Source organism: Ciconia boyciana, chromosome 3 (assembly GCF_034638445.1).
Source record: "Ciconia boyciana chromosome 3, ASM3463844v1, whole genome shotgun sequence".
NCBI lineage: Eukaryota > Metazoa > Chordata > Aves > Ciconiiformes > Ciconiidae > Ciconia > Ciconia boyciana.
This window is the reverse complement of record NC_132936.1, coordinates 1,457,017-1,592,692: the sequence shown is the minus strand read 5'-3', so window position 1 is coordinate 1,592,692 and position 135,676 is coordinate 1,457,017. Positions and strand designations below refer to the sequence as shown.

Sequence of the window (135,676 nt, the reverse complement as noted above, 5' to 3'; positions counted from 1 at the left end):
ACAGCCCAAGGCCCGTTGAGCTCTCCTGCACGGCAGCGGGCTGCACGCCAGGATCTCCCCTCGAGTAGGGATGCCTCTCAAGGCTACTCCTCGAGGCTGAGAGATTCCTTATCGCATCAGATACTCGGTACGTGAATTGGGAATAAGCACGCTGAAACTTGTAATCTTAGCTAAGTGATAGAAAGGATTGATTGCACATATATAATCCTTTAGACATAAACCGTTGACAAAGCCTGGACGCAGCCGCACCTAGACTCCTCTCTGAGAAGGAGTTTAGAAGGCAAGGGGGTCCTCTCTGAACCTCATGACTCAACGGGAGGGTCTCCCTGACAGTTTTGTCTGACCCTGTCCTCTATGCAGTAAATAATTACGTATACCTTGCCATCAAATCTTGCTAAACCGCTGTCACACTGAACTTTGTTAACTCCCTGTTTTATATCAATAAAATATATTGTTGCTTCTCTCTAGCGAGTGAACTGCATCACTCTTTCCGCAACAAATTGGCATAGCTGGCAGGATGGCAAGTAGTATCACCAATTATTTATGGAGGCATGGAGCGAATCCAAGTTCCAACTTCTCAGAATAATGGGCTCATGACAGTTGGCATAATTCAGAAGCCGTCGAAGAGCACCTAAAGGTATGGAGGAATGCGTTAGCCCTAGGCATTCCCAGAGCCGTGATTCATGGTCAGCCTACTGGCATTATCTTGAGTCTGATTGAAGCATTCCAGAAATGAGATAACGGTGAAAGGAAGGAGCATATTTCAACTCCTCCGCGCCAGTTCCCAGAAAGGGAGACAACCCCTTCCTCCCCCTTAGGGAGGAATTGCAGGGCATGAAGCCAAAAAACGAGTTATGCCCGGAAGGCAATTGGGCCTGCCCGTCTGGAAAGTGGAAGCTTATCAGTGGACAAGTGATGATGGCCCATACATTTTAATTCCCGTTGGTCCTCAAGGACAATTGGTGAAGTTTTTAATGATACGGGAGCACAAATTTCAATACTAACTCAACTAGATGCTGAGAAGCTGGGTGTGCGATCCGGATGGCAAAGAGTTAAGATTACCGGTGTGAAGGGAGCGAGTGTTGTGTGCCAAACTGCCAAGGTCAATTTATGGCTCCCGGGCAAGAAGTGCATGGTGACTACTCTCTTTGCTATTAAAGATCATCATGAAAATATTTTAGGTTTGGGTGTTTTAAACGGACGAACCTGGCGCCGGCCGAACGGCAGTGTGTGGTCCTTCGGCTCAAACGCCCATCCCAACCCTGGTAGAAATCGGGAAGCTCCAGTGTGGGCTCTTCACACAGCCCCTGCCCTCCCCGAGTCAAAAATCACTAACGTACCGCAATATCCCATTTCCGCTGCGACACCAAATGGAATTTCTGAAGTCATCGCTGATTTGGAGAAACGACCACTCCCCATATAACTCACCTGTCTGGCCGGGTCGGAAACCAGATGGGAGGTGTGTTTAACAATTGATTATCGGTGCCTGAATGCCAATACAGCCCCACTCACATACCAAACATTGCAAACTTCACAGCGACTTTGCAAGCAGCTGCACGCCCATGCATGGCAGCGCTAGATGTAAAAGATATAGAATCATAGAATCGTTTAGGTTGGAAAAGACCTTTAAGATCATCGAGTCCAACCGTAAACCCAACACTGCCAAGCCCACCACTGCACCATGGCCCTAAGCATCTCATCTACACAGTTTTTAAATACCCCCAGGGATGGCGACTCCACCACGTCCCTGGGCAGCCTGTTCCAGTGCTGGACAACCCTTCAGTGAAGAAATTATGTTCTTTATGGTTCCCTTGAAGGAGGAGGATAAAGAGAAGTTTGTTTTCGCTTGGGAGGGAATACAATATCCCTTTAACAGACTCCCACAGGGGTATAAACATTCACCCACGATTGCTCATGCTGCACTTGCTGAAGTTTACAGACGGTCTCACTCCCCCAGGAACTGAAACTGTACCAATATATCAATGATATTCTGATCGGAGATACTTCCCCCGAGAAGGTGGGGGAAGCGGCAGCGGCAGTGTGGCAAGCACTAAATAAAGCAGAAATTGAGATTCCACCTGGAAAATGTTGGGGACCAAGTAAAGAAGTAAACTTTTTAGGTACTTGGTGGATAGCAGGCAGTGCAGTGATTCCTCTAGATACCTTAAGAAAAATCAAAGAGCTGCAAATGTCCTAATCAAGGAAAGAGTTATAACAATTAACGGGAACTTTTGGATATTGGAGGAAGCATGTACCTGGATTTTCTATCATTTCCCATCCATTATACTCACTCTTACAGAAAGGCAAACCCTGGGAGTGGAAATTAGAACGTAAAGAAGTGGTCAAAACTCTAAGTGAAGAATTAAAAACGTGTCACTGGGACCAGTACATCCCCGCAACCCTGTTATAGCTGAATGGGGCTTCACCGAACACGCTACTTACTGTAACCTGTTCCAAACTGGCCCTGATGGGCCAAAAAGTCCTTTATTGTTTAGGTCAACCGCATTTAAAGAAACAGAACAACGATACTCTGGATGGGAAAAGGGACTTTTCTCTTTAGTCCGAGCAGTTAAACAAGTTGAGAAAATACATCAGGGACAAGCCGTGCAAGCTAGAGGACCATTTAATTTACTAGAAGCAATCCTAAAGGGGACTGCTCCCCCAGAAGGAGTTGCACAAAAACCCACTGTCCAAAAACGGTATGCCTACCTAACCGGAGTTGCAGAAAATATGCAATTAACTGAAGGACGCACTAAGGTTTCCAACTTGCAGACGCCCATAAACACAGACCCTGTAGCGTTACAACAACCTTCTAAACCTTCACCCATTCCGGATGCACCGCCCCTCACCCAGGGTACACCAACAGAAAACATCTGGTTTACGGATGCTTCAGCAAAAAGACTAAACAGTCAATGGCAATATAAGGCTGTTGCATTAGATATTACCACTGGCAAACAAGTAATAGAAGAAGGTGAAGGCAGTGCACACGTAGGAGAAATAAAAGCAGTTGTTTTGGCAGCACAGAATGGAGCAAAAATCATATATGTAGACTCTTACGTTGTGTGAGGCCGGTGCTCTGTCAATGGGAAACCTTGAACTGGGAAGTAAATAGATCCCCAGGTTGGAGAAACAAAGATTGGCCATTATTACTAGATAGAGCCAGGAAAACACCTTTCAAGATGGGATGGGTAAAAGCTCATGCTAAGGATAATCAACCAGCCACAAAATGGAATCAAAAGGTAGATGAGCTAACTAAAATTAGGAAAATCACCTTAAATCCTGAGTGGTATCGACTGGGAGAATGGTTACATCAAAAGCTAGGCCACGCAGGTAAAGAAGCACTTTACTTTGCTGCACAGAGTAAAGGCTGGCCTATAAACAGAAAAACTTGTGAAACTATTCTTACAGAATGTCCCCAGCGTAGACTGAAATTACAAGCAGATCATCCTGCTAAAGCACCACCGCTACATATCAATGAAGGGAAAACTTTGTGGTCTACATGGCAAATTGATTATATCGGACCATTCAAATCCTCTGCGGGAGATCGATACATCCTCACAGGAGTGGAACTAGTCTCTGGCTTGCTTACGGCGACTAAGTGTTGGAAAGCCGATGGGCGAAATACAGTGCGAGGGCTATCAGTTTGGTTCTCAAATCTACCTACTCCTGATGTTATCCAAAGTGATAATGGCTCACACTTTCCGTGTAAGGAAGTGCAAGATTGGGCAAAACAAGAGGGAATTAAATGGGTATTCCACACCCCATACTACCCTGAATCAAACGGGATGGTAGAAAGAGCTAGTGGTTTATTGAAAAGGAATCTCAAACCACACGAGGCTCCAGGGGATGCGCGACTTCCCAAAGTACTCCATCAATTAAATAATCAATATGGGCCTGTTGGAAGCCCTGTAAGCTGAGCATTCTTTGTAAAAACTGAGCTTAGCGCTCCACCTACCAGGAAAAGAGAATATCTGATGACATTACAGCCAGGACAGCCTGTGATGGTCAATCTACCATCCATCGGTACTGTGCCCATGACTTTAATTAAATCTCGTGGCCTGCTTGCCTGGGAAGCAACTGATAGCAGTGGTGCAAAACAGAATTGGTGCACGATGGACTTCTCCTTCTTTTTAACAGGGTAACCTGTTCAAACTCTCCCTGCCGAAACAAGTCTCTATTTTCTCTTACAGCACCCCGCAGGATAGCAAATGGAAATCCTGCGTTCATGTTACTATTCCAAACCCTGACAATGCTGCTTCTCCTAACTTGTGGTCAAAGAACCCTAGAGTGGCCATGGTCTCAAGCTCACGTTAAGTACACCGGGAGTATGGGAATACACTCTAGTAAGGGAGATTTAAATCTTTCCACTGTTGGTCATGCACAGAACTGAAATATACTTAGAAAACAAATGGAGCTGGGATAAAGATGAGCTGATGATAAAGTTCCCTGACTTCGGGGAACAGCAGGGAAAGAAATTAAAATAGGATGCTGGATGATCAATGGGTCTACCCATGAGAAGGCATCTCAGATTTCTGTGTACAACATTACATCAAACCCAATCGCAAAAGACAGGAAACTTTGCGCCTCTGAAAGATGGGACTGTTGGTACAATTCCTTAATACAACCTGTTTTTGTCATCTGCCTCTGGGCTCGCCATAGTGTGGGACTAGCATTTAAATTTAAAAGAGACATTCCTGAGCCTAGTACAGCAACATCTGCCCCGACTGGAAAGGATAAGAAAACTCTATCCCCACAAATTTCTGCTCTATCCCACAAATTTCTGCTCTATCCCCACAAATTTCTGAAATTGGACCACATGTGATCAAAAATAGAGGCCAACAAAGAGTGTTATTTCATCCATCATGGTCTCTTAAAAGAGTAGAACTACTGATGCAAATTAATATCTCTGCAATCAAACCGACCTGTTCACCATTCCTAGGATGGTTAGTGTGGTTACATGGGCGAACCCTCACCTCTCCCGGATGAACAAGGAGAGATGTGACCGGTATCACAGGGACAGGATTGGGAGTCTTAAATAGTATAGATGCCAAAGTACTCCTAAATAACCTGAGGAAAACAAGAAGTGATTTAAATGAATTAGAACACCCATTGCAGTCTTCTCTATTAGCATAGGGAACTAACCGATGGCTCTTATCTGATATGTTGCCTCAGTGGGAAAGAATTAGTGAAAGGGACCACCAACTGATTGTGGACGCACCTAGTGCAGCCCAAAATAATGTTTCTCTAGCTCTTAGTTGTATCCAAGCTCAGCTGTGGATGCAATCTATGGTAGCAGCAATTATAAGAGAAGGTGAAGAGGGCACCTTACGCATTGAAATTCGAAAGGTAATTTGGGATAAGGCAACTAGATTTGAAAAAGAATTCCAACCCTGGTGGTATTTAGTCAATTTTACTTATGACCCCATCAACAATAAGGCCACAGGTTTTGTCTTAACCATATGCAGTGCTTCGGTATATACCACATACCCAACCATTGCGTTAGGATTAAATCACAACGGAACTATACTCTATCCATTAGAACACAGAGCGTGGGCCCAACGAAACAGAAAGAAACGGCAAACTGTTGATGTTAACGCATGCATTGTACGGGATATTTATGAGAGTAACACCATCAAAGCCCTAGACATTTGTCTCGACACTGAACAAAACGTTTGTCATTTTGAAATACATCCCGATGAAACCCCTGAAACTGTACTTATATATATTGGAAAAGGACGTGTTTGTATGAGAACCCTTTGTGATTTTATATTCATAGATAACATTACTGGAGATACAAGCAATCGCTCAAATATTTGTGTTTGTATCTTTACTAAAATGATGGGATGAGACCTTAATTATTCAGCTCCTGTTATGTCTTATCAGTTACTACAGACTAATTATACATTGAGTCAAGATTTATTGCCTACCCCCATCGGAATGAAACTTACATTGATGAAGAAACTACTACAACATGACGAGCTGTGTCAAGTGCTAGAACGTGTCCAAAACAATGGACACAAAACTCTAATCACTGTTCATCATGATACAGAAGAGATACACCATGTCTTGGAAAGAGTGAAGAAGGCTGGAGAACACCATTGGTGGGAAACTCTTCTTGGATGGCCACCAACAGCAATGGGAGTTTTTAATTTCATGCTTCACCCAGTTGTCATTTTACCAGTTCTAACTTTAATATGTCTATTGCTTATAATTATATTGTACACAAAGGTTTGGTACATGATAAAACAAATAACCCAACTTCAACCACCCAAAACATACAAATTAACACGTAACAAATAGCAGTGCTGCACTGTCTACTTCCCGTGGGTCTGTAAGCGCACAAAATATCAATATACTTTTTACGGCACAGAGGCAAGAGGTGACCGTACCACCACTCTGTCAGGGTAAGATGAATTGACTATAGTCACGGGGTGGAGGCTGGCGGTGTGCTTCCCACCACCGCATAGCAATAACCATCAGTGGGGGTCCTGGCGGCTGCAGCCGGCTTAAGGTGGACTTTGGGGATGGATGGCAACTCGGTAGCCAAGGGCTGTCTGGAGCAGGGACCCAGACGTCCTGCTGGTGTGCAAATATGACTAGAAGTCAATCATCTTACTCCATAAAGAGCGGACAGCCCAAGGCCCGTTGAGCTCTCCTGCACGGCAGCGGGCTGCACGCCAGGATCTCCCCTCGAGTAGGGATGCCTCTCAAGGCTACTCCTCGAGGCTGAGAGATTCCTTATCGCATCAGATACTCGGTACGTGAATTGGGAATAAGCACGCTGAAACTTGTAATCTTAGCTAAGTGATAGAAAGGATTGATTGCACATATATAATCCTTTAGACATAAACCGTTGACGAAGCCTGGGACTAAGTCTGGACGCAGCCGCACCTAGACTCCTCTCTGAGAAGGAGTTTAGAAGGCAAGGGGGTCCTCTCTGAACCTCATGACTCAACGGGAGGGTCTCCCTGACGGTTTTGTCTGACCCTGTCCTCTATGCAGTAAATGATCAAGTGCACCTTGCCATCAAATCTTGTTAAACCACTGTTGCATTTACCATTGAACTTTGTTAACTCCCTGTTTTATATCAATAAAAAATATTGCTTCTCTCTAGCGAGTGAAGTGCATCACTCTTTCCGCGACACCTGGTTGTCTCAGCGTTTGCCTACAGTGTAAATATCCACGTAGCCTTCCCATCGCCAAACAAACAAAAAGGCAAATAGGTCCCTAGAGCAAAGCCAATGGCAGAGGGCACAAAGGATGAGAACTGGAAACGTGAAGGAGGTTTGAAGCAGAGCAAGTCCATGGTGAAGCCCAGCAAGGTCCCTGGGAGCAGCAGGGTGGGCTGGAGGTGCACAGCCCATAGCATCAACGTCCTCCGCTACCCGAGCTGCCGTGGTGACGTGCAGTGGCACCAGCATCCTTGCACTGCTTTAGGGACTGCTCCGTAAGTATTGCACGTTCATGTGCTTTGGAAGAGACTGCCCAGCAGCTCGGAGGTGCTGCAGAACTCAGACCTGGTTTTCACCGTCAGTGCCCAAGAGTAGTGGGACTCTGAGGTCCTCATGGAAGAGGAGACAGGTACCATGGTGGCTACACGTGCCCCGCACCTCAGCTTCCCTGCTGCTGCTGCTCGCCATGCCCTGTCTACTGTGGGCTTGTCTTCGCTTTCCATTAACAGCGGGACAGTAATAAAAGTGCAGGAATTTGTTCCAAATCAGTGTGCTTGTTAAGAGGATGACTTGCCTGCTTGCCCGCCTGCCAGGATATTTCTTATTACTCAGATCCCTGCTAGATCGGGAGGTGTTAGCTGGATTCAGGGCTCTGGTGCAGTGCATGAGCCTCATCCCCGAAGGTTTGGGGGTATGAATCAGTGTTTCTTAAATTCCTCAAGATCGTGACCCCTGTGCGATTCATTTGTTCCTGTTCCCTGTCTCCTTCTCACCTACTTGCATGCAGCTGCCTGCCCCTTGCAGCGTGCAGCGCAGTCTGGAGGTGGGCGCGTGGTGGGACACAACGGGACCCCCCATTTCCTACCAGTGACCCTCAGCAGCTCCCCTGGGGGTGCGTGAGCTCTTTGTTCCTTGCTCAAGAGCTGTTGATCTCCCCCGGGGCTGCCCCAGGGACTGAGGTGTCTGGCTGAGATCCTGCAGTTTGCCCTAACCCTGTGATCCCTCCACCCCTCCAAAAAGTGGATTTTCCCCACCAGCAACAAGAGAAATGTTTTATCATCTCATGAATGTGTTGCTTGGCTCTCCTTCAAATTAACAAAAGAGGCATTAATTGTGTGCATGACCTGGCTTACCGCCCTTTCCCAGCCAGCCAGGAGTTACTCCAGGTCACTTTTCCAGCATTGTTTTCCATTGTTTTTCTCCATTTCTGTTCATTTTGGGTGTGTGCAGGTCTGGGAGGGTTGTCCATGGCCTCATCCATCCCCCTGCCCGAAGGCAGGACCAGCTCTCATCCCCAAGAGTCCTCTTCCCGAAAGCTTGCGGTGGGGATGACTCAGCCTCTCCCACTCCCATAGCCTGGTTGCTCTTTGGCTGCGTTTTCAAGCGATGCTTTACTAGCAGTGCAGCCTCTTTTTTCCTAAAGAAATCTGGGATCTTGATATGGACAAAAAACCTGGAAGCTTTGCATCACAAGTAGGACCAATGTCCTCTCCTGTGCTCACCTACGGGGATGGAAAATCCTCCTCCCCAGTATTTGAAATGTTGCCTTTTTATTCTGTTTCAGAAATCTCCGGGCTGGGAGACCACGTCAGGAAGCTCTACCTGAACATGAAGAGAAACCTGACACAAGATTATATGAAAGAAATTCTTGTTGTTTTCTCTTTGGTGGATGTTTACACCTGCATCCAGCATGACATGGTACGGGCGGCTGTAGTCTCCAGCAGAGCAGTGCTCGTCCTGGCAATTGCCTCTGCACGCTGCTGCCTTCTCAATCCTCCTCTGATCATTGAGCTAGGTAGCCAACACCCTCATCCTTCTCAGGAAACAAATGCAAAGCCTTTCGCTGTACACTGGATTGAGCTAAATAGGGATTTATTGCATGAATAAGGATAATTCTACTGCTTTCCCCTCAGCGGTCCTGGTTTGACTTTGAGTTTCTGGGGAGAAAAATGCTGGAGAGAGTTTGACTTTCTGGGGAGAAAAGTGCATGCTGACATTGCACCAGGCAGCTGTGACAAGGGTTGTGTCATCCCGCTCCTGCAGGCTCAGCCCCTCCAGCAGGACGGGCCGGATGAGTACGTGAAAGTCAAGATCCATGAGCTGAAGAAGTCAGGTCTTTGCCCAGATGGAAGTCCCGCTTTCTAAGGGGGTGAAGTCTGCAAGAGGTGCATCCAAGAGAAACCTGGTCTTCCTGGGGAGCAGCACAAGCCTGATGCTTTCTCTGAGGCTGGATAAGTTGATTTCATTTTCTGTCCTGCAATTGCCTTCACCATCAGCTTGGTTTCTATCACTCATAGGCATCATTGACAAATTCTTTCAGGTCTATGAGTAAGAGACGGTATATTCTTGCTGCCTATTCAGTGTTACGTTAGCTGAGCAATATGATTTTGATGTCCTGTAAAGCCCAGGGATGTTAAAGAGATGCCATGCCTAAAGCAGGTGGTCAGAGACCTGCCCAGGTTGCTCCACAGTTACACGCCGGCAGGATTAACCAGGTCTTGGGAAGTCTTTAGGTAGTCCTGCGAGGGGCAGGGAGCTGGACCTTATGGGTCCCTTCCAACCTGAGATATTCTAAGTGCACCGGACAGGGATGGTGGTGAACAAGGTCGTGCCACGGGCCGTAGCCTGATTTCCTCCCACACAGTAGCAAGTTATTCCAGGACTTGTTCTTCAGCAGGGCTCCTGGGAAGAGAGCAAGAGTATTGCAATCCCGGGACGAGGTCGGAGAGGGTCATCGCAAGCCCCTACAGCCGTATGCTCCTCTTCAAGGAGATGGTGCTCACCTGGGGACAAGTATGAAAGCGAAGGCACCCCTTCCATTTTCCTCTGCGAGCTCCGCTGTGCCTGGGTTTTGTCTGGGATGGATGCTTGGCTTTCTTGCTGAGGCACTGGCTGGGGGCATGGGGCAAGGCGTGGGAGACCCATCATCTGAGCTGGGCTGGTGGTTTGGGTGTCGCCTACAGCCGGTGAAGGGAGAGGCTCTACAGGAGGTAGTCTTAGCCCTACCTGTTTTAGGACAGGATGCGTTATCCTGCAGAGATCTTTATTTTATGCTCAGACGGGCTGCTAGTGGCCGAAGGAGGCTGCGGGGAGGACGAAGCAGAGGCAGAGGGTTTCTAGCTGTCCTTTCCATACGTTGAGACAAGCAGGAGTGACCTGGGAATCCAGGAACAAAAAGATCACAATGGGATGTATAAAAAAGCAGAAGAAGATGGCATTTTTTTGTTTTGTTTTTCTGGGAAGTTACATAAAAATTGCCCCCAGGAATTTTGAGATTTTTTTAAGCCATCACGCATTTTTTAGTAGAAGCAAAGCAAAAAATGAGCTAATTTTCTTACTAAAGCCAAATAAACACAGAGAAGCAAAATCTCATAAGCCATGCTTTTGGCTTGGCAGGACAAGATGACCCAGCTCTCATACTTGATAAAACAACTCTAAAGAACTTTTTGTATCTCAGTACATCTTGTCTTCATTCCCTCAGCGATACATACGTCTGGTGAAATGTTGTTTATGGTCATCTAACCTTGCCTGGTGTCTTCTCAAATACACTCACAAAACTAATCTTGGAAAAACTCATGCACAGGCAACCTCGTCCGGGAAGCACTCAGGTCTTTCTTCCTCCCCAAGGAACTTAAGATGGCATGACTTTGTCCAGTCACCGATCAAATTAAAAATATCTCGCCATTATTCACTTAGGCAAAGCTTCTAATTGACTTAGGGGTCTCAGCAACTTGCTCATCTCTCCCCCACAACTGCTTCTAATCTTCCCACAGCCAACAGCCCCCAGCCTTTCTTTACCTGGAAAACCAGGACTGATGTACTGCATCAGCAGTGCCGTATATAAATCGCAGCGGTGTTTGCAACCCCATCCTTTTCTGTTCTGTGTTTTACATGGGTTCAGACAGAATGAGAAAGAAAATGACTGTTTTTCTATCCCCTGTTCCCCGAAGAAAAGAAGAAAGTTAATTCATCTTGTGTCTTCTGATAAAAGAAACTTGCCTTGATTTGCAGAGAATAGAGCACAAGTCCTATGAGGAGCGGCTGAGGGAACTGGGGAAAAGGAGGCTGAGGGGAGACCTCATCGCTCCCTACAACTGCCTGAGAGGAGGGTGTAGAGAGGTGGGGTCGGTCTCTTCTCCCAGGTAACAAGTGATAGGACGAGAGGAGATGGCCTCAAGTTGCGCCAGGGGAGGTTTAGAAGGGATATTGGGAAAAATGTCTTCATGGAAAGGGTTGTCCAGCACTGGAACAGGCTGCCCAGGGCAGTGGTGGAGTCGCCATCCCTGGGGGTATTTAAAAGACGTGTGGATGAGGTGCTCAGGGACATGGTGTAGTGGTGGGCTTGGCAGTGTTGGGTTTACGGTTGGACTCGATGATCTTAAAGGTCTTTTCCAACCTATACGATTCTGTGATTCTGTGAATAAAACAGCAGTGATGCCTGGGCTGGCCTGGGGATAGGATCCTAACATTGACCTGAGGCAACGTCAGCAGCATCCCGCTACTGCGTTGCCTCCTTGCATTGGACCTCCCCTACCCTTGCTGTCCCCTCAACCCTCTTGTGCCTGGGAAAGCAGTGACCCCAGGAGAGGTGGCAAGCAGGGGGAAGTCCATCGTCGATCTAACGGTCATTTAGGAGGGACCTCTAATAACCAGTAGTTATTATTCAACATTGGGTGTAGCAGAACTGTGTTTAATGCTAAGCCACAGTCAGCTCCTGCTTCATCCTTGGGGCAACACTAGATGGTTTGTGAGATGCCCTGCTAGAAGGTAATGGAAAGTAAATGGGAACCCCAGGTGACCAGAGCATGATGGATTTGGTCCTAAGCTTGAGAGCTAATAATAATATCCTGCACAGCAGGGAGCTCCTGGCAGCGTGGCTGGGTACGTCCAGCCCAGGATACAAACTCAGTCTTAAAAGTCTGTGCAATGCATGCCTTTGAGGCCATGCTATTAAAAGACCAGTCAAGTCAGCTTGAAGACAGGTTTGTTGTTGTTACGGGCACTTGGAACTGGAAAAAATCACACATGTGCACACAAATTTCTGCCCGCTGGCCATGGGGACACCACCAGCATGCCTCGGCGGGGTGGGGTGGGAGCATCACCGAGCTGTCGCAGCCTGAATCCCCGTGCACCGTTTGGCCTGTTAGCCAGAAACCACTGCTCTAGTGAATGTCTTTAGCGGTGTGGATGCAGCCCAATATCCCTCAATTTTACCAGCTCAGTTCTGCGTAACCACCTGGTGTGCTCCGCCTGCTCCTGGGCTTGGGAGTGTTTGTTTGGATTCTGCTGGCCAACAAGGCTTTGGAGAGATGCTGGTAAACACTTGACATCAATTCAAGGTTCAATCTTAAAGGTCTTTTCCAACCTATACGATTCTGTGATTCCGTGATTCTGTGATTCTGTAATTCCTGCAGACAAACATCATCCTGAAAGCCCTTGAAAGAGAAATTCTTTTGAAAAAGAAGAATATCCGAGTCCCTTGTGTGGTCCATCCAAAGCACCTTATGGCTGTGTTACGAAGGTAGGACTGGTTCTCCGTCTGCGTCTGCCACTGTCTGGCCCTGGGACATGTTTTCCCAGCTCTTGCGTGGAGTCTAGGTACAGAAGCCTTTAGTTTCACTGGCTGAAGGAGGATGTATACATTTGTGCCTTTGGGTGATGTGTTCAGTGGGTCACAATCTTATTTCCAGATGAAATGTTTGAGTTACAAAACCTACTGCATAAATCCCTTGTCTTGATACTGTTGTCCCATCCCCTGATCGTCAAACCACATAAACCCATCACGCTTCTCTTGTGGGTCAACTGGAGGATCTTCATCCCCAGGATGGAGAGAGCAGCACGTGGGGTTGGGGAGCAGAGACCTTGTCAAAGGCTACTGGGGAAAGCTGGAGGGGAACTGGAAGGAGGTAACTTGAAGGTTTTGCTGTTGAATAAAGGAATTTTTTAGGTTGGCAAAAGTAGCTTGGGAAGAGGGGGATTGGGAGGTGGAAATCTGCCATGGGTTCCTGGGCAGCGTGGCTTTAGCATCAACAACAGCACATCAATGTTTCCCATCGTTGCAAGAGGGGCTGCTCAGATAAGCAGGAAGAAGACATGCGAGCAGATAAAAAGCCATCCGGAACATGACATTGAGGTGGAGGGAGGGAGGGAGATGTTTGAAAAAGCAAAGGAGAAGATGAAGAGCCAGTTCCAGGACCTGACGGTGAGTGACGCTTCAAAACCTGCTGTTGTCAACCCAGAAAGTGTGATAAGACAAATTAATGGCTGGACTGGTGGTCACTGCAGAGCGCTTTTAATGCTCGGTGAAATTTTACGGACCGCATGGGAAATAGGTACTAAGATGACAGAGCGATTATGCGAGATGCAGGTTGTTCTGCAATGTTATAAACGTGACGGTCTTTGGGCATTTCAATGAGAAAATGAGCTCTTGATCAGCTTCAGATGATTTTTGTTTGAATTCAATTCCTTGGTTGTCCCCAAAACCAGCTTTGCCATCTTCCAACTTAACAAGCAAAGTATTCTAGGTAGTAATTTCCTAGCTTGGCCCCTTCCTTTCCTGATTTCTGACCTCATATGAGCTCTTCTACCTCATCTCTGGCCATTCAGAACATTCTTGTGTGTTGAGACCTGATGGATTCAGGCTGTGATCACAGGCGCCAAGACTCATCACAGTTATTTGAGTGAAGTTCCTTTACGCTGGTCAAAGATCTGGCATGCCGGCTTGACCGGAGATGATGGACACCTAGGTGGGATGCAGACTCACCTAACAAACTCCTCATCTGCTTTGGATATGGAAGATCAGTTTTGACGCTTCCCCAGCAGGTTTTTTGGGTATGCCCAGGTCAAAGCTGCCACCACTAGCGTTACAACCTTGGCGGTCCCAGCAGATAATAGTGCAAACTGGGAGTTCCTGGAGCTTAATGGTTCTGTCATCTGACGTCTGACGCTGTCGTCCTCTGCGATTGCAGGAGCGGATCACCAAGATGCTGGAGAAGGACTTTTCCAACATGCTCAGCCTCACCTTTCATCTGTGGGACCAGACAAAGGGTGCTGCCAGGTATGCTCCAACTTCTCTCTGGGACGAATGTGGTGGGTGGGAGAGGGCTTGGGGACAGACTTGGGGTGCTGTGTGTCTTTTTCCACCATATATTCCTAAATAAACAGCTGGCGTCCATGACTGCTGAGCATATTTGCATGTTCCCACTCATTTCTACTGAATGCATTATCATTTTCTTCCCCTTCTACAAAAAAAAAGAGGCCAACAACTAAATCTGTTTCATTCTGCTCTTCTCCTTGCAGTTTTCCAGAAGGAATGCCAAGAAATCCAGGCTTTGCCAAAATCAGTGACAGCCAGACTGACCAAAAAGACTGCAAGAAGAGTCTTTCTTTGCTTTTTTTTCATAAATTTTTTTTTTTTCGGCTTTCATCCTTAATTGCTTTTCACCGATCAGTTCATTGCTCCTTCTGTGTTGACCATCACGCGGGTGGGAATTTTAGAGACATTATGGGTTAGATTCAGTAGCTTAAACGCAGGCTCATAAGGACCCGGGAGGGTGTGGATCTCTTGTAGGTCCCATATCACATCTGCCAGCCCCTCGTGAAGGGGCTTTTCCCCATGCTGGCCTTCTTTGGTGAGCATTGGAGGTGCCTCAGCTGCTTTGTTGAACATCTTTGAGGAAATAGGACGATAGACGACATGTATGAGTTTAATTGCATTTATACTAAAAGTTAGTCATAGTTTGTGCATAGTTTTTATACTCTTTTTATAAAGGTAAATCCCTTTTTTCCCTCACACGTGTCAGTTGTCCAGTAGAAGCCAGCAGTGAGACTCACCTGCACCTGAATCAAACCCAGAACCGTCCAATGGCAAATTTATTGCGTGGCGTATAAACAGAGAAGGCTGTAAAGATGCAAAAGCGTGACTCTGCTGGAAATTACCTGAAATGTAATAAAATATTAACCTTTTTGGATGGCATGTGACTGGTTTGGTTTTGTTTTTTTTTTTTAAAGTCAAAAGAAGTAACCGCACTGCTGGTGTTTTGTATTAAGATGACACCTTGGGAATACTCTACAATAATTGCCTTTATTTGCTGCAGCTTCGGTTTCATTGGGGCAACGTTCGCAGATGTTTGGCCAGGTCTGAATGGAGCACGCTTGGATGATGCTTTTGCCCTTTCTGAGAGGAAAGGCAGCTCGGCGGTCAGAGCCCTATCCCAAGCTGTTCAGACCTGGAGTGCGTCCTCTTTTCTTGTCCCAGACCTTCGGGGTGTCCTTGGTAGGTGTCCCAAGGAGAAGCCTTGCTCAGGGGTGGCTGTGAGAAGCAGCCGCCATGGAGTCACATTGCACCGTGGTGGGAGAAGACCTGCGGCCGTGTGGTTGCACCCCTGGGAGCTTTCCTCCCGATGGAAGAAGCGATGTGTGTCCTCGGGATGGCACCATGGCTGGAGATGCCCCTGGGCGAGGAGAGCTTGCCCTTCTTCCCCCGGGTCTTGCCATCCTTTTTCCAGCTCTAGGTCTTGGTCCCAGTACGTTTATGGCTTCCAACAAGGTGTGTTGCCATGGCCTGTCTGATGGCATCTGGGGGACGGAGTGGCTCACTGCATGACGCAGCGTGCCCAGCTCTCCAGGCACACCATCCCTACGGGTGGTGAACCAGACACGAGCCAGCCCTGACCCCACCATCCCAGTCTGCCCAGTGCTCGCTCCGGCAGCATTCCCAGAAAGGGAGCGGTACACCCACGCACGCCCACCCCAAGGGGACAGCAGTCACCCTCCTGGTCGTGCCATGGGGCCAAGCCAGTTCCCCCCCACCCTGTAGAGATGTTGGAGGGTGCTTTGCTCTGCTCAGGACCAGGATGGGGTAGGGACACGGGGTGCTGGGGACCGGGCTACGAGCCCGAGCGCCCTGGGCTCGCTGCAGTGGGGAGCGGGCAGCACCCCACAGGCAGCGAGGGACTTGCGGCAGCACCTTAAAGCTTCCTCCCCACCTTGCCCCCTCCCAGGGGTTGACCCTAGTGGGTGCACATCTCGCACCGCTTTGCAGGGCCCACGCCAAGGCCAAGAGCAGCGGTGGGGTGGCTTGGGGTCAGCTCAGCTCCCTCTGGTCCTCCGTGCCTCAGTTTCCCCGTGGGCACAGAGGGGAAACTGCGGTTGCTCCTGCCCCCATCGTGGGCTGAGCTGGGCGGGAATTGGGCAGGGAAGGGAGAGCGAAAGGTGCCGAGACCCACCGGGGCTGGGACACGGACCGCCCCACGCACCCACCTCCTGCCCCAGGGGCGGGACTCTAGGGCTGTCCAGCCCACGCTGCGTCCCCCCGTCTCCCGGGGGAGCTCCCCCCCACCCCAAGCCGAGCGCACCCGGGGGTGCTCCTGCCCCGGCCCCCCCATCCCCGGCTCCCCGCGGCCGGGGCGGCCCGAGGCCGGCGAATGGGCGGCGTGGGCGGCCCCGGGAGGTGTTGGGGGGGGCTGGGAAAGGGGGGGTGGGGGGGGCGTGGGGAGCCCGGCCCCCCTCCCCTTCCCCGCCTACAAAACCCTCCCGGCCGAGCGGTCCTTGCTCACAGCCTCCCGGCTCCGCAGCCGCCCCGCCGGCTCCGCGCATCACCCACCCGCGGGGGCCCCCACCCACCCATGGGAGGCGGCCGGGGAGCGGCGGCCCCTCCGCGCCCGTGGAGAGCTGGCGGTGAGGTCGGGGGTTCCCCTTGCTGTCCTCGCCCCCCTGTCCCGGCCACCATGGCTCAGCCCGGGGACTGAGCCGGACGACGGGGGAAGGACCCACGGGAAACTCGCTCCCGCGTGGGGCCGCCCAGCAGGTGAGCGGCGTGGCGGCGGGGAGGGCGCAGGACACTTTCCGTGGGGAAAAGGGACACGCAGCTCCGGGAGAGGGGAGCGGGGTGGGGTGCGTGGGTGGACACCCCCCCCCCAGACACACGTGGGGTGGGCGCGGAGGGGGTCGGTGTGTCCCCGAGCATCCCTGCGTGGGGAGCCGCCACCCCCGGGCCCTGCCGCTGCACCCCCAGCCCTGACCTCCCCAGTGCGGCAAGACGCCCCGGTTACACGGGTGATGTCCCCCCCCGTGGGAGTGGGACCAGGGGCTGGGGATGCTGCTCCCGGCCAGGGAGGTCCCTGCCCAGTCTGCTCCCAGTGGGGCTGGTTTTGGCTGGGGTGGGGTGGGGGGGTGGCAGAAGCTGGGGGTCCCCACGGAGCACAGCACCCATGCGCTGACAGCGAGGGGCGGCTGGAGCTGGGGGAGTCGCAGGGGTGCAGGGGATGAGTTTGGGAGTGCTCAGCAGATCCCACTTAGCGGGTGATTTTAACTCCTTCCACACCAGAGCCCTGCTGGGGGCTGGGGGCTGACTCCCCCCCGGCCGGGTGCTGTGATAAAAACCTTGGTGGCAGAGGAGGCACAACCTCCCCAGGGCTGAAAATATTCACTGCGGGCATGGCCCTGTCCCTGGGACCAGCCTTCCTCCAGCCTCCTGACCAGAGAGGCAGTGACAGCAGGATCAGGCCCGTGGGGACAGCAGGCTTGGCTCACGCTCGGGGTGCTGGGGTATCTAGAAGTGGTGTAGGTGCAGGGGTACCCCAAGCCTTAGGGGTGAAACAGGTCCCGGGGGGCTCGCGTGCGTACGCTGAGCCCCCATCTCCCCAGCCCTGGGGAAGGACAGACGTCCAGGGCATGCCCGGAGCGGACACCAAGCAGGCTGGACATCTGCGGGCATGTGGCCGAGCGCGGGTGGGTGGTAGGAGCCCCTCCTTGGCCAACGAGCAAGGGGGCTTCTGTGTCGGGGGTGAGCATTTCGCCAAGCTGCAAGCATGCAGGCAGGGCTAGCGGGTGGTGGACCCATGGTGGACCCATGGTGGACCCTGGCCCTCGTTTGGGGCACTGCCAAGCCCAGCCTGGGCCACGGGCAAGTTAAGAAACCCCATGCTGAGATGTGGTGGTCAACTTTGCCAAGCGAAGAGCAGAGAGGTCCCTTGGCAGCAGGTCCATGTGCCCTGCGCCAGCCCACACCATGTTGCACTGGACCATGGTGCCAGAGCCATGCAGGGTAGGGGATTAGCCAGGATCGGGCCCCTGCCGTGTCGGGATGTACCGTAGCCACCAAGTACCACCTCACGTGCCTGTTCTGCTCCACCAGCAGCAGGAGGATGGAAAACAAAGCCATGTACCTTCACACCTTCAACGAGAGGGAGAACGGCTCCATCTTCGAGGAGCCCTTCGAGGGAAGGAACCTTTCCAAACTGAACCTCTGCGAGGACGGTGAGTCCCAGCTCCACGTACAGCTCGGTCTGGGGGGCTTTGAACCTGGTGGCAGAAACCTGGAGAGCTTCTGGGGGTACATGGGGACTTGGATTGCTCAGGGAGCAGCTCAGCAATTTGGCCCCCACGCAGGCAAAGGTGTCCGGCCTGAGTTTGGTGCTCAGCTCCAGCTGTGGGTCCCAGGGAACCAGAGCAGAGGAGCAGTCCCTGCCCCAGGAAGGTGGGGTGCCCAGGCTGGGGGTGCCTTGGTGGAAGTAGCACCATGATGAATGTGTGCGTCCCAAATGGAGCAGGAAACTTCTCCTCTGCTGCTGGCACAGCCTCACTGGGAGAAACACTCAGGAAATCCCATTGCAAAGAGGTTTCTGTGCCTCTGTGCCATCCCCCTTTTCTGGTCCAAGGTGGGGATGGCAGAGCCAGGGCACCATGGGCCTCTCGAGGTGCCCAGGATCTCATTTGGTTCTGCCACTGACCAGGGTTGTGCTCCAGGGAAAGCCACTTTGCTTGCTAAAGGTTAATTTTTTAGATTTGGGTTTGGTTTTTTTTTTCCCCTCCTCCAAGCCTCTGGCTCTCTTCCATGTGGAAGACCTTCCATGGTCCAGAGATGCCATGCGGTGGGACGGTAGTACCGGGGCTGTGCAGCGGGGCACAGTGGGACCTGCTTGCATTTCCCGTACAACTTTGCTAGCCTCTATCTCCACCGAAGACCTGCTGAGCTCTTTTCTGTTGTTCTTGCCCCATGAAATGCTGTCCGTGGTTCACCAGAACCAGGCTTGGTCCCCAAGCAAACAGCCCCGATGAATTTTTCCCGAGGCCTTTGCAGGGTGGGAGAGGCCAGGGTGTCAAATTTGGGTGCTCAAGCAGAGATGTGAGGTCCCCTTTGCTGGCAGCTTCGCTTAGAGACCTGTGGGGCTGCTGGGGAAACTGGTCTTGTTCTGAGCAGGCTTCCCAGCACTGCTGTCCCCCACCACAAGCATGGGATCGCGGTGACGGGGGACTCACCTTCCCTGTTTTAGGCACGTGAGACATCCCCGGGATGTGATGGAGAGCCCTGGGCGTTTCCAGAGGGCAGCCCGTGTGCCAGGATGGGCCCCATCCAGGCACTGAGCGAGCTGGGAACGCCCAAGCCCTGGCCAAATCGCTTTTGGATGCTTGCACAGTGCAGGTGGCTGGCGGTGGCCATTGCAAGAGGAGACGTGGTGCTGCTGTGTGGGTGTCTTCCCCCGCGATGGGGACAGCTCTGAGGCCAGAGGGTAGATTTCCCATCCAGGTGAAAGCTGAGTCTTGATGCCGTTCCCCAAACTTGATGTCACCTTGCAAGGGTCCCCCTGCTCTCAGCAGCATGTCTGCTCCTGCCTCTGCCCTGCTTGTAAAACCCAGCACCCACCCCACCTTCCTGCAGCACAAAGAGGGCCAGATCCTGCCCACGGGCTGTCCCCGTGCTCTGCCACCCTGCAAAGGTGGCAGGGAGGCGGTGGAGCCTGGAGGGAGCGATGCTGGAAGAGACGGGAGGGAAGCGTTGGTGTCTTCTAGGGCCAAGGCCACCGTCCCCAGCAGGGACCTTGCACTTGTGTGGAGCGATGGCAGGGAGGGTTCAGGGTATCTCCCCGGCTTTGGTATTTTTGTGGCAGGTTGCCCTGGGTCTCTCAGGGCAAATCTGCTCATCCATAACTCACCCCGATGCAGAGCCGGCTCTCCAAGGAACCTCATTCCCATGGGAGAGGCTGCTGGAAGGAGACTTGTGGGGCTGTGTCTGGTCTGCAGCCGCACAGGGCAGGGGCAAGGTCAACCCTGAGAGCTTCATCATGAGGAAGGGACCACCCGAGTCCCTCCTGGGCTCGTGGAAAATGCTCGGCGTGGGGCTGAGGACCGGTGCGGCAGCCTGCTGCTTGCCATGACCCCCAGGACAGCAGCCCTGGACCCCCCCGGGGCTCGGGGGGTGACAAGCCCTGGCTGCTTTCAGCTTCCCACCTTCTGCACCCCCACTGACCGGGCGGGCCACAGCTCCAGCTCCCCTGGGCATGGGCAGGGGGAAGAAATATTTGCTTTTCCCCTTGGTTACTGGCCGGAGCCCGCCCGTGGGCTCCTCGGAGCGGGCTGTTGTGAAAACCCTGCTTACGCAGCTGCGGTCCCTCCTGCTCTTCCGAGAGCAGCAAAGAGGAGTGGGTGGTTCGGGGCCCGGGGCCAGCTCCTCCCGGAGTCTCCCAGGACCTGATATAAGTGTTAATGTCAGAAAAATATTGCAGCTTTCCTCATTCTGAAACCCTCGGCTCCATCTGTTTGGCCGGTGACAGCAAATGGGAACCGCGTGCGGGTAATGAATTGCAGATGAGGGGTCCCGGAGGAGCGGCACCGCCTTTTGCACCTGAGCTGGGGCTCCTCGAGCACCCCCCATCCCCGCGGGATCCCCTCTGGGTGTCAGCGAACCTGACCTCAGCACTTTATCATTTTGGAGCTCCAAAATGGGGCTGAGTGAAGCGATACACCCAGCGTAACCCTTCACTGGCTGGAGGCTTTTGCAAGCCTCCCTGTCCTCCGGCAGGACAGACAGACGGGCTGTCAGCTGGGGAAGGGCAAGGGTGCAGTGGGGAAGGGTAGGGACACCCCCAAACCCGTTGTACCTCCATCTCTGGCACCCCAAGTGCCAGCTTGGTCCTGCAGGGAGCTGAGCTCCTGCCCCATGGATGGGGGGTGGGATGGGGTGAGGTCCCAAAGCCCAGCAGGGATGGTCTCGGCTGGAAGCGGGCATTGCTTTTGGCCACGGATGAGCGTGGTCTCCTCCCCAGGAGGTTTGGCTTCATGGCCACGATGCTTCCCCTGCCTCACCCTTTCCGCTGGGTTGATCCAGGCTCTGGATCGGTGCTACGCTGTGCCTCGGGGCTTAAAGGGCAGAGAGCAATGGGATGGAGGCACCCAAATGTCAAGGGGGTAGGAGTTTTGGACTCTTCCTCCACCTTTTGTGGTGACTCCTTGGGGACATCTCGGATCTGGCAAGGGGCAAAACCAAGCGGTGCTTGTTGACCCGGCATGAAGTTGCTGGTTCTCAGCTGCTCTCAGAAACTTTGTGTTTCTGTAAGGGTCCAACGGAAAAATCACAGAATCACAGAATCACAGAATCGTTTAGGTTGGAAAAGACCTTTAAGATCATCGAGTCCAACCGTAAACCCAACACTGCCAAGCCCACCACTACACCATGGCCCTAAGCACCTCATCCAAACGGCTTTTAAATACCCCCAGGGATGGGGACTCCACCACTTCCCTGGGCAGCCTGTTCCAGTGCTGGACAACCCTTTCCGTGCAGACATTTTTCCCAATATCCCATCTAAACCTCCCCTGGCGCAACCTGAGGCCATTTCCTCTCGTCCTATCGCTTCTTACCTGGGAGAAGAGACCGACCCCACCTCTCTACACCCTCCTCTCAGGCAGTTGTAGGGAGCGATGAGGTCTCCCCTCAGCCTCCTTTTCTCCAGGCTCAACACCCCCAGGTCCCTCAGCCGCTCCCCATCAGCCTTGTGCTCCAGACCCTTCCCCAGCTCCGTTGCCCTTCTCTGGACACGCTCCAGCCCCTCCATGTCTCTCTTGGAGTGAGGGGCCCAACACTGAACACAGCATTCGAGGTGCGGCCTCACCAGTGCCAAGTACAGGGGACGATCACTGCCCCAGTCCTGCTGGCCACACTACTTCTGATACAAGCCAGGATGCTGTTGGCCTTCTTGGCCACCTGGGCACACTGCTGGCTCATATTCAGGCGGCTGTCGACCAACACCCCCAGGTCCTTCTCTGCTGGGCAGCCTTCTAGCCACTTGTTCCCAAGCCTGCAGCGTTGCATGGGGTTGCTGTGGCCCAAGTGCAGGACCCAGCACTTGGCCTTGTTGAACCTCACACACTCGGCCTCAGCCCATCGACCCAGCCTGTCCAGGCCCCTCTGCAGAGCTTCCTACCCTCAGGACATCAACACTCCCACCCAACTTGGTGTCATCTGCAAACTGACTGAGGGTGCGCTCGATCCCCTCGTCCAGATCATTGATAAAGACATTAAACAGGAGTGGCCCCAACACAGCCCTGGGGACACCGCTTGTGACCGGCTGCCAACTGGAGTAATCTCCATTCCCCACCACTCTCTGGGCCCGGCCATCCAGCCAGTTCTTTACCCAGCGAAGAGGACACCCGTCCCAGCCATGGGCAGCCAGTTTCTCCAGGAGAATGCTGTGGGGAACCGTGTCGAAGGCTTCACTGAAGTCTAGACAGACAACGTCCACAGCCTTCCCTCATCCACTCGGCGGGTCACCTTGGCGTAGAACAAAAATGCAGGCACCCAAGGCCCTGCACCCCGTCCCAGAGCACGGGGTGACCCAGGGAGCCACGGCGTCAGGCTGAAGCGTCGCTGCAGCCTTGGGGCTGGGGACAGAGGGATGCAGGGTCTGCATCCAGATCAGGCTCCGGCTCCCACCTAAGACTATGACCTGGCCCAGATTTCAATATGGGCTCGAGCTTTGAACGTGTGCAAAGCCCAAAACCAGATGACTTCACTGCTGCTGGGTTCACGGCATGGGAGCCTTTCCTTCCCTTTTCTTTCCTTGCATTTTTCTCCCGGCTATTTTATTCCTAAAACCCAGCCTCCTTCGTGCACAGCTCTTGCTGCTCGTGGCAGCGTCGAAGAGGAGCTGGACCGCAGCTAGGGCAGGAGCGGGCAAGCAGGGGCTGGCAAGGATGTCAGGATCCAGGCATCTTAGAATCACAGAGTGGTTTGGGTGGGAAGGGACCTTCAAAAGCCATCCAGTCCAACCCCCTGCCACGAGCAGGGACATCTTCAACCAGAGCAGGTTGCTCAGAGCCCCGGCCAACCTGACCTGGAATGTTTCCAGGGATGGGGCATCGACCACCTCTCTGGGCAACCTGGGCCAGTGCCTCACCACCCTCAGCGTAAAACATTTCTTCCTTAGATCTAGTCTGAATCTCCCCTCTTTTCATTTAAAACCATCACCCCTTGTCCTGTCTTCCTCCATCCCCTTATTGCTGCCTGTCTCCTGCCTGGCAGGGAGAGTCCCAGGGCTGCAGGCAGGGGAGGCAGCGCATGGGGTGAAGGGTGGGAGCTGGAGGGGCGACAGCTCAGCCAGGGTGGGTGATGCTGATGTTTTCCTACCCCGGATCCCCACTGGACCCTTTGCACCCCTTTGCAACGCGGACCCATAGCACCAGCATGGGCAGGATCAGGCCTGCTCCTGCCTGCTTGCATCGCTGATGCTGTCGCGGCTGCACGTGAGCCTTTACCTGGGAGCGTGGGCTTGTGCCAGCATCGATGGTCCCGACTCGGGAAAAGCCGTGCAGATCGACACCAGGGCATGCAGAGCTGTCCCTGCACCCACGAGGCATTGCTGAAATTATATTTGCAATATTTTCTGCCGGTGAGAGATGGAGCCCAGGCGGGCTGGGTGCACGATGCTCTCCCTGACCCCCTGCTCTGTCCCCCAGGTCCCGGGCGGAGGATGAAGGCAGCAGGACGCTGCAGCTGGCTGGGCTCCTTGGCAGCGCTGAAGTATGCCGTGGTGGGACTCTACCTCCTCGTCTTCCTCATCCTCGTCGGGGTCTTCATCCTTGCAGGTAAGAGCTGAGCCTGGGTCCTCCCTCCGCGGTGCAGTGGTACCCCAGGGTGATGCTCGCCCGTGCAGGAGCTTGGTGCAATGTGAACCGGGTCTGGCTGTGGGCATGGGGCCATGTTTCTGCTGCCTCTGCAGAGGTGTTCGGGAGGGTTTTCCATGCCATCCAGGGGAGGAAAATATGGGATCCAGCAGAAGCGGGGCTCGGAGGCGATGCCTGCCTTGGTTTGCAGCCGCTGCTTCCAGCAGCGGCTGCAAACCAAGGCAGGCATCGCCTCCGAGCCCCGCTTCCAGCTCCCTGGGGACAACAACATGAGCCCATACTGGTTCCATACTGCACGTCTCGAGCGGTTTTGATTGAAGCTTTGAGGCTGGAGTCGCTGCAGGGTCTAAGCATCATGTCCTGAGGATGGAGAAGCTCAGGAGCCCCACGTTTGGGGCTTGAATCGCTCCCATCACTAGGTCACGGCTGCTGGGTTTGCACCGACCCCCCATTTTGCTTGGGGTAAGGATAAGCCCCGGCTCCATCAGCAATGGAGATGCAGGCAGCTCGTTATCCTTGCACAGCATATCCCGCACGTGCCGGCAAGGCTCCTGCCTCCCCTCTCCAGCTTTTTAGCGAGCGCAGGGATGGGAAAGCTGCTCGCAAATGCCTGTAATTGCTCCCAGCCCCGGCGTACGCATCCCATGTGGTCCGCGTCACTGCCGGCTTGTTTTCCCCCTCCTCGTCGTGCTGGAAGCAGTTTGGGAAGATGCCTGGTTTAACCCACGGTCCCTGTACCCCCCCCCCCCGCCTTGCACCCGTACCACCCCTGTGTGGGGCTCTGCTGGGTGGGGGGGCTTGGATGGGTGCCGCAGCGGGCGCGGGTGGGAAATGCCACCACCAAGGACCAGCTCCTCGCTTCCCACCCACCTCCTTCCCAGCTTTAACCCCAGCGTCCATGGGGGGAGGATATAGGCCCCCCCTTCCCAACCCCAAATCTCCCCTAGCTGCTCTCCAGGGCTGGGCAGGGCTGAGCGCTGCCTCCGCACCCATCCCTTCGGGACGATTTTCTGTGCCTTGCCTGTGCCTTGCCTGCTGCAGGCAGCTGGGGGGGTGGCGGATTTCATCTTCAACCTCAGCTGCGGTAACGGCAGCAGCGTGCAGGCAGGCCGTGTCTTTTGCAAAGGGTGGATTTAGCTTTTTCCTGGGCTGGCGAAGGGACGGCGAAGGTTTTGCTGGAATTTCGAAGCCTCTCCCACTTATTTCTTGCATTACATTGTTTTAATGTTGTTGTTGGCCCGCGAAACCCTGAGCGAGGGATGCTGTGAATTGTGCAAAGAGCTCGGGACAGGCGCTCTTGTCCTGAGCTGAGCAACAGCTGCTCACCCGAAAGCAGCTCCAGCAATAACAATAACATTATGGCATCGGCCGATGGCGGGGAGAGCTGGAGGCTCACGGTCACGGGCATCTTCAAAGCCCCACCTCCTGGAGTCCCGTGACTGGCAGCATTTCAGCTTTCAATAAGACCCCAGGAAAACCACCTTACCCCCCCCCGGGGCTGTGGACTGCAATCTTGGAAAAGCAAGGCAAAATGAAGACAGAAATAATCTCCTTCGTTACTGCTTTCTGCATGTCTTGAACTTTAAGCCAAGCCTCTGGCTTTGGATGTAGCTGACTCAAGCGCTGGAGCCAGTCGTGCCGACTGCGGATGCCCGGAGCTGTCTTATCACATCAAGGAAAACCACAGGCACAGGCTGGTCTTGCAACATGAAGAAGAGCAGCTCATGAACCAGAGACCGCATCCAGCTAGGAGCCACGTGTAGCCCAGGGAGACAGCCCCGATGGGCCCCGGCCTCGGGTGTCTGTGGCTGAAACCTCAACGTTGGAGCTGATGGTCCTCCGAGGATGGGGACTGGGTATTCCTGCGCACCCTTAACCACGGAGGGCTTGCTTTTCCCATGGAAAATCCCGCTTTGTGCTACTGGAGACCAGACGCCGGCTTGCCAAAGCTGAGACCTTCTGCCCAGCATCCCTCGTCTCCCGTCAGAGGGGAAGGCGCACAGAAAGATACGCAGCGTTTAGTGAAGCGGACTTGCTCTCAGCTGCTCCGTGGGCTGGGGGGAGCCGACCGCCGTGCTGTGAGAGGAACGTCGCCGTTTGATGCCATCCCTGGCCTCCCACAGCCGCGGCGAGGTCCCTGCTCAGAGCAGGTCCCATCTGGAGCAGACACCGTCCCACCCGGGGTATACGAGTGTCCAGCTCATTCCCAGACCTGATGCTTTTTGGAGAGGGACGTGGGAGCTGTGATACCCCAGCTGCTCCCCAAAAAGCACCTCTCACCATCCTGTCCAGGCAAGGGTGATGGGGAAACCGTGCCCCTGGTCCATGCCCTCCGCTGCCAGCATCCCTTCATCGCCAGGCCAGCAACACAGAACGGGGACACTCTGCCTCGCTTGCTCTGCCGCTTCCCATCCCGCCCGCGGAAAAGGAGGAAAACTCCCAAAAGCCTCCCTGGAAAGCGTGCACGCGTGCAAACACGCGCAGAAACACGCACGTGTGTGCAACCACACGCTTGCACACCCCGCGGTGCTTCCCAGCAGGGCTGGGGCATTGCGGGGGAAACCAACCCCCGCAGAGAACCGGTGTCCCCGGCACATGAACCCGGTGTTTTTGGCGAGGCAGCTCCCCCAGGCATCGTTTTGACTGCGACTCACAAGGCGCTCCATGGAAATGGGTTAGAAAATGAGCAAACTGCTAAAAATACTGTGAACCACCTTGGAGCTGCGGAAACAGGATGTTTTCAGCAACAGAGCCGGGGTGGTTTCAACGCGACGTGCTTTTAATATCCTCTCTTGCAAGCCTGGCAGCAGTTTTCTGGCTCCTGGGGACGCGCACTCCCTTTCTCCCTGCCCCTGACCCCCCCCCAATCCACTAGAAAGGCACCTAGCCCAAGGTCAGGGCTCCGGTCTTGGCTTTTTTGCAAAGTCCAGATTAAATCCCAGCTGCCTGCGTGCTCAGACCTGCGCTTTGGTGTTTGAACCCAAATCCCCGCCTGGCTCCATGCCCGGGCACCCTGGGCACCCAGCCCTGAGCTGCTCTGCAGCAGCAGCGGGAGGCCAGGCAGGGCTCGTTAGGACACAGCTAATGAGCCAAGCAATTTCGTTTGGGCATCTGAATTGTGCGTATGGATGGGCGTCCGACCTGCACCCCATCTCCCTGCTCGTATTTGCATTGAGAGGGGGCCACGTTTCCACGCTTGGCACTCCCGCATGCCTGGCAGAAGCATCCAAGGAAACGAGCACCCTCCGTTTCAAGAGCTGTCGCCCCAAAACTCGTGCTCCGAGGATGCCAGCGGAGATGAAGGCAACAGACCCGGCCCCACGGCCAGCCATCGCACGATGCTCCCCCATCAGCTCCGGCGCAAACTCCTCCTGCTCCCCGTGAGCTGGCTCCAGAGCAGGTCTGTGCCTGCAGCCGGTGTCTCCGTGGGACGCGGAACAAACCTGAGCTGCCGAAAAGCTGCCGGCAGCGGGACCCTCCATCCCCGTGCCTCGGCTGATAAGCCCTGACACTCATGCCGGAGCCGAGTGCTGGCTGCTCCCCGTCCAGCCCATCCTTTTACCCAAATCCTGAAGCTGTTTTTCCCCAGCCCAGGGCTTGGTTTCCACCCTTTCCGAAATGCTGGAGGGAGATGCTCTCGCGCAGGGCTGGCGTCGTAGGATGTTGGGCTCGTATTTGGGCTGGAGGTTTGGGATGCCCGGACCCGGTGCCGTTGTGCATCCAGTCGCGCGTTGAACCTCACCTCCAGCATCTGCCCGACTTTTATTTCTAGATAAAAGAAATAAAAATAGAAGTTTTTATTTCTATAGAAATAAAAAAATAAAACCCAGGGGAGCCGGTCGCAATACCTCGGGGCTCATAGCTGGGTCCAAATCGTCAGCAGCGCTTCCAGCTTGGAGACCAAACTGAGGGGTCCTGCAAGACTTTGCCTGTAGCCTCTGGGTTTTCTGCAGCCCCGTAACGCCGCAAAAGTCGGATTGCCAAGGACGGTGAAAACATCTGTATTCAACATGCACGCGTCTGCTTTGCAGCATCACCGTGAGCCTAAAAGGGGGGGGAGGAGAGAGATTTGGGGTGCAGGCGAGGGTGCAGGTGCCTGTACACGCTCATGGTGCACGGCTGCACCCGGGAGCGGGTCCCGGCGGCAGTGACGGCGTGCAGTGCCGCGGTGCGCGTGCACGGCTGCGCGTGTGCGTGCTCGTCCCCTCTGCAAGGCTCCTCCGGGACAAGTGACATGAAAATTATTAGCGGGAGCGCGAGGGCACGGGTCACATCTTTCCTTAACTCCGGCAAAGCGGCCATTTCCATCAAGGCTTGATTACCTCTGCCAGAGCCGATGGCCCGCAGGCACGAAACGCTCCCCCGGGGCAAGCTGGGAAGAGCTGCCCGTGCTCCCCGGCGTGCAAAAATGTGTGTGAGCGTGAGTGTGTGTGTGTGCACAGCTCAGGGTGCGCGTGCACAGGTTGCGACGCAGATGTGCATGCCCACTGGCATCATGCTGTGTGCATATACGCATGCATATATATAAATATATGTATATTTAGTAACCTCAAGGCACTTCTCGCCCTGGGCTTTTCCAACCTTCCTGCGGCGAGCTGTTACACACCTTACCCACGTGAAACCCCCTCCTTCTCTCTCTCTCGGGCTCTACTTTGCCACCTTTTTTCGATGCCCATTACCTTTTTAGCACGTTTCACACCCCTGCGCACGACGGCGGGCACGTGTGCAAGGCGTGACCTGGCACGGGGCTGGCGCTGCTCCGTTCGGCAGCGGCAGAAGGGCCCGGAAGGGGTTTTGGGATAGGACCGTGGGGTTCTTGCAAACCTTTTCTCCTTGAAGCACCGGTGGGGACAGCAGCCAGGAAGATGGCACGTCCCCAAAAGAAAGAGCGGGGCGAGCAGCTGCTCGTGGAGCGCTTTGGGGACCATTAGGTCACCCCCGGCGCTGCCGGGCCTGGGGCTGCAGCTGGCGGTGGGCGATATTTAGGGTGCCTGCAGCAGGGAGGGTGTCTGTGCTGGGTGCACGTGTGTGTGCGTGTGTGTCCATGTGTGCCTGGGCGTGCGTCTGTGCTGGGTGCATGTGTGCGATTGCCTGTGTGTGCGTGTGCTGGGTGCGTGTGTGTGCAGATTCATGCATGTGCGTGCGTGTGCAGGGTGCATTTGTGTGCGAATGCGTGCATGTATGTGCGTGTGCTGGGTGCATTTGCATGCGTGCACCACGTGCAGGTGTGTGCGTGTGCTGTGCGCGTCTGTGTGTGGGCACTGGGTGCACGTGTGCTGTGTGCATTCCCATCTCTGCACCACGTGCACGCACGCGTGTGCGCTGTGTGCACTTTTGTGCGCGCGCTGTGTGCACGCGTGTGTGTCCGTACGTGCTGTGTGCACTCGGGTGCACGCGCGTGTGTGTGCTGCGCGCATTCGGGTGCGTGCACTCTGCGTGCGTGCACGTGTGTGCTGCGTGCATGCGTATGCGTGCATCTGTGCTTGTGTTCACTGCGTGTGCGTGTGCTGTGTGCATGCACGCGCGCCTGTGCATAAGTATCTGTGCTGCGCACACGCCTGCACGCCCAGTAATCCAGGGGGCAATGGTCAGTGACCTGCCGCACCACTTAGACACTCACAAGTCTACGGGGCCTGATGAGATCCACCCGAGTACTGAAGGGACTGGCAGAAGCGCTCACCAAGCCCCTTTCCATCCTTTACCAGCAGTCCTGGCTCACCGGGGAGGTCCCAGCTGACTGGAGGTTAGCAAATGTGACGCCCGTCTACAAGAAGGGCCGGGAGGAGGACCCGGGGAACCTGGGGAAGGTGCCGGGGAAGCTGAGGGAGCAGATCATCCCGAGTGCCGTCACACGGCATGTAGAGGATAACCAAGGGATCAACCCAGCCAGCACGGGTTCAGGAAAGGCAGGGCCTGCTTGACCAACCTGATCTCCTTCTACAAGGTGACCCGCCGAGTGGATGAGGGAAGGCTGTGGACGTTGTCTGTCTAGACTTCAGTGAAGCCTTCGACACGGTTCCCCACAGCATTCTCCTGGAGAAACTGGCTGCCCATGGCTGGGACGGGTGTCCTCTTCGCTGGGTAAAGAACTGGCTGGATGGCCGGGCCCAGAGAGTGGTGGGGAATGGAGATTACTCCAGTTGGCGGCCGGTCACCAGCGGTGTCCCCAGGGCTGTGTTGGGGCCACTCCTGTTTAATGTCTTTATCAATGATCTGGACGAGGGGATCGAGCGCACCCTCAGTCAGTTTGCAGATGACACCAAGTTGGGTGGGAGTGTTGATCTCCTGAGGGTAGGAAGCTCTGCAGAGGGACCTGGACAGGCTGGGTCGATGGGCTGAGGCCGAGTGTGTGAGGTTCAACAAGGCCAAGTGCTGGGTCCTGCACTTGGGTCACAGCAACCCCATGCAACGCTGCAGGCTTGGGGAAGAGTGGCTGGAAAGTGCCTGGTGGAAAAGGACCTGGGGGTGTTGGTCGACAGCCGCCTGAATATGAGCCAGCAGTGTGCCCAGGTGGCCAAGAAAGCCAATGGCATCCTGGCTTGTGTCAGGAATAGTGTGGCCAGCAGGACTGGGGCAGTGATCGTCCCCTGTACTGGGCACTGGTGAGGCCGCACCTCGAATGCTGTGTTCAGCGTTGGGCCCCTCACTCCAAGAGAGACATGGAGGGGCTGGAGCGTGTCCAGAGAAGGGCAACGGAGCTGGGGAAGGGTCTGGAGCACAAGGCTGATGGGGAGCGGCTGAGGGACCTGGGGGTGTTGAGCCTGGAGAAGAGGAGGCTGAGGAGAGACCTCATCGCTCCCTACAACTGCCTGAGAGGAGGGTGTAGAGAGGTGGGGTCGGTCTCTTCTCCCAGGTAACAAGTGATAGGATGAGAGGAAATGGCCTCAAGTTGCGCCAGGGGAGGTTTAGACTGGATATTGGGAAATTTTACTTCACTGAAAGGGTTGTCCAGCATTGGAAGAGGCTGCCCAGGGAAGTGGTGGAGTCGCCATCCCTGGGGGTATTTAAAAGCCGTTTGGATGAGGTGCTCAGGGCCATGGTGTAGTGGTGGGCTTGGCAGTGTTGGGTTTACGGTTGGACTCGATGATCTTAAAGGTCTTTTCCAACCTAAACGATTCTGTGATTCTGTGTGCGCGCGTGAGCTGCGTGCGCACATTTATGCGTGTGCTCCAGGCTCCCAGCAGCTCTACAACTCGCCAGCTCCCAGCTCTTGATTTCATGCAAAGAACAGAAACCAAGAAGGGCCTTACGGGCCCATGACGCCCACGTTCTGCTCCTCCGGCTCGGCCCTGCTCCCACAACTTTGCCTGCTGACCGGGGCGATGTCCGTGCCTCTGCCTTTCAGCAGGATTAGTCCGTCCTACAAAGCCGGCAAGTGGAAAGCGGGAAGCAGAAGATTTGGGAGGCAGGAGAGCTGCTGGCACGCACGCGTGTGCACGCACAGAGCAGCCCGAGGCTGGAGGTGTTGCTGCTTGGAAGCTTCCCGGCGTGGTTTTGGCTGTGGGATGCTCCGGAGCAGCCTCGGTTGCTCTCGGGTTGGTGGCTGCGGTGCCAGGGCTGGGCAGAGGAGAGCCGTGGGGATCCCAGCTGCTTATTGGAAGTGATTTTGGGGAATTTGGGGAACTCCGCAGGCTTCGCGATTAACCACAGGTGCAAAGGGAGGAGCTCGCCTGTGCTTCCTAGCCCTCGGCCACTGCAGGACCTGAGATTTGGGTTATTTCTCCTTGTGCTGGCCACACAGGGTTACATTTCCCCTTGGTTCCATTGCAAGAAAGCCACGGTTGTCTCCACACCCATCACGGGCACCCTGGGTCCCGAAAGACTTGACGGAGCAGCTTTGGTCACCCACGCAGAAGGCAGCAGCACCCACCCCTTCACCAGCCCCGTGGCGACTTTTCCCAAGGTCTTTCCTTGCCACTTGTCCCCTCTCAGGGTGGCCTTGGGCACGTCACTTGGTTGTTGTCCCCGTTGTGATCCCCCACAGGCAAAGGCTCCCCCGAGACGGTGCCTGGCACAGCAGGAACGGGTGATAACCGGTGACATTGAGACGTCCCCCCTGCAGCGATGCAGGTGACAAGCAGGGATGTGCAGAGGGGACCCAACAACGTCACCATGCCCCAGGAGGAGAGCTCCGAGCTGGCACGCTGCAACCCAGCCTGGGAAGCTGAGACAGTCCAGCAGCAGGATTAATTAACGGGGGGTAATTAATGGAGGAAAGATGCCTTCAGTGCCTGGAAGATTCTCAGCTTCCCCGTTAGGGCACCCGCCAGCCCGTGGCAGAGCTGGGGGGCGGCTGCTCACCCCACGGTGCTCCCAGAGCCCCCTCTCCGGGCAAGACGGGTCCTCCCGGTCCCCCCCACCCACTGCGGGTGGCCCCGCGTGGCTGGAGCCCTTCACATGTGCACGGCTGCTTTCGCCCTCTCCTTACACTCCTGCGATTTTAATTCAAACCAAATGGCTTCACTCCGTTTCTCCTCCGTGGAAATGAGGGGCTGAGCTGCCAGGCCGGTCCCGCGCCAGCCCGCAGCATCGTGCCAGCCAAAGCCCCACCACAGCTTAAAGTACAATAGGGATTATTATTTTTTTTTTTTTTTTTAAATCTCATTATTCATGTTGGTTTGGCTTTGAGTCCCCACTCCGGGCTGCCTTGGAGACCTAGCATCAACGCAAGGCAGAGGGAGGAGATGATATTCCCTGCCTGGATCAGCATTTTTGGGGTGCACCAAGGCGTGATGGGGTCCAGGATCGGGCTTTACTGGGTGCTACTGGGCTTGCTGGGCAGGGGCTTGCGGGGCTCCCCAGCACAGAGCAGTGCTCGGAGCCACAGAGAGCAAGAGATTCCTCCCAAATTTCCAGGTTCCCTCTCCGAACCCCATCTCGGTGCTCCGGGAGCTGGTGCGAGGCCAGGAGAGGTTTGGGTGGGTGCCTGGGTGGCCGGGAGCTCTCTCTCACAGGGGATGCAGAGGCAGGGGGTGAAGGATGCTCCTGAGCTGGGGTGGGTTTCCTCCCTCCTGCCCTCCCCTGGGAAGAGCCCTGGCAGCCCCGGGATGTGGGATGCGGTACTTGGAGGCTGACAGCAAACCGCACCCAGAGCCGCGGAGACCGGCTGAGCCAGCCTGATGGTCTTCATTAGAGAGCAAGGGGCTGAGCTCAAGCCCAGGATCAGCGGCCAGAAGGGAAACCTGATTGTTAAAATGAGGATTAAAACCTCAGTGGAGGAAGAAGCAGTTTTTAAGGTCTGTTTTTAGGAAAGGGAAGCGGATGCTGGTAGCAGCCAGTCCTCTGACCAAAGGCAAACACGAGCCGGGCGAAGCCACGAGGCAGAGCTTTGTAGCATCGTGACCCATCTGGCAAAGCCCAGAGCCACCCTGAAGCCCAGAGCTGCTGGGGGCCTTTGCTGTCCTTCCTGAGCGAGGTGTCTCCTTCTCCAGACCTTCAGCAACCAACCTCCTTCTCCAACCATGGAGAAAACTGTGGGGCCAAAGAGGGGCTGATGGGATGAACCTTTTGGGGTATGAGGTTGGGCTTCCACCTCCAAGCACCAAGGAACAGGGGGATGTCCAAGTGCTCCTTGGCAGGAGATGGGGTTGCACCTCTCAGGAGGGTCCCCACCTCCATGGGGTGGTTTCTAATGCCCCACTCTTCTCCATCTCTTTCAGTCTCCAGACCGCAGACTTCCCCCGAGGACCTGAAGGCGCTGATGGGGAATGTCAACCGCCTCAACGAGAGCTTTCGGGACATGCAGCTGAAGCTGCTGCACCTACCTCTGAAGGGGGACGTGCTGGATCACATCTGGAGGCTCCAGGACCTCCTGCAGAACCACTCGGACTCCTTGTTCCTCATGACGGGGTCACTGCAGAAGCTGGAAGGGCTTCTCTGGAGCCTGCAGACTCAGGCCAGCCAAACCGACAAGGCAGTGTCCAACCTCTGGGACAGTTTGACCCAGCAGAGCGACGCGGCTCAGCAGGAGATGTACAAGCTCTCCGTGGAAGGCAACAGCAGCCGGCTGCTGCTGCAGCATCACGACCACCTCCTGAGCCACCTGGACAGCAGGGTGGAGAGCCTGAGCGACCAGGTGATGGCCATGAACGGGGCCATGGACACCATGAACAGGACCTTCTCCTACGACGTGAACATCCACCATACCCGCATCCAGGACCTGCAGGTGCTGATCAGCAACGCTACCGAAGATGCCCGGCAGATGCGCCTCATCCACATTGCCATGGAGGAGCAGCTGAAGCACGAGCTGGCCATCCTCAACAACGTGACGGAGGACCTGCGGCTGAAGGACTGGGAGCACTCCGTCGCCCTGAAGAACATCTCCGTGATACGGGGTAAGCTGAGCACCTCTTGTAAGCAGCTCCCTGGCTGGTGCATGAAGCTGTTGTGAGGAGCGGGGTGTCCTTGGTGCTTTGGGTGGTGGTCCCTGTGGCATGGGGATGTGCTGTGGGGATGTCTCAGGTACTCTTTGGTGTATCAAATCCACCAGGCACCACTGTTTAGGTGTCTGTGGTGTTCAGGTGTCTCCATCACCTTGGACCCTTGGACTCTTGGACTCTCCAAACGCTCCTCTGTCCATGTTAGGAAGAAAGTTCCCAAGGTTCCTTCAAAGATGCCGTGAAAAAACTCTGCCAGGTCCCTCCTGACCATGAAAGTGAACCACACCGAGCGTGGCAGAGACAGTGGCTTTTTGCCCTGCTTCATACTGCAGTGATCAAGCAGGAGGCTGCCCACCAGGACCCTCTATCATCATCAATTGCATAATTTGCTTTACCGTACATCCCCTTAACTCCATTTTCCCCATCCCATCTTCTCCTCCTTTACCACCCTCAGCCCCTCACAAATCATAGAGTCATAGAGTCACAGAGTGGTTTGGGTGGGAAGGGACCTTCAAAGGCCATCCAGTCCAACCCCCTGCCACGAGCAGGGACATCTTCAACCAGAGCAGGTTGCTCAGAGCCCCGGCCAACCTGCCCTGGAATGTTTCCAGGGATGGGGCATCGACCACCTCTCTGGGCAACCTGGGCCAGTGCCTCACTGCCCTCGTCATGGTGAAATAAACAACCCATCCCTGCTAACTCTTAACCATTGACTCTAGTTTCGCTGATCCCCTTTTTTTGGTATTTATATGATTGCCTCGCTAATCCCTCCCTCAGTCTGCTAAGCATCTACTCCCTTTTTCTTAATTATCTGCAAGGTCCAGCCATTTGTCACACCATTATCTCATGAGCGTAGCTGTACGGCCAGGGTTAACCATCTGCTTGGACATTTCTTCCTCTCTAATGTCAGGAATTTCCAGATGTTTCATATCTTACTGTCCTGCTGCTGTGGGATCCCCCACTTCTCTGCATCCCACAGCACAGATCTCCTAGGACAGCTCAGCTCCAAGGGGACCAGCTCAGGTGGAGATGCCTGCACTGGAGAAACCCGTGTCTGCTGTGGTGGACCTCAGTCCAGTTGCTTGATGTGACTGGGAGAGGAGGGTTCCTCTGTGCTGCACCAAGGGAGAGGTGGCTTTTGCTTCAAAGATCTTAGAGGCTAAAATAGAGGGAACGAAGGGAGCTGCGCTCCTTGGGAGCAGCTTGGCTTTGTGGGATGATGGCAACGGGAAAGGATTGGGCTCTTCAGGAACAGGGGCAGCCGGACAGGGCTGTGATGGGAGCCAGCAAAGTCATGAGCATCTTCGTGATTTATGGCACAAGAGCAAGGGGGGACCCGACGAAATGGTGGGCAGCAAGCCCAGAGGAGGCTCAGCCCTTTCCCACATGCCACCTTTTCACCCAGCTGGAGCTCCTTGCTGCAGGACTTTGTGGAGGCAGAAACCCAAGCGGGTCCAAAAGGAGCTGGATAAATTCACGCAGGACACATCTGTGGCTGTTAAATGATCACAGTCCCAGCGAATGAACTGGCTGTGGGAGGGGGAAAAAAAAACATGAAGAAACACAGAGGAGCCCAGTGCAAGCTCTTGGGGGCAGAGCAAGAGGTTGGGGGGCAGTTGCTGTCCTGCTTCTAGGCTGTTGGTTTGCACCTGCGGAGATGCAACGGGCTGTTGCTCATTTCTGGTGCTTCCAGCTGAAATACCAGATGGGGAAGGAAGGGGTTGAAGCCAAGGTACTTGCTCCTTCTGGCTGTCTGCTGAGCTGAGAGAGGACAGATGTGGTTTGAACCGCAGCAGCTACATCTCCCCATCCAGGCCAACCATCACCCTTGGGTACCGGCAGCTCACTGGGGTCATTTCCCTGGTCCTTGGGGGACGTTGGCTCCCAATGCCTGGTTCGGGGCTGCTGGGACCGTGTTGCACCCACTGCTTTGAGGTTTTCATAGCTGCCCACTCACCCCCATGCCCTCTCTTCCTCCCACTGCCATGGGGAGGACCTCACCCTCTCTTGGATGAAGCCGCTGAGGAGGGGGACTGTCACGGAGGCCGACACCTATGTGCCATGTTACTCCGATTAACATGAGCAGAAAGCAAAACAAATCCCCTCCCAACGGCACCTGATTTATCAGCCGCTGCTCTGACACATTCCTGGCAGCCCCCACCTCCCTCTCTCCCCATCCCTCCTCCCTCCCCGCTTTCTGTCGGCAGCGATGGGTCGTGGATAATTTAGGAGCCTTGTGCCCAGCTGGCTTTACCCCGGCTCCAAATGTCCTTGGGTGAATCCACCATGCTCCCGGCTGGATTTGCAAGCAGAGCTGCCTGCTTGGGCGTGCATTTTCCTTCCCCCAAGACCTTAGCTACTCTGGGCTCTGGCTTTTTGAGGCTGTTTGCTGGTGATGGCAGCTTGGGGAGGTCCCCAGGCTTGTCTCCAGCAGCCGACCGTGCCAAGCAGCTCGTGTGTCTTGGAGAGGGCTTGGCCTCGCAGCGCAGAGGGGCTCTGGGTCTTAAATAACAGTGTCACCAGGAGGGAGGATGCCCAGACTCATCCGCCGCCTGCCCAGAGCTGCTTGCACGACTCGCTGGGTGGGATGTGCTGGCTCGCAGCAGGTCTGGCGAGGTGATTGCAGCAGTCCCATCTGGCCGTCAGATCTGTGCACGTCATGAAAGTCCTCATCCCGATGGTTTTGGAAGGTTTTTCTTCTCCGCTGATGCAGCGAGCAGCCCAGCCCTGTGCAGGCAGGAGGGTGAAGCAGGGGTGCATCTGGGCTGGGGTTTTCTTTCCCGAGTTCAAACCTCGAACACTGTGGGGTGGGGACCAGCTTGGCATGGTGTCTGGAGTGCTGCTCAGCCTCTCCCAACTACTCCCAGTGCTCCTCCATCCTCCACCCCAGCTGCTCCTCGTGTCCCATCCCACCGGCTGTCCCTGGGGATGGGACCATCTCTGCTCATGGAGCTGCCTGGATGTAGCCAAGAGGAGATGTTCTGGTGGCTGATGGACCACAGGGTTCACTACTGTGGGAACAGCTCTGAAGGATGAATGCCAAAACCCAGGAGGCAGCAAACATGATCAGCCCGACAATCTGCCCATCCCCAAGCCCCATTTCTAACCCCAGGCGTTAGGGAAAGGGAATAAGGGACAACACGTCTCTTCCCTGGCTGTGTTCTCCCAGCCTCCAGCTCTTACGGAGCAGATGAGATTGTCTGTTGCCCATGGTCATCCTCCATGAAACTTAGTTCCCTTCTTAGCCTGTCCATGCCCTTGACCTCTCCAATGTCCCATGGGATGGTTTTCTGAGATGGTAGAAGAGATGAGATGAAGAGATGAGATGAGATGAGATGAGATGAGATGAGATGAGATGAGATGAGATGAGATGAGATGAGATGAGATGAGATGAGATGGTGGCAGAGGACTGGGGGGGCTGCATGGTAGCAGCTGATTTTAAGGAGGAAGGGCAGCTCCAACCCTCATCCCACCGAGAGGTGCCCGGAGCAGGCAGCTCCCATGTCCCTTCCAGGGTTAACAGAACTGAGGTGGGGCCCTAGTGTGGGTTATTTCCCAGAGTGCCCATAAAACCAGAGCAGATGGAAGCTGTCGGAGCTGCCCCCGCACAGGGGACCTCAGCCGAGCCGTGCTGGAGCCAGCGTGGGGGAAGCAAGACGTTTCATGTCAACAGTAGTTTTGCTCCAGCGCCATCGGTGTGGGACCCCTTCCCTTCGGAGACGATGCTTGGGGCAAAGTCAGGGTGACGAAATGGGAGACCTTTCCTCAGTGTCTCCCACCACAAATGTTTCCAGGGTTGCTTTTAGTTTTGCTGGCGGTGGGAAAGCATCTGTTTTGTTTAAGCAAGTGGTTTTCAGCAGCCCAACCTTTCCTGTGCTGGGGTGCAGCAGGGGAGGGAAGAACTTGACCCGAACCCAGGAGCACGGCTGGGTCATGCAGAGCTTTCACTGCTCATCCTGGGACCTTTGGGCAGGAGATACGCCGGTAGAAAAACCCCTTTGCCTTGACATTCCCACTGCTACCCATCAAACTCACCATCGCCTCTATAAAGCCATGGATCTCTGGCAGGCTCTGCTTCCTGTAATCCCCTGTAGATTGAAATTAATGGTATCGACATATTTTAATTCTTTACTTCTACATTCTCCATTAGTTCGTTATTTCAGAAGGGGTTGGGCCGTACGGGGCAGCCTAAACATACCCACATTATTCCACTTTAACAAACTGGTGTGATTTGACCTCCCTCTCGCTCTTTTGGGGCACTGAAAATCAGTGGCTGTACTTAACACCTTCTATTTATGCAATCAAGTGCTTCCTATTGCTTATTTATTTGCCCATCTATTCAGTTTTTCAAACTCCAGCAGGCAAGTAAGCGGATTTAAGTACGTGTAGTTTTACGCTGAGGGTGGTGAGGCACTGGCCCAGGTTGCCCAGAGAGGTGGTCGATGCCCCATCCCTGGAAACATTCCAGGGCAGGTTGGCCGGGGCTCTGAGCAACCTGCTCTGGTTGAAGATGTCCCTGCTCGTGGCAGGGGGTTGGACTGGATGGCCTTTGAAGGTCCCTTCCCACGCAAACCGTTCTGTGACTCTTATGATTTAATGGCTGTTGTGTAACGCCCTTTAATACTATGGGGATGAAAACGATTTCACCAGCCATCCCAGCACCTTCATACCTTCATCCCAGCACACCTCGCCTGGCTCCTGCCCCATGTTTCCCTGTGGAGCAGCTCTTGAGCGTTGCTGGACCTTCTGCATCATGGAGAATCTTGCCTCTCCTACCCAGGGCCAGGCAGCTTCCCTGCTGTGCATGGTTCCTCTTGTTCCCACCCAAAAATGCCTCCTCATTGTACTCAGCTCTCCCGCGTGTCCATTGTTCTGTGCATCCTTTTGTTTTGCCAACAGGAGACGTGTCCCCAGGGCCTAGGGTCCATCCCCACGTTCTCTCAGTGCCCAGAGATGTGCATCATCTAGGGAGGAGGAAATCCAGGGCAAGCTAATGCAGTATCTCCCCATAGTCCTCTCCCAGCCCCTGACCATCTCCAGCTCGGCCGTTTTCTGAGCTTGCTGCAGTTCATCTGCTCAGGAACCCGCTAATTTCTGCATAATATTTGCAGGTCCTAATTAGTCGTTCATTAGGACTGCTAAACATCCCCCTGTTCCTCTCCTGATCCTTCTGCATTACCACCTCGCCTGTAGCCCTGTCTGGTTGTTTGCTTTCCGCACAACTGTGAGATTATGGCTTTTGGGGTTTCTAAGAAAACAGTGTTTAACAGTTTCCAATTATCACCCTGGCTCGGTAGGACAAAGACCAAATGACCCCTCCAGGCCTCTCTCTGCCCTCTTTTCTATCATCCCACGAGTAATTTTTTTTTTGTCTGTTCAAATTCTTTCTTCCAATTGATTTAGCTCATAATTGTTTTCAGCTTTGCGGACTTGGCCCTTTGCAGGCTGAGGAATATAACTCCATTACTGGGTTGGACTTTTTGCTCGCTCACGAGACTTTACACTGAACAGCAATCGCCGATGGCTTGTTCCTGATGAGATCAGTGATGCAAATCCCCTCCTAAACGTCCATCTCAATATTTCCAAAATGCATTTTTTTCTTTTTTTTCTTTTTTCTTAACGTTATTTCATTGGAGATGTCACAAATCTGGGTCGAAAGGAAATTCCAGGAGGTTGGAATTTCCCATAGAGTCACGCTCAGGTAGAAGCGCAGGAGCTGCAAGGTGAAGTTTTCTGGCACGCGAGACAGGTTGATGGAGTCATGTTTGGCCTTTTAAAATCCACGGGTCATGGAAGAAGGCTGCTGGCAAGCTTCCTCGCTGTCGCTTTGCTCCTGTCTGCAGGGGTCTGCGTTTATTAGAGGTCCCTGGACACCTGATAAATGATAACGGCTGGTGAAGGGTGGTGGGTGCATGCACTCATGCATCTGCTGCACGGCTGCAAAGCTGGGGCGCGGCGGCTGCACGCCAATGCCTGTTGTGTTTCAGGGCCACCAGGACCCAAAGGAGACCAAGGCAATGAAGGGATGGAGGGTGAACCTGGTCTTCCCGGCCTGCCTGGGCTGCGAGGTAAGGAACAACATCTCCAGGGTGCCCATAACCCTGCAAGCCTTCACCCAAAGTCCATAGAGTCAACGGGATGACTCCTGGTGACATCCCAACCTGTCCCCTGGGACCTCGCTGGCTATGCACATGTCTTGAAGAACAACAGGATTAACCTGCTGCCCCATCTCCTGCCAGACTGCCAGTCTTTAGGGGCAAAAAGTCTCTCCCATCTCCCACCTGGCCCCAGGACAGCGAGAGCCGCAAGGGTCCATCACCTGCAGGTTGATGTCCCCAGGCTCCTTTGGCATGGCCACCAGCTCAGATTTGTGCAGGAGATGGTCACCACCCTGTGCTCACTAAAACCAAGCCCTTGCAAGGTGCCGAGGCTGGCCCCGCTGCCTGCACCCCCCCAGCAGCACACGGGGACCCGGCACGGGGTCCCTCCAGCCTGGCAGAGGAGACTCAGCCACCGGCTGCAGCTCTGAGGCTTTTCATAGGACACTTTTTTCAACGTCAAGAATGCCAATTTTTTTCCCCTTCTTAATTCCAACCATTGCTTTTGAGAGAAATTAAATTAAAAAACCAACAGAAGCCAGCCCCCCCACCCTGAGAAGCAGGACTCAGCTTGAGCCTGTTTCTAATTTTAAGCCAAACCTAGAAACACTGGCTTTGCATCCAAGAGCCAGGGATGGCACAGAGGTGAAGGAGGATCCCCTTTGGTGAGGACTTTCTGTCCCCAAGAGGCTCTTTCCTATTGAGGCGACAGGATCCGTCCTGCCTGGGCCATGGACCTCCTTCTCCATCCCAGAGGATGGCCAGCCCTGGCTTCACCTTGACTGCTGAAGACATGACCCACGTTGGACTATCGGTGTCAGAGTCAGGTTCAGCACCCCAGCCCCGTGCATCTGAGCTGCCAGTACTGGGCTGGGCTTAAAACCTCATATTTTGGTACCCTGTTTCCCCCCGCTCCCCGGCGGGCGGCAGGACCAGCCAAGTCAGGCAGAGCCAGCCTGGAAACCCGATCGTTCTCTGAAAGCCCTTCTCAGCGTTGGCTGCCCGTGCTCGTTTTGCCGACAGCTATATTTTTTTGCGTTGACAGATTCATGGCTGTTTTTCTTGGGTGTAACAAGCATCAGAAATATATCGTCTGGCTTCTTTCCTTTTTTTTTTCTTCTTCTTTTTTTTTTTGTTTAAACAGAAAAACAAAACAATCTCTGGAGGGTTCACCTTCGGGAAGAGTTGCTGAAAAGGCCATTATTTTTATGTCTTCCTCTGTCTCGCTTTCTCTGGTGCTTTTCTGGATGTGGTCACGGCACCAGCCCTTTGGATATGAGAAGGTCGGTTAGGTGCAGCCAGGCGTTGTAAAGCATCCCCGATAAATCCCCTTTCGCACAGCGAATCTACCATCCTGTCTCTGCCCCAGCTCCTCTACCCAGGTCCTGACACGCTGCAGCATCTCCCCTGGGAGGGAGGCGAGGTGTTGGCCAGACGCGGCAGGGAAAGTATTAAACCCCAGACCATGTCCACTGGAGCTGGTGCCCAAATTCCTCCTGGCAGCTTTTTTGCCTCTTAAAACAGAGGAAAATACTGACTAAGTTTGGAAAAGCCCCACCCAGGAGGGGCGAAAGGCGCAGTGCCAAGGGAATCCAGGGCTCCCTCTGCATGGGCAGGGGAGATGAGCAGCATCGTGCCAAGCAGGGAGCTGAGCTTGGGTGCTGGAGGAGCTCTATCTGAAGGGCTTCTCCCCCAGGAGCTTCAGATCTGACCCAAACTCAGGCTCAGGCTGAGTCTCTGCTGTGTTGGTCTGGTGGGACCGCCCCCAGGTCCCACCAGAGCCCTTCACCATCACAGGGGTCTCTCCCTCCATCTCCCCTTGCTGGCCCACGTGGATGGAGGTCACCTCCAGGGCTTGGATGTGTCCCCTATGAAGGGAGCCCAAGCTCTCAGACTAAAGCCCCCATTTCCCACCTCCGGGAGGTCCGGGGTGCGTAGATAAGGGGTTTTAATCCAAACCCTTCTCCAATAAATAGCAAACCCACCTGGTCAGCGTGCATGGATGCAAGGGACCTGCAGCTCACGCTGGGAACACCGTGTCTCCTTGGGGTCTCTGCTCCACCCTGGCTCCTCGCTCTTCCTCCTTGGTCTCCAGCTTTGGAGCCCGGTTACCTTAGTCTCAGCCTTCATATGCTCAGAGCTGCATTAGCACCAGCCCATCTTTGGGTTAAATCCATCCTGTATCCAGGGGAAGGTGCAGAAAGAGAGGATGAGGTGGAGTCTCAGGTGTCTTCTGATGGTCCCTGACTTCTGGCAAAGAACCAGAGACCACCTGGCATGTCTGCTGGCAAGCAGGACACGTGCGTGTGTGTGCATGTGTGTGTGTGCACATCTGGTTTGTGTAGGTCTCTGCTGCAACAGAGCGTGTCCAGCGTGTATTTAGCGTGTCCAGAGAAGGGCAACGGAGCTGGGGAAGGGTCTGGAGCACAAGGCTGATGGGGAGCGGCTGAGGGACCTGGGGGTGTTGAGCCTGGAGAAGAGGAGGCTGAGGGGAGACCTCATCGCTCCCTACAACTGCCTGAGAGGAGGGTGTAGAGAGGTGGGGTCGGTCTCTTCTCCCAGGTAAGAAGCAATAGGATGAGAGGAAATGGCCTCAAGTTGCGCCAGGGGAGGTTTAGATGGGATATTGGGAAATTTTACTTCACAGAAAGGGTTGTCCAGCACTGGAACAGGCTGCCCAGGGCAGTGGTGGAGTCACCATCCCTGGGGGTATTTAAAAGCCGTTTGGATGAGGTGCTCAGGGCCATGGTGTAGTGGTGGGCTTGGCAGTGTTAGGTTTACGGTTGGACTCGATGATCTTAAAGGTCTTTTCCAACCTAAACGATTCTGTGATTCTGTGATTCTGTAACAGGGTCATTTTACCTCTTTGTCCTCGCTCCAGGGCTACCCGGGGAGAGAGGACCACCAGGACCACGTGGCTTGAAAGGGGACCAAGGAGACCTTGGCCCTCCAGGTCCAGTGGGGATGCGGGGATTCAAAGGTAAGGACCAGCCTCTGCACATGCTCCCGGGTGGGTCGTGGGGTCCGTCTGGGCTTGTTGGGCAGCAAACTGGCTCTGGAGACCACTGGCACGAGGGGCAGAGATACTGGTCATGGGTGTGAGAGCGGTGGGTCCCCTGGCTTGGGACCCACCTGGAGCTCCTGCGGGGAGAGGAAATCTTGCTGAGCTGGGAACGTGCACATGAAAAACGTCTGCACCGAGACCTTTCCACCAAGGCACAGCGGTGGAGAGAGTCCAGGGGTTGGAGGGAAAAGGCCAAAACAGTTGGTTTTGTGATGCTCCTGCCATGCAGTGGGGCTCAGTGCAGGCAGGCAGGCAGCGCTGCCTGCAGCAGGCACTCACCAGAGCCCCGTGAGGACCTCCTGGGCTGCCCTTCCATGCTTGGCTCCAGCAGGGTTTTAGGAATAGCCTTGTGTTTGTTTTCTGGTGACCTTTTCTGGCTCGCTGTGGTTTTGCAGCTCCTCGCCACACCCCGGCTAAGAGCAGGGAAGAAGCTGTGGGTGTAGGAAGTGGCCACGCACCTATTTAGCAGGACAGATCTGTCCCAGAAGTTCCATGCTGCAACCTAAAACAGGATGGATAATCCCAAAACATTCTCTTTCTGCCTCAAAATGCCTTGTGGGCAGGGGGAGGCAGGAAGAGCCCAGCCCAAGGAAGCAGCATCTCCCTGGGCAGAGCCGAAGAGGGCCAAAGCGGTGCACTCCCTTCATCTCATGCTTGTGGGTGATGTTGACCTGGGACGTGGCCACGTTGGCCACCAGGACCTGGGACTATGGCCACAGACCAGCGTCTGGGTCTGGAAAATGCCCGGAGCCCTGCAGGCAGCACTCCAGGCAGGGGGTGTTGCTGTGTTATTCGTCTTACAAGCTCTCGCTTTCATGCGGCGAGCTCCTTGGGTGAATCGCACGTGTGAAAGCAGAAGGAAAACGTCCTCTTTAAATGTCCTCTCTCTCCTCTATCTGCAAACTTGGTATCGAGCCAGCGAGCTGGCCAGAACTGGTGTCCAGTTTTCCTGTATGTCCTCCAAAGTCCTGGTCATCGCCAGGCGCAGGGGTTGGGGTGAGACCCCCGTATGGTGTCTGGTGGCTCATCCTTCATGTGCAGTAGCCACAGCAGCGGCCATCTCCTGTACCTTGCATGCCACCAGAAAGTCCCTTGTAGACTAGGGGCAGGAGCACATCTTCCATCCCTTCTCCACTGCGTGGTGTCTTTAGGAGAAGGACCTTTTGTAGGGACGCGCCATCTGCCTCCCAGTGCCAGTACCTCCCGGTGCAGCCCCAGGAAGCTTTAGGTCCAGGTAGAAAGGAGATGCAGGAGATGAGATGCTGCCGGTGGCCTCCTTCTGTAGCGAGGAAGCAACATGAAGCTCCCAGAGCTGCAGCCCAAGGTCTCCTTCAGGATTAGCGCCTGTCCGATCCTCTTCCCCTCGAGCCATCACTGCTGTCATCACCTGCCCTACTGACGTGATGGCTCCGTTCATCCCACCACTCTCCCAGTCACCCCAGTCCGGGCACAAGCTAACCTCCTGGGGCCCATTAGCTGCTGGAGATGGTTCTCCTGGCCACGTGGCTGGTTAGATGATACTTATGCAGTGCTGTGTAGTCTTGAAGAACACTGCTGGGTGCTATTTCCATCACCCCATCCCATCTAACTGGAAGCCCAGGGTTTCTGGGCTGGTGTAGCTGGGACAAGTCTCCATTCTCCTACCAAGGCAGAGGCTGCCAGCGGGGCACAGAGCCCTACGTGCTGCAAGAATAAAGAAACCAGCATTTCACGCTTGTTTTCCAGCGCTATCTCTTGGGTTTTTTGGAGGTAACTCTGGCCTGCAAGATTGCAGTATCATGTTGTGGGAGTGCAGGACTTTATCCGATCTGCGGGGTGAAAATGCCTGGCCTGATGCTGCGGGAGGGCAAACTAACCCCTGGATATGTCCCTGGCACAAACCTTGCAAAGGCGTGAGTGCTGCAGGGACGGGTGCTAACGCAAGGGAGACATCGGCGCCGAGATGTTCCTGGCAGCGCATCAAACGCCGAGGTCTGCCAACCAAAACCACAATGCGCTTCGGGACTGCGGTTTCCTTTCCTCCCCTGGAGCAGAGGAAAGTGGGCTTTTCTCACTGGTTGGTGCCAAGCACTCATTAGACAAGCAAATTATCCCAAGGAGCCTGGGCCAGTTGAATTGGGCTTCAGTAGAGGACCAAGCCCTGATGCCGGATTTGTTCTGCAAAGCGCATCCCCGGCGGACGTGTCCCTTCTGGAGGAAGGAGGTTGATGGGCTCCTGCATGACATTTCCACCCCTAAGTCAGAGACATTAATAGCTGCTGTGCTGGGTCAGTGCTGAGATGTGTGAACAGACCCCATGGTGGGCATCACAGCTCCAGCAAGGAGCTCTCTGGAGACACAACACCAAGGATGAAGCCTTTCTCCAGTGCTTACCAGCCCAGGAGGTGGTGGAGACCACCCCCAGCACAGCCCCTGTCTCCAAGGGAGAGCCGTGGCCACACCACAGTAGTAGAGCATCGACCCCCACAAGCTTGGTGACCCTTCCCCAAAGCCGGTCTGCATCTCAAGCCCCCTTACCCAGGGAGACGAAGCACTTCTGCTCTTGGTTTTGGGAGGCGATGGGTTGGACGGCATGCCAAAGGGTCGGTGGATCTTTGCCGTGCAGTGCATTGCTTCTAGCTATCATCCTTTCACTGGTGTAGAGTAATCCCTGTATCTGAGGAGGCCTCTTGGCTTGAAGAAGGTTAAGCTGTCTCCAGGGCTCCACCAGCTATGGCCTTGATGCACCCCCTTCCTCATGCATTTCTTGGAGGTGTCCTTGGTTTGGGGTGAGGATGACTCCACAGCAGCAGAACCATCAAGTGTTCCCCCCAGGAGTATGGACCACCCCCAGGTCCCACCAGAGCCCATCACCAGCACAGGGGTCCCTCCCTCCACCTCCCCTTGCTGATCCATGTGGATGGAGGTCACCTCCACGGCTTGGATGTGTCCCCTACGAAGGGAGCCCCAAACTACAGCCCCCGTTTCCCACCTCCCGGAGGTCAGGGGTGCTCATCCAACCCCTCCTCCAATAAATAGCAAACCAAGCTGGCAGCAAGCGCTGAATTTCTACGGTTTATGGGATTCTCTGAAATTTATAGGAAACAGACACCAAGCCAGGCAACGGTCCAAGCCCGGGCTTTAAGTAAAGGCCTGTTTTTCTGCAGCACTAGTCTTACACATCTATAATGACTTTCTTCTGAGCACAGGAGAGCTATCGGTTCCCAGGAAATGCAGCCTGTCCCAGGACAGGGGGCATCTGGGGCGGATGAGCCTCCTCGCCGAAAATCTGGGGTCTCGCAGAGACGGTCTGACCTGATCGAGGGACAGCTTCTCCTCTCCACAGCAGATTCCTGAGTATTTTCCCTTGTTGGTATTTTCCTATCCTTGATGCATTTTCCCTCAAAATTACCCCAGTGGAGTATTATTTTCCTTGTTTCCAAATGGGGAAAATTATTCTGGAGAGTGTACATCAGTCTTCTTCGCTCTTCCATGGAGAACATCGTGCAGGGAACACGTTCAGGAGGAAACAGCAGTAAATGAGCCAAGGTAGAGATCGCTAATTTGTAGATAAATTCAGGGCAATAAGAGAAGTCCCCTTCCTAAACACCACGTGCAGGCAAGGAGGAGGATTTTGGCATGTTGCTGAAGGCAGAACATGTTTCTGCCTGTGAAGATGGGGGTTTGGCATCTTCTTCTGGGGCTTGCTCTGAGACCGTGGTGGCCCACCTGACCCTGCAGACCCAGGAGCTCTTTCCACCCTCCTCCAGTGATGTCCTCTCCCATGAGCTTTGCAGGTTTCGTGCCCTGCCTCTCTCAGCAGCGCTGATTTTTGGAGCCGAGGTGATGCCCAGGAGCAGGACGTCGGTGGGGACCGAGCTTCTGCCATGGGAAGAGCTGAGGGTCACTCGTCATGGCATCTGAGCCCACATTGTGTGCAGAGTCCAGAACAACCAGAGTGACCTGCACTGGTTCACCTGCAGTGGGAAACGGCCGAGCAAGACCTTGCCACCCGTTGGGTGAAGGCACTGGGCAGGACCTCCTGGTAGGACCAGCGGTGATGCCAGCAAGGGGCTCTCCTGAACTCGTGGGCTCTGTCCCAGCCCTGAGGTTCTCTCCATTCCAGCTCACAAGGGCTTTGTCCCCAGGTCGGGATGCTCTCCAGCCCTGACACCTCAGGGAGCTGGGCTTGACCCCAGGGTGAAGTCAGCAAGCTGTGCCACCAAAGGGACTGTCCTCTCCGCTCACCGGAGAGCTTCTGTGGGGAAAAGAGAGATGGGAAGAAGGGAGAAAGAGAAAATAAGAAGAAAAGCCTTCCATGAGAGCAAGGAAATGCAGGAGCTTGGAGGACTGCACGGGAAAGGCCAAGGTGGACAGGGAAGGATAAGGCAGAGAGGATGGGATGTGTTTTAAAGCACCCTTGCGAATCTGTTGGCATCGACCATAAAAGACTTCTTTCTTTTAAAGGGTCTTCCCTCTGCCAGATGTATATTAAACTAAAAAAAAAAAACCAACAAAAAACCAACCCAGCTTAAGCCTAATGTAGTAGCACAGGTCAGGGACGGGGAGGAGAAGCACTCCTAGAATGGTGCGCTCTTAGTTAGACCCACTAACCCATCCCAAAGCAGCATCGGCTCCCATGATGGGCTGTTCCCCGGCAGCGTTTGGGACGGGTCCAGCCACCGAGCCCATTGCACCAGCTCCTCCTTCCCCATCCGTAACCAGTTCCCGCTCCTCAAGAGCCCCTGGCCCCGTTTTTAACAGCTCAGCATCTTTAAACTGAGATCATCTACTGCTTTTTGGAGACCTGGGTGCACTCCCTTGGCTAATGACACCTGCATCAGGGCTCCCAGGCGAGCAGCATCTGGCCCTGAAGATGTGCTGCTGGGCATCTCACTCCGCTGTGCCAGCAGCCTCTGGTTTGCCCCGCAGCATTCCCGGCTGCTGGAGAGGTCTCACCGCCGGCTTTGCTGCCTTCTGCCAGCCATGCCTCTTCACCGAATCATCGAATCACAGCATGGTTTGGGCTGGAAGGGACCTTTAAAGACCACCTTTAAAGTCCAACCCCCTGCCACGAGCAGGGACATCTTCAACCAGAGCAGGTTGCTCAGAGCCCCGGCCAACCTGCCCTGGAATGTTTCCAGGGATGGGGCATCGACCACCTCTCTGGGCAACCTGTTCCTCTTGCAGCGGTGCAGTACAGTTTCAATTCGTGCTGAATTTTTTTTCCCTTGGTCTTTTTCTTAAGGGTTTCTAAGCATTCCTCATGGTTGAGGTCTCCCGTCGTTACGGTATTTCCTTCCCCTGCAGCACCTCTGAAGTCCCCAACTTCTCCCAGTTGCTGTCACCTCCCTAACGAGGCCAGCAACGACACAGCAGCTATTTACGCCAGGAGTTTCAGTCCAGACTTTCCTGCCCAGCACAGCTGATGCATTCCTGTTCCTTGAGCTCCACCTTCACCTCTCTGCATCATTCCTATAGGATACCCTATAGGATGCAGCCCAGACCCTGTCGGGAAAGCAATCCTGCTCCGGAAGAGCCGGATTTTTGTGGACAAACACAAAAGAACCGTAACTGTTGCTTTCCAACCCCCTTTCCTCTGGGCTGGGGAAGGAAGGTGGTGGAGAGCATGGGCTGCTCCAGCCTCCCAGTACCATCACGTGCTGGCGAGCAGCATCTCTGGCCTCTCTCCCGCTGCTCGGGGGGCTGTTGTCATCTGGTTCCCATCAGCGGGGCAGGCTGCAGGCAGCTTTCCTCCATCTGACACAGCTGCGGCTGCCCAGGGGAGCAATCTCGCCTTCCCAGAGCCTCCAAGTTAAAGGGCAAGAATTTCCTGCATGCTTTTTATTTATTTATTTATTTTTATTTTATTTTATAAGAAACCTCTGCGACTGTGTGTGTGTGTGTGTGTTGTTTGTTGTTCTTACACGGAGACAAAGGAGGAGGATATGTCGAAGCGGGGCTGTGCCGCAGGGCTGGGGCTCGCCCGGAGCATCGCTGGCCGGAGCAGCCCGGAGCCTTTCCCGGCCCCTTCCCTCTGCAGCCTCAGGGCAAAGCCAGGACCAGTAAAGCCAAGCCCACGGCCCCACTCAGGACAGTGTTTTCAGTGGTGCACACCACAGAAAAACTTGGCTGCTGCCTGCCAGGAGCAAAGCCGGAGCGTGGGCAGGGGTTAAGGGAGGTGGTGGGATGCAGGCAGAGGCAGCCCACGCTTGCGAGCTGCGGGGAAAGCCAAGCCATGACACAGATCATCATTGAGCTCATTATTTTTATATGGAAATAAGCATGTTTTTGAAGGCAGCCTGTTTACCCAGCTGGCCTGAACCCCTCCAGCATCGTTGCCTTTCGATGGATACAGGGTTTGGTTCAGCAAATCTGCTCGTGAGGAGGTACCAGCTGGGTGCGGGAAGAGGCGATGCTCCATCGAGGAAACCATGTCCCTGCCCCTGCCCCCTGCAAAATGAAGCCTTTTTACCCCTAAATAGGTTTTTTTTAGCCCCAGATTCAGGGTTTGCTTTCCTTTATTCCTGCTCCGCTGCTGCCCGGCAGGGCTGTTCAGGGTGGGGGGAGTGGCAGAGGGGGTGCGATGGTTCGAGCAGCCCTCTGTCCTCCCTCTGCTACGGGACATGCACCCCAGGAGGATTTTGGGGGGGGTTCCCCATTCTCCCATGCTTACCCTGCACCCTGAGCAGGGGGGTATTGCAACCCTCCCACCGAGGGGGTACTGAGGGCAGGGCCCCCCGCCTCGCAGATGCAGAGGGAAAGAGCCACTTTGGGCATGAAATACAAACATACGGAGCCCGGGGGGCGGCTGGCCCTGCGTGGGATAAACCCTGCACGACGCCGTGTTTTCCCAGGGCGGTGTTGGTTTTGCCTTTAAAAAGAAGCATCCCAGGAGAAGCCGGGGGGGGAGTGAGAAAGTGGGTCCCATCGCCATGCAGCACGGCCGGGGGGGTCAGGAGAGGGGCTGACAAGTCATTTGCTGCTTTGTGCCTCAGTTTCCCCAAACTGATAAAGCCCTCCAAGAGCTACAGACGCACAGTGTTACCGAAGAGCAGGATATCCAGTAAAAATCTGTTTTTAGCAAGATTTATGCCCCTTGCTCTTTCTTTTACCAGGTGACCGAGGCCCAAAGGGAGAGAAGGGGGACCGAGGCAGCAGCACGGGTAAGCACTCGCTCGCGGTCGTCTTCCCGGTGCTCCAGGCACGGTTTCGGTGGTGTTTGGGGGCTTAGGAGCCTGCGGGAGAAATGCCTGCTGCAAAGCAGGCAGGAAAGCAGCGGTCGCTGCCGGGACAAGGCTGCTGAGCCTCGGGCTTGGGTTTTTCTGCCTGGGCAAGGAGGAACTGGAGCAGCGGGGAGCTGGGAGGGACGTTGGCAGCGTGCAAGGACCGAGGATGCTCCAGGAGAGTGGTCATGACGTTAGGGCAGAGCCAAGCAGGAGGAAGCACCTTGCTCTGCAGCCCCAGGAGCCCTTGGCGTGCCGAGACCCCGGCCAGGCTGATGGGGCTGGATTGAGGATGCCCGAAGCCTGCTTGGTCTTTCCGTTCCCCGCTTCTTCTTGGGGAACAAATAGGATCAAGCTCAGGGCTGAGCTCGCCCACCTGCGCAGGCATTTTGCTGGCAAACAGCATCATCACCAACCCGGGGACAGCCCGGAGCTGGCAGCGGGAGAAACAAGGGGCTGGAAGGACACATCTCTTCCACCCATCGCCCCAGGGCAGGATCGGCCCGAGGAAGCTTTTTTTCCAGGGCTTAAAGATGGAAACGCCTGTTTGGATGGAGGCACCCGGGCCACGCCGTGCTGCTGACCGCGGCCGTGCCCGGCAGCGCTGCCGTTGCTTTGGGATTTGCTCTGGAGCCAAGACTAGCACGTGCCCACCGATCCCCAGCGTTGGCCTTCTGGGCTGGCAAGGCAAGAAATACCAGGGAATGAGCCCAGGGCCGGATCCTGCCCACCCTCTGCTGCGCTACGGCTATGCCATGCAGGGAGCTCATCCCTGAGATCCTTGGAGAGGCTGATGGTTTCCTCCAAGCTTTGGACATCCCTCCTGCCCCCCCAGGGACATCCCTCCTTGGGGACATCCCTCCTGCCACCCCAGGGACATCCCTCCTGCCTCAGGCACCCACACAGGGGCTCCAGGTCTCTGCCACCAGCCACCACGACACCCAAACGGTGCCAAGCAAGAGCAAGGCTGCGGCAGAGTTAGAAGGGGAGCAGCAGCAGAGGCAGCTGGGGAGCACCACGGCGGGGTACCCCAGCAAGGACCGAGGACCCCAGCCCCCTCCAGCCACTGCTTGGTGGGCGAGCGCAGCTGGTTCCCATCCTCAAAGTACAAATGACGGGGTCGTATCACTATTTAATTTCCTGGGATAGATGTACCCCACATCTCCCCCCTGGAAACCTGACGTTTGTATCCGTATTCCCAAATCAAGGGGATCGGAGTGGATCAGGGTCAGTGGGAGAGGGCGGTGGGGAGCCCAGGGAACCAGGGGCAGATGGTCTCCCTTACCAGGGGGGAGATGATATCTCAGCCCATCTGCAAAGAATCAGGCCCTTGTTTTCTCGGCCACCAGGGGTTATTTATCCTATTTAGCTTTTCCTTTCTTGTTTTGCTTTTTTTTCGGGGCTGGGCAGGGGGGAGGCCGAAGGCTTTGGAAGTAATTGCTGCAGCAAAACCAAATGCACACGCACAGGATGAGAAAGAAATGACGCTTTTGGGGTTTATCGGGTATGTTGGAGAGGGAAGGGGCCAGGCCATGCTTGCTGCAGGCAGAGAGCACGGCTGGGATGCTCCTGTGCTGCTCTGGAGCTGCAGCCCGGGAGGGCCTGATCCTGGACGACCTTCTGTAGCACAACGAGGTGGACAACCCACTTTGGTCCCTGTGCATCTCCCAATGGCTCCACCAGCTCCTGGGGGCCAGGACCCGAGTGCAGCCCCCACTCCAGCTGCAGCTTTTGCAGAGTCCCCAGGTCCCATGGGCACCAAAACAGCCCTGGGCTGGGCTGGGCTGGGCTGGACTGGACTGGACTGAGCTGGGCTGCAGGGCCGTTACAGGCAGCTGGCACTGATTTAGGAGGAGACTTCTGGGTTTTATTAGCTTTTATTAGCCCTTTAAGCAATGCTTGTTAGAGGCTAAGTGGAAGGGCTGTGGCCAGGACTCACGTGGCTGAGCTCTGCAGCTTTTTTAGCAGCCCTCACCCCGCTGATTAATGGGAACATCCTGGTGGTGCCTGGATCTGTGCCCTGATTGCACATCTCTTCCCCTCCTTGAAGAAGCGGTCATTGTCCTCCAGCATGCACAGGCTCTGATGAGCATCCAGAGGAGAGCTGGGGTGAGGACGGAGTTGCAGGGCGAGGAGTGAGGATGTTGGGATGAGCAGCTGGCTTGGGTTGGAGATATGGAGCTGGTCCTGGACAGGATGAGCAACCAACCGATGTTGGATATAAGGAGCTGGTCCTGGACCATCGGTCATCTACCTGCTCTCCTGGCACCAGGGAATGCTGGTGGCTTTGGAGGCAGAGCGGGATGGTTTCACAGAGGGGATTACTGCCTGCTGGGGGGCTCAACCCCCACACCTTGGGCTCAGTCCATGCGGCCATTTATCTATTGCTTTCCTGTAGCCATTGCAGACATGAGGTGACAGCACCTGGGGAAGGATCCCATGCCCCAGGATGCTCCAGGGTGCAAGAAGGACAATGGTCCTAAAGCCATGGCGTTCCCTGGTGCCAGACCCCCCAGGTGCTGCAGTGCCGGTGGCCGGGGTCTCCAAAGACACGGAGCAGGGAAGGTGACACTGTGTGGCTTGCCACTTCAACCTGAGCTGTGGAGAAGTGCTGGACCCTGGGTTGCCCTGGCCACATCCCGCCCTCTGCTTGCTTTCCTGGAGCAGGGAGGCTGGGCTGGTTCCCTAGCAGGGGACACCGGTGTTGGACCCAGCACAAGCTTGGCTTGGCAGGAGCAGCTCCCCTGGCAGCTCCAGGCAGCGTCCGAAGCTCCAGCACACGTGTTTGACTCGGAAGAGTCACTTCATCCAGCCCTCGGATGATACCATCCCTGGGGTGAGCCCAAGGCAGCTGCCTCGGCAAAGCTGCGCGACGGCTCGGAGGAGACATCCCATCCCAGATAGCAATTGGGTTTCATTACCAGGACTCACTGAAGAAGACAGCTGGCAGCATCCCAAACAAGCCCCTTGGCTGAGATGTGATGCCACCCCTCCGGGTCCGTGGCAGGGCTGTGCAAAATATCAGCGAGATGGTTCAGGGACGGCGTGAGATGTTTCCTGGCTCCTCTGCGAACCTGATGCTCTGCCCAGATCCAGGAAAACATGCTCAGGGTTTCCAGACCCCTTCTTGAGCCTGACCTTGAGTAGGTCCTGAAGGGGGAGATCAGCCAGTGCCGAGGCCAAGCAAGGACTGTACTTTCTGGAGGTCATTGGAAGAGGTGGCCCTGTTCCCACTGGGAGCGAGCCAGGGAAAACCCAGAGCCTGAAACATAAAAAAAAAAACCAACAACTTTTGTGCAGGTCCCAGCCAGCCAGCAGTGCCAAAACCCATTGCATCTCTGTGCAGCAGGTCCCAAACGCTGCTCCGGTCTCTAAATGTCCCATTAACCCTGCATCTCCCAGCCCCGAGAGCCTGGGGCAGGCTGAGACCCTGCTTTGCCCACTTTGGCCAACTTCGTGGTCACCAGCTTGGTTGGTCAAGGTGCCTGAAGAAACCTCGGCCAAGCACGGCTGCCTGTGACATCCCACCACCGTGGAGTTAAAGCAGATGTTGGACCAATGTGAGATTTTACCCAGCTCTTGGCAGCTCCCTCTGCACCGGTCACCTCTTGGTGAGGTGGAGACCTTTTGGGTTCATCACTTGAGAAGCTGCCATGGTCCATGTACCGGCAAAATCACAGACAAGAACTTTTTGTTCCATTTTACATTGCTGGGACTTTGGTGGAGGCTGTGGTTGCGGTGGTTTTGGTGGCGTGGAAGCGGGGTGCAGCCCCCTGACCCCATCTCCACCAGGGACCAGCATGGGATGTAGAGGATGAGCTGGAGCGTTGATGGTCATCAAGGAGGAGACCTCAGTCTGCCTGGAAATGCTTCATCAGCAATCCAAACCCCATTTATCTTCACATTTGAGAATAATGTCATTGCGCATTTCCAATGGGAACGTGTGTTTTGATAGGGAAAAAAAACCACAAATCCAAACCCTGGCTTTGAGAAAATGTCTTTAAATAAAAATCTCCGAGCAGCTGCAATACAACCTTGTTTGGGGGAGCCCAGCTCCACCCTCGGCTGCCGACCCAGCCCATGGTGAGTCACGGAGCGAGCCCAGCTGCCTGACAGCAATTTTCTCCATTCAACCCCTTTCTCATCCCAAATAATGGGATTTGCGGTGTGTTCCTTTTGCTGGGTTTCCTTGGCTGGGGGTGGAGGAAGAACCGTTGTGGTTTGGTTTTGGTGCTGAGTTCCTCGGTCATTCCCCTGTCAGATAAACCAGCACCACCCCGTGCTTTTCCCTGGCTGAAGGATGAAGGGTGACCATGCTGGTCTCGTCTGGCAGGAGGGTGTTGATGGGGGGAGGAAGGCTGAGCAGCCACAGAAAGGGAACTGGGAGCAGAGGGAGCAAAGCCAGAGTGGGGAGGAGGACAAGCCACGTCCCCCCCACCTCAGTTTGGCATTTTGGACTGATGTGAGCCTCCCTTCACCGTCCCCTCAAGCATGAAGTTGGGCAGCGTGGACTTGGTCGGGGGTCCTGTCTCCAGGCTGGAAGAGCCTCCCAGTCACCCGAGATTCCCTTTCTAGTCCCTTTTGGAAACTATTTGTGCCCCGGTTTTGCTGGCATCTTCCTCCTCCCGCGTGGTTGTTCAGATCTCTCTTCTCACCGCAAGCCTGAGCTGTCTCCATTTGGTCTCACCTTGATGGCTTCAGGACTGATCCTTGCTCGGTGCCTGCCCTCCCTGCAGCACTTTTAGGCTGCAAACAGGTTTCCCATCTTGGCGTGACCGTTGCAAGGCTCAGCCTCCTCCAACAAAACCCTGGGTTTGATGGGACCCCGCCAGCACCATACCCAACAGTGGTGGGATGTCCGCAGGGCTCCTGGAGGTGCATCACCCAGTGCTTTTCTGCAGCCATGCACACCATGGAGAGGGCACAGAAGGTGGTCCAAGGCAGGCAAGGAGCAGCACTTGGAGATGCCACCATGGCCCCTCTGACCTCCCTCTCTCTTCCCACCAGCAGTCGCTGAGGAGGGGATGATTCGGCTGGTGAACGGCTCTGGCTCCCACGAGGGACGGGTGGAGGTCTTCTATGACCGACGTTGGGGCACGGTGTGCGATGACGGCTGGGACAAGAAGGATGGAGACGTGGTGTGCCGGATGCTGGGCTTCCGAGGCGCCGAGGAGGTGTACCGCATGGCCCGGTTTGGCCAAGGTAAGACCCTTCCACCTCTCCCCCCTACCTCGGCACAGATACCCGGGGCCAGCCCATAAATAAACCAGAGACCCCCCAAAAATGAGCCTGGAGGCATCCACCATGTCCCCCACGAGCAGGACAGAGGCTGTGGTGGTCTGAGAAGCTTCAGTCTGGTTGAGCACCGGTTTATTCAGCACGGCCAGCCCCGGGTGTCTCCAAATATTTTGGCGTTGGCTTGCAGGACCGTGTCCGAGCACATCGCTGGCGCTGGCCCAGGCGGCTCCTTCCCCTGCTGCAGCTCCCTCGGTGCGCACGCCCTGCCGCACGCTGACTCAGCGCTGCAGGACCGTCCCCGGGCTTGTTGTTTTTGAACGAACGCTTTGGGTTTTTCAGCCGGACGTGACTTCTGAGATCTGTTTTCTTTTTAGAATAACAAAAGGAAAAGCCTTTAAAAACATAGGGGAAATGTCAGGAACGCTTTGGCGGGCGGAGGGGTGGCCTTTGGCCCCAAACCGTTGGGTTGGGGTGTTTCTTCCCAGAAAGCTCCCTTTCCACATAGGCTTTTTAACTCCTTGAGTTGCCTTCTCTCCAACTGCTCAGGGCTGCCAAGGAGATGATGGATCCCAAAAGCAGGTGGCCATCATCTAGCCATGAACATGCCGGTTGGCCAGATGTTCTCTGCAAGCACAGCTGGACCCCTCCAAGAGTTGGTTGGTGTCCTTTACATCAGCCTTGGGAGACCTCAGAGCTTGTTTCACCACCAGTGCCCTGGTTGCCCACTCCTGGGTTTCTTCCCACCCTGGTCCCTCTACCACCCCCTGAAGCTGGTACAGCCACTTGGGATCCTGGCACGCCGTCATCCGGAGCCTACGTTGGGGGATAGGCTTGACTTGGGGTGTCCCAACTGGGAAGAGCTGCCGCTCTTCCTCCTGCGACCCCCTCGGCACGGCAATGAAAGTGCCCGAATCCCCCCACCCAGCCGGCTGCGGATGCCCAGCAGATGCAGAGGCACAGCCCCAAAGGTCCTGCCACACCACGGTGCCACCTTTGGTCATCCTTGATGGGGTATTGATGGGGTTCTCGGGCCTCATCGATGCCCTACCGAGCGTGGTACATCCAGTGCCTTGCCACGGCCACAACCCTCAATCCTCCACGTGCTGGCGGCTGCTGTCTCTCCTGGGGGTGTTTCCTCCAGAACAGGGATTGCGTCCCCCCAGGGCCTTGGTAGCCCCCAAAACCTGGGGCTACCCCACTGCCACAAGCCAGATGGATTGTGCTGCACCCGTTGCCTGTGCAGGCAGATGTGGGGTCCGTGTTTCTGTGGGGGTGAATGGGGAGAATCATAGAGTCACAGAACGGTTTGGGTGGGAAGGGACCTTCAAAGGCCATCCAGTCCAACCCCCTGCCACGAGCAGGGACTTCTTCAACCAGAGCAGGTTGCTCAGAGCCCCGGCCAACCTGCCCTGGAATGTTTCCAGGGATGGGGCATCGACCACCTCTCTGGGCAACCTGGGCCAGTGCCTCACCACCCTCAGCGTAAAACATTTCTTCCTTAGATCTGGTCTGAATCTCCCCTCTTTTTGTTTAAAACCACCACCCCTTGTCCTGTCGCTACAGGCCCTGCTAAAAAGTCTGTCCCCATCTTTCTTACAAGCCCCCTTTAAGTGCTGAAAGGCCGCAATAAGGTCTCCCTGGAGCCTTCTCTCCTCCAGGCTGACCAACCCCAGCTCTCTCAGCCCTTCCTCACAGCAGAGGTGCTCCAGCCCTCTGACCATTTTCGTGGCCTCCTCTGGACCCGCTCCAGCAGGTCCATGTCTTTCCTGTGCTGAGGACCCCAGAGCTGGACGCAGCACTGCAGGGGGGGTCTGACCAGAGCGGAGTCGAGGGGCAGAATCCCCTCCCTCGCCCTGCTGGCCACGCTGCGGGTGATGCAGCCCAGGACACGGTTGGCTTTCTGGGCTGCGAGCGCACATTGCCGGCTCGTGTCCAGCTTTTCACCCACCAGTACCCCCAAGTCCTTCTCCGCAGGGCTGCTCTCCGTCCATCCATCCATCCATCCATCTCCCATCTGTATGGATATTGGGGATTGCCCCAACCCATGTGCAGAACCTTGCACTTGGCCTTGTTGAACTTCATGAGGTCCACACGGGCCCGCTTCTTGAGCCCATCAAGGTCCCTCTGGACTATCTCAGCCGCACCACTCAGCCCAGTGTCATCGGCAAACTTGCTGAGGGCGCACTCGATCCCACCATCGGGGTCATTGATGAAGATATTAAATAGTGTCGGTCCCAGTGGGGACCCTTGAGGGACGCCCCGCGTCACTATGAATAGAGCTTTGGCGACAGCACTTTGCAGCGATGGGGAATTAAGATGTGCCACAAAAATTCGTGCCGACGGAGGAGAGAGGCCGGGATGCAAAGTGTAAAATTATAAGACTCAATATTTATTCTTGCACACAGGGTGTCCTGGCCAAATCGAGGCACCCAAATGTGGTTTTCCAGGGGGGTTCTTCTCCCCTTCAAGCGTTCGGGTACCCCACGATCGGTCTCATCGCTAACACCCATGTTCCTGATGACGAATCACAGGAAAACTTTGCAAAGCAACTCTGTTTTTGCAGCATTCTTGTTGCTTGCCTGTTGAGCCAGACATCCCTGGAGCTGATCTTGCTCGAGTTCCTGATCTCCGACACCAGCCTGTGCTGGGAGGGTCTCAGAGCCGTGTCGGGGGGGCTATAGGATGCTGCCGTTATGTCTCGGTTGTCCAGGGGCATCCTTCGTCCTCCACGGACAGCTTGAAGCTTCCAAGAAGCAAAATCCTTATTCCTAGTCCTTTAGTTTGTTTTAATTAAGCATGAAAAATACAAAAAATCTCCAGTAAAACCCCACTGCCTCTTTACATTACAGCATATAATGTGAATTAATATACGTTTTAACAAATTAATACACATTACTATAAAGAAGGATCGATACAATAGTTACAGGAGGGAATTTTCACAAGGGATGAAGCCTTTTGTGCAAGAATGGCTTGAATTATTTCTGCTTTATCCTGGTGGTGCGGCGATGCACACGCTCTTGGTTGGAGGGGATCCACCGAGGTGCCGGTGCCGATGCCGGTGCCGATGCCGGTGCCGCTCACCGGGTCCCGGTTTTTGCAGGCACGGGGAGGATCTGGATGGACGACGTCTCCTGCAAGGGGACAGAGGAGAGCCTTCTGCGCTGCAGCTTCTCCAGCTGGGGCAAGACCAACTGCGGCCACGCCGAGGACGCCGGCGTGAAATGCCTGACGCCATGATGAGGGGGGACCCCCCCAGTCTGGCGGCGGGGGCCCGGGGGGGGGGAGCTTGGCCCACCCCACGGATCTCACCTGTGCTTCCTGAAATGGTTTTATTATTAGAGAAATAAATGCTTTTTTATTATTCTCTACCGTGCTGGCGCAGCCGTGCTGGAAGGGGGCGGGGGGGTTCAATGAGCGATGGGGATTCATGGGGGTCCGGGGGGATGCATGGGGGGCGTAAATACAGACCCTGGGTCTGGCTCAGCCCCTGGTTCAAGAAGCCCCTGCGTGCTGGGTGGGGGTACAGAGCACCCCGGGGTGCCTGGGGCCCTCCCAGCCCACCCACAGAGACACCCCCAAGGGCTTGGGGACCCCTGGAGACCCCCAAGGGCTTGGGACCCCCCTAGAGACACCCCCCCAAGGGCTTGAGGACCTGCTGAACCCCAGAGACACCCCCCGCCATGGCCTGGGAGCCCCACAGAGACCCCCTCAAGGGGTTGACAATACCATAGAGATCCCCCCAAGGGCCTGGGACCCCACCCAGAGATCCCCACAAGGGCTTGAGAACCCCCAGAGACCCCCAAGGGCTTAGGGATCTGCTGGAGACCCCCCAAGGGCTTGAGAACCCTGCTGAACCCCAGAGACACCCCCCATGGTGTGAGAGCCCCATAGAGACCACCCCCAAGGGGTTGGCAATGCCATGGGGACCCTCCCAAGGGCTTGGGACCCCCAGAGACCCCCAAGCGCTTGGGGCCCCCACAGAGACCCCCCAAGGGCTTGGGGACCCCCCAGAGACCCCCCATAATGGCTTGGGGACCCCCAGAGACCCCCCAAGGGCTTGGGACCCCACAGAGACACCCCCAATGGCTTGGGGACCCCCAGAGACCCCCAAGAGCCTGAGACCCCCAGAAACCCCCCAAGGGCTTGGGACCCCCACAGAGACCCCCAAGGGCTTGGGGACCCCCCAGAGACCCCCCATAATGGCTTGGGGACCCCCAGAGACCCTCCCAAGAGCTTGGGGACCCCATGCAGACTCCCCTAAAAGGCTGGGGAATCCCACTAAGCCCCCCAAAAGGCTCGGTGACCCCGGTGCCCCCTCCAAAGCCTGGCGGACCCCTCACAGCTGCCCCCAAGGGCTCGGGGACCCAACAGACCCCCCAAAACCACTCAGGGACCCGACAGACCCCCAAACCTCCCCCTCAGAGCTCGGGGACCCCCTCAGGCCTTCCCTCAGGGCGCTCCCGCCGTCCCATAAGCCCCGCCCCCTCCCTGGCCACGCCCCCTGGTCTGACCCCGCCCCCCCTCCTCGTTCCGCGGGGTTTGTCCGCCCGCGGCCGCCGTAGCGGAGGGGTTGGGGGGCGGGGTTCCCGCGCGCAGGATTCAAACGGCGGCGGCGGCGGCGGCGGCGGCGGCAGGTAACGGCCGCGGGACGGGCCCGCTGTGAGGGGACGGGGCTGCTCCTCGGGCCCGGTCTCTGTTGCTGCCCGGGGGGGTGCGTAGGCGTTGGGGGCTTGCTCGGCTCCCCCCGCCTCACCGAGGTGGGCTCCGGCTGCTCCTTCTGCCCGCACCCGCCGGCTTGCGGCCCCCCCCGCGCCTGAGGTGGGAGCCGGGAGGCCTCTCCTGCCCCCCCCACCCCGACCTTGGACCCCCCGCACCCCCAGAGATGGCACCCAGCAGTCGTGTCCTGCCTCCCCCCCCCCCCCAACCTGGGACCCCCTCACTTCCAGAGGTGGGACCCGGGAGTTGTCCCCTCCATCTGGGACCCCCACCCCTAGAGAAGGCACCCAGCAGTCCCCTCTTGCCCCCCTCCAACCTGGGATCCCCCTCACCCCCAGACGTGGGACCTGGGACTTCTCCTCCCTCCATCTGGGACCCTCACCCCTAGGGGAGGCACCCAGCAGTCCTCTATGGTCTCCCCGCAACCTGGGACCCCCCACACCCACAGAGAAGGCACCCAGCAGTCCCCTCTGGCCCGTGTTACCTGGGACCCCCCTCACCTCCAGAGGTGGGACCTGGGAGTCCTCCCCCCTCCAACTGGGACCCCACCCCCAGAGGAGGCACCCAGCAGTGCTCTCTTGTCTCCCCCAACCTGGGACCCCCCTCACCCCCAGAGATGGCACCCAGCAGTCATGTCCTGCCCCCGCCCCCACTCCAACCTGGGACCCCCTCACCCCCAGAGGTGGGACCTGGGAGTCCTTCCCCCCCCATCTGGGACCCCCACCCCTAAAGAAGGCACCCAGCAGTCCTCTCCTGCCCCCCCCCCCCAACTTGGGACACCCCTCTCACCCCCAGAGGTGGGATCTGGGAGTCATCTCCTGTCTCCCCTCAACGTGGGACCCCCCCCTGCTTCACCCCAGAGGTGGGACCCTCAGTCCCAGCCCTGCCGTGCTGCTGGCTGTGAGGGTGGGGGCGGGGGGGTCCCCGTCCTGGTGGGAGCAGCCTGGGGACGCTTCCTCCCCACCAGCTCCTTCCCTTGGTGCCACATCGCTTGCCAGTTCCCTTGGGGCACCAGCCCCAGGCTGTCCCCTGACTTCAGACCCCCCCCAGACCCGTTACAGGGTTCATTCCCCCTCTACAAGCCGGCCCCGGGGTGATCAGCCCCGCAGGGGACACAGCGGTGACAAGCCGCAGGGTGACACTGGGGAAGGAGGGAGCCCACGGTTGTCAACCTGCTCGCTGAGCAGAGCTGGGAGAAGCCAAATGAGCAGCTGGGAGCTCCCAGGGGGTGTAGCGGATGTAATTTATGTCCTTTAACGTCCTGTCGTGGTATCTGTAATGCCCCCGCGTGCGTTAGGGCTTGAGCCCTGCGCAGCTCGGCGCTCCCAGGTCCTTCTGAGCGGTTCCCTCCAGCATTTTGGGGAGGGTGGAGGTGTAATAAAGCCTCTCCTCTGCTACAGGGACCAGGACGGTTTGCAGCGATGGAAGTCTTCAAGTCTCAAAACAACCTGGCCCACAGGGAGAAACCTGGTGAGTCGCATTCAGGCGTGAGCCTTAAATATTTCCAGAGGGGCTGGCAGGGAAACCGAACGCTTTGCCGTGGGGAGGCGATGGGTGTCCAACCGGTCTGTCAGGGTTGTGGTTGAACCCCGGTGGGCAGCTCGGTCCCACCCAGCCACTCGCTCGCTGCCCCCCGGCAGCGTGGGGGGGAGAATCAGAAGGGTAAAAGTGAGAAAACTCCTGGGTTGAGATAAAAGCAGTTGAATCAGTAAAGCAAAAGCCGCGTGCGCAAGCAAAGCAAACTCAGGAATTCATTCACCGCTTCCCATCGGCAGGCGGGTGTTCGGCCATCCCCATCCCACGTAGTGGTGACTTGGGAAGACGAACGCCATCGCTCCGAATGTCCCCTCCTTCCTCTTTCTTCTCCCCAGTTTTATTGCGAGCACGACATCGTATGGTCTGGGATGTCCCTGTTGTCAGCTGGGGTCACTTGTCCCATCCGCGTCCCCTCCCAGCTCCTCGTGCGTGCCCCGCCTGCTCGCTGGGCAGAGCAGCGTGAGAAGCAGAAAAGGCCTTGAGCAAACAGAGCTCAGCAATAACAAAAACATCCCTGGGTTATCAACACCGTTTTCTCCACAAAACCAAAACCTAGCCCCACACAAGATGCTGCGGAGAAAATTAACTCTATCCCAGCCAAACCCAGTACAGTTGCTTAGCCCGGAGAGTAGACAGGACCAAAAAGCTGCGCCTAAGATCAGGCTTGAACATAAAACATCACACAACGCTCTGTAGAGAGCTGTCCTGGGTGAGAAACCTAACGAGGGCAGTAGTGACAGCTCGGTGGGACCAGCATTTTGGTAAGATATTGGGGGGCAGGGGGGTTGGAAAGGAGCTTTTTGAAAATCTGAACTCGTTCTGCACGTGTGGTAGAATCACAGATGTCGTTTGTGTCCCATCTGCTGCGTGGGGTCATTTGTGGAGCTGGGTTTCTCTTTTCTGTGTAGACGGAGGGCCAGTTTCTGTCACTATCCCAGCCTCTCCCTTCATGCAGAAGCTTGGCTACGGCACTGGGGTTAAAGTCTACTTGATGAAAAGGTACGTGGGAGAGTGCAGGCGGGAGGTGGTGCTCGGGAACGAGGCTTGGCGTCTTTTTTTTCCCTCTAGAATAACGTAGGGGATGGAAAGCGATTGAGCTCTGAGCAAGAAAGTGCTGCTGTCACCCTCCAAATGGGCACGGAGTCGAGGAAGGGGTGTGGGATTTCCAGCTTTCCCCTGTGTGCTGGAGGTGTCGGTGCTGGGAAGGAGCCTATTGTTTCGGGATAACCCCATCAGCCATTCCCTGGCCAGGAATTCAGGCATTTGGGGTCCGTTCCTGGCTCTGCTGGGCAAGCTGCTTCCCTCCCCGAGCCTTGGCTCCTCCGCCTGAAGCTGAGAATCGATACAATTGCCTTTTCTAAAACGCTTGAAAATTCGCTGGAGGAGCACTGTATATGGGCGAAGCGTTAGTGTGCACCTCCGCGGTGTGCACGTTGGCAAACTTTAGTTCGTTTTAGCGTTGTTCTTTATTAATTCTGCAAAATAAAGGCAGAGGCTCTCCAGAATAGCTCCTCGGTGACCTGTGTGAGCTTTAACCGCGATGCTGCTTGCAAACAGAGCGGTTCCGAGACGTGTGGGTTTTCCCTTGCAGATCTCCCAGAGGTTTGTCTCGCTCTCCTTGGGCTGTGAAGAAAATTGATTCCAAATGCAACAGGAGCCAGCAAAGCCTCTATCAGCAGAGACTGAAGGAAGAAGCCAACGTCTTGAAAAACCTCCAGCACCCGAACATTGTGGGTAAGTTTCCAGCACAGCCTGTGTCGCTTAAATTGCAAATCAAGCTGTTGGAGCCGACTCTGGAGCCAGCTGATGGAACACGAGGCTGCTGCTGGGTTTCTCTGCCCTCCGCGGCTCTGGGCTCCTCTCGCACCGAGGGCTGTGGGTGACGGATCTCCCTGTCTGGCTCTGGAAGTCTGGAGCCCCGGGGTGGGAGAATCGCACAGGGGGAGGATCACTGCCTGCTTGCCCCGTCCTTACGCTTTGGAGTCAGGTTGCTGGGCTGCCTATGCCTTTGGTCAGGCCCACCATGGACCTTATTAAATTAATTTAGTCTTGCCGTGCATGATGGGCACTTGGAAGTGCTCCTGGACTGCCGGGACAGCACGGTTGGTGGCAGAAGACGCCCCTTGGTGCTTCGTTGCCTGTTGACATCGGTGTCAGTCACTGAGAGGTGGTTATCCGGGTGAGTTACCCGACAAGAATCAGTTACGGTGGGACTCCCAAGCGGCTGGTGTGCTGGGGCTGCTCCGGGAGCCGAGGGGTGCCTCGCTGCTGGCTTTGTGCTGCGGGGCAGCTCCGGCACCAGGAGAGCCGCCGGCTGGTTCTGGAGAAACCACGGCCTGCCCCGGGGCTGCGCCGGCACGCAGCTTTGGTTGCGGGTTCAGGGAAGGGAGAGACCACCATAACATTGCAGAGGATGGGCAATACCTTAGTGATATCTAGCATGGCTTCTGTGTACGGAATAAGGCTCCGGGTCCCACGCTGATGACACACCTTTGTGGGTGACAGTCGAGGCTCTGTCACGCTCTTGGCTCTCAGTGGTAGGAATATTTTGAGAAGCTGCTCGAGTCTGTGTTTCATTGCTGCTCTTATCTTGTCTAAAACCTCTCCTGCCCGTCAGAACAGCAGCTTTGTTTGACTTTATCCTTTCATTGGTGCTTTAAACTATCTCAGTGCGGTCGCTCGTATTAGAAATGCAAAGAACTTTGTATCCCTAAAATGTCAGGTCTTGCTTCTGGCAGGAATTTAAGAGCAAAGATAGTCTCGACCTTTCACATTGCAAACGTTTCGCTGCTGTTTTGTAAAAGGTGCCTTAAATAATTCACAGGATAAGATTTTTGCTATGCTGTTATGCAAGACTTTGCCACTTATAACTCCACCTGAAGAGTGTTGTTTACAGCTAGGAGTCAAACGGGGAGGAAGAAAGATTACATGACAGTCCGTACGCACGTTAGTCTTAACCTTGTGAAATGGCCCCCGTGAGACGAGGGCTTGGCTTTCCCAAATGTCCTTCTGCTCTTTGTCTCGCTTCTGCGGCTCCTTAGCTTTGCAACGGAGACGTCGGTCCTGCAGATCTGCTGCTCCTCTCCTCCCTCCTTTCTCCTGGTTCTCTGTCCTGCAAAGACTGGGGTAAACCTCCCTGCCCCTGGCACGGAGTGCAAAGGTGACCTGCGAAGCAATGAGGGGGGTGTCTGTGGGCTCTCCTGGAGGAGAGAGTAAAGTAGGTTTGTGGCTCGTGCCCCTGCTCAGGGCCACGCAGGTCTCCACGGACATTCCTGTGGCTTCACCTCACCACGTGAAGCTGCGAGTCCGGTCCCCCCCGGGATGTGAATTTGTTTGGGGTTGGTTGCAGCTGCAACCTGGGGCCAGCAAGCACACGGAAACGCTGGTGCCTGCTTCGGCTCTCTAATAAATCAATCTTTGTTGGAAGGTTACCGTGCGTTTGCCGAGGCCAACGATGGAAGCATGTGTCTGGCCATGGAGTACGGAGGAGAAAAATCTCTCAATACCTTAGTTGATGAAAGACGTGCAAAACGGTTGGGCCCTTTCCCTGCTGCCACCATTTTCAAAGTTGCCTTGAACATGGCGAGGGGGCTGAAGGTATGTTTAACGTTAACCGTAGCTGTTCTGTGTGGAATCGTATACACTGGTGACACTGGAAAAATAAATGAACGTGATGTGTGAGAAGGCCATGCCAGCAGATGGAGAGCAGATGCTGGGACGCTCTGGATAAGGCCTTGGTGGTTGGTTGTTTTTTTTTTTTTACCGAGGTGCTGTACAGACTCGGGTGAAAACTGAGCCCTGAAGCTTGAGATTGAAGTAATATAAAAAGAGATGCAATGGGGTTTTTGTCACAAACGTCCTGCTGCCCTCCCCTGGGGCTACCTGCTGTCCCTGCTTGCTAGCCGGCAAGGAGGCTGGCTCCTCCAGCCTTGTGGTTGCTGCAGGAAGCTGGTCTTGGCAGCAAAAATGGGTAGCTGATGCCCGCGGCTGCCAGCTGGTGCCGCTTGTGTACCTCCGCTCACCGAGCTGCTGCAGCCACTGCACTAAGGTTGCATTTAGGGGAAAAAAGGGGGGAAATGGAGGCTCGGCGGTGCTCCGTCTAAACCACAGCACGGCTTCTGAGCCTCCCGCCGGCTATGCCAGCGGTCGGGGCAAAGCACAGGCTGCCCTGGCCATGGCAGCGAGTCCTGTGCTGTTGCTGCCGAGGAGACGCAGGTCTGAGCTCCCAGGATAACGCGGACGCGTGCTTGGCCATCAGCTGATGCCCGCGCTTCGCACCCGCTCTCAAGTGCTTGTTGCTAGAGGCATTTCTCGCAGTCTTCACTAAAAGGCAACCGTAAACCTCCAAAACTAGGCTGGGTGGAACAACCTGCCCTGTGTTCTGTACGTGTAACAGGAAGGCGTTGACCCAGCCTCGAGGTTTTAAGGCTAAATATGTTAAACATTAAGAAGCTGGTGCTTTGTTGTCCAAATCTGATGGCTCCTCTTGCCTCTCCATAGCTGTTAACGGCTCCTCTCTGCCTCTTAGTATCTTCACAACGAGAAGAAGCTGCTCCACGGAGATATCAAGTCTTCAAACGTGGTCGTTAAAGGCGACTTTGAAGCCATCAAGATCTGTGATGTGGGAATGTCCCTGCCCCTGGATGAGAACATGACCGGTAGGTCGGGCAGCCGGAAAGGGGACCTGAATGCTTGGTGGCTGCCAGAGTTTGGCACACGTACCCGCTCCGTGTCCTCAGACGGAAGGACTGGCGAGTGGTTTGCACTGTGTGTGGGTGAAGGGGATCTCTGGAAGATCCAGCTGGAGTTCTCCAGACCTGTGACATCTGTCTCGTGCCCTCCACGCTCGTACCTTCGCTCCCGTGGGCAGGAGTGCCATTGTACACGGGCTGCTGGATCAGGCCCTGCTGGAGCCTATTGAGGAGATGCTTTTGCCAGAGAGTTAAGCAAACGAATCTTTCTCGTAGGGCTAGAAGGAAGCACGAGCCAAACGCAAGCGTTATAAGACTTCATGTAAATGAGAAGCAGATGTCTAATGGCGTCGTGGCTTGGCTGTGAACAGCAGGAATGTGTTTGGGTTAATTACAAGAATGCTTTTCTCTGCTGCTTTACACAGCGCTTGGGCCTGCGACAGCCTCATAATTTATAAAGCTGCTCTATTACATTTTTATTAGTAGCTGTTCCCTTTTATAAGGAGCGAGAGAGATCTGGAGGCAGCGCCCCAGCGTAATCTCCCAGAGAGGAGTGTGGTTAAAGTATCAGTTTCGGGGCTGGTTTAACAGGATGAAGTCCTCTCCGCCCAGCCCTGATTTTGGCTTTGCCTCCTCGTGGTCTTGAGGAGACGAGCACCTACCGATGGCGAGGGTGCTGGGTCCCCATCCGCGGGGCAGCCAAGGATTAAAGCGCAACAGCCCATCAAGTGTTGAGGGATTTTGGCGTTGACTTCCTGTTACAGGCTGGGCTTTGAAGATCAGCCCTGCAAGAGAAAAGTTTCTTGAGCAGCTGAGATTTGCTGAATTTGCTAGGGAGAGTGGGGTGAAATGTGGCACCCTCCTCTTGGGAGCAGTGCCTGTAATTGGGAGAGGGATATAAGGGATCGAGTCAGAGCTGGTGTTTCCTTCGTCAGGCTGAGAGCTGATCGCTTCAACTCTCCCGAGGCCAATTAAGATCAAGGAGGCATTAAATTGAACAAACGGGTGAGAACTTGGATTGGGCTGGAGTAAAGAGAACAGGACAGGCAGGAGGCACTGCGTGGTGGAGGCTGACGGAGCCTCGTGAGCACCGAGGTTGGGTTGCCTTTGTCCCCTGGCTTTGTCTGGGGAAGAGGAAGGTGCCCTGTGGGTGCCGTCACCCTGGTCCTGCCTCCCCAGGGGGTCCAAGCTGAGGAAGGGGAACACCTGGGTAAAACGCAGGTAATTTCTCACTTCTTTATTGCGGGGTGTTTTACGGCAGGGTTAAGGTACAGAGCACAGCTCTGACCTTCAGTTCTCTGTGCCACACTCACTGTGGAATCTCCTCACAAAGGTTTCCCCGCAGTCCCTAACATGCATTGCCTGTGGAGGAGAAGCCCGAGTCCTGCTGTGTCTGGCACTGCTGCGGAGCAAACTGCAGTTACAGGGGATTTGAGACTACACGCATATGAAAGAAAAATAGGTTCAGGCCCCCAAAAGATCCTGCCCTGTGGCTTTAGCATGCCTGAGCTAACAAACAGGCTAAATCCCTGCTGCGTGGTGAGCTGTGACCATGTCTTGCTGCGCCTGCAAGTCCCAGCAGACAACCGAGCTGTCTTGTTTCCTTCCAGTGAGCGACCCAGACATGTACTACGTCGGCACCGAGCCCTGGAAGCCCAAGGAAGCTCTGCAGGATGACGGCGTGATCACCGACAAGGCCGACATCTTCGCTTTTGGGCTGACCATCTGGGAAATGATGACCCTCTCCGTGCCACACGTCGACCTGGGCGATGACTTTGACGACGAAGGTTTGTTTCTCTACCTTGCTGGTGAGCAACTTCTGCTCCTAGAAATGCTGTCCTCCCTTAGGAGGATTGATTTTTACAGCGTGTGTGAGTACCCCCACGATGCCTCTCTTGGATGCCATCCGAGGGGCTTGCAAACATCTGTCCGTGCCTGCTGCGTCTCCCAGCCCTGCCTGCCGTCCCGGGGAGTTCGCTCCAGCACGGAGGTGCTCAGCACCACCCTGAGGCCGCTCCGCAGCGGGTGCCTGCCGGCTTCCATCGGTGTTTTTGCAGAAGGCTGGGCTGCTTTCAACTTCGTTTAGCTTTTGAACTCCAAATGAGAAGTTGATAAATGATGGTAACTAATCATTGCAAAGCAGCGCTCTTTGTAAGTGCTCCAGCTGCTCGTCTAACAGCTGCAGAGAGCGCCTCGAAATTCGGCTGCTCGTCAGATTCCCATCAGTGCGGTTCGGTAGGTTTGAAAGATGTCCCTGAGCCTGACTGCTGCTCCCCAGCGTGCTCGGCCGTGCTCCGGCTCCGTCCCACATCCAGGCAGTGTAGGAGCAATCTGCCAGGCTGTAGCTGTGTGGTGGATGCTGCTTAGATACCACAAAAATGATGTGGCCAGAAAAGCTTAAAATGATATCATGCTTGAAATGGTACACAAAAATATTTGAGTCAGCTGAGCCTTTTAGAAAGGAGAAGCTAAAGGAAGCGTGCTGTGCCCAGGCTAAGGGTGCTCAGGACTGTACCTGGGCTGCCAGACACCCGCTCGCCTCTGACAAAGCACAGGGGAAGCAGTTTGAGTTCCCTTGGGCACCTCCTGTGTGCCCAAGTGGGGATTTGTCACAGAATCACAGAATCGTTTAGGTTGGAAAAGACCTTTAAGATCATCAAGTCCAACCGTAAACCCAACACTGCCAAGCCCACCACTACACCATGGCCCTGAGCACCTCATCCACACGGCTTTTAAATACCCCCAGGGATGGTGACTCCACCACTGCCCTGGGCAGCCTCTTCCAGTGCTGGACAACCCTTTCCGTGAAGACATTTTTCCCAATATCCCATCTAAACCTCCCCTGGCGCAACTTGAGGCCATTTCCTCTCATCCTATCGCTTGTTACCTGGGAGAAGAGACCGACCCCACCTCTCTCCAGCCTCCTCTCAGGCAGTTGTAGAGAGCGATGAGGTCTCCCCTCAGCCTCCTTTTCTCCAGGCTCAACACCCCCAGGTCCCTCAGCCGCTCCCCACCAGCCTTGTGCTCCAGACCCTTCCCCAGCTCCGTTGCCCTTCTCTGGACACGCTCCAGCCCCTCCATGTCTCTCTTGGAGTGAGGGGCCCAACGCTGAACACAGCATTCGAGGTGCGGCCTCACCAGTGCCGAGTACAGGGGACGATCACTGCCCCAGTCCTGCTGGCCACACTATTCCTGACACAAGCCAGGATGCTGTTGGCCTTCTTGGCCACCCCCTCATTTGGAGTTACACCGAGCAGACAAGGCAGGGGAGAGCGGATGGGATGGGCAGGGGTTGTTAGAGTTGCCTGCGGGCAGATCTGCGCCCTGGAGCGATACAAAGCTAAAAATCCTATGGGCTGTGCTGGGAAAACTCCTCTTGCTCCAGCCTTCACGCTGGCACGGACCCACGGGCTGGCTTGTGTTTTCTAACTTGGTCTCCAGGCAGCCGGGGGATTTTTCCTCACTCTCCTGCTCTCAGCATCTCCTGGCTGCAGAGCTTTTTCCCAGCCAGCTCTGCAGGGGTGACTCAGAGTTATTCTGCAGGGAGAAAGGGCTTAGATACAGCTTCAAAATAAGCGATTTAAGTCAAAGGGAAAGTAATGATGTATCCCAGGCAGTAATTAGTGCTAGCAAAGGAATAGCGAAGCTGACACCAAGGTCATATTGCACCGCACCCCTGCAAGGCAGGACCTGGGGGGTACTGGTGGATGAAAAGCTGGACACGAGCCGGCAATGTGCGCTCGCAGCCCAGAAAGCCAACCGTGTCCTGGGCTGCATCACCCGCAGCGTGGCCAGCAGGGCGAGGGAGGGGATTCTGCCCCTCGACTCCGCTCTGGCCAGACCCCCCCTGCAGTGCTGCGTCCAGCTCTGGGGTCCTCAGCACAGGAAAGACATGGACCTGCTGGAGCGGGTCCAGAGGCGGCCACGAAAATGGTCAGAGGGCTGGAACACCTCTGCTGTGAGGAAGGGCTGAGAGAGCTGGGGTTGTTCAGCCTGGAGAAGAGAAGGCTGCGGGGAGACCTTATTGCAGCCTGCCAGTACTTAAAGGGGGCCTATAGGAAAGACGGGGACAGACTTTTTAGCAAAGCCTGTTGTGACAGGACAAGGAACAATGGTTTTAAACTAAGGGAAGGCAGATTTAGACTGGATTTAAGAAAGAAATGTTTTACGCTGAGGGTGGTGAGACACTGGCCCAGGTTGCCCCGAGAGGTGGTCGATGCCCCATCCCTGGAAACATTCCAGGGCAGGTTGGCCGGGGCTCTGAGCAACCTGCTCTGGTTGAAGAAGTCCCTGCTCGTGGCAGGGGGTTGGACTGGATGGCCTTTGAAGGTCCGTTCCCACCCAGCCATTCTGTGATGGATGAGGGGCAGCCAAGGACCAAAACCCCCTGCTCCAAGGGAGCAGAGCAGTTTCCAGCACCCTTCTCACCACCTTTTCCCCCTTCTTGTCCAGATGAGTCTTTTGATGAAGATGACTTTGACGAGGAAGCGTATTACGCAGCTCTAGGAACCCGCCCGGCACTCAACATGGAAGAACTGGATCCATCCTACCAGTGCATGATCGACCTCTTTTCTGTCTGCACTAACGAGGACCCCAAGAAGCGTCCCTCAGCCGCGTGCATTGTGGAAGCCTTGGAGGCAAGTCTGGCCCAGGAGTAGAAGCATCGGAGCTCCCGCACCCCCGCCGCGGAGCTCCAGGATTGAACTTTGAAGAGTAAGGCTACTCCTAAAACACAAAACCTGTTTTGTGTACTACATTTAGATCCTAAATAAGCTACATGCTCTGTGCAATAGTTGTACCTTTAGTTGTCATGTTACAGCTCCTTTAAAACTCTTGCCTCAGTTAGAAATACAGTTTGTTTTATTCCTTAATCTCACTATACAAGTGGTGCTTTTTCTTTTCCTAAGGAGGGGGTGTGTGTCCCTGCCTGGTATGTGTAAGCTCTTGTGTAAAGTATTTGTGGTGTTGAGTTGGTTGGGGGCAAAAACCCCTGGGTAACAGAACGTTACCGAGGGAGAGCAGCTGCAAGCTCAAGGAGGAGGTTTCCTGACACAACAGGCTGTTACAACAGAATCATACCACAGTAAAAGAAGGTTAAGAAAAAAAAAACAAAACACTAAAACAGGTTTTTGGGGATTTTTTTAAAAAAGCAACCTGCTGGTTGGGGAAATTCCTGCCCTCAGCTGGCTGGAATCAAAGCGGTTGCACCACATATTTCTCCTGCTCCCCCAAGCAGCCGCTGCTACCTTCTCTGAACTCCTCAACTTAGGAGAGCGCTGGAAGCGTTCCCACATCTCTTCTGTCCACAGAAACAAGCTCGAGCAGCAGCATTCGCACATTTTATTGAGCCCGCAACCCTCGTGACAGCTTGTCCTGCAGCACAACCCCGTGAGGGTTCCAGGCCTTATGCCCTGGGGGAAACCCTTGCCACGAGTCAGTCATTTTAAAGACATCTTATACTCTGTGCGTAAATTTAGCAACTGCTTGTACCCTGCCTTTTACAGCGCACACACTGCAGAGAGCTCAGAGTCAGGGGAGAAGACAGCCATCTTTATATTAATTAAAACTTTTTAAAGAAATTAAGTTACTCGTAATAAAATTTAGTTTCAGAAAAAAAAGAAACCTACCTGAAATCCAAGCAAGGTTCCACAGCACACACTAAAACATAACACAACTCTGTACACAAAGTGACACATTCTCCCCCAGCTCGCTCTCAAGGGGAGGAAGAACTAGCGCTCAGCAGGAAAACAGCGTTTAGCTAGGCAACAACGCTTCAGTGTTAATTTAAACATCAAATTATTTTAGAGGATTTAAACAAACCTCAACTTGTAATAATCAAGTCAAATCAGTTGTTATAGATAAAATTGTAAACAAGGAAGTTAGGGGTTTGGCAGTATTTCATTGCAAACAGCTTGCCGTCCGGCGTCGGGTCGGAGAAGGCGATTTCTTCGGTGCTCAGGTAGCAGCCGTACATGAAGGTGCTCCTGAAAGAGAGAGCAGAGCTATACTGGCGCACTGCAAACAGCCGGCTGCTTTATCCGACTCCTAAAACACACGGCCGGGGTGTTCCCCCCCAGCCCTCCTCTGTAGGGAGCTGTTATTGCTTCTGTCGCTTTGCTTTCAAACCAGAGAAGCTAGTTGCGAGATGCCAGTTTTGCCCTCTTGGATTCTGGCGTAACCAGGAACCAGGAGGCATTTTAAAATTAGCAAGGAGGATAAATGTAAGACCAAATACAGGCGGAAAACCCCCAAATACAGTTTTACATGGAAACCCAGAGGTTTTGGTTAAATATCTTGGAGCAGTTCCCGAGTGAAGTCCCCCTCAGCAGTGCCAGGACTCTCGTGGGCACCCACAGGTCACCCAGGTCCAGCTGGCTCACACGTCCTGCGGGTTTGGAAGGCGTCACGGAGGTAGCACGTCTGCTGCCACATCAACCGCTAACCACAGGAGGAAGTGGAGACCGAACACCGGCCGATGAATTTTCAAGAACACTGAGCTCCAGCTACAATCATGTCTGATTACATAAAAATGTATATACTCATATACTCCATACGTCTGTATTTGATAGACACACAGCGAGCAGATATGACACAAAGATGGTCCACGGCGCACGGACTACCAAGCTCCCTCTCAAGGCAGTTTGTATTAACGGACGAGGGGAAGGTTTTAAGTCTTCCTCCCAGTTTGGTCTGAGCTTGAAAAGCTTGGAATTTCCTGCCTCAAGTGTTTGGGCCCATCAACTTGTCCAGTTAAAAACCAAACAAAAAAGTAGAATATTTTTTTCCCAACAAGCACAGTTTCTCTTGGAAAATCCAGTCCGCGTAGCTCTGTGTTCCAGCTATACCCAGCAGTTAACAGCTTGGCCCGCAGTCGTGTCAGACTTTCAATAAAAATATTACTCAAATATTAGATATACATAGAATATCTGTCTGCTTGACGTCCTTCCACTATGAAGTGGGGATGTCAGACGTGCTTAACGATACAAATTTATCCCTTTCCGTAAGTTCCTTCTAAACGCTTTTTGCTGCAATCATCATTTGCCCGCCCCCAGGGATAAACCCCGGCTGGGTTCCCAGCTCCCCGCCGCTCCCTACCTGACCACATCCACCATGCGACGGGCGATGCCCTTCCTGCGCCTCAGGCCGAACACCCAGATCCTGCTGACGCCGCAGACGGCGGGCTCCGGCTTGGTGGAGCAGCACCAAGCCCGGTGGTGCTGCAGGGCATCCTGGCGGGGGGACGGCACGGCTCCCGGCTCAGACAGCACCCGGAAAGCCTGCAGGGATGAGCAGAGGCAGCAAACTGCTCCTTCCCGACGGGACGCGGAGCCACCGACCTTCCCGTGCTCCCAGCCTTGCCTTCTGCCGTCTCCTACAGGGCAGGCCACCCCATAAACCAGCACCCAGACCAGGGTCAGGTGGAAGCTCGCTGCAGTATGAGCCGTGCAAACTCAACTAACTCCTGCCAGCAACGTCTCATCCTGACAAAAGCACAAGCTTTTCCTTAATTTCTTTTTATTTGTTGTTTTTTGGGGGGTGGGTTTGTTCGGGTTTTTTTATTTCCTTAGTTTTATTTTCCCCCCTCCCGTGCTAAGCCAGGATTTCCAATACACAGGCTTATGCGAACAGCCCCAGTTATTAGCCTGCAGTTTCACCCCCTCCCCATACAATTAATAACACGTACCTCCTTGATTGATTCAGCCACTAAGCACCCAACAATCATCTTCTCGTTGGACACGAACAAGTATATTTTAGTCTTGGCTGGGCAGCTCAGAGAAACTTGCTTAAATCCCAGTTCGTTATCTACAATTTCTCGCACATCTTCTGCCTAAGAAAACAAAACCGGAGAGAGGTGTGTTAGGAACGAACACGCGCGCTCTTTGGTGTGAAAGCTGTCAGAAAGGGGACTCCTTCCCCCAAATAAGCCTGTGCTTACACAAGATCAGGCTCTAACTGTGTAGGGACATTAAAGAACAGGCTCTCACTCGTGTCTTCATCCCTCTACACCTCTTGCAGAGCACACCTGCCTCTCACCCCAGTCCTTGGGACGGAAAGGATCGGGTTATGTCGGTCATTTAAGAACAAGAGCTTCAGCACAGGGAGCAGGGTTAGGATGTGTCAGGGTGGGTGTCCACAGCAACCCCGATTGCTGCCACAGCCCCACTCCGCTCTCCTGTTCGCCCCGTGCACTGGCAAGCGATGTATGATCACACACTGAGGTAGTTCTGGGAGCTGAGCCAGCAGAAAGCTAATCTACGATATAAACCCCAAAATAAACAAACATGTACCTTCTTGACGGCATACTTGGGGTCATTTGGAAGAATCAATACAATTTTCCCATCCCAGAACTCTGCCACAATCCGTTCTTTCTTCCAACCCTGCCACAGAGGGGAAAAAAAACCCAAACAAACAACAAGTTAGTGGTCTAGCAAGCGAGAGGAAGTGATTCAGTGCAGACTCTGGCAGCTGAAGCTGTAATCTGAACCCCCTCAGCTTTCAGGAATAAAGTCAAGTCACATTCATCAAACTGATGAAGGCAGACAGTTGCTGGAACTGCCTAACTTACACTTTAACCTCCCCTCTGGATGCCAAAACATTTGCCTGCAGCTGTCTCGACTTTGTACCTGGATATCACACACCACTTCCCCCCCGCCCCCCCGTCTTCTTCGGCTGAGCTGCGAGCGCAGCCATCGCCTTTTACCACGTATCTGAGTCCCTCGAGGAATCTCTCGTGGTGCTGGATGTGCTGGGCTTCATCCTCCGGGCTAGCGGCCGTGTAGATCATGCCGCACGACTTGCAAACTACGGCACCAAAATGTTTCTGACCGGCATCCTAGTGAGAAACAGAGCTAGCTAAGCGCTCTGAGGCTGTTCAAAACCCTGTTCGGTTTAAGGAGTGAGGTTGAGAATTGGTTCTAGTAACGATCATCAAAGATTTCACGTATTTGTTTTCATTTTAATTTGTGAAGAGGAGGACAAGCTTTTGCTTATTTGCAGAATATTTAGAACTACACAGCATTAAATTAGCCAGGGAACACAATGAATGCATTATTTGGAACGAGCCTTGAAATAGATCAGCAACATCCTCACTGAGGAAACAACCTAAAAAGAGCACCACAAAAACAACAAACAAAAGGAAAACTGATGAGAAGTCTATAGGAGTTATGTAAAAATAAATAAAACTAAAATGAAATAATAAATCTAAAAACAAACAAACAAATAAAAAAAATTATCATTTTTATCTCTGTCAGTACACAGGGAGGGGAAGAGAAGGAACTGAATGCCAGTTGTGCAAGCAAACAGCAGATCGCTCTAAGTAGGGAGGGGAAGCGAAGCCTGGTTTGTTACGGACTCATCTTATTTCCCTGCACTGGCTGCTGCCGCAGCAGCTGCTTTCCCCTCCCCACGTCCCAGTTTGGGCTTCCCCCCCATGTCACGGCACCCACAGTCTGTCCCTCGTGGGCTCAGCAGTCAGCCAGCCAGCCGAGCCGTGCCAGGCAGGGCTGGAGCTCGCGGCTCGCCGGACTGCTGAGGACATGCTGCTGCTTTCCCCTCAGCGCAGGCACTCATCTGGCCTTCTCCCTTCCACAAGGACCAGTCTTCAACACACTCAAAAATTTGTATCTGTGAGGTCTCAAAGTTGACAGAAATCATCCAAACGACTCAAAAGGTGCTAGAAAGGGCAGATCAGCAGACAAGAACGATCACATAAGCCCTGCTCCCTCAGGAAACAGGCTTGAAAAAGTCTGCATGTCACCAAGTGAGAACAAATGGTTTCCTAAATAATTACTCATCGCTAAGGGCGTATTTTCTGGAAACACATATGGGTGATGGCTACATGACAGGCGAGCCTCAATAACACCGTTTGGCCTCCTCCTGCTCCAAGATCAGTACTCCACGCTGAAGGGCAACAGCGGGAAGGCAAACGTGAAGCTACCGAAGAGGCACCCGCTCGTTAACAGAGCGAGCTCCGTTCGGGCTCAGCTCTCGGTCGCACATTCCTGCTCCCGTGCTGCCCTGGCTCACGTTTGCCGCTGTGGTTGCAGTGCTGCGCTGACCCTGCTCACACAGCGGGCCAGGAATCTGTGGGAAAGGAAAATTATCCAGCCAAATTCACTCCTATAGCATCCATACAGGCTTGGCTGAGTTTCTTTTTGGGTTGTTTGTTGGGTTTGTTTGTTCTTTTTTTTTTTTTTTACTATTATGTTCCATAAATCTCTTTCGAATTCTAAAACGTAATGAAGCGCTAGTCCCAGGGAAACCCTAACAACCTATTTCCTAGCTACTACCCTGTCCTCGCCTAGTGCTAAGCATGTTAATCACTGCCCTGTTACGGTCATGCAGCGTGGCTGGTTTGAGGTTTAAACGCAAGGAAATCTACTTATTGGTTAGCCTCAAGACATATTTCTTGTTTCCTCACCGCCAAGCCAGCCCGAGGACCCAGCACACCCCGCGGGGAATCTTACAATGATCATCTGATCACTGGAGCGCTTGCAGAGCTCTTTCGTCTTCTTGCTTTTCTGCGAGGTGTGAGATGTTTTTGCAGGTGGGCTCAACCCAAATGGAGAAGTCAGTTCATCCAGCGTAGCCTGCGTCCTGAAAATCATTTCAGAGAGATGAAAATTAGTCACTGCAGACAACAGTTAACGTTACATGTGGGATACTAGGGCAGGGTAGTGACACTCCAAACTAAGCCAGGCACAGCAAAGCTTGTGACAGCTGCGGTACTGGCTCCTCTGGGGGAGGGAGGGAAGGAGAGGGGCTCTAGGAAGAGCCACAATTGCATCAGAAGTTAAATAACTCTTGATTAAGCACCTCTCCCACCTCCACAGCCATCCTATTTCCAGCCTATTGGGAATTCAGCAGCTCCTTGAACAAAGGGATACACAACAAACTGAGAGGCAGAGGGCCAGGTCCATGAAGTATGGAAACTGTGGGTGAAGAAATAGGTGCCCAAGTCCAGCAGCTCTCTCCTCAAACCGCTGCTTACGTGCCTCTAGACATCCAAAACACTCCTGCGCAGGCTCAGAGTTTTGCAGCAGCAAGCTGCTCAGCTCTGGCCATCTTGCACTGAGCCTCACTGGGATCCAAAAAACCAAAAGTCTCACCTCAACAGTCCCACAGACATGCTCCTAACTTGTTTAATCTGTGCATAAAACTACAGCTATGATCACGCACTTAAAACACGTCTACCCTTCGATGGGTCGAGGAGGCCTGTGGGTTTGTGAAGTCCCCAGCGAATCGAAGGGCTCGGGGAGATGAACACGGGGAGATGTGGCTGTGGTACCCGGGAACGTCAGCACAGCTGGCAGAGGGAGCACGTGCCTCGCTGCGGGACCACGCTGCAACCCACAGTACCACGGCTTGGCCTGAGCAGCTCAGGGATCCGTGCCAGACTTCTGGACAGTGTGATACGCGGCAAGGATACGGGTCCTAGCCTGACAGACTCAGCAAGGGAAGTAGCATCATCTGAAATCATCTTACAAAGCTTCAAGTGTTCCCGTTTTGTGAGGAAAGCGGACTGTAGAGTGCACACCGCATCAGCACCACTCTCCCCTCCAGGGGAAAAAAAAGGAAGAAAATGAAAAATTGAACTCCAATAACCTACGAACCATTTCATCTAGGATTTGATCAAGGTGTACAAGAACTTGTGACAAGGTTTTGGCTGAGAATCGCCATAGCTTGGTCTCAAGCCCACACTCCCATCTGCCCCTGGGGTCCCAAGATCACTTCCCCACAGAGTCACTGCTTGACCAGCACAAGTCCCAGCCCCTCACTCCAACACCACCCTCAGAGCAGGGGATCAGCAGCATCTCCGGAAAAACCCTTGGTGCTGGGACTAAGCTCTCCTCTGCCATCTAGCAGGGACAGCTTCCCAAAGAGGGGAGCAGACTGAAGCAAGGCCAAGGGGAATTTTTCATATTCAGATCCAGACACGGAGGCTTTATATGAATTTTCAAGCTTACAACGTGGGCTTCAGCTACAGGGAAGCACGTTGTTAGGGGTGTTAGTAATTGCGCAGTTTTTCTAACCTACCTTTAGACTTCCCTACGTAAGGTGGCATTTCTTAAGCAATCTTAAAGTGGGAAATTGTAACTATTGTGCAGTGAACCTTAACATGGAACTAATTTAGAGAGACACCAAACAATTTTATAGATTTGGATACTAAGGAGAAATTCCAAAGCAGAGACTTCATGTAGGAAAAGCTTGTCCTCATCAGCTTCCCAAGAGACAACTGCAAATCCAAGACTGATTTTCAGTTAATCACAAACACCAGGATTTCCACACATTCCAGGGTTCCACTTGCACCACGGAATGCAGTTGAAAAGCCACATGAGGAAGCAAAGCAAATATTGCAATCAGATCTCTCTTTCAACACTTCTGTGGCAGAGGACTACAGTAGCACGACAAGTCTTGGAAGGTTTATTTTGGCTCCTTTAGGAGCAACTTTAAGTGGGTTTTTTTTTATGGTCACAACAAACTCTGCTCAGAATTGTTAACAAAATGCATCAAGACGTTGATTCAATATGGGAGAGGGATTAGTAGCTCTGGTTCTTGAGTGGGAGAAAAGTGCAATTCCACTAGAGGTCTACGAGTACGGCAGCAAATTAGTTGAAGAAAGCGGCTAATCAGAAGCACGGACATCAGGTAGTACAATTACGCCTTGTGAGTAAAGAGTCCCAGTGCCTGCAAGTAATTTAGCAAGATCATGGTTTTTACAGAATCAAAAAAGCAAGCTTCACATGCTTGTGCTTCATTTCCCTCACGCTAACTATCAAAAAATCACCCAGCAGACTTATGAAAGACCCACTCAGGTGAGCATGGAAAAGTGGAAGAGGAGCAGGTGCTTCCGTTAATCCTTTTCACCCATTTTTATTGTGAGAACTTTGGCACCTAGATCAAAACTTCTGAGCATGCTGCTACCTAATGCTACTTACTAAAATTCCTCAAGTTAAAAAAAAAAAGTGCAATACAAAACACACCCAACCAGTGCAGTTACTTTGCGCTTCAGGTGATTTCTGTATAGCACACAGATATTTCTCGGAGAGCACTCCGAGTGACGATGTTGTCAATAATATCTATTAACAGTGACGATGTTGGTCAATAATATCTATATACTGTTGGTCAATAATACCTATAATATCTCCAAAAGCATATCACAAGAAGAGTTGCTACAGAAAAGCAATGAACCCGATGGCAGAGAGAGATCAGTTTGACACTAAATTTAAAGAACACGGGTATTCTACAACACCAGCACAAGGCAGGTAAACAAGCTTTCCAAAATCTTTAGCTCCATACAACTTTAATAAGCCAGCGCCTTCCCAAAAAGTGAGTCATTTTAACAGTTTAAAAGTTAATACTGTCGGTTTAACTGGTAAATGAGGTTGAGCACGACAGAGACAGAGAAGCTGCCAGTTCCTGCAAAAGCCACAGACTGGCCGGAGCAGAGTTACTGACCTGCCCCGTCAGCCTTTCCAGCGTTACTCAACAAGGGACCCGCAGTTTAACTGGCCCAGTGAAACGTCGAGTCGAATTTTCACACGCTGTAGCTGATGTACACAACCTTAGCTCAAAAGGTTGCTTGCAACACAGAATTGCTTCAAACATGGCAAGAATGCCCACGCCAGAGGCATCGCTGCTGTGCTGGGTGGTGGTGTAGGTGTAGTAAACTCATGAACACGCATGTTTGCCATCTACAGTGCCGACTTAAACGTATATAGAGAAACCCACACCATTTATTAGACTCTGGGGAGGGACAGCAATGCCTCCCTGCTCATCGTATGGCCAGCAGGCAATGTTATACTGTGCCACTGCACTTGCCAAACTGTCCGAGTAAAGACAATTCATTTTGACAACTCTGGTACCAACTCAGAGTTCGTAGTTAAGTGCTGCTGAGGGTCTCTGGCTGACGGGAGGTGCAGGTCCCTGATGAAGGGCCAGTAGAGAGACTGAAAATTTCATTATGGACACTCCAGATATGGAGATACAGAACAGACAGAAGTAGGATAAATAAAGAAAAACCCCTCTACAGGGCCCAAACACCACCAAGGCTGTGCCATTCTTGGTGATGAATATATCCTGAAACAGTCCCCCTTGTTCTAATGATTTTATCATTAGCAACAGCTAAGAGAAAACCATTATTTCCTTTTTAGTTCAAAAAGTAAAGCCCATCAACTCAATAATATGTACAAATTCACAAGGAAAGTGTACTACAGGCAGTAAGCAAATATGTATTTCTTAATTCACAGGCTAGAATCCCCCTAAACCAACATAAATTTAATCTTTCATCTTCTCTTTTTTTAAAAAAGGAAAAAAAAAAAAAAACAACCCACAAACAAACCCAAAATACCCTCAGACTCCCAAACCTCACACAGATTGGGAGAAAGCTAAGCTATTGTTTTTAGAACTAGTATAATTTTCTTTAAAAAAAAAACAACAAACGATTCTCCAGCTACGACACTTCTGATCATGTTTGGAGAGTTAGCAAAGATTAACCTACCTTTTCTTGCTGGTAGGGGGTGCACTGAAAATGGGGTAGACGACAGCATTTGAAGGAGATGCTGGAAAAGACAAGTGAAGTTACTGTGGTTTAGAATCCTTTTTAGCTGCAGCACACATCAATACAGGGAAACAGAAATCTGAACACCAATGAGACTTCAAAAACGACACACAATGGTGAAACTGAACTCTATAGACAAGAGCTTATAAGAGTACCAGGAAGCTGTTGATGCTGCAGGATATAAAGGTTATGTCCATGCGTGGTATCCAGCCATAATTACCTTCAGTCCACTGAAGTGACATTGATCAGGCTATCTGGTGCTTTCCCTTCTCACACTGGAATCATGAAGAATTATATCAAGCAGAAATTTCTGCTGCAGCAGTTTAGTGTTTCCTTGGCTATTATTTAAAGAGTGTTAATCAAGCAGAGCTTTCTCCGTTTTCCATTATTTTGGCTGAGGCAGCCTGAACCCTTAGCTTCTTCATCCTACAGAAGCTGGGAAATGACAGGCTCAGCACTAGGTTACAGCACACAAGCTGCAAGGTTTAGGATACCTTAGAAAAGGCTTTGGTAAGTAAAACCAAGCAAATTGTTAGTTAGGAATATATTTTCCCTCAAATGTAAAAAGTTTTAGGTACTAGACTGCTTTATGCTCTCATATTTTGACTGCATTCACAAATAGAGACTTCTTTGGAGTTACAGAAACATAGTAAAGTACATAAGCAGAAAAACAGCCCTAACAGCCTCCAAAAAACATACCATGAAGATGAACCAGTTGTTTCTAGGGAACAGGACACAATAAAAAAAGTCTCTTGTTAACATCAGTAGTGGAAAAGATCGTGAGGAGTCATGAAGACGACAATAATAAACAATAAAAAGCCTACGGCTTCCTAGAAATGCAGGATCTTAGAGCGCCAAGACACTTCTTGGGAAAAGCCCCAGCAGGCAAATAATGTCAGGCAGTCTTTGGGAATGTGATGGCAACAGCTTTATAAACAGGTGGAAAACACAGCAAGAGGAGTCTTTTATACAGAGCTGGAGACAGCAGAAAGAAAAGCATGCCACTCCTCAGAACAAGAGGAGGCACAGCAGAGAAAGGGTGACCTTCAAGAAAAGAGACTTCCCTAAGTTCCAAAAGCGGATAAATAAGTTCCCATGTGAAGCAAGACTAAAGGAGCACTGGCAATTTCTTTAAGAAACAGATTAAGACCAGATGTGCCAGAAAGAAGTGGAGGAAGAGACAAACACGGCTAAATCATTACTTTTTCTCTCACTGGAAACTCAAGGAATCACAATGGGAATAGAAACCAGGGGAAAGCAGAGCAGCAACATGAAGGACTGAAAGGAAATGCCAAATTGCCAAGTGAGCTCTACCTGGGAAGGCCACCGTAACCAGGAGAGCATCCTGTAACAGCAAGAGGAAAACCCAGAAGTTTCTCCTACCAAAAGAGGAGGAAACACTAAAACCAGATGACAAAACATTTAGTGCCGTTTTATTTCAGTCATCGATAAAAGAATTAGTTGTGATGAGATCATGAGCACAATTAAGACACAAAGGAGATACCAGCTTCCACAGCTGGGGAAAGATGGTGGGGAAACACTCAGATCCATTAGACCTTTTCGGACTAGCAAGGGTGAATTAACGCAGGGCTGCCGAGGCTAGAATAGTGAATGCGGCCTATTTTTAAAAGGGAAAAATGGAGAAACCAGGAAGTTAGGATAAAATAACATGACCTCAACTTCTGCAAACATACTGGCACATGTTAGTGCATACTTGGAAGATGAGACAGCAGGTAGAGGCCAACACGTTATTTTGCTTTAATAAAATAATATTTAAGCAACATGTTTTCTTTTTGTTAGCCCTTGTTATTCCTGAGAGGAAAAATAATAAGTGTCTTAAAATTAATATATAACTTCTGAAAATTCCCTTGCGTTAGGAGGGAAATACAGTCTCTGTAAGCCAACCATGAGAAAAGGGGCAAAGTTAACTGCGGAAAAAAAAAAATACCATATTCAAATAATTATTGTTAATAATTCACTGCTGAAACAAAAAGTACAGAGTGGATTTTCCTCAGTGACCATCAGGAGTAAAAAATAATATTTGCTTATAACTTCGTAGATAATAGCTAGCATATAGGGGCATTTAAAAGTTAAACTGAAAAAGCATTTGTACATTGAAAATGGGCAGAAACAAAATAGATTGAAATAAGGATAAGGGGAAATACTACACTTAACAACAAGCGGGGCAAAATAAGAGATAAGGATCAACCCTCTGGGCAGCAGCTGCGTGTAAAACACTTGGGTTACTGTCTGCCTCAAACCAAAGACATCTCACAAACAAAGTTTCCTGTGGAAATGTATGCGTGTGAAACGTATTAATTACTCCTTTCCTGCTAATTAGTGCTGGTAAGGCTCAGGTGCAGTTCTGTTTGGGAGTACCACACCAGCAAAGACATGGCTCAGTCCGGAGAAGATAAATAAGTGAAAAAGATGCCTAAAAAAACAAAATCAAGATTTAAAGAGGAAAGCTGAAAGAATCAGGGTAATAGTCCAGGGAGAAAAGAATGGGGAAAAACCTAATAGTAGGATTCAAATACAGCAATTTCCCACATCGTACTGGGAATGGGCTATGTAGTAAAGCAAAGAGGAAAGACAGCTTAGACATCAGAATGAAAACAATTTACGTACTGCTTAACATTAAACCAGATTTGTCAAGGAGACAGCAGAATCTCCATCGTTACCATCCAGCTTATTGAAACCCGAAGTTATAGGACAACATGGGAATCCAGCAGAGTTGATCCTGCTGGGGAAAAGCAGGTAACCAAAGAGACTGTCAAAGTCTCTTCTGCCTCATTTTCCTCCAGCATCAAAAGTCATAGACCAAGAGATGTATAATCCAACTTACCTCGCTTATTCACCTTACACGGAGGCTGGCTCAAAGGAATAATGCAATCATCTGACTCGCAGGTTGTAGAAGAACTGATTTCATCAACATCCTATAAATTAAGACAATTTTTTTAGGGCAAAAAAGAAAACTCTCCAGTTGATTAAGTTCTCAGACAGCAGCTACAGAATCACATATAGTTCAAGTGACCTTCACAATGAGCATTAATCGATTACAAAGCGTTACCAACGGTTGCCTCTTCCAATAACAAAACGCGGTCTTAGCAGACGACCCCTCTCACCGTTATTAAAGTTCCACCTGAATGCCAAATTTGAAAATGTTGCTGAAAACATTGCACCCCAGGACTGAGGAAAAATTCCATTTCCTGCAGGTCACTCGCAGCCTTAAGGAGTACCATCGGCATTTCTCACCTGCCTGCCTTTGGCTACTGTAAGACCAAGTTCCTGACAAAAAATTATCCTGGGTTTTGATTCTTAACACCTACTTATGCCCCTGCTTTTGCTTTAGTGCAGGATGCGGGTTTTTTTTTTTTTTCTTTTGTTTTTAAGTAAATCTTAACTGCAGAGGTTTGTAGCATTTCTTCAGCTTCGCATTTCTGGGACTCAGCTTCATTCTCTGTCTATAGCTACGCATCTTAACAGCTTTTGGAAGCCTCTCGCAAACGTTCTGTAAAAATGAAGCTTTGCCAAATTGATTTTTGCCTTGAACTCTGCTCTTTTTGTATATGACAGTGTATTTTTTCCCCATCTCATGAGGAACCCTAGACAGTCACCAGGTAAAGCAACCAGCTGTAACCGAATCTGAGACTAGATCAAGGCCAAACTTGATCTGTATTCGGTTTGCAGTCACGAAGTTCCATTTTCAAACCCTCCATGCTTCTGGTTAACCCCTGAGAAACAGTTTGCCAACACAAAAAACTGCCATCACAGCAGAATCAAATGCTTTCAAGTTTGGTTTTTTTTGGTTTTGTTTTTTACTGCACGTGCAAGATTAGGTTGCACAAGCTAACATTTGTGTTTTATTAATGCTGCATTGTAAAAACATATGGACAATCAAGTCAGGAATGTGAGAGAGATACTAAAACAGTGCAGGTGAACAAAGGAGGCAATAAACTGTCCTTCAGTGAATCGACACAAGAATATAAAACACATTAGCCCTATAAAAACAGCTTCCCATCTTGTTCACTGCTTCCTTTCAATGCCTAGGATAAAATACTACGGTAGTATTCCACTGGCTTTTCCTACATTTCGGATGCCAGAATGCAACAGCAAAATAGGACATTAAGTGTCATGAAACAGTTTGCAAACCTGTTCCGAATTGGTACGTTACTGCTGCACTCGTTCCATTGCCACCCTTACCCTACACACCGAAGCCCTGCATTAGAAAGCGAAATCCACGTCCCAAGGTAAACAATTCTCTAGCAAATCATAAAATGAAAAGCGAGGTCTGGCAAGCATTAGCAGGTTGGGAATAAGCGAGATTCAGTGTAAAGTTTAACCATTCCAGCACTGCTAAACATATTCGGACAAGAATCAAATGTGTGTTTAAAAATATCAACCAAACCAACGCTTTTCTATCACCGGGAGTATTCACTGCTAAGGGAGCAACAGATAAAAATTGCTTATATCTCTTCAGTGATGTACAAAAAGGTCACAGTTCTTCAAACACAGACCAGCTCACTGGTGGTTTGTTAAAGCATGAGAACCCGGGGCTTAGTCTCACTTCCTTGGAGAAGGGAGCTGCAGAACTAGCACACATCGTTCCTGCTGAGAAAATAATCGCTAAAAAGATAATCCCAGACCAGACCAAAGCCTGCTAGCGCCGCCTGAATTACAGCACAGGCTGTACCAGCAAGCAGAATCTTGTGACCCAGGAGAAATCTCTAAAAAGAGACATTTGAAAACTTATTTTTCAGCTTTGCCCTTTATCATGGGGGGGGGGATACATCTTGTCTTTTGCAAAAACATGGTGCAGAAAGCTTTCCTTTCAGCCCTCATAAATGGAATATTTCACCGCAACAGAGAGCTAGTGACAGACAGCGATGCTGACAAGAACTTCCTGAAAGTTTACCACAGTTTTCCACCTTCAGAAGGCAGGAATAAATCTGTGAAAGTTTTCCTAGGCAAAATCCACTAACATATCTAAATAAACACCCTATGTCCGAATAACTGGAGCCTCTGTTACTTCCGGCTTGCTCAGCAAGCTCTGTGCATGTCACCCAAACGCCTCTGCGGGTCCTGGTGGCACCTCTACTTACCGGATCCTCTGCATTGCTGTCTCCTGCAGCTGCAGACTTGGAAGTACAAAACGGACCAGAGGCGCTTCCGCTTTTCTGTGGAGGTGTTTTTCCTCCACATGCTGAATCTCTCTCTTGCTTTGCATGGCTAATAAAGTCCTCCCTGTTTTCATTTTCCTTCTTCTGAGGCACAGAAATACTTCTCAATACACCACCTGCCTCACGAATGTTGTTTCTGTCGGCTGAATTAGACTTTGTAGTTGTCGGTGGTCCAGGCTGATCGTTTTCTTGCAGGGATTTGGGGAGACCCTGGAGAGACTTAGTGTCTACTACTGGTTTTTTAGAGTGCGATTTCTTCCTGGCAGAAAAGAACGCTGCTCCCATCTGGAGTTTCAGGGCTGGTTTAACTGTCATGCTTAGGACTCTGAAGGGCGAATCCATCTTCTTTTTAATTAGGCAATTCGCATTCTCTTTCTCCACACTGGGTTTTCCCACTGGTATCTCTCCCTTTGCCTTCTTAAGCATTTTGGGGACAGTTTTGCCATGCTTGGAGTTGCTTGCGTGCTTGGTTGGCTTCGAGCTTCTGTTCCTGCTCAAGTTCACGTTGTTCATCTTCTCAGTCCTGCTGGCAGCTGGGAGATTTTCATCCCTGTCCCTCTCACCCAAAGGATGGCTCTCGTTCAGTCGTTTCCTATCGAGAGGAGTAAGGTATCGCTTTTCCTTGCTATAAAAAGACACCGCAGGCACAAGGGGCTTGTACGAGGAAGCGGCCTTTGGGGATAATTTCCCTGAGGACTCCCTCTGCACAGCTGTGGGAACACTGGCTGCCTGAAGGGGTGAAATATCCAGCCTCCCCGGCAGCGCAGGCTTCACCGAGACAGTCTCATTTTCTTTCATCTCATCGCTGGAGCTAGACGACCATTTTATTTGAGAAGCAAACCAATTATTTCTTGATTTCTTGAGTGGAGACAGACCTTCAGCAAAGCCTATCATCATTTTTTTCACAGGAGTCTCACAGGCTAAGGATGAACTGTAAAAATAATTACGGAGCAAAACATCACATATACTACTGAAAGCTTTTCAATTATTGTTTTACTTAAATAACACTTAATTTTCACTCAGCCTAGTTGCCTGTACTGGTATATGCCTTGGAACAAATACAAATATCAAATACCAGAATATAATATACAAATATCAAAAGGCCTAAGACTGTCTCACCATTCTCCACATTTTTTGTTGTTTTTCTTTTAAACAGCAAATCTGTTTTCCTGCCTGAACTTGTTAAAGCACCTGGGAACAACAGTCATTCTACTTTCTGGAATGCTGCTGACAGGATCACCACTATTCATGATTAAGGAGAAAAAAGAAAAAAAAAAAGTTTGATTTGTTTCAGGCCAACTTTGTCAACTCAGATTCGTGCCTCTGAAAAAGCTTGTGCATCCCCCAGCCCCGTACGTAAGACTGATAATGCTGGGGGGATCTCACAATATTTTACACCAGTTTCTGAAAGGCACGCACTGAAATCTCACCCCGACAGCTATTTCAGAATCTAAAACCTCATCAGTAAATCACCAATAGCTTCTGAACCTACTGCCCAAAAGGAGATGTACACTGATATTCAGCCGTTCCTGGCTGTAACGTATTTGGCACACAACGCGGCGAGGCGTTTCCTCAGGGAGTATTTACACTCCATCTCAAGAATTTGTCCTTCCAATTCAGATGTCAAACTTCACTCTTGGTCTGCCCCCCTCCAGAAATATTTTTGAGGGGGAAGTACAGGGCAAGCATGAGAAAAATCTGTTCAGCTGGTAGAGTTACGGAAGAACAAGAAACAAGCTGTTCTTTCGGATTTAAAGCTCAGCTTTTTGTTCACAGCAAGTGGCTTCTCCTCTGCTAGATTTAGGAAAAAAGAAAAAATCTATAATTTTGTAGGTGTACATAAGAAAGGAACTATTTTTCTGAACAGTCTTCTAGTGTTAATAGATAATTTGTGCAGACCTCAGTATTTCTGTACTGTATATCAAAGTCTTTCCAAATGGGAAAGAATAAGGCTTTACCACAAAGAAATGCAAACATCAGGGATTTTATTCCTTAAGTTTCTAAACAATCAGGTTTTAGGTTTCTACTGGTTTTGTGACCTACTCAGAGCTAGGTCTGTGCATGAACGTCATGCACAGGGATATGCACTTGACAGAGGTGACCGCCAAAACAAGATACCTTTCTTTTATTAAAAGAAAAAAAAATGCCCTAATGCAAACTAATGCAACCTACTAACATGGGCCTGCAAAGTGTCAGGTCAGTGTAACGGCTCTTCTCATTTCTAATTCTGTGCTATGCTACAGATTTAAGATCATTTTTAGCTTTGGTTTCCCTATATATTAGATGAAATCTCTCAAGATGCTCAGTACAATACAAAAATGATACCAGTCACTGAATAATAAACATGGGGTGATGCTACCTGTGTCTCACAACCACTTTAATATTTTTTCCACTTTACATTAAAAGCTCTCAAGGATATTAAACATCTGTTTTGTTCTACATGCAGCAATTAAGTTGTTTTTATAGAAAAAAAAAAATCTATGGAAAAGTTAACATACCCATCGGTACCGGTAGAACTACGGCTCCTTTTCTGTGGGGTAACAGCTGCCATGTCTTCACCAAAGCGCCTACAAGAACACATTTTTAATAGCCTGAAATAGATTTCTAGTTAAAAAACAAACAAAAACAACTAAGTAAAGAAGGAAGAGAAGGTGGGGGACTGGGAAGAAAACACTGAGTGGAAGCAGTTCAGGCATGACAGAGACTAGAACAACACCGGGCTGCGTTTCAGTTGAGCGTAAGCCATAAAAAAAGTGCATGCAGAAAGGATCTTCCAGGTCAAGTCCGATTCTGTCATCATGGACAAACGCATCCTAAAGTCCCTGCTCTAAAATGGAGTCAGATAATTCAGAAACGAGTTTTACTTTCTGTGTCTCACATTCCTCTTGCAAAGCTCATTCCAGACCTCACTAACGTGGTTCCTAGAAACCTGCTTGCTCCTGCTGACATTCATGGTCAGTTTATTCCCGTGAGGATTTCATGGTGGCATTTACCTTCCAGCCAAGACAGCTCTTTACCCAACAGACTTTTAGAGTTTCTCTCCCAGCTCCCTTCTTGCCAAATACCATAAACCACACTTTTTTAGCTTTCATTGACGCAGTAGCCATTTAAACCAGTTTAAACACTCGACACGGTTTGTTCCAACTCTTCCAGTTCGAGATAATGATCGTACATTCGCTTTTGTGTTATGTGGCCTTTCACTACTGAAACTCCAGACTAAACAAATATCCTGTATCCAAGAGAACTAATAATAAATATGTATAAACTGCTAGAATGCCACAAAGAATAATTTATTCAATAATCTGCCAGCAGGGGGAAGTTCCTCCTAACCCGTCTGCATTCATGCGTTGCTGGTTTTGGGGAAGTGGTGACTGATGACAGCCCAGACACGACAAGCTGTTGTCGAGCCCAGAACCACCCAGGACACAAGTGGTGGCAGGGGATCGAGCCTGGAGCTGCATAACTGCAGCAGGAGTTGTACAACCTCAGCGCAGAGCAGTGCTGGCAGAGGGGAACTTGAAGAGAGGGCAGGCAATACCTTAGAGGCACAGGGCAACAATAACAAGCCTGCGGGTACCTGGGAAATAAGATATCAGGTGCAGATGAAAGGGAGAGGATAAGGCAAGGACACACAGTTGGCAGGAGAGTCGAGGTGTACGTGTGGGGGGAGCAATCCTTGTAACTTGCACTAGGAACCTCTGGATCCCATCGACAGTTCTCTGCAGAGCAGCTCTCCACTGCCGGCCCCAGCCACCCACACCCCTTCCCAAAATGTTCACAGCCCAGTTCCCAGCCAGCCCCTCACCCCAGAAGCCCCGCACCTTGCTATGGCATCAGACCTTCATCCCAGCACCCCTCACACCCCACTGGCACCCTGCTGGAGCACAGCCCCTTTTACCCCAGCAACCCACACCTCTCCCACACCCCAGGACCTAACCAAAGCGCCCCACGCCCCCCAGCAGCCCCCTCCCCGCACCTGATCCAGCACCAAGGCCTGGCTCCACGCTGCCCCCCCCGCCCCCATCACCCCTACACCACCCCGGTCCCTCATCACACCTGCACCGGTATGTGGGGCCTGCTGCACCTCAGCACCGCACCAAACCCCCCCGTCGACGCCCCACAGCCCTCACACACACCCACGCCAGGCCCTGGGCCCAGCGACTCCCCCCCTCAGCCCACACAGCCACCTCAGAACCGCACCAGGCCCCGACACCCGCACCCCTCGTTCCCCCTAACACAAGCCCTGCGCCTCGACACGACGCCAAACCCTCACCCCCGGCCCCCACACGCACCTCAGCACCCTCCGAGCCCCCGGCCCGGCCCGGCCCGGCCGCGCCCCCTCACCCCAGCGCCAGCGCCGCCGCCGCCACCGCCACCGCCACCGCCACCGCCACCGCCACCGCTCCCGCGCCTTCGAACCCGCGCGCCTTCTCCCGCCCGCCCGCCTTCCTCTTCCTATTGGCCGAGCGCCTCGTCACTCACATATATTCCATCGCCATTCGCCTAATTACGGCGCGCCGTTTTGCACCCGCCCTAACCCGTTTTCCAGCCAATCAGAAGGCACAGCTCGTCACACCCCCGTCTCCTCCCAGAGAGACTCCAACTCCCAGCGTGCTTCGCGAGCGCAGAGCCGCCTCCGCGTTGCGGGGACGCGCGGGGGCTGATGGGAGTTGTAGTCCGTGCGCCGTGCGGCGGGGGCGCGGGGGGCTCAAGGAGGGGGACTTCAGCATATGAAGGGACGGAGTGAATTGAGAGGCGTTTCAAAGGTTAAGGGGGCGGTTACGGGGGTGCCCAGCAGTGCTTTTGCTTTTAAATGGGCCATCAGGGCCCTGCTGTGAAGAGCACCCTCCATAAACGAGGGTCACTTGCAACTGAAAAGCAAAACCCCGCAGCCCGGAACAAGCCGGGAGGCACGAAAATGGGCTGGATGCGGCAGCGAAGCATTTCCATTGCCCTGGGCTACGCAGTCTGCTGTGAATCCAGCTGCAGCAGACCTCGTCTCTCCTCCCGCCTGGTGAAGGGGTAAACTGATCTGAAACTCCGCTCCTCGGCCTCTGCCCGTGGCCTTTGCTCCGGTCTCAAAACCGCTTCCCTCCGTGAAACCCCGGTGAGGCCGCTGCGGCCTGAGGGGGCCTGTGAGGGGTCACAGGACGGCGGCAGCTCCATGGAGGCTCCTCGCTGACGTCCTCCCGTGGCCTCCAGGCATACGCCCAAGGCCATTTACCCGTATCCAGAATAAAATAAAATAAAATAAAATAAAATAAAATAAAATAAAATAAAATAAAATAAAATAAAATAAGCTGTGCTAGGGCTTCCAGCGCCCACACACACACTGGGCCGGAGGAGCTTCGCGCATGCGCACACGGCCGGGGGGAGGCCCCCCGCCGCCTCGCTGCAGGGCTGCGCATGCGCAATATGATGTGCCAGCGCTGCTGGAGCGGCAGACGCATGCGCAAGATTCCCTGTGCCGTCACCTCCCGGGAGTTAGGCGCATGCGCAACGCTCTTACTGGTTTCACCGCCCGAGGAGTTAGCGCATGCGTATAGAGAGGGAAATAGCGTTTGCCCCGTACTGCGCATGCGGGATGGCTCCGCGCGCATGCGCCGTGCTTCCTTCCGCTCCGGCTCCCCCCTCCCCGGTCGCCAGGCGCTGCTGGAGCGGGAGAGCGGCAGCCGTGTGGAGCCCCGGGCCGGGCGGGCTGAGGAGCCGCCGCCATGGTGTTTTACTTCACCTCCAACGGTGAGTAGGTGAAGGGAGAGCGGCTAGAAGCCCTGGCGGGGCGGGGCGGGCGCCTGTGGCGGGCTGGGTCCCGCCACTGTGAGGGGAGCGCTGGGCCGCGCCCCTGCCCGGTTCCTCAGTGAGCGGGGCCGCCCGGTAGCGGCACGTCCTCCTGCCCCTACCCCTCTGAGCCACCGCTGTTAGTCCTACCAGCGCCTTTTTGCGAGCCCCTGGGCTGGGCTGAGTGTAGAGGACCCGGTTTGGGCCGGAATCAGCTACACCTTAAAGCCACTTCAGGAGCTACGGGGTTTCTTGAGCTGAGGAGCCTCTCAGTAGTGGTCGCCATCAGCCTTGACTGAATAGCAGTACTGGTGAGTGACTTCTGAAAAGCTTTCTCAAGCCTACTGCTGTCAGGAGTTTGAAGGAAGGTATAATGCATAACTTGTCTTATTATTTTTCCTTTAATGTAGACAGGTCTGTTTTGCTTGCCCACATGAAAAGGTGAGCCCCTTCTGAAGCATCAGAAATCTGTGGTTTGATGCAGTATGGGCTGATGATACGGAGGCTGGTACAGAAATATTCCTTTTTGGTTTGCCCCCAGTCCTTTCACCCACCTGTGAAGGTTTTAGTATGGTTTTTATCCCTTGCCCACTGCATCCGCAAGGTAAAATTTTATAGCATTGCTTTCCTCAATTCTAGAGATGAAGTTCCTTAATGAGAAGGATTGGAGTGTCTGGCTGCTTGATTTTCCTTGGACAAGGCAAGACTGAACAGTCTTGTGAATGTTTCTTCAAGAAATTTGTTCCTGGGAGTTGTTTAAAAACTGTTTTTTCCTCTGTTGTGGAAAGTGAAACCCTTTACACGCCCAGTGAACAGATAACACTGGCTGCGTTGATCGCTTAACCTGATGCTCAGATGAAAACATTTTCTCTGGGCTGCTAGTGAGAAGTTCAGTGACTTTCCTGGACGTGGGCCTTTTTGTGGGGAGAAAAGCGCCTGACATGGTGCCCAGCAGACATGTGGGGTAACTTGGGGGGGTACTAGGAGCAGACGAGCTGCAGTTAACTCTGCTAATGATGTGAACAATCTCCCTTATTTTTAAACAATAGTTCTGCAGAGGGTTTCTGACCCATTAGAATCAGTTTTGCTGCCAGAGAGAGCAATAAGAAGACTCTTGCAGTTTGCCTAAAATGTGTTGCGCTGAACTGGGGTGTGTTAAATCACATGGGTTGGAAGTAATCTGCTCGGTTATGTTAGTGTTCCCCCGGTGTTTTGGCAGGATGGGTTTCATTTTCAGGGAACCATCATTAATACAACTTTAATTTTACGCTTATGGGTAGTGCCTGTAGTCATGATCTCTCATTCTCTGGTCTCTCCTATGTGTCCAGGGTGGATTTTTTTTCCAATCTTTAACTCCCACAGGCATATAATCCTGTCATATTTTTTTCAAATTTCCATTTCTTATTACCTCGTTACTCAATTTAAAAGTTTTGCCTGGGTTTTTGTGCTAATGATGTTGCATTTCTAATAAAAATGCCCTCAGAAAGGACCGGGTCAGTAAGCGGTTTGGGATCCAAGTCATTTCAGTGCCAGAGTTATAGCACGTAAGTGAAGTGTGTCTACTATTTTAGTGACTTTGAAAATATGAGATTAGACAGCGTATTTTCAAAGGAGGCAGATTTGGTCACCTGCATTTCATTTGTTTTGCTCGTAGTCTTGAATTTGCGCACTATCAGTGAGCGACTTTACAAATCCCGCTATGAATCCTGCTCATTCTGCAACAGTATATGAAAAATACAAATCTGTGTTGCTGCGGCAGGTTGTTTCGGCTACTGGCTGTTACGGCACGAAGCCGCCTGCTGAAAACCTGCTCTCGGTAATCCTTCGTGCTGACGGGCGCAGGTGCTGTAGGTCCTCGTGAAAAACAGCTAAATTTCAGTGCAGCGCTGAGGCTTGTTAGCTATGGCTGCAGTGTTTACTCGCTCGCAACATAAATGTTAAAAATTGAAGAAGCTAGAAACGTGGCAAACTGGTAGGTAGCGTTGCTGTGAAATTGGGATTTCCCTGCTGCCGTGGATGAGAACGGAGCTTTGGGTTTTTTTTAAAGCAGGTTGCTCAATGGTTTCTTCAAGAGAACTTCCCTGCCTGTAGCACCCTCTTACTGCTCTGTGCCCGTCTCCCAGCTGTGCTGGCCTTTGGTCCAGACGCTGAAGGGACACGTGTTTGGTTTCCCAGAATTGGCAGCGTCTTTACTGCGTGATGGAATGAGCCCTAAAGAAGAGAAGGATGTTGTTTTCAGTGCCCCAAAAAGGCACAGAGGGGACAAACAAGTCACCAACTGCTGTTTATGCAACTTCAGTCTTTCCGTTGAATTTTAATCCTCCCAGGCTACCTGGGGGAGGTTCACATCGGGCTTCTGGTACTTTGGGGAAGCAAGGGCCAGGCAGATGAGCTGTCTGGCTCAAGGCCACACCGAGAATTAATCCCAGACTGTAAATACGATGCTAGCCTTTCTGGCTCGCAGACGTGTGCTTAATTGAACAGATTATGCAATTACACAGATACAGTCTGAACCACCTGGATGTTGAGGGTGTTTTGCCCAGAAAACTGTTCCCTGCTGGATAATCTTCCGTGGAAAGCAGTGTAAACGCCACTTTCCAAAGTCCTTTGAAGCATTCTGGACAAAATCTGGAGGAAATGCAAAACAACCTTCCTTTGGCCCCCAGGAGGGAAGTGGGATGGATGGATGAAGCAGTTTTCATTCTAATTTCTGTGACCAAGACTGGTGTGTTTGTCATTCCTTGTACAATTTGTCCAAACCCCTTTTGATTTGTTTTCCTCTTTCTATCCCTCAGTTGTTCCTTCCGTTTACACCATTTACATGGGAAAAGATAAGTACGAAAGTAAGTACGTTGATGTAATGATGCCTAAGGGATTGGATGTAGATTTGTGGGGATTGAAGGTCATTTTGAAAGGATGTCTTTGCACATGTTAACTTGAAATCTTCTTTGAAAACTTGTCTACCCTTGCAAGTGATTCTGACTTACCCCTCTGAAATCCACTGTGTTACTTTTAGTTAGGGTAAATACATTTTGTAAATCCTCTAGGCAGAGTAACTGCAAATACAAGTGAAAACTAAATCAACTGAAAAAATTCCATCTAGAGAAAAATACTGTTTTTCAGGTTGTATCTGATAATTTTTTGCAAATCAACCTTCCCTTTCCCTGCTCAGTCTGTATTTTTCCCCTCTCCAGTGAGCATTCGTGCTCCGTAGGTTTCCTGGGCCCGTCCTTTCCCTCACGGTGAAGGTTACGGTTCTGCTGCGCCTCCTGTTTCCACCGCAGTAGTTGATGTGAAACCGGGTGTCTCGCTCCAAGGGAAAAGTGTTAGTGTGGCTGTTTTGAAGACTTAACCCAGAAAGTCTTCCCCCATTAGATTGATATTTGAAGAAACGTATTGTCACTTAAAAATTTCAAAATTCCGTGATGGAGGTGTTCCTGGCATACCTGTTTCCGCCATACCTGCGAGCAGGCGCGTGCAGCATTAAAGCCCTTTTCTGTTTCTGCGCAATCGCCCTGCAGTGGCTGACCAACAGTGGAGGGTTCCTGCTCTTGTCAGGTACTTTGATTTGTTGATGAGGTCCTGGGCTTTGCTCATTGATACTTTTATTCTTACAGATGAAGACCTAATAAAGTACGGCTGGCCTGAAGATATCTGGTAGGTACTGAAACTCACTGAAACAAATTGCCTTTCATTATGCAGCTGAGTCGAAAGTTCGTAACAACACTCTCCCTTCCACAGGCACTGTAGAGTCTCTTTTTTTCCAAGGCCACTTAGCAGTTTAAATGCAATCCCAGGGTGGAGGTGGATTGCAGCAGACCCAGGAGCAGCTGGCAGGACCCTGTTGATTCTGAATTCATTCCCCTGCATCTCTCCCTCCACCCCCTGCTTTGTCCATCGTAAGAGCCGGCCCCTTTGTGAAGCTTTTTGGGGTTTATCTGTGCATGGAGCTGCTGGAGTAGCAATAACTCCATACAGGGATATTTGTCTTTCAGAATATAGCTTGCTGCTACTCTTAGTGTGCTGGGGAAATGGGCAGAGTTAAACGAGAAGGACAGCTTGGTATTTGTAAGAGTCAAGTAAGAGTAGCAGCTCCTGGGTACCCCCGTGCACGGACAAGCGAAACCAGCAAAAGCAAAAGACTAACAGAGGACAAGGAGGGTGGAGGCACAAACCTGTGAAATCATGGAGCAGTCGGATGGGGCCTGGGGATGGAGACAGAAGTTTTTTGAGCAACAGTAAATGCTGGGCCTAGAAAAAACTGTCTGCTGTCTCCCAGTGCCTCTTCCTCTCTCTGTGCGTGCTTTGTGTCCCCCCTGTGTGCGCTGTGGGCAAGTACTGGCCTGTCCCGTAAAGCAGCTGTCGCTGTCTCAGGAGTTGGAGTCGGTGAGCAGGAACAGAGGAGTTTGATATTTTGATTCCTGCCGGGTGAAAGCCGTGTCTGCTCTAAGCAGACCCACTAGAGCTCCAGCCCGGCAGGCAAAAGGAAGCGCTCCGACATGTGTCGTTTGGTTTTGGCTGGTAAGATCTCATCAGAAGAGAAAAAGAAGAGAAGGGGAGTTCCCACTCCTGTTAGCAGCAGTTGGCGGCATCTTTGCTGGCTGGATTAGTCCATAAAGTTTCCAGACTGGTAAGGTTTGCGAGACGTTTGTGAAGGAGTTAGCTTGCTTTCAGACGCTAGCGTACAGACCAGATGGATCGCAGTTGCTGCCCTCTCCTTCACTAACGGTTTCTAACAAGAATCACCGTGTGGCTTTGTGCTCCTTCTCGCTGTTCAAGGTGGCCTTTGCCAGGATGAGCTGAGGTGTCTGGGTAGAACCGGAGGTTGAATAGGTAGTAGCTAACACACCCCGTAGCGGATATTTTGTCAGCAGTCAGCTAATTGGCAAGGGAATATTTTTTTCCTTTCTAGCAGAAGAGATTGTACTTCAGCTGAGTAAGACTTTGTTGTAGCAGTATCACATTCATTTTCTGTCTTGTGTTTGTCCTGTCACTACATAATTTAAGGTATATCTATACTGTTATTTAGGAGTGACCTTGAGATTTCATCCTTGAATTGCCTGAACCATGAGAGTTGTCTTTCCCCATCTCTTCGGTATCTTGTAGCTCACACCAACGTCGTCCATGTTGTTTTGTTTGTATCCTAGTGCCATCTCAACAAAATATCATAGGTCCTCTTGTGGAGGCCTCTGGGAATTGTTCTCCTGACGGTGGCTGGCACCTTTTAGACTTACTTCTGCTTAAGAGGGGTCCAGTGGAATTGGAGTAGGAGGCTCAGGAGGTACAAGCGAGAGCTCATGTGTTGGTGCTTGAGGGTTTCCTGTCTTGCAGCAGGAAGGAAAAAGTCCCATTATGTTAAAAAGAAAATGGTGTAGAGAAAGGTTGGGAGGTGACAGATCAGTTTCCCCCTTTCCATCCTTGGAAGTTTGCAGGGTTGGAGTGAGTGTTGATCAGGCCAGGGCTTAAAAAATAGGTGATGGCGGTAAAAACACAGTCAAGTTAGAAGAGGTCTGGCGAAGGGCAGCTGGAGCCATCAAGGAGATGAACGGCCGTGCTGTAAGGAGGGAGTGGAGAGGAGAGCACTCTTCAGTCTGGGGGTGGTGGTCAAGGTTTATGAAATCCTGGAGTGAAGTGAATGCAGAACTGGTGTTCACCTGCTGCCAGGACTGGAACCCACTGAAACCATGAGATCCGGTGCACTGCCCAGACAGCATCGCCTGCTCCTGCTGTTGGAGGCAGAGCACTGGGCTCCGTGGACTGTTCTCCTGACTGCTGAGAAACTGGTTTTTTTTCTTTTTTTTGCTCTGTGAGCTTGAGACCAGTCATGTAAGTGGTGTAACTAGCAGTGCCTACTGCAGAGTTCACGGGTTTGCTGTTTCTCTTAAGAATAAATAGACAGGCCAAAACACCACATGCGTAGGCTCATCCTGTGAGTGCTGCCTGCATGTAGTATAGCATTTAAAAGAAAAAAAGGGCGAGGGAAAGGGTTTTAATTTTTCAGTCTCCCATTGAGAGGACTGATGTTCCTTGAAGGATAGGCTCTGACTCCCTTGCCTGCTTTTAAACATGTATACCGTGAACATTTCTATACTTTTGTTGTCCACAGAGTGGCTGTTTTGTCACTTACTAGGAAATAAATCTTTCAGAACAGATCACCGTCTCTTATCCTCTGTTAAATGTGCTTTTTTTATTCTGTAGGTTTCATGTGGATAAACTCTCTTCGGCGCATGTGTACCTTCGGTTACACAAGGTAATCCTGTGAGACGTGTATTTAAAAACATTAATATTCACCCGGGTAAGAACTGCGCGCGCCCGTTCTGCAGTGATTCCTGCGCACAAGACCATCTTTGCTCACGTGAACCATTAAGGTCTGCAGGGCTCCCTAAGGGTGCAGGTAACCACCAGTGTGTGGAGACTGAATTTACAGCCTCCATTACCAAATAACATGGAGAGGAGCAGGAAGTTTAACGTGGCCCGACAGAGCAATTGATTTCTGGCTTGACACCAAGCGCGTGTCTAGGAACCGTCACCCCACTAAAACGGGGAGAATACTTTTGGGAAAAGCAGGGTGCAAATCACTTGTAGTGCTTCGAGCCTCTCCTTACAAATGCCATGGAAAACTCCAGTCTTGTGAAATGCGGAGCATAGAGGTGCTGGCTGTGTTTGCAGAGCATCATGCCCTGCATCCCGGCCGTGGCGGGTCTTCGTGTGCTCGTCAGTCCCTGCAGCCCCCCGCCACGAGCCGCTCACGTTGCCTTGCTCTGTCACAGGGGCAGACGGTGGATGACATTCCTAAAGAAGTTTTGATAGACTGTGCCCATCTAGTGAAGGCGAATAGCATTCAAGGTAATACTGATTCCCGGGAGATCGGTGTGAGGTGTTTGTGGCGAGTGTTTCTGGTCCGCAGGAGCATGTGGTTTTTGGATCAAACGTTGGTGACGTTTCTGCTGCGGTGCTCTCTGTTAAGCCTGTGCGTGCGGGTCTTACGGGAAGCAGATGTCGCTTGCAGCTGCTGGGGCTGCCCCTTATACTTTCATAAGGAGGGATTTTAAATCTCTGAAATTCCCGTTTGTGCCTCCGTATTGCTGTCTGAGCCAAGGAGGCCTTGCAGTCTCTTCTCTTACACCACCTTGGGGCCCCCTTCCATAGTAATCGCTCTTCTGGCAAAGGCAGTCTCCATCTGGAGTTCGTTAACGCTGCTGCGGCGCTCGTGTTACTGCAGAAAATGATGTCGTGGTGTTCTTCCGTTTCGCTGTAACACTGGAAGGACTTCTCCGTTTTCTTCTTTCTTGCCTAGCTGGTAATGTTTGTGACAAGAATAACTGGCAGTTTCCATACACATGGAAGACTTTAAGACCTTCCGGCAGGGAGAGAATTGAAATGTTTCCCTCCTTTCTTTCTCCCCTGCTTCCTAGGTTGCAAGATGAACAACGTCAACGTGGTGTACACGCCGTGGACTAACCTGAAGAAGACTGCAGATATGGATGTGGGGCAGATCGGCTTTCACAGGCAGAAGGATGTAAGTGTGTGCTGCAAGGCAGCGGCAGTGACCTGGTGGCAGACTGTAACATTTCCGTGTTATCCGCTGGGTGGATTGTCTTCAGCATTTGCCTTAAAGCCAGGGAATTATCCACTCCTGAAGCGTGAGAGAGATCCCAGGCACGTGTTTGGACTTGCCTGAACGTCACCTGAAAATCCGTGGTTGAGTGTCAGCCTGTAGCAGAGCGTAGCCTGTACAGCTTTTGTTTCCAAACTGCAGCACGGTGTAGCTGACGAGTCTTTGCTGATGCCGAACGGTACCACGTGTTAGTCTGTGCTATTCGCTTGAATTTACCTCCACCGAAATCGCCCCTTAGTACAGCTGAAGGGCCTGCATATGAGCAGGGACTTTAGATCAGCTCACAGGCAGTAGTGTAATCACGCGTCCGGAAGGGCTCAGGACTTGAACTTGCTGTGCAAAGGAGGGCTGTGCGGGGCCCTGGAGATGTCTATCGCTGTGTTCGCTCTACTGTCTCTGCTCCGAGAGCTGTTGCACCCTGGTGCTGCCTCTGAATGTGTTAAACCTGTTAAAAGGCCAAGCTGCATAGCTTTGGGGTAGGGTCAAGCCGGTGTACTAAGCTATTCCCAAGCCTGACCTACTGTCTCCAGATAGAGTTATGCTTAAATTTTGGTTCAGTAGCTTGGCTGCAGTTGTTTGACTAAACCAGGTCTGTACCAGGGCGAGAAATGCTAAAAACCCCGCAGTCAACAAGCAGCACGTGAGCTTCTCTTCCCAGAATGGTCTGCAGAGACCTCCTGCTACCTCTTCAGGAAGCGGCAGAGACCGCTTCTCGTCTCTTGGCCTCTTTGTTGAGGCATGTGCCAAGAAATGAAATTAGTAATGCTTATGTACTTAGCAATGCTTACGCTTATTAGCTATGTGCTTCTGAGTGTTGGGAGTGGGCCTCTTATTGCTGTTACACAACCTGCTGAATAGGCCTCGGTGGCAGTGATTTTCCTTAGCATCTGTTTTTGTGGGATTCAGCCATGTGTAAAGTGGAAATAGGGTGTTTTCTTTCCGTTGAGAAAGTGCCAGAATTAAAGTATTTTTTTATAAGGATCACAGTTCTTTGCGCTCCAAAGGTGAAAATGCTGACAGTGGAGAAGAAGGTGAATGAGATCCTGAACCGGCTAGAGAAGACAAAAGTGGAGCGCTTCCCAGACCTGGCTGCTGAGAAGGAAGCCCGGGACAGAGAGGAGAGAAATGAGAAAAAAGCCCAGATCCAAGAGATGAAGCGGAAGGAAAAGGAAGAGATGAAGAAGAAGAAAGAGCTGGAAGAACTTAGGTAAGTAATGAATTGTAGTGCCAGCTTCTAACTTCTGCAGTTTTCGTCGGCGCTGGGAGAGAGTCATGGGTCAGCAGTTTCTGTCTAATAGTCGGCCCGGCGTTACTCAGTGTTCAGCTGACCTGCTCTGGCACAGATGTCTGCACGGCCCAGTGATTTCCTTTGTCTTTAGAATAAATGCATTTTCCCTATTTCTCCTAAAATAAACCTGGATGGTAAACCCTTGTTAAAAGAAAGGACTCTGTCTTTTCAAACCTGTCCCTAACTTGGGTGAAATCGGGCAAGCCGCTTGGTGCTCTCTGTCACTGGGATGGCAGCAATTGCTCCCAGCTTTGCATGAGCCTTGGAAAGCACTGAGCCTTCGCTGGAGTTCTTCAGCTTCCTCTTGCGTCGCTGATGTTAACTAAGACGTGTGTGAATCCTCAGTCACATGCTCCTTTACAGACAGAACGCGGGATGGTGTTTTGAAATGTCGTATTGACCTTTCTGTCCGTGCCGTAGCATGTGTGAGCTTGTTCCTTAGTGCTGACGGCCCCGTCCAGCACTGGACGTCTCTGCTGGCTGGCTCCAAAAGCTCGCTTTTAAGCTTTAGTAAGTTGTGTTTATCTGTAAATGACAGTGAAACCAGAATTTGAAAAACTCCAGGATTTCCTGAGTGATTCCACGCATGTAGAGGTCAGAAAAGAGGGCTTAGAGAAGCAAACTGAACTGAAGAGAAGTCGCCAGCAGGCACGTCTGTGCTGCAGAGTAAGGGGCCTGCCTGCTTATTTAACCCTGCCCCAGAGCTGCCTCTTGGCCATCCCCCAAAGTAAAGGATTTTCTACCTCCTGGGATGATCTTGCTGGTGGTTCCTGAACAAAGCTGTGGAGAAGCAGTCTGCATAGTGCCTGGCCTTTTTCTGGTTCTTTTAATTAGCCAAAGAGTATGAGAGAAGCAAATATTCATCTAGGCTGCCTGAGTTCAGAAAGGAAAAATATTTGTTTTTCTGGTATTTGGTCCAGTTTTATCAAAACGCCTCTCTGTTGGTGGGTTTTGAAAACATATCATGCAAGATAATCTAATTTCCCTTCCAGGAGCTACTCATCATTAATGAAGGCTGAGAACATGTCCTCCAATCAGGTAAGAGCCAGCTGATGCCCACAGAAACCTTTCCGAGATGGCTGAAATTCAATGCGGGATCGTGATGGTACAGCTCCCGCATTGCGGTCTGGTTTTGGTGACTCCTGCATGACAGAGCACAGCTCCCTCACCCCTTCTCGCTGAAGGACATTGCCACTTTCCTCCACTTTCTGAGAGGGCCCTAGTGCTTGTACGTCAGCCGGGAGGAGCCTGTGCTGCTGGAAATGTCTGCAAAGTCCTGCCCGTCCCCTTCCCACCCCTGTGAAAGAACAGGTAGAGCTTAAAGTGGGGCACCAGGCTCGACTCTCCTTAGGAGCTGTTCGGGCATAACCTGGCTTGTGAGTAGAGGAGGTCTCCCCAGTGGCTACCACGGCCTGCATACGCCACCTTGTTACTTCAAAGGAGGGGAAAACATTTTTTTAACAAGAAATAAACTGGAGATGTACGGACAACAGTTGGGGGAGGGATGAATATAGGTGCTGAGGGGCAGGAGAGGAAGCGTGAAGGGATGTGCTTGCAGAGAGCAAGTGGGCGTCAGACCGGGGACTGGAGCGGTATAACGTGGCTTCAGTTTGACGGGGCAGAAGGAGCACAGGCCAGCAGGAGGGAACTGAGGAGGTGGATCGCTGGGGGCTGAAGTTCAGAAGAGGTCCTGACATGCGGTGGATGCATCTGTGCTTTGCTTGAGGTGTGGCGCGTCCGCAGCGTCCTCCTTGGTGGGACCTTGGGCAAACAGATCTTGGAGCTCCTCCGAGTGACCCTCAATTTAAAACCCACCTTTTGCATCCTAGTCCCTGACTAGCCGTTTAGAGGAGTGTGCGGTTTTCAAGAATTGTTGATTTTCCTCCTGGTTGGCACGCAGATCCCCTTTGAAACTTGAACCGGGTTGAAGTACGAGCGTCTCCTGACGCACACAAGCGGGCTGTGCCCCATTAGTGACGCTTGCCAGGGAGAAGCGCCGTAGAAATGCTGTGCAGGGGGTCTCCTCCTCTCAGCACCTGACCCCCACATGATGCCAGACTGCTTTCCTTCTCCCGAGTTGGAAAGAAGCTCAGGTCGTGATACGGTGATGGTCCACGAAGCTGCTGGCGAGGGCCTGGTCTCTGGTTCCTCCCAGGCAGCAGCAGATGGGCTGCAGTTTCAGGGAAGTGAGATATCGCAGGGACAGCAAAGAGCCACTGCTGTTTCACAACACAGAGCTTCACTTGGGGCCGTTCCCGCTCCAGAGCTGCTGGTGTGCGTCTGTTTGGTCTGATTTCATGGTGTTTGTACTGAAATGGCAGGCAACCAGAATAAATGGCAATTCTGAAATCACCGTTTCACCGCTTTCCGTTTTAACGTGCACAATGATCCTGATTTGTCTTTCTCCCCACAGGATGGCAACGATTCAGATGACTTTATGTAAATAAAGTCTCTCTCCTTTATCAATCGTGAGGTGGTTTGGGATGTCTTAATATGTCACCATCGCTAAGAATGCCAAAAAAAAAAAAACAAACCCCAAAAAGTGAACTCTGACTCCATTTCTTCAGAACCTGCTTGGTTCTCCCGGCAGCCTGACCAGCTCTGTGCCATGGACAACTTCTGAAGGGAGAAGATCTTTATGTCTGCACATACATCTCTTTTTTTCAGGGACGTGGGTGGAAGGAAGCGGAATCGACTTTCAGTTCTATAAAGACAATGATATTTATTCTAGCGAAGGGGGTGGTGTAGCTTTTAATCCAACAAGATTTAAAGAAAAGGAAACAAATCGTGCTGTCTCACCGCTGGCCCGGCAGCGGAGCGTCTCAGAAACAGTTGCCGTTCACTCGCTGTCACCGGTACGTACGCGAGCCCGAACGCGACGCTGCTGACTGCATAACTCTTCTCTTCATGCTGGCGATGGTCAGCAAAGCTGGGGGATCCCTTTACAATTGGGGGGTGTAAATTTGGACGAGCTCACGGCTGCTTTGCAGACTTGCCCGGCCCTTGCTGGCAGTAAATCTGGTGGCTCCTCGTTAAATACAGAGCTACAGATGATGAAGACTGAGCTCGGTTGATGTTGCAGCCTACTTGAGCGCGTGATCGCGGGCTGTGATCTTAGCACAGCATGAGAGTAGCCCCACGGTGTAGTTTTTTCTTAAATTACGCTTGATTCCTGGGCTGTTCTTTCAAAATCTTCTCTGGAGAGAGAAGTTTGCGAAGAAGAGTTGAGTTTTGCGCAGCGTCTACGCCTGTCCAGGCCGGAGCTCTTGCCTGAGCGCTCTGTAAGGTTTCATGGATGAGTCTGTACAAAACGGTCGCGATAATCCTTGCAGCCCCTGTATATATGTCACGATTAAATTCATACTGTGCTGGTAAAATGTGCTGCTAGGTGGGAGTCTCCCGGTGTGCTCATGCCTCCGAGAAGGAGCAGAGCTGTGAGGAGGGTCCGCGGAGTCTCTCGGGCAGCAGAAAGCCCTGCAGAGCGTGGCCGTGCCGAGGGGGGACAGCAAAAAATTTCCGAAAGTCTGGTTTTGGGGTGCATCTGCGGATGCTGCAGACGTGCCTGCGGCCTCGGCAGGGTGGGAGCTGGGGGACGAGCCCCTCTGCCTCCAGCCTTGCTTCTCCCCAGTGCGAAGCGAGGGTGTCTCCTGGTGCGGGGGGGGGATTTGGGGAGGGGGATAGGCAAAAGGGAAGCGTGCCTTAACGAACTTAACGGTCTCATCAGAGCATTACTGAATTATGACAGGAGAAAAATCCTACCCTGCTACAAGGGCAAGTCCTAATAATAGGACGCTTAAAGTTATCCGATGTGCTTCCCAGCATCTACCCCCTTCCCTCTGGGTCCCCAGGGTGCGGGGTTGGGGCTGGGGAGAGCGTGGGGGTCCAGGCCCTCACCAGCCCCCGGTTCTTGCTGGGAGGAGGAGGAGGAGGAGGAGGAAGGCTGGTGGGCTGTGCATCTTCTTGCTGCTCATGTCCTGTCTCAGCTCAGGCCGACCTGAACCCAGGGTGACCCCAGCTAATGCCACCCCAAACTCTCCCCAGTGTCCCGTGTCGTCCCCGTCCCCCCCCCTTTAGGGACCTGGCGTGCAAGCTGGCCCGGGGCCTGGCGGGGGGGTAAACCACCCCAGGGCTGATGGGGAAACTGAGGCACGGTGCCGCAACTGCTTTTCTTCCCTCTCCCAGCTGCCCCTGGCAGAGGCAGGGGAGAAGCCAGGAGTCTGGGAGGTCTCCGGGGGGCGAGGAGCTGGGGGGACCCCGCCTCGCCCCGCAGCCTCGCCGCTGCCAGGCCTCCCTCCTCCCCGCCATCAATGGGCCCTTTCACGGGACGCGGGTGTTGGCCGGGGCCGGTGACCTGACAGCAACACCCGCGGCCCTGCAGCTGCGAGCTGTTGTGCTTGGCTGCGGCACCCGCCGCGGCGGCTCCGGTGTCCTCCGTCGACGGGCGATGTCCCCTGTGCGTCACTCCCTGTGGGCTGCGTGTTCCCGGCACCCTGCGTGCGGCTGTCCGTGGGCTGCCTGTCCCCAGGCACCCTGTGCGTGGCTGCCACGGGGCCACGTGTCCCCAAGCACCCTGTGCATCGCTGCCACGGGGCCATGTGTCCCCAGGCACCCTGCGCGTGGCTGCCACGGGGCCACGTGTCCCCAGGCACCCTGCGCATGGTTGACATAGGGTCACATGTCCCCAGGCACCCTGTGCATCGCTGCCACGGGGCCACGTGTCCCCAAGCACCCTGTGCATCGCTGCCACGGGGCCACGTGTCCCCAAGCACCCTGTGCGTGGCTGCCACGGGGCCACGTGTCCCCAAGCACCCTGTGCATCGCTGCCACGGGGCCACGTGTCCCCAAGCACCCTGTGCGTGGCTGCCACGGGGCCACGTGTCCCCAAGCACCCTGTGCATCGCTGCCACGGGGCCACGTGTCCCCAGGCACCCTGCGCGTGGCTGCCACGGGGCCACGTGTCCCCAAGCACCCTGTGCGTCGCTGCCACGGGGCCACGTGTCCCCAAGCACCCTGCGCATGGCTGCCACGGGGCCACGTGTCCCCAGGCACCCTGTGCGTGGCTGCCATGGGGCCACGTGTCCCCAGGCACCCTGTGCATCGCTGCCACGGGGCCACGTGTCCCCAAGCACCCTGTGCGTCGCTGCCTGTGGGCTGTGTGTCCCCAGCACCCTGCGCATCGATGTCCACGGGACTGTGTCCCCCCAGGCACCCTGTGCACGGCTGCCCATGGGGGCTGCGCGTCCCCAGCACCCTGTGCGTCGGGACCCCCTGTGCCAGGAGCTGCTGTGTCAACGCCGTCCTTCCACGACGGGGAAGGGCAGGGATGGCGAGAGGCCATGCAGCCCCGGCCGCCCCACTCCCCTCCGTGCCCACCCCACCGGCCAGCAGCCGCCAAGAATAACCCCCTCGCCGGCGAGCGCTCCCAGCTGCCGTCAGCACTTCCCACCCGGCCCTTCCCCGCATCCATTCCTCGTTTATTTATTAATCCTTTTGCTCCCAGCTCTGAAATCCTATCGCCCACCCTCGCCACTGCCTGGAAAGCACAGCTCTGGCCGGTGCCGGGTGGGAAAACCCTGCCCTTGCACATTTTTCGCAGGCCCAAGGGAGGAGGCGGCTGCCCATCGGCAAACACCGGCACAGCCGCTGCCCAATATTATGCTAAGGCTGCTCCCCGGCCAGATGTGCTCCGGCTTTCCGCAGACGCAGGAGTTTGGGAAGGGGTGAGAAGGTCGGGGTGGGGGTTACGGCATGGCCGGGTTCTACCTAGTTAGGGGAAACTGAGGCACAGAGCGGTGATGGGTACGGCCGAGGCTCCGGCACCCGGCTGCGTGCCGGCGGCGGAGGTAGCTGCACCCGGTTCGTTAGGATCCTGCGTTTGTGCTGGGTGCTGCGGGTCGGCGTGGCGGAGGCAGCACCCGCTCCTGGCACCCACAGCCCAGCCGCGTGCCCGCGGCACGCTCCCCGCCGGCCCTCGTGGCCGCGTCCTTGCCGCAGGCGTGGGTGATGATCGCACGAGGACTCGCCGCGGTGCGGCACCCGCGGCACCAAGGGCCCGGGATGCCGGGATGGGCTGGCACAGGGCAGGTTTGCAGGGTGCCCGTGGCCCCCCCCAGCACCGGGCGGGTTCGCATCCCGTCCCTTGTCATCAGCTTGGAACTGGGATACCCCCCCCAGCAGCCCCCCGCCCCGGGGTGGGGGCTCAGGGCTTTCTCCTGAGCAGTACAAACCCAGCCGCTGCCCGGGGGCCTGTCAGCCTGTGCCCCATCCGTGTAACGAGTTGTCAGGTCTCTGCTCCCCCCACCCCCCGCTCAGAGCCCCCCCAGACCCTGTGCTGCCTCTCCAGCCACAGCAGCTACAAATCAGGGCCGGGGCCGCGTTGGCCCATGTTAATAACCAGCCCCGGGCTGTTTCTGCGATGAAAACAGGAAACTGCTTTGCCAACAGCAATAAACTGCCCGGCCGGCCGGATCCTGTGCCCCGGGCAGGGCTGGCTGGGCAGGGCACGGGGTTCCCGCGCTGGGGCACCCGGCGGATGGCGGGGACGGGGACGGTGGGGCTGGCCTGGCTGTTGTCCCCGGCGCCGTGATGCTCTTGGTACCACGGCCCTGGCTCGGGTACCTGCGCTGGTGGGGTTCCCCCCCACGGCCGGGCCTCAGGGACCCCGGGTTTGGCTCGCGGAGGAGGTGACACCATTCCCTTCGACCCCCGGTGGCCCGTCTCGCCGGGCAGCCCGCTTTGGGAAACTGAGGCACGGAGTGGGGCAGCAATGCACCTTCCCGGCGGCGGTGGGGGTCCCGGCTGCGACCCCCCCCCTCCCCAGCAGGGTCTCCCCGGGGCAGCGTGGGGGGGCTGCGGTTTGGGAGAGAGCCGAGAGCCCCCGTTTCTCACTGCCAAGGGCACGGGGGTCCCGTGGGGGTCCCTGCCGGGGGGAGCGTGGCTGTGGTGAGGCGGGAAGGGGCTCTGCCGGCGGACGAGGTGGGGATCCTCGTCGGAGAGCACCTCTCACACGGCACACGCGCACGCTTGCGCACGCCTGCACGCACACGTGTGCGCACATCTACGGGCACCCTCTGCATGCGTTGCCTATACGTGCGTGCGTGTGCGTGTCCTCTCGCACGCGCGCTCACCCGTGCACGCTCACTCTTGCTCGCTCCCCCATGCACATGCGGGTGCAACGCGCTTTCCCCCACCGCTTGCACCCCACCACCAGCAGCGGTCCGGCCGTGGGTGCTCCCCCTCTGCACCCCCGTCCCCCCGCCCCGGTGTCCCCGACGCAGGAGCCGCCTGTCCCCATACAGCTTTATTGTGCCCGGAGTACATTGGGGACACGGCGCGGCGTTCCGAGGGGGGGACACGGAGGCGGCCAGGGAGGGGGAAAGGGCACAAACCAGCTGCACCCCGTCCTGCGGGGACCCCCACCCCGGGGCTGGGGATGGCCGAGCCCAGAGCCCGGAGCCGGCAGCATCCCTGAGAGCCGGGGACCAGCCTCGGACCCTCGCACCGGGGGGGGCCGGGACCCCTCTGCCCCCCCTGTCCTGCGAGGCTCTGCCTCACACCCCTGCGGGGGATGCTCTGGGGGTCCGGGGGGTGGGGGTGGGGACCCCCCCTGTCCCCATGCCGGCTCCGTTGCCGTCGTGCCCTGGCCGGCAGCAGGCTGGGTTACTGTCCTGGGGGGCCGGGGGGCCCCGGCAGCCCCGGGGGGCCTCGCAAACCGGGGTCTCCCTTGGGCCCCATCGGGCCGGCCTGGCCCACGGCCCCGGGGGTCCCGGGGAGTCCCGGTTTGCCCTGCAAGCCGGGGGGTCCCGCTGGCCCCGGCACCCCAGCTGGCCCCAGGGGGCCGGGGTCTCCCTTGGGTCCCCCCTGTCCCCGGGAGCCGGATTGCCCGAAGCTGCCCTTGGCGCCTTTGAGGCCGGGGAAGCCTTTCAAGCCCAGGGGTCCCCTTTCGCCCTGGGGACCAGGGGGTCCTGGGGGGCCGGGGGGTCCCTGGGGGCCCGGCGAGCCCAGGCTGCCCACGTCGCCCTTTTCTCCTTGGCTTCCTGGGGGGCCCTTGACGCCCACGTCGCCCTTGATGCCGCGGGGGCCCGGGAGACCCGGCACACCTGGGGGGAGAGGAGGGGGTGAATAGGAAGAAAGGGGGGGGGGCAGCACCCCGAAGCGGGGAGAGAGGGAGATGCCCAGCGGTTTCGGGATGTCCCAGCCCTGCAGCCCTCGCTAAGACCGGGATCAGCTGAGCCTGGCTCCCCAAGCCCTGCAGCCCTTGCTCTGGGCTCCGAGGGCAATTGGCGTTGCCCAGGGGCACGGTGCCATGGGGGGCCACCATAGGGTTCCCCCTAAAACCAGATCCAAACGGTCCAGGCTCGCTAACTAGGGCAGCCCTGTAACGATGCAGATGTGGTTGCCATATGGCTCCAGGCTGGGTGGTCCACGGCGGAGCGGGAAGCTGCCGGGGTGCCCGTGGGCTCCGTGGAGCAGGGACAGCCCCGCTGCTCCCCTGGGTGGATGGGGATGTCCCCAGGCCACCCGAGCCACCGGGGAAAGCTTTGGGTACCCTCATCCAGGGGCAGCCATGCCCTCTCCACGCAGCTCCATCCCCGGGACACCTCTGCATCCATGGGCAAGCGTCTGGGTGCCTTTGTGTGCATCCCAACACCGCCTTGACCTCAGCAACGGTGGTTTGGGTCCTCCATGGTGCAAGGATGCTCCCAAGGAGCCCAGATCCCAGCATGCTCAGCCAACAGAAGAAACAGCCCCCAAAATTACCTACCCAACGCGCCTGGCCCCAACCCGTCCCCGGGCAGGGCTTAGGCTGTGCCCACCGGGATGCACCTCACCTCGTAAGATGGTGATGTTTTTCAGCATCTCCCCATGCCGGACGTCCACTACCTTCATCTCCTCCATGACCATGGACAGGTTGCGGATGTCAAAGTCCAGCCGCGCGCTGAGCAGGCTGTAACGCTCCCGCAGCAGGTCCGTGGTGCCCTGGACCAGGCTGAGGGACTTGTTCAGGTAGTAGAGCTCCTCGGCGTGGGTGTGGAAGCCCAGGGTGCAGGAGAGCCGCACGTCATCCAGGTAGCGCAGCATGCTGTGGACGTGGCTGTCGGTGGCGTTGATGTTGGCGAAGATGGTGCTGATCTCGATCTCGTGGGAGGTCATGCGGCCTTCCAGGGTCTCAAAGCGCTCGGCCGTGCGGTTCTGCGTGTACCTGTTGTGGTAGCGCAAGTCGTTCATGTTCTCCTCGTGGTCATCCAGGAAGGAGGAGATGTTGTCCAGCTGCAGCTGCAGCCCCATCACCTGCAGCACCAGGTCATGCATGCTCTCCGAGTTCTGGCCGACCTGCCGAGCTGCCGCGCCAACGCTGCCTTGGATGCTCTTCACCAGCTCGCTGGTCTTGGAGGAGGTGGCCCGCAGCCCGCTGAAGAGGCGGGTGTAGTTCTGCCACTCGGTGATGATCTTCTGCAGCGTCAGCATCTCCTCGTCCGTCTTCCTCTGAATGACCTGGATCCAGTCGGAGGTTTGCCCCAGGGTGAAGTTCATCTGCTGCATGGCTGCTCGGACATCGTAGCGCTCCTGGGCCAAGCCCTTGAGAGAGTTGTCTAGCTGGGAGGTGACCACCTGCCAGCCCCCAACCAGGGCCAGGAACTGCCCCAAGCTTTCATTGACCTGCCGGATGGAGAAGGAGCAGTTGTCCACCTCGCTGGTGATCTTGTTGCTGGTGGACGAGAGCTGGTCGTGGGTCTGGGAGGTCCGATCGAGCAGGATTTCTTGAACCAAAAGCATCTTCTGGATCTCCTCCAGCTCGCCCTGCAGCTTGGTGATCTCCTGGCCCAGCTGTCCCGTCTCGTGGCACAGGGAGCAGTTCCCCGAGGTCTTCTCATCTGAACGAAGGGAAGAGGGGTCTGTTACCCCACCCCATCCCTCACTGGGCCTGGAGACCCTCCCGCTGAGGACCAGAGCGGAGGAAGGACCTTCACCATGGTCCATCCCTGCAGATCCTGGAGACGGGCACCGCAGAGCCATGGCTGGGACAACCCTGATGCCACCAGCCTGCACCAGCTCCCACCCTCATCCTGCTCCTGCCACCTCTGTGCAGCAAGGTCCCCAAAAAGCCCAACACCACCACCACCACCCTTGGGGTCATACAGTCATCCCTCCCCGAAATCCTGGGAGGTAAGGGGGGTTTTGGCTCCGAGGGAGCTCCAGGACCTGAAAAGTGGAGATGCTTCAGCCCCTGGCTGGCAGCACCGAGCAGCCGAGGTCCTCTCAGCTGGAGGGACGCGCCGCGCCAAAGCCTGGAGAAGACCTCCAGGCCCAGGTGCAAGCCACTCACCCAACCCCTGGAGATCCTCCTGGATGGATATGATCTTCTTCTCGTAATAAGTTTGGGCTGAGCTGATGTCATTGGAGATGGAGTTGACTTTCTTGAACACTGCGGAGGAAAGGTGGGGGGTCAGGGGAAGCGGGCAGGCGCTGGGACGTGATCGTCCTCCACGCCTTTCCTCTGGGCTCCTTCCCTGGCGAGGAGGGTGGCCAGGGCTTGAAGAGTCAGGCTGGGTGGCTGGTGGGTGCTGGCTCCACGGGGCGGGTGTACCAAGGGGCTTTTGGGTTCAGGGCTTGGCTAAGGTCTACAGAACATCTCCAGGGATCCAGCCTCGGGGAGCACGCCGTCCCTCCCCTGAGCCTGGGAGGCTGTTTCTTGCCCGTGAAGGTGATGGGGTGGCAACCTCTGGGCTCCAGGGTGGTTCCTGAGGTCCCCACGGGGTTAAAGCCATCCCCCGGCGAGGTGGCATCACGCACAGGGTCCCGCATGCATCCCAGGAACAGGTCAGGGCAAGGTGGATGCTCCTCTCCATGCCTGGGTGCTGAAAGGTGCTTTGGGGGACCCCCGGTATCCCCGAGGGGCTGCCCCGAGGAGGGCAGGAGGGAAGGCAGGAGCCGGACCTCCCAACCCTGCCCGTGCTCACCCAAGGCAGCCAGCACGGTCACGGCCACGATGAGGAGGATGGAGAAGACGTAGAGGACTTTGACGGCCGTCTGGAGGGAGAGGTTCTTCCGGCACCGGCTGCAGCTGGTCCGTGTCCTGCCTGAGCGCAGAGAGGAAAGGATCAGGCCCTGCCGCAGCCCCTGCCCGCCCCGGGGGATGTCCTTACCGCTCAGTCGGTAGCTGAAGGTCGGCATCTCCTCTTCCTCTCCTCCCACCGGCTCGTCTTCTGAAAGCCAACACAGGAGGGACCTGAGCTGCATGCACTCTCCCGCTCCCGGCCCCGAGGATGCCGGCGGTCCCCGGGGACGCCTGCTGACCCTCGCCGTAACCCGGTGTCCCCGGCGAAAAGCTGGGAAGCCACATAGGAGCCATCGCTGCCACCCTCAGCTGGCCAAAGCCCGGTGGCACCAGCCGGTGGGGACACGTCCCCGCTCCACCACCTGCTTCGACGGGACTCGGCTGGGACCTTTGCACTTTGAGACCATAAATCTGGGGAAATTCGGTTGAATCGGGCCAACAAGTGGGTGACGGAGAAGCTGACGGCTCCTGGCTCCCAGCCCCGAGGGGCTTCGTGGCTTCCCAGCCCCTTCTTGCAAAAACCGTGGGAGCAAAGAAAGACCACCTGCCGCCCCAGCCGGCACCCAGCCTGGACCCCCATCGCGGCGGGGGGCAAGTTGGGGTGCTCCCGCAGGGTGGGAAACACCACGGGCTGGATCCCACCCACAGGGGATGCGCTCAGCGCCGGTACCCGAACCCAAAGGTGCCTTGGGGCAGGGGGACGGTGCCTCCCTCCCTGGCTCCCCAAATCTCCCCGGGAGCTGTGCCGTGCCCGAGAGCCCCCCGCAGCCCCCCGCCAGCCCAGCCACCCCCTGCCCGGGGCCTCCCCGACCTGCTTGCTGGCAGAAGGAGGGTTTCCAGCCGGGGGTGCCGCAGGGGGGCTGCAGGCAGAGCCGGAGTGACCGCGGCACCGGCATCCCCTGCTTTATACAGCCCGGCCTCCCCCACGCAAAGGCGGGTGGGAGGCAGAAGCGGGGGGGCTCGCTGGGCTGGGGACAGCGACGGTTCCCTCCGTCCTCCCTGGCATGGCCCTTCGCTTTTTGGCTGCCCCAAATTGTGCTTTTCTGCCCCATGGAGTCAACAAGTGATGGGCTCCGAGCAAGCGGGGGAAAGCACTGCTGCTGGAACCCCCCCTCCCCAGCCCCTCTTGCCCCCCACACCGGTGCGGGGGGTCCCTGGCCGTGCCTGACACCGGCTCAGCCCCCAGCCGTGGGGAGATGCTGCCCGTGGGGAGCAGGGATGCGGTGGGATTCGGGGGGTCCATCCACCCAGTGCTGGCTGCCCCCCAGCTCCGATACCCGCTCCGGCACGGCCGTACCCTCCTGTCCCCCGTGCCACCGGCCCCACTCCTCTCCCCACAGCTCCAACCCCCCCCGGGGGTTGCCCCCCACTCACCTCTCATAGCCCCCGAGCTGGGGGGCGGTGGGTGCAATCCTGCACCGACCCAGGCCTCACCGCCCCGGTTCCCGCATCCGCCCCGGCACGTCTCTTCCCGGCGAGCGTCAGCGAGCGGCCAGCATGGCCGGGACTGCTCCCCCCCCCCGCTGGCCCCCCGCTCCCAAAACTTCCCGGGGAGCCTTCAAAAGCAACCACGGTGGTGGAGCATCCCCACGGCCGTCCGCTCACCCATGGCCTCTGCCCACACGGGATGGGGACGGGTGACGGGTGACGGCAGAGCCCCGGGCAGGCTGGACGCCAGCCACCGAAAGGCGAGGCGTTGGGATATGTGCTGGAGAAGAAAGGCTGGTCCTGCGCCCGCCCTCCTTCCCTCCAGCCCTAATGACTAACAAATGTCCGACCGACACCGTGCCGTGCCATGCTGTGCCGTGCTGTGCTCTGCTGGCCTCGCTCAGCCCTGGCTGGGGGGGGCCTGGGGTCTGGGGAAGGGGGTCCTGGTCTGGGAAGGGGGGTCCTGGGAGTCTGGCTCAGGGAGATGAGGGGCTGGAGCCAGGACGGGAGGTCGGGGGTTTGGGCATATGCACCTGGGTCAGGGATATGGGGAGATGGGTCTGGGGTCCTGGGTATGGCCCCTGGATGTGGGTCAGGGACACGGGGAGATGGGGAGATGGGTCTGGGGTCTGGCGCCTGGATGTGGGTCAGGGATATGGGGAGATGGGTCTGGGGTCCAGGGTATGGCCCTTGGATCTGGATCAGGGATGTGGGGAGATGGGGAGCTGGGTCTGGGGTCCTGGGTATGGCCCCTGGATGTGGGTCAGGGACACGGGGAGATGGGTCTGGGGTCTGGCGCCTGGATGTGGGTCAGGGATATGGGGAGATGGGTCTGGGGTCCAGGGTATGGCCCTTGGATCTGGATCAGGGATGTGGGGAGATGGGGAGCTGGGTCTGGGGTCCTGGTTATGGCCCCTGGATGTGGGTCAGGGACACGGGGAGATGGGGAGATGGGTCTGGGGTCTGGCGCCTGGATGTGGGTCAGGGATATGGGGAGATGGGTCTGGGGTCCAGGGTATGGCCCTTGGATCTGGATCAGGGATGTGGGGAGATGGGGAGATGGGTCTGGGGTCCAGGGTATGGCCCTTGGATCTGGATCAGGGACACGGGGAGATGGGGAGATGGGTCTGGGGTCCTGGTTATGGCCCCTGGATGTGGGTCAGGGACACGGGGAGATGGGGAGATGGGTCTGGGGTCTGGCGCCTGGATGTGGGTCAGGCATATGGGGAGATGGGTCTGGGGTCCAGGGTATGGCCCTTGGATCTGGACCAGGGATGGGGGGAGATGGGGAGATGGGTCTGGGGTCCTGGTTATGGCCCCTGGATGTGGGTCAGGGACACGGGGAGATGGGGAGATGGGTCTGGGGTCCTGGTTATGGCCCCTGGATGTGGGTCAGGGACACGGGGAGATGGGGAGATGGGTCTGGGGTCTGGTGCCTGGATGTGGGTCAGGGATATGGGGAGATGGGTCTGGGGTCCAGGGTATGGCCCTTGGATCTGGATCAGGGATGTGGGGAGATGGGGAGATGGGTCTGGGGTCCTGGTTATGGCCCCTGGATGTGGGTCAGGGACATGGGGAGATGGGGAGATGGGTCTGGGGTCCTGCTCTGGGCCCCCGGATGTGGGTCAGGGACGTGGGGTGCTGTGGTTTGGGGTCTGGGGTCCTGCCTGGGACCCAGGGTGCTGTAGTTTTACTCCCGGCTTCTGGTTTGCAGCGGTGGTCCCAGTCCAGGGACATGGGACAGGGGTCCCCTGTGGGTTGGGGACATTTGGGGGGGGCGGGGTGTTCCTTGCCGGACCCCCCCCTCCCCACCGAGGCTTTTGTGTTGGGCTGCTGCTGTCCTCTGCCGAGACCCGGCCGGGGTCCGGGTCAGCCTTCCTCCCTGCACGGCCTCCCTCCTCCTCCCAGGGTCCCTGGTCACCGCCGGGACACCGGGGGGGGTCTCCAGCCCAGGCCTGCCCCTCTCATCTGGGTTAGATTAGCTGATTTTCTCTAACATTCCCCGGAGCAGCGCCTGCCTGCCCCTCCTCCCTCGGACGGGGCTCCTGGACATCCCCATCCCATGTTTTTGGGTCCCAGAGCCTCCCCCTCGCCCCCCCGGCCATTTCTGGGAGCATTTTTGGGGTCTCTCCGCTGCTTCCGCGAGCTTTCCCCAGCCACGTCGTACCGGAGAACGCGCCAACACCTCTCACGATAATTTTTTAATCGCCAGAGCCCCACAAGCGATGCTCTTGCAGCGGTTGTGTCCTTCGATACCCCAGCCCACGGCGTCTTTTCGGGGTTCACCACGAGCTGCCGGAGGATGCTCACCAGCAACCGGGGTCTTCTTCCCACCATCCTCATCCTCAGCAGCTGCAGTTTGCTGCTCTTCCTCAGCCCGTTCCGGCCGTCCCTGATGACTCACGGCTGGTGGAGCCCATCCAGAGATGTCCAACTCGGCCGAGCCCGGCTTCCTTTGGCTGCAGCTATTTTAACCGCCGCCTTGCTACGGGATTTACCAGCCGGCTAAATGCTGGTGCTACATCAGCGGCGGGGCTGCTCTCTTCTGTCCGTGCTGACTCAGCGTTTGGGCTGCCGGCTCACCGCAGAAGCGCTAAATATACTTCTGCTGGGGTGGCAGATGGGTCCCTGCCATAAATCCCTGGGCTACCGGTCCCTGGGCTACCTGCCGGCCCCCGGATCTTGCCGTCAAGTGCAGCTCTTGGTTTGGGGGTCCTCAGGTGAGCCCACAGCTCCCACCTCGCTGCTCCTCTGGCTTCGACCACCTTAGGGACCAGAGCTTGGGGTTCCCAGGGCCTGTGCACCCACGGGGCTTGTGGTCGCCCTCCATTGCCTTCATCATTTGGCTTAATGGTTGGGCTCGATAATCTTAAGGGTCTTTTCCAACCTAAATAATTCTAGGATTTCTATGATTTTAAGTAGCAGAGGGGCTCGGAGAGCTACGACCTGAGAAGCATCAGGAGAGGTGGAGAAGGATACGGATCCGCAACCCTTTGAAGACCATGAGGAGCATCAGGAGATCACCTGGAGGTCTCCAACGGGGGTTGAGACTCGGTGCTGGGCACCAGTGGCTCCTCTCTCCTCCTCCACCGCTCCCAAAGGCTGCTGAGCCTCCAGATGTGATTCCCCAGGGTCGTGGGTGAACTCCCACAGGCAGCGGAGGGGGAGAAGCAGAAAAGGCCTTGACGCTGTGCAAGCACTGCGATAACTCCGGCATCCCTCTGTCCTCAGCCCAAATCCAAACCGCCAGCTGCTACGGAGAATTTAACTCTATCCCAGCCAAACCCAGTACAGAAAGGGAGAGAAAAAGCAAGAGAGCTTGCGGGTCGAGAGAAAAATTGTTTAATAAATGAAAGAGAAGTGCAAAAAGAGGGAAGGAAAATAAAGAAATCAAAGCACACGATGCAAAGGCCATCGCTCGCCATCTCCCCCAGTCCCGAGCAAAAGCTGGCTCAGCTTCCCCAAGCCCCGCAGGACTGGGGATGGCAACACCACCCCAGTGCTCCCAGCGCTGCTGGGGCCGCAGCTGGAGAGCCCAGCACCGTGCTGGATGCTATGAAAGAGACCAACTCCATCCCAGTCAAAACCAGTATACCCACCAAGTCTTCCCTCCCTGCACTTGAACACCATAGCAAGAAGCGGTCGCGCATCGCTTAGTCCGGCCTAAAAGGTCCCCATCCTGTCTAAAAGGTCCCCAGTCCTGCCTAAAAGCTCCTAAAAGCTTCCTATCCTGCCTAAAATCTCCCATCCTGCCTAAAAGCTCCCCAGTCTTGCCTAAAAGCTCCTAAAATCTCCCCAGTCCTGCCTAAAAGCTCCTAAAAGCTCCCTATCCTGCCTAAAATCTCCCATCCTGCCTAAAAGCTCCCTAGTCCTGCCTAAAAGCTCCTAAAAGCTCCCCATCCTGCCTAAAAGCTCCCTAGTCCTGCCTAAAAGCTCCCCATCCTGCCTAAAAGCTCCCATCCTGCCTAAAATCTCCCCAGTCCTGCCTAAAAGCTCCTAAAAGCTCCCTATCCTGCCTAAAAGCTCCCCAGTCCTGCCTAAAAGCTCCTAAAAGCTCCCTATCCTGCCTAAAAGGTCCCCATCCTGCCTAAAATCTCCCCATCCTGCCTAAAAGCTCCTAAAAGCTCCCTATCCTGCCTAAAAGGTCCCCATCCTGCCTAAAATCTCCCCATCCTGCCTAAAAGCTCCTAAAAGCTCCCCATCCTGCCTAAAATCTCCCCATCCTGCCTAAGATCTCCCCATCCTGCCTAAGAGCTCCTAAAAGCTCCCCATCCTGCCTAAGATCTCCCCATCCTGCCTCCAAGCCCCCCAGCGAGCCCGGGACACCCGTTTTCTCCCCGCACCACGATACACAACACACAGAGTCAGCAATCTCGGGGAGGACTCGGGGGGGCTACGGCCACGGAGCGTCCCCCTCCGGGCAGCCCCACAGCAGCGTGGCTTCCATCCGGTGCTTGTAGCCGGCCCCGTCCTCCTGCAGCCGGCTGAGCCAGGGGAGGAGGTTGTCCTGGGGGCAGCCCCCCGCCTCGCATCCCCACCGCATCTCCAAGGGGAAGGCAAAAATAATTTGGTAGGGGGTTAGCACCGCTCCCTGCGCCCGTACGGATCTGAGCCCCGCCAGCAGCAAGGGGAGCATCTTCGCCCACTCCTTGCCGGCCCTCCGGGCCAGCCGCTGCAGGGCTGCCGTGGCCGGTCCCACCGGGCTGGGCTGCGGGATGTCCCACGGGAGCTCCGTGCCGGGTGTCACCGTCGCAATCGCCAGCCGCGTGGCGTCCCGGAAAAAGCGTGGCACACGCGGCAAACGGATGGCACGAGGGGTCCCGTACCGTGCCAACACCTCCCTGGAGAGCACCTCGGCCGTCTCCTCCGCCGTCCTCTCCCGCATCGGGAAGGCTTCCACCCACCCCGAAAACTCATCCTCCACCACCAAGAGGGAGCGGTACCCCTCCTCGGTTTCGGGGAGGCCGTCGACGTGGCCCAGCTGGAGCCGCGACCACGGCCCCTCTACCCGCTGGGGCAGCACCTTGCCAGCTCCGTCCCCGCCTGCGGCACACTCCAGGCAGTTCTGCACCCAACGGACCACTTGCCCCGCGTCACCTTCCCAGGGCGCGACCTGCCGCACCCTTGCCAGGGTGCCCTCCACCCCCTCGTGCAACCAGCTGTGACACTGGGCGATTATTTCTTGCTTCTCGTGCTTCGAAGGCTCCCAGATTTGCTGGCTGCCCGCGGCCCTGCCAGACATCTCCCTGGCCCTCCTGCCCGCTTCTTGGCTCCGCTCCCTCTCCTCCAGGTCCTCCTCGCTCCCATTCCCTCCCACGTACCTGACGCGCAGCATCCCTGGGTTGGCGTGGACCCACCGCAGGATGCTCGCCCACGGCCCCCTCGCCCACGGCCCCCGCTCCTGCCCGCCCGTCTGGCTTTGCAACCTTTCCACCAAGGACCAGCAGCCAGTGTACAAATAGAGGGGCGAGGAGCATCGGTGACGGCTCAGGAGCTGCCCGAGAGCCACCAGCTCCGCACCCAGCACCGAGCCACCCTCGGCCACCCCCAGCAGCCACCGCTCCTCCAGGTTGACCGCGGCAAAGCCGACGGAGCAAACCTTCTCGCTGGCCGTGAACCACACGTCGGCCTTGGGGACGTGGGAGGGCAGCAGCCGTAGGAGGGGAGCGGTGGGGACCGGGGTGCCGGGGGGGTGTCCCCACTCAGGCTGGGGTCCCCTTGCCTTCTCCCCGCCGTTCACCAGCAGCAGAGTCCACCGCGCCGGGTGCGGGTTCGTCCTGCAGGACCCCAACGCTTCGCCCCATAGGAGATACTTCCAAGGGGAATGGGGCATCTGGATAAGGATGGGGGCCGACCCCACGAGGGTCTCGAACGCCTGCACGGCCCAGACCGCTGCCAGGCACCCCTTCTCCTGTGGTGGGAAGGAGACCTTCAGGATGCGGGAGCTGTGTCCCACCGGGACCAGCTGGCCCCCTTCGTCCTCCTGCAGCAAGGTGGCTCCCACCGCCTCGTCGCTGGTCGTTAACCTGATAACGAAGGGCTGGGACTTATCGGGGAATCGCAGAGCGGGCGCTGCCAGGACGGCGTGTTTCAGGCGGCTCAGCGCCTGCTCCTGCTCCGGTCCCCATTCCCATCTGACCTTCTCCGTGGTGAGGCGGTGGAGCGGCTGGGCCAGCTCCCAGTAGCTGGGGATGTGATCCTGCAAGGAGCCAAACTGCCCGAGCAGCGAGCGGAGGCTGTGGACATCCCGTGGGCAGGGAGCTTTCCTGATGGCCTCCAGCTTGCTGGCCTGGATCTCACGTCCCTTGGCCCCGACTGTCATCCCCAGGTAGTCCACCTTGGGCTGGACGAGCTGCGCCTTCTCAAACTTGGCTTTAAAGCCTGTTTTTTGGATCAGCGTCAGGACTCTCCCCGTTCGGGCTTTGGTTTCCTTTTGGCTTTTCCCAGTGATGAGGATGTCATCGACGTAGGAAAAAACCCAAGGTTTGTCTTCTTGGGCCAGCTGGGACAACATCTGAGCCACCCGCCGGTGCACGATGGAGGTGGTGCTGTGGAAGCCCTGGGGCAGGCGGGTGAAGAGGTACTGCCGGTCCCTGAAGGTGAAGGCAAACCTGGCTCTGGCCTGTGCCGCCAAGGGGACGGCGAAGGAGGAGTTCGATAGATCCACCACCGAGAAATACCTGCTCTCGGGGCTGAGGGTTGAGATGAGCTTGGTCCTGTCCAGGACCACCGGAGCCACCACCATGGGGGTGGCCCTGTTGATGGCTTTGCAATTCAGCGTCAGGCGCCACGTCTTCCCGTCAGCCTTTCGGATGGGTTTTAAAGGGCTGTTGGAGGAAGAGGTGCCCTCCACCACCACGCCATTATCCAGCAGGTCCTGCAGGAGCCTCGCCACCTCATCTTCCACGTCTGCTGGAAATGGGGGTTGCCATTGGAAGGGCACCGGTGCCCCATGCACCTTCTCCTCCTCGGACACCAGCCCGCAGTCCATCTCGTATTGCGCCCAGACGTCCGGGAATTCCTCCCTCCACTGCTCTTCGCTCCTCTCCTTGACCACCATGAGAGTGGAGACCAGCACCTTGGGCACAGGAAGACCTGATGGACTTCCCTGCTCCAAGAGGTCATCATCAGAGTCCTCCCAGTTCTGCTCGTTCCCAAACGGCTCCGGCATGGCGGGGAGGTGCTGATCGTCCCCATACACGGTCCCAGCGATGGAGACGGGGATGTCGTGGTACGTGGCAAGGGCCCGCAGCTGCAGATGCTGCCGCACCGTGGTGACGTCCGCACGGGTGTCCACCAAAGCACCCACCTCCTCCAAGCTGCCCACCCCGGCTCTCGCCCCCGCTTGCCCCTGCTCCTGCCGGTCGCTCTCGTTCCCCGTCTCCAAAGGGTACGTACTGGATTCTGTCTGCAGGATCACCTCGATCAGCCTGCCCGCCAGGTCTCTCGTGGACCTCCCTTCCCACCTCCCCATGTCTTCTCCCAGGCGCTGCAGCTTCTCCCACACTCGCCTCCTCCGCTCCTCCCCAGACCTTTCCTCTGCTGATGGAGGGTTAAAGACCTGCCCGTCCCCGTCCCCTCGAGGGATGGTGGCACCATCCTTGTCCCCCACCCACAACCTCAGGCTCCGGGGTGAGCCGACGGTCCTTCCCTCCTCATCCCCGCTGGCGCTTGCCTGGACCAGGAGCTGAGTTTGCCCCATCTCATCCCTGTGGCCACCACCTCCCCTCAGCACATCCCCATCCCCTGCTTCGCCCCCGACAATCTCATCCCAACCGAGGTGTGGGACCGTGCTGCAGACGTTGACCGCCCTCACCGAGGCCGCCGGCTCTTCCTGCTGGGCTTCCCCACCTCGGGTGGCTTTTCGGGAGGTCCCCAGCTCCTCTGGCAGCCCCGCCGCTGTCCTCTCCAGCTCGGCGCATCTCTCGGCAGCCTGTGCCTGCGTGCCGGCAGCACGCCGGCTCTCCTCGGCTCCTCGGGAAGCCCGGCACCGCTTGCTCCCATCTTTCAGCTGTGCCACGTGCCACTGCAACCGCAGGGCCCTGCGCAGCCACCAGCCTTTACCGGGACGCTGGAGCCAGCAGAACCTGGCAAACTCCTCCTCGGGGTCCTCCACCGCCGGCTGCCGGGGGACGGCATCTTCCACCCAGGGCTTGGGATTGCTCTCCTGGATGAGCGTTCCCAAATCCGCCGCTCGCGAGGCCAGCGGTGAGGGGAGGTCCCCTTTCCGCTTGTCCTTCCTGCTCCAGAAACGGGCCATCGCCCCGAAAACCAGGAAGGAAACTGGGTGTCACCCCGCCGGCCCCTCGCCTTCGCCTCCCACCGCCACGGCACGGGGGCTTGCGGTGGGACCGAGGGATGTCCGGCTGTGCCAGCGCCGGCAGGAGCAGCAGCAAAAGGGTTACAAGGCTGCTCTGTGCCTGGGGAGGAAGAGGAAGCTGGGGGAGGAAGAGGAAGGTTGGTCAGGCCTCTCTCAGGGGGAGGATGGCAGCAAGGTCACAGCCGATAATGGGTGCTGCTCCGGAGACGTCCCCCTCTTCCACGGAGATGTCCCCTCTTCCACGGAGATGTCCCCTCTTCCACGGAGATGTCCCCCTCTTCCACAGAGACGTCCCCCTCTTCCACGGAGACGTCCCCTCTTCCACGGAGACGTCCCCCTCTTCCACGGAGATGTCCCCCTCTTCCACGGAGATGTCCCCCTCTTCCACAGAGACGTCCCCCTCTTCCACGGAGACGTCCCCTCTTCCACGGAGACGTCCCCCTCTTCCACGGAGACGTCCCCCTCTTCCACGGAGATGTCCCCCTCTTCCACGGAGATGTCCCCTCTTCCACGGAGATGTCCCCCTCTTCCACGGAGATGTCCCCCTCTTCCACGGAGACGTCCCCCTCTTCCACGTGCGGCGGGGCTGCGGGGAGCAGAGCGGGGTGTGAAGCCCTGGGAAAGGGGGGCACCAGCCCCCCCCTCGCCCCCAGAGCCTGCCCCCACCTTCCCCGCGGCCATCGCTGGCCCAGGCCAGCTCCCACCCCCCGTGGGGCTCCCGAGACGTGGATTGAGGCGGAGGAGAGAGACACACCCCCCCCCCCCAGCCCTAGGGTCTGGGGCCAGCGTGCACCCCAGGTCCCACCCATAGCCCCGGGAGAGCTTGCACCCCCGTGCCCACGCGGGTCCCGCACACGGCCCCGGGAGAACACGCACCCACGCCTCCCGTACATGGAGCGTGCACCCCCGTGCCCACGCGTGTCCCGCACACGGCCCCGGGAGCACACGCGTGGCTCCCTCTCCCCCACGCGAGTCCCGTACCCGGCACCGTCCCGCGCGGGCGCTGCAGCCGGGCTGGGGAGCGCTCCCCAGGCGGGGGCTCTGTCCCGCGGGGCCGTGGGCTGCCCCCTCCTCCTGGCGTGGCGTGGCGGGGGGGGGCGCAGCTTCCCAGCCCCTGTGCCCCGCCCCTTGCTGGGCCCCAACCAGTTCCCCCAGTTCCTCCAGGTGCATTTTTGCACTGGGCCGTAATGGGCAGCGGGGAAGGGGGGGGGAGGCTGCGGTTTCGGGCCGTGGGGGAGCGTGGGAGGGGGGGGGCATGGCCGGGAGCGGAGGAGGGGGGGCCGTGCCTCAGTTTCCCCCGTGGCAGTGGGGGATGTTGCAGGTCTGGGGGAGGGGAGGTCCCACGCAGCCCCTGCTGGGTACGCGGTCGCGAGTGGGAAGGGGATGCCCCGTTCGCACCACACCCCCGCCCCCCAGCCGCAGCACCCCCAGGGGAGGGGGAGTGGGGGTCCCCGGGTGTGGTTTGGGGGTGCGCAGCGTCCGGCCGGGTTTTACCCCCCCACATTGCAGCACCCGGATTTTGGGTGCCCTGGGGACCCCGGGGAGGGTGCAAACCGCCCCCCCCTCGCCTCCCAAAACGGGGGGGCGATGCCCACCCGCGGAGGGGGGGGGGGATGTGGGAGGCGCTGCCGAGCGGCACCGCGCCCATCCCCGCGGCGTCGGGGCGCTGCGTACCGGGGGGCGGGGGCACCGGGGGGCGGGCCGGGCCGGGGCCGGTCCCGCCGGTTCCAGAAAGCTCCGGGGCCGGAGCGGGGCGGACCCGCAGCGCCGCGGCCGGATAAATAGGGGCGGGCGGGGGCGGGCGGCCGCGGCGGAGCTCGCCAGGTCGGCTGGGGTGCCAACCGCAGGTACGGCTCCTTCTTCCCTTCCCTTCCCTTCCCTTCCCTTCCCTTCCCTTCCCTTCCCTTCCCTTCCCTTCCCTTCCCTTCCCTTCCCTTCCCTTCCTTCCCTTCCCTTCCCTTCCCTTCCCTTCCCTTCCCTTCCCTTCCCTTCCCTTCCCTTCCCTTCCCTTCCTTCCCTTCCCTTCCCTTCCCTTCCTTCCCTTCCCTTCCCTTCCCTTCCCTTCCCTTCCCTTCCCTTCCCTTCCCTTCCCTTCCCTTCCCTTCCCTTCCCTTCCCTTCCCTTCCCTTCCCTTCCCTTCCCTTCCCCACAGGGACCCCTCCAGGGTGCCCCTGCCTTCCCTGGGGTGCAGTGGGGTGGGATGGGTGGGGGCCTCGGTTTGGGGTCATGCCTGGGGGTCAGCCAAGGGGGGGCCACGGCCACCCCTGGGTGTGGGGGACCCGCTGTGGGGCACAGGTGGGCTCTGCTGGGGGAGGCGATGCAGCGGGCGGATGCTCATCCCATCGGGCAGGAGTTTCCCACAATGCCCTGGGCCGGGCGGGATGGAGCTGGGCTGGGCTGGGGAGGGGGTATTGGGGGTGCAGCACTTGGGGGGGCAGCAGTGCCGGGGGCTGCAGTGGTGCCCGCAGCCGGTGCTGCAATGGGTGCTGCAGTGCTGCGGGGCACCGGGCCAGCGCTGCTGGGGGGCAGAGCCCCACGGCCGCTGGGCCACTGTACAAGCTTTTTTTGCCTTTTTTTTTTTTTTGGGGGGGTTGGTAGCCCCGCTGCGGCTGGGTATTGCACAACCCTGGGGGGGGCTGAGCTGGGGGTGCCAGCGCCGGGTGCCTCAGCCGCGGCACCCTTCTCGGGGGGCCGGGGTCCTGCTGGCAGTGCCTATCCCTGCCCATCCCTGCCTGCAGCTGGCAGGAGCCCAGCCCTGTCCCAGCTTTGCCCCCCCCCTTGCAGCCCCCCCTCCCCAGCCCCTCTCCATCCCTCTGGGGGGGCCCGGGGAGAAGAAAGGCAGCGCTGGCTCCCGTGGCGGGGGGAAATCCGTGCCCGGTCACTGCCTTGGCCGCCCGCCTCGCCTGGCCCCGGGCCTGGGGCTTGTTTGTCCTGCAGGCAGGCGGGCGGGGGGGGACGACACAGGGCTCCGCATCCCGGGCCCCCCCAGCCAGGGCTTTGAGTGGGACCCCACTGCCCAGGGACCCCCTCCCGGGGATGGGCTGCAGCCCCCGGCTCCCCCGGGTAACGTGGCATTAGCTCAACCATCTCTGTGTCCCCAAAATCGTGCCCGGGGGGGGGGCTGGTCCCCGCTGCTGACTCAGAGCCCCGTGTCCAGGGTTGGGGGGGCCGGATCCTGCCCTGAGCCCCCGCTCTGCCTGCACAGGCAGCTGCCTCCAGGACGGGACCATGGCCCTGCTGCTGCTCTCGCTGCTCGGCCTCCTGCTCCCCTGGGAGGGGGGCCAGGCCCTCGTCCCCCCCAGCGAGCTCAAGCGTGAGTGGGGGGGCTGCAGGGTGGGGGCAGCCCGGGTGGGTGCCGTGGGGCAGGGCGGCACCCAGGGCAGCGCTGGGTGGGGAGGATGCAGGACCCACCGGGTTGGGGGGGGCACAGCTTTTCATTTGGGGGGTGTCGTTCCCTGCAGGCTGGGGGAGCAAATGGGCCGGCTGTGGGGTGGGGGAGCGCCGTGCCCACGGGGACGGGACGGGATGGGACACTCGGGTGGCTGGAGGGGCACAGAGCATCATCCGGGGGGGGGGGGGCTGCAGACCCGGGGTTGGGGCTGAATGCTTTTTGGGGGGGCTAGAAAGGAAGATCCTGCCCTCAGACGTCCCCGAGGGCCGGCATGGGCACGGCTCTGGCGACGGCCGGACGGGGACGGCACAGCGCGACGGCCGCCCCGGCACAAGGGGGGCAGCCGGGGACTCAGGGGCAGCGCTGCCCAAATATTGGGGGGGTGGCGGGCAGGGAGACAGGACCCCAGCCCCGGCGAGATTTTGGGTCACTTTTCTTGAGTTCTGTGAACTGGAATTGAGCGAACGGGACTGCGCACCCGCAAATATTTGCGTGCGCTGGCGGGGCTCGAGCAGCCGGCCGAGGGATGCTCTTCCTCCCCCCGCCCCAGAGATGTCGGCAGCCGGCAGCAAATACATCGACACGGAGGTGGAAAACGCCATCAACGGGGTGAAGCAGATGAAGACCCTCATGGATAAGACCAGTAAGGACCACCAAGCCATCCTGCACACGCTGGAGGAGACCAAGAGGAGGAAGGAGGTGAGCGAGGATGAGGAGGGTGGTCGCTCTGAGCCTGCTACCCGGAGCCCCTGGCCGGGCTGGGATAGCCCCGCGCCCGACCGGGTGCAGCCGAAGGGCTCGGGGGGATGCCGTACCCCGGATCCCCGTGCCCGGGGAGCAGGGGGATGCCCTCGGGGCTGGATGCGGGTGCCTTGCAGGAGGCGGTGCAGCTAGCCCGGGAGAAGGAGCAGCAGCTGGCGGCGAAGCAGGAGGTGTGCAACGAGACGATGCTGGCCCTCTGGGAAGAGTGCAAGCCCTGCCTCAAGCACACCTGCATGCGCTTCTACTCCCGCACGTGCCACAGCGGCTCGGGGCTGGTGGGGCGGCAGGTGAGCGGTCCCGCAGCCCCCGGCGACGCTGAGGGGTGTATCTGGGGGGAATTTTGGCCTGATCCTGCTCCCCTGCCCGGCAGCTGGAGGAATTCCTCAACCATTCCTCGCCCTTCTCCATCTGGGTGAACGGCGAGCGCATCGACTCGCTGCTGGAGCGGGACCAGCGGCAGGAGCGGCAGTTCGAGGACCTGGAAGAACGTTTCGGGTTGCTGGAGGATGGGGTGGATGACATCTTCCAGGACAGCACCCAGGTCTACGGCCGCATGTATCCCTTCTTCCGAGCACCCTTCGGCAGTTTCCGCGAGGCTTTCCGCCCTCCCGTCCAGCGCGTCCGCTTCCCCCCGCGCAGCGAGAGGTTTTCCCGGGAGCTGCATCCCTTCTTCCAGCATCCCCACCACGGCTTCCACCACCTCTTCCAGCCGCTCTTCGAGATGACGCAGCGGATGCTGGAGGAGGTGCAGGGCGGCTGGGAGCACCCGTTGGGTGGCTTTGCCCCAGGTAGGGTGCTCGCTGCGGGCTGGGTGTCGTGGGCTCCCCAATTTGGCTGGAAGCAGCAGGTTTACGGCCAGGCTTCCCAGCAATCACCCCCCCCCCCCCCGCCCCCCTTCCTTCTTATTAGGGGGTGACTAACTTAGAGGATGAGCTCAACCCTACTACGACACATCAGAGAATCCCCACGGGAGCCCCGCAATCACAGGCTCCGCTGTTTGCAGAGCTGGGCTGGGTTTTTGGGTTTTTTGACCCCCCCTCCCAAATCTTGGCTGCCGAAGCCGCCGCCGTCCCCGGGAAGGTGTTTGTTTTGGGTGGGCAGCACCGGTTGCAGCCCGGCTGCCGGTGCCGTCACCGTCTGCCACCGCAGCCCCGGCTCGGGCGGCTGGGAAAAGGGCGGTTTCGAAACAGAGGTTGGCAGGGAGTGCTTTGCTTCGGAAAAAAACAGCTGGGGGGGTCCAAATTCCCCGGAAAAAGCACTGTTATGTCTCCCTACGGCACCCTGGGGGGTTGGCCGAGGCCAGCCCCGCAGCTCTGCCCCGCGGTCGGGGGTCTGCGGCACCGCTCCCGCCCCGTGGTGTTTCGGGGTGCTGAGGCCGGGCTGGGCTCTCCGCAGAGTCCCGTAACTTCAGCGACGAGCGCATGGTGTGTCGGGAGATCCGGCGTAACTCGGCCGGCTGCCTGCGGATGCGGGATGAGTGCGAGAAGTGCCGGGAGATCCTCTCCGTGGGTGAGCCGGGGGTGGGACGGGGACCGTGGGCAGGGACCGTGGGCAGGGAGGGCAGGAGGGACACGGGTAGGGGATGAGATGCAGTGGGGTGCAAGGGGGCACACACTGGGGTTGGGGGTGATGGGATGTGGTGGGGTGCAAGGGGGTGCACGCACCAGGACCAGGGATGATGTGATGAGATGCAGTGGGGGGCAAGGGGGGGCACACACCGGGGCTGGGGGTGATGGGATGAGATGCGGTGGGGTGCAAGGGGTGCACGCACCGGCGTTGGGGGATGAGACGCGGTGGGGTGCAAGGGGGGACACACACCGGGGTTGGGGGTGATGGGATGAGACGCGGTGGGGTGCAAGGGGTGCACGCACCGGCGTTGGGGGGATGAGACACGGTGGGGTGCAAGGGGGGGCACACACTGGGGTTGGGGGTGATGGGATGAGACGCGGTGGGGTGCAAGGGGGGCACGCACCGGGGTTGGGGGTGATGGGATGAGATGCGGTGGGGTACAAGGGGGTGCATGCACTGGGGTTGGGGGGATGAGATGTGGTGGGGTGCAAGGGGGTGCACGCACCAGGACCAGGGATGATGTGATGAGATGCAGTGGGGTGCAAGGGGGGGCACGCACCGGGGTTGGGGGTGACGGGATGAGATGCGGTGGGGTGCAAGGGGGGGCACGCACTGGGGTTGGGGGTGACGGGATGAGATGCAGTGGGGTACAAGGGGGGGCACGCACCGGGGTTGGGGGGATGAGACGCAGTGGGGTGCAAGGGGGGGCACGCACCGGGGTTGGGGGTGATGGGATGAGACGCGGTGGGGTGCAAGGGGGGGCACGTACGAGGAGCGGGGTGAGCCCCGGCACCCCCTGATGCCCCCCCACCCCCCTCCCAGACTGCTGGCAGACGGACCCTGCCCAGAGCCAGCTGCGGGAGCAGTTGGAGGACGCGCTGCGCCTGGCCGAACGCTTCACCCGCCGCTACGACGACCTCCTCCGCGCCTTCCAAGCCGAGATGCTCAACACCACCAGCCTCCTGGACCAGCTCAACCGCCAGTTCGGCTGGGTCTCGCGTTTGGCCAACCTCAGCCAAGGCACCGACGGCTTCCTCCAGGTCACCACGGTGAGTCCTGCCGGCACCGCGGCACGGCCGGAGGGCTCCAGCCCCCCGCCTCCGCCACCGTCCCCCCGCCACGGCAGGGCCGGCAGCCACGGAAAGTGGGTCAGGGGGAGAAAGAGGCGATTGTGCGCCCGACCGGGCGCTTCTCGGCACAATAGGCGGCCGCGGGGCCGGGTGCCAGGGCGAGGGGCCGGCGCGGGGGCTAGCCGGGCTCTCCCCGCTTTGTCTCCCCCCTCTCCAGGTCCTCTCCAAAGCTCCCAACCTCGAGGACCCCTCGGCCCCCCCCGACACGCAGGTGACGGTGCAGCTCTTCGATTCGGAGCCGCTGTCCCTCACCGTACCCGGGGACATCTCCTGGGACGACCCCCGGTTCATGGAGATCGTGGCCGAGCAGGCGCTTCAGCACTACAAGCAAAATGCCATGTGAGTCGGGGGGACCCCCCCCCCCCCCCTTATCCCCACAGCAGGGCTGGGGGGTCCCCACACCACGGCTCACCCCCTCCCATCCTTCCTCCGGCAGAGAGTAGCCACGCCGTGCTCCCCGCTGCCGCCGGTGCCCCACCGAGCCCCCTCCGCCGCCATGCCCCCGCGCCAGGGGGTCGAACGCTGCCACCGCTGCCCCCCGCCCGCTGCCGGGGTCCTACGGCGGGCCCCAGACAAACAGAAAATAAAGGTAGAGTCGAATAACCCGACTGTTGCTGTCCTCTGCCTCTTTGGGATGTACCCCCCCGCCCCAGAAAAGCAAATAAACATTGCAAAAAGCAGCCGTGTGCGCCTGGGAACGAACATCACATATCGTGACATGGGGGGGGAGCCAAGCTGGAGGGGGGGCCCGGGACCTAGCCCCCCGCCCCAAACCTGGGCCGGCGGGAGCTCCCCACAAGGAGGCTGGGGCTCCCCGCCTTCTCCCCCACCCCGTGTGAAAAGGTCTGGGTCCCCTCCTTCCCTTGGGGACACCGAGGACCACATCCTGCACAGCCACGGGGATTGGGGGGGGGGGGACAGGAACTCAGCAGCCGCCCCCCTGCCAGGGACAGCAGGGCCCCTGAGGGCCAGAGCCCAGCCCCGCCGGGACCCCACGTCACCCCCAGCACCCTCCCCACGGCCGGCACAGAGGCGCCGGGAGCGAGCCGAGGCAGATGTGCTTTATTGGGGGGAGACACGGGTTGGGGAACAGCGGGGCCAGCCCCAACCCCAGCCCCACCACCCCCCGGAGCCCCTTGGGAACAGGGGCAGAGGCTTCAGTCTCCCCTGGGCAGGGGCTGGGGGTCAGCTCCCCCCCGGGAAGGGCAGGCACAGCCTCGCCATCCCCCCCCGGAGCCCCCGCGGCGAGGCAGGGGAGAGGTTTCTTCTGGAAACGGCAGCGGGACGGTGGCCGGTATCACCACCAGCACGCCGATCCCCTCCTGACGAGGGGGGGAGAGATGGTCCGGGGAAATAAACGCCAGGGCCAAGCCGGACACGGGGCTCAGCTCTCCCCGTTGATGGCCGCGCTCTCCCCGCGCAGCAAGCCCTCCCGCTCGGCCGCCCCGCCGGCCTCTTCCACGTGCCAGGGCAAGCAGGCGAGCAGGGGCCGGTGCAGGCCGTTGTAAAGAGCAGCACCCAGCAGCAGCACCCCAAAACCCAAGATCTCCAGGCCGTGGAAGGTCTCCCAGCCCACGGCCAGGCTGACGGCCCAGATGACGAGGGTGCGGAGGCTGTCCAGCACCATGCGGGTGGTGGCACTGATTTCCTTGGTGACGCTGATGCCGGCGAAGTTGAAGAAGGCGATGCTGCTGATGTTACCAAGCAGGGCCAGGGCGATCAGGGGCCGGTGGCCGATCTGGCAGAAGGCGTCGAGGGCGTCTTCCAGCGTCCGTCGAGGGTTCCCGCTGAAGCTGCCCGCCGGGATGTAGTACATGGGCACCAGCAGCAGGGCCAGGATGATGAAGCCGAAGAAACCTGGGTGCCAGCGGGTGTCAGACGGGTGCTGGCTCCAAGCCTGTCTCCCCCCCGCCCCTCCCTGCCCCGTGGGACCCAAACCCCCACAGCAGCACAAAGCAGCCCTCCCCAGGCCGGGTTTGCAGGATCCGGCACCCCTCGAGCGCTCGGTCCCCCTCCCCAGCCGATGTCGTGACAGACCTTCGGTGCCGACGGCCCGCAGCGGGTGCACGTCGTGCTTGTAGACAAACTTCTCCTCCAGCACCATCTGGATGGCGACGATCACCTGGGCCATGACGATGAGCAGGTCGCCTGCGGGGAGGGGAGAGACGGGAGGGGAGAGATGGGAGGGGAGAGACGGGAGGGGAGAGACGGGAGGGGAGGCTGAGCCTCCATCTCCCTGCCCACCGGACAGGCGACGCAGCAGAGCCATGCCCGGAGAGCCAGGCACGCACCCTGCGGGGAGTCATTTCCCCCCACCGTGGCCATCCCACCTCCCCCGAGGGCCACCACGTACCGGTTATCACCTCGCTGAGCTTGTGTTTCTGGTCGTGGGAGCTGTGCAGGTCAGCCAGCCCCACCACCACCAGCCCCACGATGGTGACCAGGATGCCCAGCCACTGGCTCAGCTCCAGCTTGCGGCCCAGGAAGGCCACGGAGAGGAGCCCGGTGAAGATGATGACGGATCCTCGCAGCATCTGGAAGCTGGAGGCGCTGGTCATGTTCAGGGCTGCGTGAGGAAGAGACGGACCCGTGAGTCGCGTACGCTGCCGGAGCCGGCTAACGCCACCGCCCCTCTGCTTAACGGTCTGCTGCAGTGATTAAGAGCAGATCAGTGATTAACAAGAGGAAGGGGCAGCCGCCGTCCCCTTCCACCCCCACTTAGAGCTGGCAGCAGAGAGGCTCGTGCCAAGACGCAGCCCCATGTCCCTGCTCCACGGGAACCCCGAGGCCCAGGGCTTACTGAGCCCTGCCACAACTCGCTGCACAGGTGGGAAGGGTCGGCTCAGACCCCTCTAACCGGCTTCGGGGTCGTCCTCCCCCAAAACCGAATGCGCCGTGGAGTCCTGCAGCCCGACAGCCAAGTCTGGCCCCAGGGATAGCCAGGTCCCCGCAGGGCGAGGGGGGACGGAGGCGGCGTCCCCGTCCCCAGCACTCACCCACGTACATGATGCTGGTCCCAGTCATGTCGCAGAGGGCGGGGGGCAGGAAGAGCAGTGGGCTGAAGGGCTGCGACGGGGCCATGCTGGGCTCCGGCCTCTGCCGATCCCTCCACACCAGCAGGTAAAACACCCCCAGGCAGGAAAATTCCCCCAGGAACATGCCCACGGCCTGCGAGAGAGGTCGGTGAGGGGAGGGGGGGCTGGCCCGGCCGGCAAGGCCCGTCCTGCCCCGGGCGGGGGGCTCACCTGCAGGAAGGGGTGCTGGAAGCCATGCTCCTCCGTCCCGCTGCAGCCGGCCGTGCTGAAGTTATCGGCCCACCTAGGAGACAGAGGAGAGGGCGATGGTTAGAGCAGGAGGCTGCGGGGAGCTGGAGCACACCCCGAGAGCCAGCCCCGGGCTGTCCTCTGGGCCACCAGCGTCCCGAGGTGACAGCTCTGGGGACAGGACATCCGTGGGGAAGGAGACACCGCCGCGGCCGCCCCGACCTGCCGGCAGCTCCTGGCCCGGCTCCCGGCCCTGAGTGACAGGCAGGGAAACGGACACCACCGTGTCGCACAGCCCCGCGATCCGGTGTCCCCACGCCCGTCGCTGCCGGGGAGACCAGGACAGCATCGTGGGGGGTCGCCCCAACCCCTTCCCTCCTCCCTGTGTCACCGGCCTTGAAGACTTGGGGGCTAAGGGACACAGGGCCCATAAAGGACGCTGGATTGCAGGGACCTTTGCTTGATCAGGACCACCGCTCCCCCCCCCAGCCACGGTTTCGGGGCACAAACCCCCTCTTTTGGGTATTCCAAGCAGCACGGAGGGCAACGCTAGCTAAACACTGGCACAGGTCCCCACGGCCCGTTGCGGCGAGGATCTCCCCTCTTCGGGGACCAGCCACGTGGGGAGGGGACCCCAGCCTGCTCCCAGGGCACCCCCAGCGTGGCCGCGGACCCCGACACAGGCAGGCAGGCACCCAGCTCCTCTCCGGCTGCTTTTTGCTGACGCCGAGCGGCGGCCGCACCGCAGACTTGCTGAGCTGGGGGAAACGGGGCGCGAGCAGAGGCCGAGGCAATCCCCAGCCTTGCCGCTCGGTGAGGGGCTTTTCAGCCAGGCCAGCAAGATTTCAGCGTGAGTCAGCCCCGGCTGACACCGCAGCCCCTCCGCCACCGGCCAGCTCGGGTCCGTGTTTCGCAAGAGGCTTTTGTCGGGCCACAGGCGGGACTCATGAGCTGGCCGAGAGCTCAGTGCCATCTCCCGGCTCTGCTCTGCCCCGCTCCCACGTGCGCCGCGGGGATTCTGTGCCTCAGTTTCCCCATCCGCGGACACCGGGGCCAGTTGGAGCCCGACCACCCGGCGAAACCCCGCTGACGCCCACGCATCTGCCCGGTGGCGCTGGGACGAGCCGGCCTGGCAGGTCTGCCTTGCCCGGGCAGCTCTCGGGAACACCGTCCTCATCCTCGCTGCGAGGGCCGGGAGCACCCCAGGGTGCTCTCTGCGGAAAGGGGCTCAATCCAGCCCCTGCCTGGCTTTTGGGGCGAGCTGGAGTGCAGAAGCGGGCGCAGGGAGCCTGGTTTTGGGGGGCACTCGCACGGCTCCTCCCCAGCACCCCGGGGCCGGGCACGGCACCCACGGCAGGAGACCCGCACGCCTCGGCAGCGCCCGCAAGAGGGCTGGGGACCCCCTGCTCCCCTGGCCATGCAGCCCCCCCTTCCTCCCCCTTCCGCAGAAGCTGGGGCCCAGCCAGCAGCACCCCCAGTCCCTATGGGGCACCCCACACCCCAGACCTGTGTGTGTGTGTGTCCCCGCAGTGCAACGCAGCCCCCCACGCCAGGGGCTGCCCGGGGGGGGCACAGGGCAGGTCCTGGGGCTCAGCCTGGACCGTGGCCCGGCCCGGGGCAGCCCCGGGGGCCCCCAGGCCCTGCGCGGGGCTGGGGGTGCCGCGGGGAGGAGGCCCGAGGGCAGCCGTCCCCAAGGCCACACGAGGGGACCCGACGCCCACCCCGGGGTCTGACACCGCCGGAGCTTGGAGGGGGGGGGGGGGAACCAACGCTGGGATGGAAGGAGGGGACCGGGGGCCTGAAGTCCGGGCTCCAACCCCCCCGGGGGAGAGCGCAGGGCCTGGGCGGGGGCCGGGGCCAGGCCGCCCTGAGGGCTCCGGGCAGGGCGGTGGGCCCAGCCCCGGGCCCGAGGTGGGCCGGGGCCGCCGCCGGCCCCCAGCCCCGGAGCTGCGGGCCCCCCCCCAGCCGCCGGGAGGACTCACTTGGCCGCCAAGGTGTTGATGGAGCCGGTGAGCAGCATGAGGGCGGCCAGGCCCAGCTGGTACCGGGACCAGGCCATGGCCCCGCCGCCGCCTCCCGCCCTGCACCGGGGCCGCCGCCGGCGCGGCCACGCCCCCGCCCGCCCCGCCCCCTGACCAGCCCCGCTCCGCCCCCGACCGGCGCCGCCCCGCCTCGCCGAGCCTAACCACGCCCACAAGCACGCGTGGCCCCGCCCCGCAACGTCCAACCCCGCCCATAGGAATGCATGACCACGCCCCGCAGCCTCTAACCACGCCCACAAAGCGCATGGCCCCGCCCAACAACGTCTAATCGCGCCCATAGGGATGCATGACCACGCCCCGCAGCCTCTAACCACGCCCACAAGCATGCACGACCCCGCCCCGCAACGTCTAACCTCGCCCATAGGGATGCATGACCACGCCCTGAAGCCTATAACCACGCCCACAAGCGCGCATGGCCCCGCCCAACATCGTATAACCGCGCCCATAGGGATGCATGACCACGCCCTGAAGCCTCTAACCACGCCCACACACATCCATGGCCCCGCCCTCCCGTCCTCGGGGCCCAGCCCTTCTGCCCGCCCCGGTGCTGCCAGTCCCGGTGCTGCCCGTCCCGGTGCTGCCCGCCCCGCCGCCGCCGTGCCACCGTCCCCATGTCGCCGTGCCCGCAGACCGCGCTCCCCGCGCCGCGCCTCTGTGGTCCCCCCGCCGCGGTCCCCGTGCCGGCATCCCGGTGCCCCGGTCCCTACGGCGCGGTCACCCGGTGCCCCGCTGCCAGGCTGGGTTTGCAGTGCCGCCGTCCCCGTGTCACGCGTGTCCCCGCCGCGGCGGTGCCGGCAGATGGCGCCGGCGGTGCAGCGCTGGGCTCCCCGCCGCCCCGGGGCCCGGGCCCGGCGCCCCTCCCGGGCCAACCCCGCCTGGGCCCCGGGGCCGGAGGAGCGACGGACCCCCCGCCCCGGCCGGGGTTCCCTTCCCTGGCTGCCCGGCCCTGGCTAAACCTGCCCGGGCTAAACCCTGCCCTGCCCAGGCTAAACCCTGCCCGGGCTAAACCCTACCCGGGCTACCCCAGCCTGGACTAACCCTGCCCTGCCCAGCCTAACCCTGCCCGGGCTAAACCCTACCCGGGCTACCCCAGCCTGGACTAACCCTGCCCTGCCCAGCCTAACCCTGCCCGGGCTAACCCTGCCCGGGCTAAACCCTACCCGGGCTACCCCAGCCTGGACTAACCCTGCCCGGGCTAAACCCTGCCCTGCCCAGGCTAAACCCTGCCCGGGCTAAACCCTACCCGGGCTACCCCAGCCTGGACTAACCCTGCCCTGCCCAGCCTAACCC

The 135,676-nt window shown here is 56.2% G+C and overlaps 7 protein-coding genes, 1 long non-coding RNA gene and 1 pseudogene across 20 annotated transcripts; 6 read left to right on the top strand and 3 right to left on the bottom strand.

The window, feature by feature from the left end:
* Window positions 1-4,112: 4,112 nt before the first annotated feature.
* Window positions 4,113-9,317, top strand: LOC140648948 (uncharacterized; annotated as a pseudogene).
* A 3,282-nt stretch (window positions 9,318-12,599) lies between these two features.
* LOC140650264 (uncharacterized) lies at window positions 12,600-15,006 on the top strand. Its single transcript, XR_012041909.1, has 3 exons — window positions 12,600-12,693; window positions 14,141-14,229; window positions 14,472-15,006. It is a non-coding gene; the product is annotated as an uncharacterized lncRNA (long non-coding RNA).
* Window positions 15,007-16,727: 1,721 nt separating this feature from the next.
* On the top strand, window positions 16,728-59,418 carry SCARA5 (scavenger receptor class A member 5). Of its 3 annotated transcripts, none has more exons than XM_072858169.1 (9): window positions 16,728-16,980; window positions 18,313-18,431; window positions 23,904-24,032; window positions 33,731-34,405; window positions 40,438-40,518; window positions 43,430-43,528; window positions 50,710-50,757; window positions 55,825-56,019; window positions 59,156-59,418. In XM_072858169.1, the coding sequence occupies exons 2-9, from the start codon at window positions 18,320-18,322 to the stop codon at window positions 59,290-59,292; spliced, it is 1,476 nt and encodes a 491-aa protein (XP_072714270.1). In that variant the 5' UTR covers window positions 16,728-16,980; window positions 18,313-18,319; the 3' UTR covers window positions 59,293-59,418. The 3 variants fall into 3 exon arrangements, with proteins under 3 accessions (XP_072714270.1, XP_072714271.1, XP_072714269.1); XM_072858170.1 differs by having other exon boundaries at window positions 18,310-18,431; window positions 55,828-56,019; XM_072858168.1 differs by having other exon boundaries at window positions 18,310-18,431.
* A 1,209-nt stretch (window positions 59,419-60,627) lies between these two features.
* PBK (PDZ binding kinase) lies at window positions 60,628-71,691 on the top strand. Of its 3 annotated transcripts, none has more exons than XM_072858164.1 (8): window positions 60,628-60,681; window positions 62,170-62,241; window positions 63,216-63,306; window positions 63,899-64,041; window positions 65,735-65,904; window positions 66,836-66,965; window positions 68,609-68,785; window positions 71,451-71,691. In XM_072858164.1, exons 2-8 carry the CDS (start codon window positions 62,193-62,195, stop codon window positions 71,654-71,656), a joined length of 966 nt encoding a protein of 321 aa, XP_072714265.1. In that variant the 5' UTR covers window positions 60,628-60,681; window positions 62,170-62,192; the 3' UTR covers window positions 71,657-71,691. The 3 variants fall into 3 exon arrangements, with proteins under 3 accessions (XP_072714265.1, XP_072714267.1, XP_072714268.1); XM_072858166.1 differs by having other exon boundaries at window positions 60,672-60,689; window positions 62,172-62,241; XM_072858167.1 differs by lacking the exon at window positions 60,628-60,681 and adding an exon at window positions 60,993-61,003 and having other exon boundaries at window positions 62,172-62,241.
* Window positions 71,692-71,909: 218 nt separating this feature from the next.
* On the bottom strand, window positions 71,910-91,879 carry ESCO2 (establishment of sister chromatid cohesion N-acetyltransferase 2). Of its 3 annotated transcripts, none has more exons than XM_072858163.1 (11): window positions 91,733-91,879; window positions 89,237-89,305; window positions 86,661-87,669; window positions 84,404-84,494; window positions 81,499-81,559; window positions 77,465-77,594; window positions 75,700-75,831; window positions 75,287-75,376; window positions 74,683-74,826; window positions 74,094-74,275; window positions 71,910-72,982 (listed from the first exon to the last, which is right to left on the bottom strand). In XM_072858163.1, exons 2-11 carry the CDS (start codon window positions 89,287-89,289, stop codon window positions 72,844-72,846), a joined length of 2,031 nt encoding a protein of 676 aa, XP_072714264.1. In that variant the 5' UTR covers window positions 89,290-89,305; window positions 91,733-91,879; the 3' UTR covers window positions 71,910-72,843. The 3 variants fall into 3 exon arrangements, with proteins under 3 accessions (XP_072714264.1, XP_072714263.1, XP_072714262.1); XM_072858162.1 differs by lacking the exon at window positions 91,733-91,879 and adding an exon at window positions 91,031-91,069 and having other exon boundaries at window positions 71,911-72,982; XM_072858161.1 differs by lacking the exon at window positions 91,733-91,879 and having other exon boundaries at window positions 71,911-72,982; window positions 89,237-89,409.
* Window positions 91,880-92,338: 459 nt separating this feature from the next.
* CCDC25 (coiled-coil domain containing 25) lies at window positions 92,339-103,883 on the top strand. Of its 2 annotated transcripts, XM_072858157.1 has the most exons (9): window positions 92,339-92,477; window positions 95,312-95,359; window positions 96,134-96,173; window positions 98,715-98,766; window positions 99,287-99,362; window positions 99,932-100,035; window positions 101,139-101,341; window positions 102,415-102,460; window positions 103,836-103,883. In XM_072858157.1, exons 1-9 carry the CDS (start codon window positions 92,453-92,455, stop codon window positions 103,863-103,865), a joined length of 624 nt encoding a protein of 207 aa, XP_072714258.1. In that variant the 5' UTR covers window positions 92,339-92,452; the 3' UTR covers window positions 103,866-103,883. The 2 variants fall into 2 exon arrangements, with proteins under 2 accessions (XP_072714258.1, XP_072714259.1); XM_072858158.1 differs by lacking the exons at window positions 102,415-102,460; window positions 103,836-103,883 and having other exon boundaries at window positions 101,122-101,259.
* A 4,827-nt stretch (window positions 103,884-108,710) lies between these two features.
* SCARA3 (scavenger receptor class A member 3) lies at window positions 108,711-114,223 on the bottom strand. 5 transcript variants are annotated; one of them, XM_072858153.1, is made up of 6 exons: window positions 113,856-114,223; window positions 112,570-112,629; window positions 112,384-112,503; window positions 111,750-111,848; window positions 110,254-111,297; window positions 108,711-109,521 (listed from the first exon to the last, which is right to left on the bottom strand). In XM_072858153.1, the coding sequence occupies exons 1-6, from the start codon at window positions 113,860-113,862 to the stop codon at window positions 109,082-109,084; spliced, it is 1,770 nt and encodes a 589-aa protein (XP_072714254.1). In that variant the 5' UTR covers window positions 113,863-114,223; the 3' UTR covers window positions 108,711-109,081. The 5 variants fall into 5 exon arrangements, with proteins under 5 accessions (XP_072714254.1, XP_072714255.1, XP_072714252.1 ...); XM_072858154.1 differs by having other exon boundaries at window positions 114,087-114,197; XM_072858151.1 differs by having other exon boundaries at window positions 112,384-112,629.
* Window positions 114,224-124,018: 9,795 nt separating this feature from the next.
* On the top strand, window positions 124,019-129,689 carry CLU (clusterin). Of its 2 annotated transcripts, none has more exons than XM_072858148.1 (9): window positions 124,019-124,076; window positions 125,435-125,542; window positions 126,171-126,319; window positions 126,499-126,669; window positions 126,753-127,170; window positions 127,778-127,891; window positions 128,774-129,000; window positions 129,239-129,420; window positions 129,518-129,689. In XM_072858148.1, exons 2-9 carry the CDS (start codon window positions 125,458-125,460, stop codon window positions 129,522-129,524), a joined length of 1,353 nt encoding a protein of 450 aa, XP_072714249.1. In that variant the 5' UTR covers window positions 124,019-124,076; window positions 125,435-125,457; the 3' UTR covers window positions 129,525-129,689. The 2 variants fall into 2 exon arrangements, with proteins under 2 accessions (XP_072714249.1, XP_072714250.1); XM_072858149.1 differs by having other exon boundaries at window positions 124,037-124,076; window positions 125,387-125,542.
* A 439-nt stretch (window positions 129,690-130,128) lies between these two features.
* SLC35F6 (solute carrier family 35 member F6) lies at window positions 130,129-134,458 on the bottom strand. Its single transcript, XM_072858150.1, has 6 exons — window positions 134,327-134,458; window positions 132,327-132,399; window positions 132,078-132,249; window positions 131,435-131,647; window positions 131,119-131,229; window positions 130,129-130,938 (listed from the first exon to the last, which is right to left on the bottom strand). Exons 1-6 carry the CDS (start codon window positions 134,401-134,403, stop codon window positions 130,466-130,468), a joined length of 1,119 nt encoding a protein of 372 aa, XP_072714251.1. The 5' UTR covers window positions 134,404-134,458; the 3' UTR covers window positions 130,129-130,465.
* Window positions 134,459-135,676: the final 1,218 nt, after the last annotated feature.

Bases quoted from the DNA above. Each gene is read 5' to 3' on its own strand.
- CLU (XM_072858148.1), top strand. From the start codon at position 125,458: ATGGCCCTGCTGCTGCTCTCGCTGCTCGGCCTCCTGCTCCCCTGGGAG. The intron at 126,320-126,498 runs GTGAGCGAGGAT...GGTGCCTTGCAG, and splicing joins AGACCAAGAGGAGGAAGGAG to GAGGCGGTGCAGCTAGCCCG. The intron at 127,171-127,777 runs GTAGGGTGCTCG...GGCTCTCCGCAG, and splicing joins GTTGGGTGGCTTTGCCCCAG to AGTCCCGTAACTTCAGCGAC.
- SLC35F6 (XM_072858150.1), bottom strand. From the start codon at position 134,403: ATGGCCTGGTCCCGGTACCAGCTGGGCCTGGCCGCCCTCATGCTGCTC. The intron at 132,250-132,326 runs GTGAGCCCCCCG...CCTCTCTCGCAG, and splicing joins TCCAGCACCCCTTCCTGCAG to GCCGTGGGCATGTTCCTGGG. The intron at 131,230-131,434 runs GTACGTGGTGGC...CCCTCCCCGCAG, and splicing joins GCTCAGCGAGGTGATAACCG to GCGACCTGCTCATCGTCATG.
- PBK (XM_072858164.1), top strand. From the start codon at position 62,193: ATGGAAGTCTTCAAGTCTCAAAACAACCTGGCCCACAGGGAGAAACCT. The intron at 62,242-63,215 runs GTGAGTCGCATT...TTTTCTGTGTAG, and splicing joins GGCCCACAGGGAGAAACCTG to ACGGAGGGCCAGTTTCTGTC. The intron at 68,786-71,450 runs GTTTGTTTCTCT...CTTCTTGTCCAG, and splicing joins CGATGACTTTGACGACGAAG to ATGAGTCTTTTGATGAAGAT.
- CCDC25 (XM_072858157.1), top strand. From the start codon at position 92,453: ATGGTGTTTTACTTCACCTCCAACG. The intron at 98,767-99,286 runs GTAATCCTGTGA...GCTCTGTCACAG, and splicing joins TGTACCTTCGGTTACACAAG to GGGCAGACGGTGGATGACAT. The intron at 100,036-101,138 runs GTAAGTGTGTGC...TGCGCTCCAAAG, and splicing joins GCTTTCACAGGCAGAAGGAT to GTGAAAATGCTGACAGTGGA.
- SCARA3 (XM_072858151.1), bottom strand. The intron at 111,298-111,749 runs GTGAGTGGCTTG...CCCTTCGTTCAG, and splicing joins GGAGGATCTCCAGGGGTTGG to ATGAGAAGACCTCGGGGAAC. The intron at 109,522-110,253 runs GTGAGGTGCATC...CTCTCCCCCCAG, and splicing joins AAACATCACCATCTTACGAG to GTGTGCCGGGTCTCCCGGGC.
- SCARA5 (XM_072858169.1), top strand. From the start codon at position 18,320: ATGGAAAACAAAGCCATGTACCTTCACACCTTCAACGAGAGGGAGAAC. The intron at 43,529-50,709 runs GTAAGGACCAGC...TTCTTTTACCAG, and splicing joins GGGGATGCGGGGATTCAAAG to GTGACCGAGGCCCAAAGGGA. The intron at 56,020-59,155 runs GTAAGACCCTTC...CGGTTTTTGCAG, and splicing joins CATGGCCCGGTTTGGCCAAG to GCACGGGGAGGATCTGGATG.
- ESCO2 (XM_072858161.1), bottom strand. From the start codon at position 89,319: ATGTGTTCTTGTAGGCGCTTTGGTGAAGACATGGCAGCTGTTACCCCA. The intron at 77,595-81,498 runs GTAGGTTAATCT...AATGATTTTCAG, and splicing joins CCCCCTACCAGCAAGAAAAG to GACGCAGGCTACGCTGGATG. The intron at 75,832-77,464 runs GTAAGATTCCCC...GTTTCTCACTAG, and splicing joins CCAGTGATCAGATGATCATT to GATGCCGGTCAGAAACATTT.